Raw genomic sequence first — 115,131 nt, 5'->3', positions numbered from 1 at the left:
GAATTACCAGAATCACTAGAAGCCCAAAAAGAGTTTGAGTGGCATTCTAGTCCCATAACTCTACCTTTCTACACCTATTTTGAAAAGCATAATATGCTTTCCAACCCCCCAAATTTCTTTTCTTTCTACACCCATTCCAGCTTAGATTTTTGTTGGAGTCAATTTCGAGGTATTTGTAGTCCGCAACTTCTTCCAGAATGTTGCATTCAAAGTAAAACTTATGCTAGTTATGTTTTCTTTTCTTAGAGAAGACCACTACTTTCGTTTTGCTGATATTAACTTGCATCCCCACAGTTATACAAAAATTCTCAAGGGATAGTAAGTGCTCTTGCAAACCAAGAGTCGATTTAGCAATAAGAGTAAGGTCATCTGCATACAAAAGAAGCCTTATAACAAACTTACCCAAATAGATATCATCACCCCCTTGTGAATTTAACCACTCCTCAAGCTTGTCGATATATAAACCAAAAAGGGTAGGAGACAATGGGAAACCTTGCTTGACCCCGATATCACTTCTAAAACTTTTAGAAATGCCTGTTGAATTTCTAATTTTGACTCTCACCTCCTCATACAACCTATGCATAGCTGCTCTCAAATGTTTAGGAACCCCAAGTTCCTCCATTCTGTGTCAAAGCTTATCCCCAGGAACCGAGTCAAATGCTTTTCTGAAATCAACAAAGCAACAAAAGACTTCTTCCTTTTTGATGCAGGAGCATCTAGGGCTAGCCAGCAATGTGATGGTGTGGTCACATGTTGTGGCTAATGAAAGTTTGGAGGAAGAATTGGTTGTTTAATTTTATTAATTGCAAAGTATGTAAGTAGTTAATTGTTGCCTAATTCTAAATAGAATTGGGAATAAGTGGCAAGTGATCCTCCCTACATGGAGATCAAGCCAAGTAGTTAGAATGATTAGTTAGGGTAGGATTTGATTTCTAAATATATTGTGAATTCCTTCATTTGTGGAAGGAGATGGTTAGATAGAACATATATGTATTTTCCTTCTTTTTTGAAAGAGACAGAGAGATAGGATTCACGATGGAGTTGTAAGCCTACGGGAAGATTAGGAGGAGGCCACTAATTTGAAGAATCAAGCCAGAGAGAAAGGATTCAGGAGAGGATTGAGTGGAGCGAGAGCAAGAATAGTGTTTGGATTGTATTTGAAACAGAGGTCTTTTATTTGTGTAATCGGGCCAAGGCGAGACTCTGTAATTATTTTTATTGTGAATGAATGATATTTTGTGTGTGATCAACTATTGAGCCTACAGAAACCCTTGTTGTGCTCTTGTTTCCTTTGTATTTGGGCGAGTGTTTATTCCTTTGTTTTTTTATGCTTCACATCTAAATTGCGGGATTAATAGAAGTTCGAGGCCTTTTTAAATATCATTGTTTTGGTGCCAATTTAATCCTAACCGTTGGATCACCCTTATCGGGTCGGCGAAGCTTGTTTGCATAGTTTTGGTCCCGCGAGCATAAATCCAATTTACACTAAGATTTAGCGCAAAACACAGTCGGATCTGAAATTCGGACTTGAAATTTATCGACGGGAACATATACCCTTATCAGGTCCGTAAAAAGGATTGGATTGACGCAGTGAATTGGAAGGATCCTGGAAAGTGGACTTGCGATTGTACGATTCAATCATGGTCGTTGGATCATGAATAAATTACAACCGTTGGATTGCGAAAGTGGTTTCACAATGGTGGAAGTGGTTTTCGGGCGAGTGAAAGGTTGTAAGCTGTATTGAAGGGCAGTCGCCCAATCCCATTAAACGTTCGACACGTAGCAGGAGGTTGAATAGGGAAACTGTTTTATCGGGTGGTTAATTCCCATGTTAATTGTCCACCTGAAATAAATGTGGATCGTCGGATCCACTACGCGTAGATCGACAGTGGAGGATTGATGCGTCAATTTAAATGTTTGGAGTGAATGCTGACCGTTAGATCGGAGAAGAATTGGATGACGAAGATCAGTTGATCGGAGATCGGAGATATGGACTGACAGCGGAAAGGCAATGCACCAAAAGATGGATCCGCTGATAATTATGGTCGAAGATGTTTAAAATATGAGATCCGGATAAAGCATTCGAAGCGGGATTTTCTTTGGTTTTTCCCGTGTTTCTATGTATTCCGATAAAAGGTATGGTCCCGAGTTTTTAAAGCCTAACGCATTTGAAGAATGCTTCCGATAAGGTATTTTGTATTGTGGAAGCCATATGGTTGCGTCATTTTTGGTATCAGAGTAGGGATGCTCTGCTTATGAAGATTATGATTACAAAGGTATGAAAGTTGCAGTGGTCGAATGAATGGCAATGTTGGGCATAGGGCTACAACAGCAAGACTGTAGAAGAACTTTTGGAAGTTTTTAGAAATTGTAGCAGAACCTCATTCCAGCTGAGGCTTGGAATAGATAGGGATAGAGGAGTCCTTAAGAGAAGTGAGTGTAGCAACCAGAGAGAGCAAGATTGGTCAATGCAAGTTCAAATGAAAGAAGACTTGGAGACTAGGCATAGGAGAAGCTTGGTGAGAAGATCAACTTAGAAGGAAGTTGATTGGTTGCAGGTGTAGAGCTCACACAGAAGAGAAGATGGCTATGGAAAGTCATATGGAAGGTTCAGAAGAAGGCTACAAGATGAAGGAGAAGGGTGCTCAAACAATCTGTAGGAAACAGATGAGTAAAGCAGAGCTTGACAAGGAAATAGCTGAGATAAGAGATGAATTTGTTGTGTTAGTAATACTGCTAGAGGAGAGCCAAAGACAAGGTTGGGTCTTGAAGAAGAAGCCAGTGAAGTGGCCTAAGTTGCAAAGAAGGTTGCGACAAAGACAGATAAAGTGGTTGATGGAAAACCTCAGAGAAGCAGAAGCAGAAATCGAAGTTTCCATTTGTAGACCAGAACAGGGTGAAATGTTGGGTGAAGAAGATAATGGGAGATCAACTGAAGATATCATGGACTATTGGCATAGTTCAGAACAATTTGAAGATATGTTGGCAAGGGGAGCAGATGAGGCAATGAAGCCTTCTGATTTTAATTCTCATAGTTTGTGTATGTTTGTAGGATATGCAGAGGATGATGGATAGTCTGGTGAAACTGTCACAAACAGGAATGAAGCATTTGAGGTGAAGTACGATGGAGAGTGCCTTTTAGAGGAAGAAGGTGCTGATTTATTTCAGCAGAAAAAGTTCATAGATGAAATTTTGTTTGGTGTAATACAATCAGATGAAGTTGATATGGACCAGAAGTCTAATGAAAATGCCATAGTGGTATTCCAAGAAGGTAAGCAAATGAATTTGTTTGATGGAATTGATTAAATAACTTTGCAATATGATAGTGCAGAAAACAAGATAACTTAGGAGGATTGCCATGAAAAGAATGAAGCTGAGAATGAAAGTTGTGATGAACTGCTGGAAAGATTTCATATGGAAATAGAGTTTTTGGAAAGATTGCACAAGGAATCTGAAGAAGAAACGAAGCTTTCAAAACCTGATAAAGAAGAGATTGTGGTTACCATGCATGATAAGGATGAAATGTCTCAAACATTTATACAGTTAAGTAAATGTTTAGACTCTTCAGTTAATGATGTGATTGTAGGTACGGAAGACAACATTAATAAATATGATGTTGAAATCAAAGAAATTGAACAGAGATTATTTGAAGGTGAAATGGAAGATCAAGAGCAACAAGGAAGTTATGTCCTCAAAGACATGACAGAGATAAAAGTATTAATCCAACAGGATAAACATGGAACGAACCAGCAAATTAAAAGAGATGATCAACAACATGAGAATGAATTTGAGGAGGGCATTAGATTGCAGAAGTATAGCAACTGGCAAAAAAATGAAGAACAAGAGATTAGTCTGGAAATACAAAGGAAGACAGATGAAGACCGAAGATACATATGGAGAACGAAGAAACGGGTCAAGTGGAAGCTGTTGCAACAAAGGTGAAGAAACGGGTCAAGTGGAAGCTGTTGCAACAAAGGTGGAACGGAAAGCTGATAAACGAGTTCAGGGAACTTGAACAAATTCATATTAATTTTTTAGAGGAAGAGAGACTCAAAGGAATGGAGTCACAACAAGGAGGATCTGTTGAAATCTAGAATACCTATGATGGAAGATTGGTGCTTGAAGCATCAAAAGAGGACGAAAGGTATTGCATTTTTAAAACTGATAATTGTTGTGTGTTTGGAAGTCATGAAAACTTGAGGGAAAACAAGCAATTGTTTGAAACTATCATACTAACAGGTGAGAAGATGACTACCCACAATCATATGAAGAATAAAGAGAAAGGTTTTAGTCAAGTGAAGGAAGATGTCCAGTCAGATGACATCCAAAGGATAAGTCAAAAGGAGGATGGCAAAGGAATTATTGAGATCAAAGAAGTGTTTGGAAAGGAAGAGATCCATTCATATGAATATGGAACAAAGAGTTTTCTCAGGAAAACTGATGAAGCTAATACAAACCAAATGGAGAATCTTATGGTGTGTTCAGGAAGTGGGAGTCAACAGGAAGGATTGATGATGAAATTACTTGAGGAGACCTTGGTGTCTCATAGTTTTGAAACTAATATTTTGTATGTAAATGTAGGATATACTAAATTAAGGCAATTGTTTAAGGTTGTCATAAGGGAAAGGAAAAGCAAAGATATGATTTTTCAGAAGTTAGAAGAAGGAAATTCACATAATCTTGTGATGTAGAGGAAAGAGCAGCTGTTAAACATAGTTGTAGGAAATTATGCAGATATTGGACAACTATTGAGGACTAAAGCCAAAGGAAAGCAGCTATTGAAGATTGATACAGAAGACTTGGTAGATGTTAAACAATTATTGAAGATTATTTACCTTGAAGAAAGCCAGAGTAAAGAAAGACTAAAGACAGATGTTGCAGACAATGAAGCTAGTAAAGATCATGCAGAGCTGTTGGGAGAAATTCCAAATGAGATGACAGATTTGTGGCATGAGTCTAGTCTTTTGGAGAAGAGGCAAGAAAACCAAAGAATAAGTGATCAGACTGCAAAACCAGAACTGAATAAGAATGAAGTTGTCATGAATGACAAATATGGAAAAGAAGTTGTTGGAAATGTTGGCATAGTGAAGAAACAGGGTAAAGAATTTGTGTTTAATGAATTGATTGATTCCGGTGAATATTTATATGCAGGAACAAGACAATGTGAAGTGAATTGAAACAAGGAGTTGATTCTGAAGATCAGATCGAAGTAAAGAAGGGTGAGATCAGAATGTCTCAGAAAGATGGAATGATGTTGAATTTACAGTATCGAATTGTTGAACTGGAGATGAGTTCAAGAGATGATAGTTATAGGATTACTATTGTGCAACAGGGAATTATTGCAGGGGATCAATGGAGAAGGAATTTGTACGTTTTAGAAACGTATTGTCACATGGATTATGATGTTCTTATGCAAGAACAGATCTAGTTGCAGGGGAATAGTATTCATCATTTGAGTGGTGAAGTGGACAAAGAAATTGATGAGTTGTGGAGACTCATACAACAACATTCCAATAAACTAAATAGAGGACAAAAGAAGGAAGGAAGATTGGCTGGAAAGAATGGTATAGGTGAAGGTAATGGTAAATTTCAAATTAAAGTGTGGAAGCCTGACATAAATTATGATGATGAGAAAAAAGCAGTAAGATATATGAAAAATACAGTAGCAGACAACTAATGGGACAATACAACATAAAGTATGGAGACCGAGAGAACAACAAAAACAGCAGTCACCGAGGACAGAACAAAGTATGGGATCCAGGAGGACACAGATCAGAAGCACATGATCAGGAGATCATGATTATTTTTAACCTTGGGAGTCTGATGCAAGAGAATCTAGGCCTAGCCAGTAATGTGATGGTGTGGTCGCATGTTGTGGCTAATGAAAGTTTGGAGGAAGAATTGGTTGTTTAATTTTATTAATTGCAAATTATGTAAGTAGTTAATTGTTTCCTAATTCTGAACAGAATTGGGAATAAGTGGCAAGTGATCCTCCCTGCGTGGAGATCAAGCCAAGTAGTTAGAATGGTTAGTTAGGGTAGGATTTAATTTCTAAATATATTTTGAATTCGTTCATTTGTGGAAGGAGATGGTTAGATAGAACATAGAGTATTTTCCTTCTTTTCTGAAAGAGACAAAGAGATAGGATTCACGATGGAGTTGTAAGCCTACGGGTAGATTAGGAGGAGGCCACTAATTTGAAGAATCAGGCCAGAGAGAAAGGATTCAAGAGAGGATTGAGAAAAACTAAAAAACTAAAATTGAAAAAGGTAGATATACTTTACATATATGTTTTTGGACTAGTAAGTTGGCATCTATACCAATTAATTAATGATCCCCCTAAATTAAAAAAAAAAAGAAACAAAAAACAAAATTTGGTATCGAAATCTTTGATGCTTGTAAATGATATGATGTCCCAACAATGATATGGCATGAAATGAAAACAAAAATTGGAAAGGTAGATATTTTCATTAATACTACACTTTACATAGACTTTTTTAAATTTAGCTATGTTTTTAGACATCATTAATAAATTGACATACCTAATTAGTCCACTAGTTAATTGGTGATTGCACTAAATTTACAAAAAAAATAAAAATTAAAAAGATAGATATTCTCATTAATACTATATAGATATGTTTCTAAATATCAGTAATAAATTAATTTATCCAATAATCTTCCTTAATTAATTAGTAATTCCCCTATATTTAAAACAATATAAATATATTAATTAATAGCCCACCTTATTAAAAAATAAAAAAAATAAATATATACATCAATACCACACCTCATAAATATATTTTCCAACTTTACTATGTTTTTAAACCAATAAGTTTACATCCAATAATTAGTGATTTCCCTAACTTATTAAATATATATATATATATATATATATATAAATAAATGCGATCTCCCAACAATGAGCGATTTCTTAGGGGATGAAAGTCCACGTCTCCGTTTTACCTCCTTGTTTCATTTTACCTCATTGTTCGGTTTTCCACAAATGTGGGCAAACTCAACTCATCTCAATAAGTTGGAATGGTGCCTATAGTTCTTTTTTAAGTTGATTCTCAAGAAAAATATAAATATATTAATTAAGAGCCCATCTTATAAAAAATAAATATATACCTCAATCACATTTCATAAATATATTTTCCAACTTTACTAGGTTTTTAAACCGATAAGTTTACATCCAATAATTAGTAATTTCCCTAACTTATGAAGTATATATATAGAAATGTGATGTCCCAACAGTGAGTGATTTCTTAGGGGATGAAAATCCACGTCTCCATTTTACCTCATTGTTTGGCTTTCCACAAATGTGGGCAAACTCAACTCAGCTCAATACTTTGGAATGGTGTCCATAGTAATGTGGGCAAACTCAACTCAGTTCAATACTTTGGAAGGGTGTCCATAGTTTTTTTTAGGTTGATCGATAAATTCATCATTTTTTTTGACATTACAATTTTATGTATTTATCAATTCATATTATTATTATTATTATCTAATTTTAAGGTCATTGTTGAGTGAGACATTAAATTGATGTATGAGACTTTTTGTTTGTGAGATAAAGACCCACTTCCATGCAGAGATTTGAATATTAAGTCTATAAAGACATACATACTCTACCCCTCTACCCCTCTAGTTGAGATTTGACTATTAAATCTATAACCCCTCTCATTTTAAAACACATGCTCTAACCATTAAATGCATTGAAATTGTAAAATAACATCATCAATAATTCATCACTATAAAGACATACATACCCTACCCCTCTAGTTGAGATTTGACTATTAAATCTCTAACCCCTCTCATTTTAAAACACATGCTCTAACCATTAAATGCATTGAAATTGTAAAATAACATCATCAATAATTCATCACTATAAAAACATACATACTCTACCCTTCTAGTTGAGATTTGACTATTAAATCTGTAACCACTCTCATCTAAACAGACGCTCTAACCATTAAATGCATTGAAATTAAATGCATTGAAATTGTAAAATAACATCATCTCACTATAAAATTTCAGGCCATCCAGCTTTTTTTTCCTGCATGTCTTCCTTCTGGCATCGAATCCTGTGAGGCTCAACCTTTACAGTGTCGAAAATGGGCAGCATGGAAGATGGAACTGGAACATCATGGTTTTCTGAACAATTAGATTGGGATCATGTATTCACTTGTCTGCCGCAAGTCGATTGGGATACTAATTCCGCAGCAGTAGAACAGTTAGACGTGGATTTGGATGCAGCTCAATGGTCGCCATGGGATGATTTACTCGTTGATGACAACCATTCGTTGCCAACAGAATTGGAGGCAATTGGAGAGTATTTAAATGATATAGATCTGCAAGATGACGATAATAAAATAGAGGAATATCCGATATCGAGTCCTCGGAGTGATGCCAACGTCATCCAATGCCCGATAAACAATGAGTATCCAGATGCTCTAATTGCTGCGGGTCAACCGCTTTCTTACTCTGGCCCGCCCTCTGTCGATGTCGATCATGGCGCCCTTGAGGATATGGAATACAAAGGTTTGAGGCTCGTACATCTCTTGACAGCATGCGCAGAGGCAATGTCGCAGGGAGCACAAGATGTAGTGGAGGTCATACTCTGCAGGTTGCGAGAGCTGGTTTCTCCCACAGGCTCCACCATGGAGAGAGTGGCTTACTATCTCTACCATGCTCTACTTCATTCTAAGGTGAATTCCCTTGCTCATTTGGAGCCCAATGATAAGAGCAGTAAGGACCATTTTCTGGGAGCTTTAAAGCTGCTGCATGTAGCTTATCCTTACATACAAATACCTCACTTCACTGCTAACCAATGCATTCTGGAAGCAGTAGCGGCCGCCGGCGGTGGTAATAATGTGGGAATCCATATTATTGACTTTGATATAATGGAGGGCATGCAATGGCCGCCATTAATGGAGGCCCTGAGGAATAATGGAAATTATGGTGTTGGTCACTTGAGAATCACAGCAATCAAATGGGACGAGGACGAGGACGAGGAAGAATGTCTGCTTTATTCTGGCCGGCACACCGGAAGAAGGTTGTCGGAGTACGCAAGCTCTGTGGGGATCCCATTTTCGTTCCAGGAAACGGATTTGAAAGGGCTGAAAGAGGGACTCCTGCCGTCTCGTGAGGGGGAGATTGTAATGGTGAATTGCATATGGCAGTTGCCTCACATGGTTAATCTGCGAAATAAATCGGAGTTGATGGAATTCCTGGTCGGCGCACGCCACTTGAATCCCGAGGCCGTTACGCTCGCTACGGGCCCACACGGCGCAGAGGGAAACATGTCCAACTTCTTGGAGAGCTTCTGTCGTTGTCTGGAGGAGCTGTGCACCATTTTCGACTCGCTTGAAGCTGGACTCCCACAGCATGGGCTTGCAAGAGCGATGGTGGAACGCTTCTTCTTTGGACCCGCCATGGCAAAGAGAATTGTGAGTAGCAGTGCGTGTGGCCCACCTGATACCAGAAAATCCAACGTTCTTGACCTCCCTCTCGAGTGTGGTTATGGCGAAGGTAGCATAAGCAACGACAATATGTTGTATGCAAAATATACGCTGCAGAGTGGGGTTAGAGGATGTTATGAAGTAGAATTGGTGGGTGATCATCGAGTGGTTCTGAAATGGGGTTGTACCCCTTTGGTGTGGGTTTCTACATGGAAAACAACCTGATAATCATCCACTCATCCGTCACCACAGTTTGGTTATTTGGATGTGGACCTCTAGCTCTTGTTATATTGTTATATTAATATTTTAATTTTATGAGTAATAGTTACAATATAATTTTTACTTAACGATTAGCATTTGCATTGATTTTATATTTGATGAGGAATGGTTTCTATATCCATATCTTCTTACTTTTAATTATATGTGTTCTAATGGTATTCATTGTGAATGTTGTGCATGTATAAAAATTGTGATATAAACAAATGAAGCTAATAAGAATTTGTATGAATCAAACGCTGGTAGATTGAAAATTTAGCTTTCGCACACAAATCATATCATCTTTTTTGTGAGCACTGGGGTTGAATCAAAAATGTCTTTTTAGCAATTTTCACCAATTAAAACTTTTCTACTGAATTATGCATATATTAACCATCCCCATAAATAAATTATCTCATAAACATGTGCACCATATGAGCATAAACCAAAAACCATAAGCAACAACATAAACAATAAACATGCACAACACATCAATCACACATGAGAACACATGATATCCTTGATGTTACTGTTGCATTGAATCTATATTATGTCAAGCAAAATATGTTTTACATATATGAGCTTACTACCATCAGTTAGGAGACTCAATTCCACTGATTGGCTAGGAAGACTATGTCCAATCTACTAATCAATTCTAAAATACCATAACCAACCAACAACAAAAACATAACTCATACTCAGCCATAACATCTAACCCTCAATATATTTGCAGCTATAAAACAATCTATCATAAACGCTAGCAACTCTGCAAAACAAATGGATTAGTCACCAAAGTATGAGACACTCCACACTTTGTCTCATCTCTCCTATAAAAATCTACTCCATTTACTAAAAACAATCTCTGCTATAGCTCCATCAACTCTACTCTACAAATTGATATCTCTACTTCAACAATTTGATCCACTCACTTCCATTTACACTGATGCACTAGCTATCTTTGCTCACAAGCAAGTCTAGAGCATTCTTTTTCTTCTCTACAACCTTCTCACTCACATATCACTCAACCAACCAACACCTAGCTCCAAAATGAAGTATATAAAACATACAGGGAAAAATTCACTTTTGGAGTGGGATCAAGAGTGCACAAAGTTGACGAAATCCAACCATTATCACCACTACTTGTGCACTTAAGGCTTTCACTCCTAAAGGAGGCATTTTCTGACCAATTTCTACCTATTTCATTTAGTTTAGAACCTTTTAGGAAATTCCATGTCAAAATACTCTGGATGTGCATGAGGAATGCAGAGGAAATTTCATTTTAAGCCTTAATCACACCCAAAGAACTAGCATATTTTGGTTGTAAATGTTAGCTCTGCTGCAGTTTACAGCAATTTGATGGATTAAATTAGGTCAAGCAGTGCTGGTTTGTGTTGCAGAGGGTTGGCAGCTATTTATTTTATCATTTCCCTTCATGTGCCTTATTCCTCTTACTCTGTTACTTCCGTTCCCTCATTCCTCTTAAATTTCCATTATTTCCCCTTTAAACCCCTTTTACCCTTGTTTTTGCATCAAAGCCCCGCATAAGCCTTCATAATGGCTTCTCGGTGCTTTTTGGTTATAATTCTAATAAAACCCTCATAATTTGTTTATAACCCGTTTCAAACCCATATAACCCATGTTGCAATTATTCCCCCGCGCTAAAAGTTTTAACCCTTATAACACCACGCATATAATATAATTTGTGACCTGGCGGGCCCGTACATGTCACATCACCTCGAGACATGTGTGTTAAATCGTGTCCGCTTGATCCTCCGCCTGTTGATCCAACGCCATATGCTTCTCCCGCTCCACAAACCTACACGACCGATAGCTTGTGGGGAAGCGGTTTCCCGCCTGCCGCGTGGCGCAATTTGATTACATCGCTCCTCCATGTACCATTACCGCCTTACCCGAAAAGCAGTGCAGGGAAACCGCTTACCACCCTTCTGGTACGGTTCCCTACCCGTTAACTGTCATGCACCTTTCGCTCCCGTCAGCCGTTGGATTTGACACCCATGATCCAATGGCCCTTGTTCACCCATTTTTGTTTATGCCCGATAGCCCTCTCAGATCTAATCTCCATCATCTGGTTTGTCAGATCCATGGCTATTATTCAATCCATCTCGCCTCTGTGCCTTCCCATTGCCTCTCGCCATCAGATCTAGGCCGTCCATTTTCCCCATCTAATGGCCAGCGTTCTTCCTTTGCTCTTCGTCCATTTTGATGTATTTTGCTGTGTTTTTGGCCTGTTTTATGTGCGCGAAGAAGCTAGAGACGATCCAACGACCTGAACATTAAACCCTCAGCTACTGCATTCAACTCCGTGTACCTTCGAAGGACAAGAAGGACCACCTTGAGAAGGTAAATGACTGCAGCAGTTATTGAAAGTCATGCAGATAATACTTCACTTGTTTAAGGAGTACACCAAAGTACAGAAAGAGCCATTTTGTTCATTAAAACATTCATACTATATCAGAAGCCCATATCTAACTGTAAATGTGATTGGTGGTCAATTAAGACACCTCCACACATAGCCTAGCAGAGTAATTTTGTAAACAAATTCTATATATACCCAAAAAAATGATGTAGTGAGGTTGGTGAGTGTTATTCTGTTGTAAGCTTCAACTTCTGGAGACTGTAACTACTGTGTAACCTGCAGCTCCTGGTCTACATTTCGAGCTAATACAAGCTTCTTTTGTTGTTGATTTCTCACTTTCCACTTCTCCTTCTTGTTCCAGGCTGTGCCTGTTTTACATTTATTCATGTGTTGTTAATGTTTAGCATTAGAGGGGCTGTCATCCCACCTCTGTGTTAGGATTTAGCATGTATCATTGAATCTGTTTGCAGGTTTCTGTTGTTTTAATGCCAGAGAGCTGTCATCCTATCTGTGTATTAGAAAACAGATCTACAGACCTCTTAACTGGTTGCAGCCGGCCATCACAGGGTCCTGTGCATCTGCTGGTGTGGTCAGTCTTCTACATTATCACCTTATCCTCAAACTGTGAGTAATTGGTGGTCTAAAGCCTTGTAGTCTAGGGGTGTTCACCCATGTCTAGGGTCAATCATAGTAGAAGTGGTTATCTGGCTTGAATATGCAACATTTCTTACATTCATCCACCATCTATCCAACATTTTTGTTGAGTTTGTAATGTTCCCGAGCATCTCTGATATACAACCTAGGAGAGTTTCTTGGGGTGATAACATTAATTGGCGCCATTGCCGGGGAGAGGAGAATTGAAGATCAGCTTCCCTGGGAGAACGACACAGCTTCAAGCTTTGATGACAGACAAGGTTTGAACACAGTTTCTGGTTGTAATCATCTGTCTAGCGACTCCATTGGAGGAATACCATCATTTGGCGACTCCACATCAAAGTTCTGGCTCAGTTTGTGAGACATACTCGAAGAAATGCTCAGAAATCACCACCTGAACCAATGCCTGAACCTGAGAGGACTATTAAATCGAAGAAAGCTTCACAGAAAGGGGCATCAGGATCAGGTAAGCCTAAGAAATCTAATTCATCTTTGAAAGATAAGGTTATTGCTGAAGATTTGCAATTTGAAGATTTAGAGCACAACACTGCTAATAGGGAAAAATATTCAGAGATTAGTTCAGCCCCTTATACAGTTAGTTCCCCTTTGAATCTCAGTCCAAAGAAGGTTTCCCATTCAGTCCGAAACATCCCTTTATCTCTGCCATCCATCACATTGCTCCCTACTAGTCAACCTGCTAGTATTCTTCCAAATATTCCAATCATGGCAGGACAACAAGCACCTACGAGGATTGAGAGAATTGTTGCTGCTAAATATGGACCATTGTTGTTGCCTATCCCTTTAAATCCTATGCCTGTGGGAGAATATAAAAAATATATACCTAAATTCACTGGAACAGAGGGAGTGACAACAGAAGAACACCTTGAAGCTTTTTACAGTTATGCTGATAATTTAGATATAAGTGAAAATGATGTGTGGATGAGAGTTTTTGTCTAGAGCCTTGATGGAGAGGCTAGGAAGTGGTTTAGAGAATTATCCCAGAGCTCTATAACAGATATTGAAGCATTAGATGATGCATTTTTGAGGCAATGGGGAGATAAAAAGGACTTGTTGTATTATCATACTGAGTTTGGTAATTTTAAGAGGGAAAATGGTGAATCAATACCTGATTTTAATAAAAGATTCAATCAAATGTATAGTAAGATACCAATTGAGGTAAAGCCTACTCCTACCTCTGCCAAACTCACCTATACAAATAATTTTGACTCTAATTTCTGCTTGTTATTGAGAGAAAGGAGATGTGATACGCTGGCAGACATGCAGGATGCAACCTTAGAAGTAGAGTCCAATATTATGGTAGTAGAAAAGCTCAAAAGTCAAGCTGACAGGAGAAGGTAGAGAAATCAGGCTTCTACTTCTTCTTCATCATCTTCAGAGCCTAAATTAGATAAAATGACCAAGATGATAGAGTCATTGGCTGCTGAAATTTCTAAGCTAAAGGTTGAGTAGAATGCAGGGAAAACAAGGTAGCAGAACACATTTGCTCCAAGAAATCCAAATCCTTTCTGAGGACCAAATGAGCAGTTACAAATTATGTAGAGGGGTGAAGATTCAAAAGAAGATCAAAAAGTTAAAGCTCCTTTCCAAAATGTAGTCATGGAGGAGGAACAATTTGAAGAAGATGAGGATGAAATTCACTGCATGGAAGACAGAGGAAACACTGCATTTTTGACATTGGCTGAGTATGAGCAATCATTGTTGCAGGAATAAGACAATCAAGAGTGGGATAGAGAAGCTTTCCTACAAGATGAGTAGCAACAGAGATATAACCTGAGATCAAATGCAAAGAATGTCAAAGAAAATTTTGCCCAAAGAGCTGTTGTCCAAACAGAACCATAGAATAATAAGCAGAGAAGACCAGCAGCTGATCCAGTCATCCTCAAAGCTCCAGTTCAAGAGGTGAAAGGTTATGATAAATCATTTTCCTCTTTCAGCTTTGAGTCAGAATTTCAGAAATTGAAGATATCTGTGCCTCTGGTTGAGTTGGTGAAGAGTGAAGTATTTAGAAAGCCCATCTTTGAAGCCCTTGAGCTAGGAACCACACAGACCTCCACTGACTTAGTCAATTTGCAAGATGACAAGCCTGCCATTGTGCTCAGCCCCATGATTGAACCTGCTGATAATAATTCTCCATATTTTTATGTCTCATTGACCATTCATGACAAAATCCTCCACAACTGCCTGTTAGATACAGGGGCCAGCCACAATCTAATGCCTAAAGCTGTCATGAAAGATTTAGGTCTTGATATCACTAGACCCTATCATGATTTATTTTCTTTTGATTCAAGGAAGGTGAAATGTCTTGGATTGATTAAAGATTTGGCCATTACCTTAACTCAGCTACCCATGAAGAGTATGATGATGGATATTGTGGTAGCAGATGTCCCTCCTATGTTTGGTATGCTACTGTCCAGAGGGTGGATTAAGAGACTAGGTGGGACCTTGCAGAATGATTTATCTTATGCTACTGTCCCAGTGTTTGGAGGAGAAAGTAGGAGGTTATATAGAGAAGCAAAGTTGGCATATATCATTAGTGATGAGAAGAACCCTACAAATCATCCTATTTATGCAGTGGACACTAATTTTGGAGCATGCATTCTCCAAATGGAAGAATCTCAGAAGGCCGTAATGTAGATCAGGAAACCAACCGTTCAGGCCGAGGAAAAGCAAGGAAGTTAGGTTTGGGAGTTGTTCTTTGATGGAGCATGTTCCAGGGAGACTGCAGGAGCAGGGGTGGTGCTAGTATCTCCAAAGAAAGAAAGCATTCAGCTGTCTTTTAAGCTGGTTTTTCAAGTGACAAACACCATAGCAGAATATGAAGCTTTGCTGTTGGGCCTTAATGCAGCAAAAGATAGAGGAATTAGAAGCATAAAGGTGTTTGGAGATGTTGATTTAATCATTCAGCAAATAAATAAAACTTTTCAAGCAAAGCACCCAAGGCTGAAAGCATACAGAGATGAGGTATGGAGAATCAGAGATTCATTCGATTTTTTCTATATTTCGTACATTCCTAGAGCCCAAAATCAGCTTGCTGATTCCCTTGCTCTTTCTGCTAGCTTATTTATACCTCCCATGCCTCCCAGATTAGTTTATGAAGTCCAAATCAAGTACAAACCATCCTTGCCTGACAATGTCCTGCATTGGAAAGTTTTTAATGATGATGATGAGTTGAGTAGGTTCTTGCAAGTCATTGATGAATTTTCAGAAATGCAAATTGACCAAGAAAATGATGTCTTGGAAGAAAACCCCCAATCCCAGCTTAGAAATAAAATTGGTAAAGACAACATAGTCCAGCTTCCTAGTAATCATATTCCCAAGGGCCTAATTCCTCTTGAAAGACTGTTTGACCAAAATGATGTGCCTTACAAGGCTACCCAAAAAGAAGACCAATCTGCAGTCTGTAAGCATGATATAGGAAGTCCAGGTCAGCCTAGGTATGTGAATTTGTCCACTCATTTGTCTGCTGATCAAAGTGTTGAATATTGCAATTTAATGAGGCAATTTGTTGATGTGTTTTCCTGGGAGTATAGTGATATGAAAACTAATGATTAAAATATAGTTCAACATAAAATCCCTCTGGAGAAAGACACTATTCCTTTCAAACAGAAGCTGAGACCAATAAATCCCATGCTTCTTCCTCTGATTGAGAAAGAAATTAAAAAGTTGTTGGCTTCCAAGATACTTGTTCCTCTCAGGTATTCAAAATGGGTAGCCAATCTAGTGGTGGTGAGGAAGAAGAGTGGAGAAATTAGATTGTGTGTTGATTTCTGAAATTTAAATAAATGCTCCAAGAAAGACAACTATCCTCTGCCAAAAATGGAGCATTTTCTGCAAAAAATCTCAGGAGCCAAATCATGTCTTTCTTGGATGGATTTTCAGGCCTTAGTCAGATCGTTGTTCACCCAGATGATCAAGAAAAGACTGCATTTACCACTCCTTGGGGCACTTTCATGTATGCCAAAATGCCATTTGGATTGATGAATGCTGGAGCTACCTTCCAGAGAGCTATGGATATAGCATTTGTGAGAGAGAAGGACAAATTTGTGCTTATCTACCTTGATGATATAACAGTTTACTCCAACAGCCATCAAAATCATTTACAACATTTGAAAAATGTATTTTTGAAGTGCAGGAGGTTTGGAATTTCAATCAATCCCAAAAAATCTCAATTTTCTTTAAATGAAGGCAAGCTGTTAGGACATATTGTGTCTGCTGTAGGTGTTCAGATTGATCCAGAACGAGTAAAAACCATACAGACTTTGTCTGTCCCAAGATCAAAGAAGGATATCCAATCCTTTCTGGGAAAAATTAATTTTGTTAGGAGGTTTATTCCGAATTTTGCAGAATTGGTGAAGCATATTACCTCTATGTTGAGAAAAGGGTCAGAGGTAAAATGGATTGATACAACAAGAAAATTATTTGAATCCATCAAAAAAGCTATTATGGAAGCTCCCACACTAAGCAACCCAGATTACAGCAATGAGTTCCATATTTTCTCATTTGCCTCTGAAGACACCATTGCAGCGATTTTATTGCAGCAAGATGAAGAAGGTTCAGAACATCCAATAGCATTTTTCAGTAAGAACTTGAGGGATGTTGAACTAAGGTATGATATTATAGAAAAACAGGCATATGCTCTTATTAAATCCTTAAAGGCTTTTAGAGTTTATATCTTGCATTAAAAAATAATTGCATATGTGCCTTATGCTGCAATAAAAGATGTCTTAACACAACCTAATGCTGATGGAAGAAGGGCAAAGTGGATTGCAAAAATGATAGAATTTAATATAGAGTTGAAGCCCACTAAGCTAGTCAGAGGTCATGGGCTTGCCAAGTTATTAGCTAAGGAAAATTGCAGGTCTTTATACATTGATTTCCTATATGCAAATGCAGAAAATGGTTAGGCAGAAGAAGAGGAAACAACTAAAACAAAGAGAAAGCAATCAATGGCCGAGAATCTAGCTTCTTGTAATTGGTATGCTGAAACAATTAATTTCTTGTTGAAACTATAAATCCCTTCAGGATTTACTCAAATTAGAACTTTAAAGCTTAGGGCAACAAAATATTTTGTAAATAAAAATCTGCTCTACTGGAGGGATCCATCTGGAATATTTTTAAGGTGCCTCGATAGAGAACAATCAAAAATCTATGTAGCAATTTCATAACAGCATGTGTGGAGGGCACCATTATTGGAAAACCACAACCCATAAAATCCTGAGAGCTGGGTATTATTGGCCCACTTTATTTTCTGATGTATTTTCTTTTGTTAAAACTTGTGACAGGTGCCAAAGATTGTAAGGAAAAAAACAGTTGAAATCCCTACCCCTAAAACCAATCCAGGCAAAAGGACCTTTTTAGCAGTGGGGCTTGGATTTCATTGGAGAAATCAATCCACACTCCAGTGGCCAGCAGAAATGGATATTAGTAGCCACTAATTATTTCACTAAGTGGATTGAAGCAGTCCCTACAAGGAAGGTTGATCATAGTGTGGTCATGAAGTTTTTATCAGAGAATATCTTCAGTAGATTTGGATGTCCATATAAATTAATAACAGATAATGCAACAGCTTTCAGGGCAAAGGAATTGGTGGAAATGTGTGATTCAATGGGCATTAAACTGGTTCATTCCACCTCATACTATCCTCAAGGAAATGGTCTGGCAGAATCCTCTAACAAAAGTCCGATCAAGATAATTAAAAAACTATTAGAGGACAATAAAAAGAATTGGAATTCAAAGCTCAAGTATGCACTGTGGGTTGACAGGGTGACCATTAAAAAATCCACAGGGAATTCTCCTTTCTAGTTGGTATATGGGACTGAGGCTATATTTCCAATTCAGATAACTCTCCCTGTGGCAAAATTCCTTCAAGAAGAGTAGGATGAGGAAGAAGACATGGTAATGAGAATCACTGATCTAACATAAATACATCAGATTAGAGAACAGCTGGTTGAAAGAGCTGCAGCACATCCAAAAAGGATCAAGGAAGCCTTTGACAAAAAGGCAAAAAAAATAATTTTTAGATTGGTGACTTGGTTTTGAAATGGGATGCACTAAAGGAGCAGAAAGGAAATCATGGAAAATTTGATGCTTTTTGGACAGGGCCTTTCATCATTTCACAGGTTCAAGGGAACAACACCTTCTTACTAAAAATTATGGGAGGAGAGACAGTTTTTGATGGCCTAGTTAATGGGCGGTTTTTGAAAGTTTATGTTGTTTAAGGTCTTTGGCCTTAAATATTGTAAATATGGTGTTTTTATTCAGCTGTAGTATAGTTGCAGTAGACTCCATGCCCAATGGAACACTATGAATTTTGGTTAACTTGTTTCTAGTTGGAAAGGCATTGGTCTGCAGGTTCTTGATACCTCACAGGGAGGATCTCATCCCCAGAAGGAGCCAGCGTTAGCTCTGCTGCAGTTTGTAGCAATTTGATGGATTAAATCAGGTCAAGAAGTGCTAGTTTGTGTTGTAGAGGGTTGGCAGCTGTTTATTTTATCATTTCCATTCATGTGCCTTATTCCTCTTACTCCGTTACTTCCATTCCCTCATTCCCCTTAAATTTCCATTATTTCCCCTTTAAACCCATTTTACCCCTGTTTTTGCATCAAAGCCCCGCATAAACCTTCATAATGGCTTCTCGGTGCTTTTTGGTTATAATTCTAATAAAACCCTCATAATCTGTTTATAACCCATTGTTATCAGGAAATCTAGTGTCTTTGCAGAGCTGCTAGTCCTACTAAGACGGGTAGCTATCTTAGAAACAAACAGATTAAAGTTACTTTCGTTTTCCTTTATGATAAGTAGATAGGAGATGATCAAAGAATACCAACCTCGATCTGTTGCTCGGTTCTTTGCTTGTTCCTTCTCCTCACCAACAAGTCTTTGCTGCTTCTCCCTTGACCACTTCGCTTCAAAGAGTACCTGTGAAGTCAAAGCAGCATAATACCTTCAAAGTGCAGATATCTATAATCATAAACAGTATAGGACCAGATATATATTGACCACACAAATGCATATACTATCAGACATACAAGAATGTGGAGGAAAAATTGAATAGCTTTATTGATGTAAAGATTAGAAGAGAGGATTACAACCCATTGATTTGACCCAGCATCATCCTCCCAGCATGAAAGCCCTTCTTCACTTCATGAAAAGCTTAGATCACCCAGCACTATGATATTCCACCAGGAAACCAACAACACTTCCTTACAAGATACAAAATTCTAGCCTCTGGATCTCTAGGATGAGGGATCCATATATAGATGATTGTAGGGAGGTGATTCAACTTCTGGGATTTTGATTAGTTTCTTCTCTCTGATAGTTCTTGGTTCCACTTGGAGATTGATGATCTCTTACTCATCCCTGGGCGAATTCAAATAGGCAAGTGTCACAGGAGAAGTTTATGGAAGATTCCATGATCATCCACCTCGCAAACTGTCTCTGCCATTTGTCCATTCTCGCCCATCGCACCCTACAGAAGGGCTTTCTAGTATGCATTGCACCTTTTACACTGGGCAGGTGAGATGCATCACACCCTTAGCACTGAGCAACCTGTATGGTCTAGTTTTGACCAGTTCTGAGCAGTTTTCTATGGAGAACTTCTGGGAGATGATGTAATCAGCTGACCTTGTTCCTTTAGGGAATGAAACAACACTTTTAGGGACTCAGAAGCCCTTGGTTTATGGACATATATGATTGGGGTTGCAGTGCCCAAAAATGTCTATAACAGTTGCCCCCTAAAGCATGAGGTCGTTAATCTTTTGATGTCGGGTGAAATGCTTTATCATGAGGATCCGAGGTTTTTCGAACTGGAAGGCGACCTGTAATAAGATACAATACAATACATTATCTTCATAACATTTTCATGATCTAGCTGAGGTGGGCATTCCCATGCTTAGCTTTATAAATTCATTTTCATGTACATAGGACAGACAACCGTCTGTGTGGCAGACTGATGATTCTAATAGAGCCATCATCCTTTGATTCAGATGATCATCTATGCAGTAATGATGTACATTTGATGTCTTTATTTTCCTGAATATATCACAACCCAAATGGATGAAACTAGATCTGGGGTCTTCAAACTCGTCCAATCTTCGCCCGAAGTACAAGTCGATCCATGTGAAAAATGTTCTGGAGTCGAACATGGAAAGACATCTCCTGATTACCAGCTAATGATGTAAGTTGTTAACAGGTGCGAGAGGAATCACCGATAATGATGATGAACTTCAAGGTACGACAATACAATTCGCATGGTGTGAAAATGGGACTTGGCGTCGAACACCACACAAAATCTCTCGGTCGAAGGCCATTGATGTAAACCTGTCACTGAAAGTGAGAAACTAGCCATTGAGGCATGCAAGCTTCAAAGTAATGAAAGAGTTGTTCCTAGGTCGACTTCTTGGATAATGCGCTGATGTCGACAAGAAGTGACCTGTCGTAGGAGGGCCTTAATGAATCCCACATCTACGACATGGAACAAAGAAAATGACTTTTGAAGTTGAAAACGATCATGAAAGAATGAAGCGTAAAGGTATTGCAGCAGATGGGACACAAGATGGGTTGGTGAATTCTTTGATCGACTTCTCTTGAACATATCAGCGACACTGAAATGGATTGGTAGCATTAACCCCAAAGATGGATGGTACGGTGGACCAATGGTAATTTGACCGGTGAACAAAATAACCCAACCCGACTCAATCATGGTGATGGAGCGAAAGTGTCATGTTCAAGAGCGACTTGCTACCAATAAAGTTTCTTCCCAAATTTCCCCAGTCATTGCTGACCAATACCTCTTTATTTTTATCAAGACTGAGGAGGATAACAAATGCTTGTTCTATAATTTTCCCTTCGGGAAAACCCGTCACTATGTTTTAATGAGCCTAGCGACAATGAAACTCGTTCTTGTCTGCATGGATAAGTTTGTCGCTATTGGTTTTAACGAGTTTAATGAAAAAGACAAATCGGTCCTTTTTCAATTTTAGAGAGTCTGAAAAGGGACAGAAAGGAAACTCCAGTGATCCTTTTTCGTCATGTAATCCCTTAAGTCTAAAAGAGTATAAAATAATACGAAAGGGATGAATTTTCGATAGTTTTAACGAGCCGAACAAGACAAGCGCTCGATATTTTTGTGTAATAATCCCTCAGGTCCAAAAAGATTAAAATCTAGAGGAGGGATAGCACTTCCGATAGCTTTAATGAGCTGGAGAGGCCAATTGATTGGCAATCTTTTCATATTTTACGAGTCAGATGAAAAGAGCTTAAAGGAGACTCTTTTTTTGAGGAATGAGTGATATTTTCAGGTAGCAACTGGTTCCAGGTAAGGTTTGGAACTTTCCAATCATGGAAGTGTCAAGAGGATGGCTAACATAATCACTTATCACAACTGTTCCTCAAACGGGTAAATAATCAAATGGAGGCATATGATCGGCTAAAACAGAGTGGAGGTGATGGTAAGAACATGACCAAGGCTCAAAAGCTGATGATAATGCATTCACAATGGTTATTTACCAGAGGTTGGTTCATTTTTTAATGAGCTTAAACTCTGGGGGAACATTTGATCATTGCTTAGGTTTAATTTTAATGAGCTTGAACCCTGCGGTAACACTGCTCGTGATAAGTTTGCATGCCCCCAACATAATAACGAAAATCGAGGTGCATGCCCCCCAAGCTTCATTGCATTCAACTCGGTGGTTGGAATGAAGGTTTACCTTTGAGATCTTTAAAAGACTCGACTTGGATTTTACGAGATCGTAATCAAAGATTCGATTTGGAAAGGGATTTGCTTCATTTTTTAATGAGGTTGACATAGTGAAAGAACTATCCTCATTACTCCTTGTTTCATTTTTTAACGAGGTTGACATGAGATAAGAACCATCCTCTGAATCCACCGTCTTTACAGTATTTGATAGAAAATAAAAAATTGAAGGATGATTAAGGTCACTGGAATAATCTTCGTAATCTGGAAGATGGGAGCGATGGTGGTAATCTTCCCATGGTGCCTCTCCTATCATCATTGATTGAATGATTCCTTTGTCTGTAGAATGTACATGCGACCAAGGATCTGAGGAGGTACCATATTCCTTGGACCTATCTATCCAAACACTTGATGAGCGTTGATTTTGGTTTTCCCCCCAGGCCAAGAAAATTGATTGCTACAATATTTCTGAAATGGCGATGATCCATGCTGTCAAAATGTTTAGGAATCTTCTGAATCTAAAAGATATCATATTGCATGTTCTCATTGTGGCCACTTCCACTAGATTGTTTGGAGGTGGTAGGGCAAAAGTACCCATCAATGTAGGGTCTTTTAGTAGGCCTACTCCGATATTTTGAAGCGACTAAGAGCTTTCGTGGATCATTGGAATGCTTCCTGTAACTTGTGAATTGTTGGGGATAAATGTTTGTTGGTTGGCGATTGTAATTCCTCTTTGAAAAGGAAATGCAATCTTTCTAAAATATGTTGACACAACTGCAGCCATAGCATAAATCCAAGGCCTTCCTAGTAGGATGTTGTAATTGAGGTTTCCATCGATAACTTCAACATCAATTTCCACTGTTTTGCCCCCCAGTTCGACTTGCAAGTTACTTAAAATCCCATATGGGGTGTATGTTCGTCCATCAAATGCTTTTAATGTCATTGACAATCGCGACAAGGGTGGTGAGCCTAAAGTTTTCTAACAACTCATTGACATAATACATGTAGATGCCCCCTCATCAATAATTGTTCGATGAACAGTTTTGTTGAGGGCTTTCACTTGAATAAGGAAAGCGAGTTGAGCCGGTAATTGAGGGTCAGATCCTTTATGGTTAAAAGCCACACGATTGGAATCCGCTGGGTTAATCCCACCTATTGCTAATAATAAAGCATGCTTCTGGGAGGGGCAATTTTGCAGTACCTTAAGTGTTGACATAGCGGACGACAATTGGGCTAGATCCTCCACTATATTATAATGTTGTTCTGCTCTAGCACAAGGATTAAATGTCGATTTGTGTACTACTCCCTTCGGCGACTTTATCGTTAGCTCAAGAATGATGGGTGGCACAACTTCGGTCGAAGTTGTCGTCGAACTACTAGGTTGATCATTAGCCTTGTTGTTTGACAGCTGTGGATTCCCGTAATCTTTATTCCTTGTTGATATCAAAGCATCATTTTGCTGCTTTGAAACAGACAACATTAGCACTTGGGATGAGGAAGAATTGTTGCTACCAACCAGATTTGTTCCTGGATTCGGAAACGAATCAGTCAGTACCGCTGAAGTTTTTGAATTCTTAAAGAATTTCTTAATCTCAGCTTTATGTGGAAAATCTCTTGTACGATGATCCTTATTGCATATCTGACACCCCGAAGGAGGTTTCCTTTGCCCATAAGGGTTTGCAGAAGATTTTTCAGGAGACGACTGCTCCTGTTTCTTCTTCTTCCCTTTCTTTTTCTTCTTTCCTCCTGGTTGCTTCGGTTCTTTGCCTTTGTTAGTCGACATGGAATTTACCTCTGAGGTGAGAAGTTCCTCATTTGCATTTTGACTTGAAACTGTACAAGCCTTATTTGATGCAGCCTTTACGGTTTTCGTGCTTTTCGTACCTATCATGCCATCACCGGCATGAGAGTATTTGTTTTATTTAGGAGGAGAAGGAACAGAAAACTCTGGTGTAGGAGCGTCAGGAATTTTGTCATAGAGTGTGCCAGACTGAGTATAAATCTAGTCTAGATATTGCACACGAGCAATGACTTTCTCTTCAGTGACAACTCCCCCCATAGCCACATCTTCTGTAATAGAAGGTAACAATGACTTAATAAACCATTCAGCTAGCAGCTGATCAGGAACATATGTTTTACCATTTGACGACGACGTCACCACTCATGAATATGATTAGATATGTGAGTGGTTGTCTTTTGCTTATAATTGGTAAGAAGCCCCGTTCCTGTTTCGTACCTTATGGGTAACTGAAAATGGGTTAAAAAGGTTTTGGCTAGGGTGCTGAAGTTATCAAATGAAGCTCTAGGCAATTTGATATACCATTTTTCTGCCAGACCAGTTAACATTCACTGAAAAAGGCGAAGCCTGATCGAATCATCATTGAGAGTGTTGGATGAACACCACAGATGAAAGGTCATCACATGATTCGATGGGTCTTCACCCAGATTTCCATTAAATTTAGGAATATCTGACGGAAGTTTATGCGGAATCGCCAGCCACCAAGGGGCATAAGCAATTGGATAATTCGTCAGCCGGTTTAGATATGGTAATTCTAGAGTTGCTACAAAGGGAAACTGTTGATTTAGGTTAGGCAAAGCATACCCAGGATAAGATCGAATCGCCTGAGCAGTGGGTCTTTGCATACCAGCATAATGTATTTGATGCTGGTTATGTCATAAAATGCTCATGTGGTAAACAATATATAGGAGAAACCGGCAGGTCTGTAAGGATAAGACTCAAAGAACATAGCGCGGACATCCGCAGGGAAAGAACTCGCTCTTCTGCCTTAGCTGAGCATGTAGGTAAAACCAACCATCACATATGCCTCGAAGAAACCAAAGTCGTTGCTAGGGAAGAACACCATTTCAAGAGGAAAATTCGTGAAGCTATTGAAATCATAAAACATCCTAGTAACCTTAATAGGGATGGAGGCTGGGACATTAGCAAAAACTGGAACTCTCTGCTTAAAAAAAGTTATTCCCCCCACCCTCTGCAGTCCCCTTCCCCCTCTCATATTTCCGTGTCTTAAACTTGCCCCTCTCTCATCCTTGTTAATCGTGCTTCCGTTAGAATTGATGTCCTGTAGCCACCAAGGTTTATCTTGAATCACATCATATTTGAAATCTAATTAAATAATAAATCAATTTATATCTAGGTCAGTTAAGCTACATAGTCTAGATTAATTAAAACAATGCAAAACCTAATGTATTAACTTTATTAATTAACATTATGGTCAAAATTGAAAAACAATATAAAACCAAATTAATTAAATATCATATAACTATATTAATTACTCTATACAAATATAAAATAATTACACAATACATAGAAATGTATATCCAAGTTAATTGTACATTAGAATCCAAACTAATAAAACAAATATATAAACCTAGTGCATTAATCAGAGTTAATCGAACAATAAGCATCCAAAATAAAACTATTCTAATTAAAGCAACATAGATTTATGCAAATTATTCAATATAAAACTTTATTAATAGCAATTATAATAACAATAGAAAACTAAATCAATTAAAACAACATATAACTAAGCTAATTAATACAAATCTAAAATAATTACACATACATAGATTAATATACATCTAGGTTAATTGAACAATAGAACCTAAGCTAATAAAACAAACATATAAACAATGAGCAGCTAAAATAAAAAACAAAATAAAAACTATTCTAAGTAAATATACAACATAATACTTAATTAACATAATACTTAAATATAATACTTAAATATGCAATATAATACTTAATTACACAATACATAGATTAATATCTAGGTTAATTAATCAATATAACCTAACCTAATACAACTAATTTATAAAACCTAATGCATATAATCGAACAACAAGCATCTAAATTAAAAACAAAATAAAAACTATACTAATTAAATATACAATATAATACTTAATTAATTATTCAATATTCAAATCCTTCATGTAGAAAATAGTCAATTAAAATTACAAAACCTAACAATGTACAGCGACAAAGCTAGGGCATATCCAATTAGTAACTTAAACAAAATAAAAATTTAATAATTTATTAAGTGAGCATTGGTCGGCTAAACTCCCAAGTTGTCACCCTTCACCATATTTATCGCAAATTCTTTTTCCTCTTCTCTATATATCATGTCCTGATGATGAGTCTTGCTCTAGACTCGAAACGTCGATAGAAAAAGATGAACACTGTGGATGATCCGAATTCAAACTCTCAAAAACCACTCCACAGAAACCTGCAATCCAAAAAAACTTTGATAAGGTTGATGAGCATAACCATTATAGTATGCTTGTTGTTAACCGCTTTGGAAATGTGGTTTCCCATTACTTACAAAGACTTGTTGCTCCGGTCCTTGATATGATTGCTAGAATTGCGGTTGTTGAGATTGAACCAGCCATGGTTGTTGGACCATTTGTTGTTGTCCAATACTGGATGATTGACCAAGATGAGGATTCGTAGTACTTGTTTGAGCCTGAGTCGCTTCAGATAAGGAGGCACTAACCTGAGGTTGTGATTGAATCGCTGAGACGAGAGACTGTTGTATTGCAACCTGAGAAACTTGGGGTTGACATACAACAGGTAGGGCTTGTACTTGCGATGCAGTCACTGTAGCAGGTATAGTGGGAATATTTGACATAGGATGTGTTAGCCTTCTGTTGCAACAGGGTTTCATCTTTCATGATTGACATTTTTACATGCTAAATATGTCGTACTTTGCAGGCTGTAGTGTTCCATATTTCCACAAGATGCCATGAAGTGTGCTAGTCCAAATGCCACTGCTGTATTCCAATTTTGATGAGTCATTCCATTTTGAAGAGTTCATTCAGTTAAGGGAAGGCTAAACAGCTTAATCTTGGCCTCCCTAGGTTTCAATTTCCTGTTTTATAATATAGAGAATGTATCTGTCCAAACAGCTTAATCTTGGCAGATTTGTAGATAGGTAGAGAATCAAAGGGACCCAACTGCTTAATCTAGGCCCTTAGCAGAAATAAGTGTAGATCTAGATAGGAAACATTCAAAAGAAAAATTGTAAATCTGGGTCTGCAAATCTAAGTGCACCCAAATCAAAAGAAGAAAAAATGTTAGGTAAGTAGGCTTGGTAGGTAGCTGTGAGGTTGCAGAATGATGATTTATGATCAATTTTGTGTTACAAAGTGTTTTTGTCTTTTCAGATCATAGTTATCAGGCAGGTTTTTATCTGGAGGAGCTTGATCTAGACATAACTAACTTCCCCTTCTTCTCATTTCCCAAGTCACTTACTAACTTCCCCAAAGAGGTCAAGATCTGCTTGATTCCTCTTAGTTCCATCATTCTCCATATCAGTTGCCTTGGTGAAGGTTTTCTTCGCTCAAGCATTTCCTTTCTTTACAAGTTCTTTTCCCCAAAATTAGCCTAAGGACCCTTAACTTAGCGCTTTCTGGTCACCTCCATATTAACTGCTGACTGTATTATCTAAATCCCTAATCTGTATCCCCTTCCCCTTCTAAAACTATGTATATAAATCCCAAAAATATTAAATATCCCCTCCCTGGCACTATAGCCATATTTCTTCTAAGTCATGAAAAAATAGTCCATCAGGGGTTGTTTTTAGCCCATCCGTGTCATAGCAGGAGTTAGATGACACCTGGTCATGCTAACAACCTCTCCCCTAGCCCTAAAACCCTTAAAAAACCCACTTTTGGCTCCCTTACCCTAAGTTTTGTTCATAAAAACATTTATCCGCGCTCATTAAGCCCATACAACCCTCAAACTCCGTCGCTCCCTAAGTTTTAACCCACCGCTTCAAATTATTAAAATCGGAATATTCCGTGTATATTCCCGCCCCTTATCCCTCCGCCGCCTCACCTTCGCCGCCAGCCGTCAGATCGCTCGCCCCACAGATCTACGGTGGGTGGGTCTTCCCATCTCCAAGCCGCCCGAAGGTTAGCGTCCGGGAGATGGGCGGTATTCCCGTCGTACTCCTGCCATGCGTCGCCTTCTGGGCTGTGGCGGAGCCCTCTCCCCCAAAACCACCTCTGTCCAAAGGCGGTGCACCCCAAAACTGGAAATCGCCTCCTGTCCAGTGACGTCACCCCCTTGCCAAGTCACCATGACACGTCATCCGCCTGTGTGTCCTCCTCCCACTGTACCGCTGACATCATCCTGCCACGACATCCGCCATACAAGGTCCTGCCATGCTGATGTCATGCTGACGTCATCAACAATTTTGGCGCGAAGGGCGAAAATCGCACTCTGGAGCCCCGGAATCAGTTTCAGAGGCAATTTTTGATGCGCGATTAGCGCAAATCACGCATCACTGGATAAATTAGGCCAGAATGGGGAATCTTTTCATCACGCAGCCCCAAGCAAGCCCAAAAGGCACTGAATGACCCATTTTTCTTCGCGAAGCACTCAGAAAGAAGAAGAAGACAGTTTTGAAGGAAACCGAGGGCCGAACAGCGGCCATTAAATGTTGAATTAACGCACAGCACATCAGAGCAGTAGCCCAGTTTATTGTCAAAAAGTATCAGAGGAAGAAGAAGAGCCAAAGAGTATCAGCCAAGATTTTTTAGGGGCTCAAAGCACCTAAGCATTAATGAGTTCCCAGAAAGTGACATCAAGAGGCGTAAGCCCATCCTTGCCCTCAAATCACAATTAAAGCATTCAAAGCCACCGGACAGCAAAGAAGCAGAAACCCATGCTCATTTATTTCAGAAAACACTGCACCAAGCCACCGAGGACAACATAATTTACTCAGTTTTGGTACGGTTGCCCTCAGCACAACCTGAGATATTTTCAAGCATTTATTTCTGATAGGATTAGGTTAAAGTAATCATATTTCTTTCAGACCTGTTTAGGTCAAACTGTAAATAAGCAGTTTTGAAGAGTTTTTTTTTTCTATATATACGACCCATTATATTGTTTCAAGGGTTGGTCGATTGATAACTCTCACTAGAGACTCGCACTGTATACCTGAGATTTTTTCTATAATCAAAGACTGCTGAAGAGTTGGAGTATGACGGTGTGATGTGTTGTTAAAGATTTCTGGAGACTAAATGTGGAATTCTTGTGCTGCAACCAAGAACAATAAGTGCATCTTACCTCTGTTTTATTGTTAACCACTATGTGAATAGCAGAAAGAAAGATTAGCTTAGAATTTGTTTATAACACTCTATGCTCAATTTCTACTATTTCTATATGTTTTCATCTGAATGAATTGGTAATGAATATGAATTCCTTCTGGCTCATATTTACCCTAATTCCCCTATGTTGGCCAATTATCTAAGGATTCTTTATTGCCCCTAGGTAAAGCTCTGTTACTTCCCCCTGTTAAGCTGAAAGAGAGATTCTTGATTGCCTCTCATTCCTTAGCATTCATTCCATCATTTAAACCTAAAATATTGTTTCATGTGCAGCTACCTTGCTCCACATATCTCTCCTGTGACCGAGAAAACGCACCACCAATCTTCCCCCTCGACTCCGTGCCCAATGGTTTGAAACTTATCAGACTATTCTTAGCCTCTCTACTTGAAGACATCAATCTTCCCACCAAAACCAAAACAAAAACCCCTCAAACCTAATACCTAGCCTAAAATCATTTTCAACAAATCTAAATCAGAAAGAGAGAGCCCTCTCTGATTGCAGGTTGGCTAGATGTACTTCATCATAAAGGCGGTATGCTTTAGATGTGTTTGAATACCCCAGGAAGATACACTTACGACTTCTAGCACCAAGTTTGTTTCTATGTACCTTTGGTATTAAAGCATAACAGGTGGAACCAAATATCCTGAGATGTTTTACCGAAGGAACATGTCCATACCACAATTCATAAGGAGTCTTGTTTCTTATAGCACTAGATGGACATCTATTCTTTATATATGCAGCACATAGAACATCATCAGCCCAAAACATTGTCTTTACATTTTTGAAGAAAAGCATGGATCGTACCATATTCAAAATTGTCCTGTTCATTCTTTCAGCTACACCATTCTGTTGAGGATTATAAGGCACAGTTGTTTGATGTTTAATCCCATGTTGGCGAAGATAGTGTTCAAATTCATTTATATTCTTTTCCATTATCAGTGCGAATAGACCCAATATGAGATTGTGCATCATTTTCAATCCATTTATGAAAATTCTTAAATGTTTGAAAAGCATCAGATTTGTTCTTCAAAAAATAAACCCAACACATTCTGGTGTAATCATCAATAAATGTCATGATATATTTATTTCCATTTGCAGAAGGAACAGGCATTGGACCACATAAATCTGAATGAATAAGTTCAAGCTTCCTATGTGCTCTTCAATGTGAATCATGAAAAGACTGTTTGCTGTGCTTTCCTAGAATGCAGGCATCACATTGTTTATGTTTTCTAGGAATTGTAGGCAAACCAGCAACACCCATTTTCTTCAACAAGCGGAGACTATCATAGTTTAAATGTCCAAATCTAGCGTGCCATAATAGACTTGATGGAAGTGTACCTTCATCATGATGAGAAACATATGAAAAATGTTGTGCATGAGCAGAGGTTCCTTGCAGTTTAAGAAGTCTTTCTTCTTCTATACCCCTCATGACAAGTGAATGGTTAGATGCCTTTCTTACCTCAAGCTTTCCATCAAACATATGAATGGAGTGACCTTGCTGGCGGATGTGGACCAGGGACAACAAGTTTCTCTTGAGCTGTGGGAGATATAGAACATGATCCAGAAGAAAGTCTGGAAGACCAGGCAGTTTAAGCTTGATTGTGCCAAGCCCCGATGACTTGATTTTTGACTGATCTGCAAAGTATACTGCTCCATCAACATTGTCAGTGAAATCTTCAAAGAAATCTCTCCTATGAGTCATATGACAGGTTGCTCCTGAATCAAGCAACCAGTCATTTTTCAAAGAAGCAAGTGAAGCATTAAACAAATCTTCATTTACTCCAATGTTACATTGTGCCTCAATATAGTGAGCGGATTCAGGTGCTTTACCTTTGTCTGTGTCATCAGTTTTACCTTTCTGCTGATTTCTTCTCTGCTCAACTTTGTCCCATGGTAGCTTGCATGTAGAAGCATCATGTGATCCATTTCGTTTGCAGCGAATGCAATGCAGATCTTCCTTTTCTGCTTGAAGATGTCTGCCCCCCCTGCCTCTGAAGTATCTTCCTCTTTCTCTTCGTCCACCTCTTCCTCTTGTAGAATCTTGAGCAGGATGCTTTTCTTTATGAGCAAGGCAAACAGTCTCTTCAGAAGATTCAGGGATTGTTTTCTTTCCAAATGCTTTCTCTCTTTCAGCAAACTTTTTCACAAGAGTGTCAAAGGTTATATCTTTAAGATTTCCATTTGCTTGTAAAGACTCAAGATAGTTAGAGTAGGTGGGATAGAGTGATTTGAGAAAGGCAATAAGAGAGATATCCAGCTCAACCTTAGTGGATTTAATATCATGCACTATAGACTTTATTTCAGATGCAAGAGTAAGAGGATCATTATTTTTCAGTTCAAGAGTGAAGAGTTTAATCATGAGCTGAACAACTTCAAGTGCAGAATGTGTATCATAGAGTTATTTGAGCTTTTGTAAAGCTTCAAAGGCAGTGGAATAGGATGAAATATGACGACTTACTTCCTCATTTACAGATGCTGCGATCAATGCAAAGGCTTTTCTATTCTTGTTTTCCCAAATGGCGAGTTCTTTGTCTGATGTGGGCTGCACAGGGTCTTTGTCTTCTTCTCCGACACACACTCCTTTCCACAGCTCATTGTAGATAAGGGTGTGTTTTACCATCCGGGACCATTCAGAATAGTTCTCCTTGCCAGTGAGAACTATTCCGACCATAGAAATGATTGAATGCATTCTGTAAAAAAATATCTCTGCCAAAAACTTCTGTAAAAAAAATCCTTCTGTGAAAAAAAAATATCTCTGCCAAAAACTTCTGTAAAAAAATCCTTATATCATAGCCTTATGCATTTTATTCTTCTTCTAACATTTGCATCAACATATCATCAACATTTCTTTATATCACTTCCACAATATTATGTTTTGAGAAAAAAAAAAGAGGGCGCTCAAGGTATCTCTTCAACCTATATCACAGCTACAATATTATGTTTTGAAAAAAGAGGGCGCTCATATATCACTGCTACAATATTGTACAACTCCAAAAGTAGATGCTTGATTCAGCATGCGTGCAAAACGTCCATCCAATTCATCACATACAAAGCTAACAAAATGAAGTGTAGTGCAGATACCATTCCTCCATAGCAGCAGCGGATTCAATCACCATTCCTCCACAGCGGCATCGGATAGAGGCGCAGCGGTTACCACAACAACAATAGGAGCAGTTCTTACCACAGTCTTTACAAAAAAATACGCAGCGAATACCAGTCTTGCAATACCACAGTATTTCAAACACATGTAGCAGTTTAAAAAGACGCACAACACAATTCTTACCACAGTCTTTACAAAAAAATACGCAGCGAATACCAGTCTTGCAATACCACAGTAGTTCAAACACATGTAGCAGTTTTTCTCAAAGCAGCAAAAAAAACGCACAACACAATTTCCCTTTGGCAGACGGCAGATTCCTTTGACGGTCTTTGAGGCTTTTAAAGCCTTCGAATAATCTTCAATGGAGACGGGTTATGGAGCATCTGGTTTGGGCCTCGTACAATTATCGGATTGCATATACTGGACTTCGATGGTGATGGGCCTCATACAATTATCGAATGGCATACATTGGACTTCGATGGTGATGGGAAGGTCGTAGGAGAATGAAGGCACTTTGGAAAGAGTTATGATCAAGCCAACTGGTTATGATCAAGCCAGTTGATGACACCGCATAAGGTTCCCCAGGAATGGATCGAAGGGAGTTCTGAAGCGGATTTATGGCTGCATATCCCCAAAGAAGATAGATACATTCAATATTCACCAAAATATTACGATGATACATACGAATACAGGCACGTTATTCTTCCTGAACATATTGCTCGAAACCATCCGAACACCAAACTGTTGGTTGGGTGCGCTATGCAATTCATATCCCAGAACCTCAGGTCATGCTGTTCCGAAGGCCACGCCAAGATAGGAACCCTTCAGTGAAGCAACAGAAACAGCAACCCCAGGCTAGTCATGACGGGCAGGAGAAGGAGAAGAACGTTTCAGGCAGATGAATGCGCAGAGAGACAGAGGACAATTCAGGCACATGCGTTGGCATATGGACTGTCAGGTCAGAGGCCGCGCAGAGAGGGGCAGGGAATTCAGGCAAACGTTTAAAAAATTCGCAGTCTCCAGGACAGAGGTTTCGTGAGGCAACAAAAACCTGGCAGAGGCAGGAGTTATTTCTGGGACTTGTGCTCTGATACCATGTCAGGCCAGGTTAACTCCAGAGGTTATTGAGCGCAAGACAGAACTTGTGATTTTATTCATTAGACTATTGTTATTTATACATATACAAAATGGATCAGTTCATCTTCTAGATGACTGTCCAGCTTCACCTCATCCGTTTCGGATTAGGTGTTAAGAAAAATGACATCTCTAGATAAAACAAACTTTTTATGTACTTCATCATAAAGGCGGTATGCTTTAGATGTGTTTGAATACCCCAGGAAGATACACTTACGACTTCTAGCACCAAGTTTGTTTCTATGTACCTTTGGTATTAAAGCATAACAGGTGTGTAGAGTCTCTACTTTACACCTTATCATCCATCATTACCTACTGTTTTCATCACTTTCCTCTCTCTTTTGCCTCATTTTCCACCCAGATCATTACATTAGTTGTCATTAAACATGATCAAGTGAGCTTTGCTAATGGGTGACTGTTTTGTTTAGTTTTTGACATACTTACAGGCATTCCGCAGTCATCTGCTGATTCCGCAGCCATCTGCTGATTCCGCAGCCATCTGATGATCCCGCAGCCATTTTGTTGATCTCAAGGTTCCACGTGCTATTTTGCAGAACGAGCCACGTGGGCATGTTGGAATATATGTGCTCGAGGTTCCTGTGCCATCAGTTCAGCCAGCCACGTCATCTGTACCTCCGGTCAAAGGGGGTCAAGTTACGGTCAAATAAAGGCAGCTTAACGTTGATGCGTAAGCTGTTTGGTCACGTCGGTGGAAAAGATGACTTGTCCGTGTTTTGTAAGTTGTGGGGAACATGATCCAACGCTGGATTCATTGCCCATAACGACCAGGACCTCCAGCTCGACCATGAAGCATATGACGTGTTCACTGCACCTTTAATACGCATGATATTCAGTTTATTTTCTGTTTTATGCTTTACGCATTAGGCCATCTTGCAGATGCCTATAAATACTTGCGTCTGCGTACGCTTATGTTAAATTTTTAGCTGCTGTAGTTTATGAACTTGTGAGAATTTTAGCACCTTTCTGAACTCTGTTTTTATAGAGCTGTTCCAGCACTTTTGACTATGTATTTCTGCATATGAAGTAATGGAAACAGTGCTGTTTTGAAGTTTTAAAGCATCTGAGTTTTCTGTGGGTTGTATGGATGGAGGGCCCCCATTCATGACTGCCCTTGTATAAGTATTTCATGTTTATACTTCTGCAATTTCTTTATTTCACATACAACATTTCCTTTTCTTGAGTTATGTACAGCTTGATTTCTTTTCATTGCTGCAGCCTTTATTTTCACTGATCAGATTTGCTTCTTTGCAGGTTTTCACCCGGGATTGAGTGTGTTGTATTTGCTTTAATATCTAATGGTAGTTGCAGTTGTCTTATTCGTAATGCTGCCCTTTTTACTCTGTTTTCTAGATTAGTTTTTAGCTTAGTTTTACAAGTTGGATGCTAACTAATTTATGCTCTCTTTATCATGAATGGTTTATCTTTCAAGAGAACAGAACACTAATTAATTGCAGCTTGTTTTTAAGTAGTCTTGGCTTGTGGCACTAATACTTTTTCCACTTGTTACACATAATCACATATGTAGGAAGCAGTATGATGGAAAAGGCTTAGTAGTGTCATAATTTGTCATTTAGAGTTTTTATCAATTCTTGGATTTGTCTTCAGCTACTTCCTAATCGTGTTTTACACAGTACTATGTGGTAGAAGTAGGGAGTTAGGAAGAGATAACCATTATCATCAGTCCTTGAAGTGATTTTCTTGTTTCTTTTATTTGCAGCAATATGGGTAGAGACTAATGCCATTAGAACGTGGTCATTTGCTTTCAAGTCATTTCCATTTCTTTCAAGTTCTTTTCCTTTACAAATTCAGCAAGTAATTAGAAATCACCAATCACACACTTTCACTCATCTAGAACTCACTTTTCACACACTTGCACTCATCTGTCTATAATCATCACTCCATCTTAGGAAGATAAGTTAACCATAAACAACACCCCCAAACGACAAAAACTCTAAGAGGTTGCTTAAGTACATATAGTACACCTTCACTTCATCAGCTTACGAGCCCCGGGTTGACAATTAATGACATCAATTTAGAAACACTAAATTGACTAAACATTTTGGCGCCGTTGCCGGGGAAGTGAAATTAAGTAGCCATACCTAGAGAAAAAAAAAACATAAAAATTTCAAGGAAAGAGGTTAATAACCTATCCAAGTATGCTCTCCTCTTGCACTTCAAAGTGATCTGGAGGATCAGAAAGGAGAAAGTTATTGATTTAGTAGTTTCTTGAGTATGCTCTCTTCTTGCACCTAGAGTGACCTGGAAGATCATAAAAAGAACTATTAACTTGACTTGAAGAAAAAATAAAAAAATGACATGCATAGAGCTAGAGATTCTAGAGGAAGGTTTTTAGCTAGAGCTCGAAGTTCAATTTTTACAAGTCCATCTGCTTCAAGGGATAGACAAGAGACACCCCCCTTATCTCCAACCGAAACTCCTAGTCCTAGAATTCCTGGAATTCAAGAGCCAAGAGTTGACTCTCCTAGACCTTCTATTGAGTTTGAACCAGGAAGAGACTCTTCTCTCTCTCCTACAGGAAGACCAATTGTAATTGAGGAATTGGAATCATCTGAAGAAGAAGGAGAAATCTCTTCTCATTCACCTTTTGTAGAGGAACCAGAAGATTTTGAAATCCCTAGGAGAATCATCATGGCAGAGGAAGAAGGAGGAGGTAGAGGTAGAGGTAGAGGAGGAGGAGGAAATAACAATAACAATAATGGAGGTAGAGGTCCCATTGGAGGAGGAAATAGAAATGGGGATAATTCATTTGAGTTTCCCATTGTTAATGAGGATTCCCGAGCCACTATGAAAAACATATCACCATCTGTCCTCCCTAACTTCCATGGGTTAAGGACTGAGGACCCTGAAACATTCTTATTTGAGTTTGAAGTGGTGTGTCGAACTTATGACTACCTAGATGACTCTCAGAAACTCAAGTTGTTCCCTTCAACACTGAAGGATCAAGCCTTGAAATGGTTCATGGGGTTACTCACTCAATCCATTAGGACTTGGGATGAGATGAAACAGACATTTTTGGATAGGTATTTAGACTATTGCATGCCTACTAATCACAAGGACGAGGTTTTTAAAATGATACAAAAAGAAGATGAGAGTCTAGAAGATTTACTTGAAAGGTTTCAATATAACTTGAAAAGAGCAAAAATGAATACCTTGGATGAAGAGACCTTAAAAGCCCTCTTATTAAAAGCCATTAGGGATGAATGGATAGACATCTTAAACATGATGGGGAAAGGAGATATTTCTCAACTTTCTCTCAATGACATAGCAGAACTTTGTATCCATCTCTCAAGGGGCAAATCAAAAACTCAAAAAGGGCCTAGAGATCCTTCTCTCCTTAGGGCAAATAAATCTGCAACAGGATCAGTGAGTAGGGCTGAAATCGGCAGTATGCTTGATGAATTTAAAACTGACATCTTAGGGAGTCTTAGTGAACAACTTGATACCCTTAAGATTCACAATAAACAAAAAGCAGAAGCTGAGGCTTTGGCTATCTTTTGCCCGAAATGTAGAAAGAAACATGCTTTAAGGGAATGTCCCTTAGATGCACACGTTGTAGAAACATGTGTAATTTGCTCAGAAACTCATGAGACCAAGGATTGTCCCTCAATTCCTGGCCTCAAAGCAGTCTTTCAAGAGGATCCAGATACACTTGAATCTCTCTGTTTTATTGCAAGGAGACCTTGGCAAGGACAACAGAATCAAGGGTTTAACAACTCTATGAATTCTCAATCCCAACCAAGTTGGAATCCTTGGCAACAACCTTGGCCTCAACCTCAAAATGCTTTCCAAGCATGGATGCAAAGCATGCAAAATCCTTATGGGAGATTTGCACAATTCTATCAATATCCTCCATCATTTCAGAATCAGCAAGCTCCACAACTTCCAAACCAAGGTCAACAATTATCATTGCCATACCCTCAACAACAACAACCTCCTCCACAAAATCAAAATTCTCAATTAGCACTTCAATCCCAGCAGAAATCCAATCAACTTCCCTCTCAGCCATTACCAAATCCAAATAATAGGAACCCTCAAAATGCTTACATGATGGAAGGTCAACCATTCCCTACCTACATGGTTGTTCCTCTTAATGAAGTACAACTTAGATCAGGTAGAATCTTAGATCAGCCTTCCACAAGTGTTCAACAACCAAGCATTTCTGAGGAGGAATCTCTCAAAGTCAATAAAGGTTCTGAAGTATCACTTCAAAACCAAAATATCCAAAAAGAAAAAGAAAAAGAATCAACCTCTACAACTCCCATAGTTGAGCAACCTACACCTTTAGCTACACCTCCCTTTCCTGAAAGATTGCAAATTGACAAAGGGGTGGAAAAGCAGATATGGGTGCCTGACTATAACTTCCTAGATGAATTGAAGAATGTATGTATCAAGATTCCCTTGTTACAATAGATTAAGGAAATTCCCATTCTAGCGAAGAAAATAAAGGAGTTGAGTTTGAAGAAAAAAGTAAAAAGAACCAGAGATACTAAAAGGATACATCTAGTTGGAAAAATTGCAGACATAATGATGGGTAAGATTACCATGCAAAAATATGTAGATCCAGGTAGCCCTATTGTCAAAACTCATATTAATGGGGTTGAAATCCCAAATACTCTGATTGACTTAGGGGCCGCGATCAACATCATGAGTAGACAGACCATGGATCAGTTAAAGCTTCCTAACCTTCTCTTTACACCTACTTTGCTGCAGCTTGCAGATAGATCAATCATTAAACCTGATGGTGTATTGGAAGATATTCCAGTCTCTCTAGATTCTTGGGAGTATCCAGTTGATTTTATGATTTTAACTCCCAAGAACAATCTAGGAGGACATCCTCTTATCTTAGGAAGACCTTGGCTGGCCACAGCTGATGCTTTCATAAGTTGTAGGTCTGGAGACATGTATATATCAGATGGTAATTCCACCAAGAAATTCAACTTGTATCCCCCAGCAAAAGCTATAACAGAAATAGGAGAAGATGAATGGGTAGAGGATGAAGATACTATTCAACCTGTTCTAACCATCTCTGAGATCAGTGAGGATAGTCAAATTCTAAATACATTAGAAAATTTTGAAATACCTTTAGAATATGACTCTGAACATTTTCAGATAGATGCAGACATTGAATATCTCTCCTCTAGAAAAATGTCTCTCTTCTCAATGGAAGAGTTTGGTAGTTCTACAGTTGAAATCCTCCCAGGAAAAACATTAAACATTAACAAAAACTTGGGAAGACCACAACAAGAAGAATTAACTAAACTGTTGCAAAAACATTCCACTGCCTTTACATGGGAATACACTGACATGAAAGGAATCGATCCTAAGACTTGTATTCATCACATCTACATTGAAGAGAATAGCAGACCTATTAGGCAACCACAAAGAAGGATGAATCCAAACCTTAGGGAAATCGTGAAAGAAGAACTCCAGAAATTGCTCAAGGTAAACTTCATTTACCCCATTTCAGATAGCCAATGGGTTTCTCCCTTGGTTATAGTGCCCAAAAAGAATGGTAAATGGAGAGTTTGCATTGATTATCGAGAATTGAACAAGGCAACATTAAAGGATCATTTTCCTTTACCTTTTATTGATCAGGTACTAGACACTTTAGCAGGTAAAAAGTATTTCTCATTCTTGGATGGTTTTAGTGGGTACAATCAAATTCAGGTAGCACCTGAAGATCAAGACAAAACCACATTTACTTGTCCTTGGGGAACTTTTGCCTACCGAGTACTCCCTTTTGGATTGTGCAATGCACCTACTACATTTCAAAGGGCTGTATTAGGAATCTTTTCAGATCTGATTCATGATTGTGTAGAGGTATACATGGACGATTTCACTGTTTATGGTAATACATTTGAAGAAGCTTTGGAAAATTTGGAAAAAGTACTGGTAAGATGTAAGGAAACAAATCTTTCTTTAAGTCATGAAAAGTGTTTTATGATGTTTACTGAAGGGATTGTTTTAGGACATCATATTTCAGGAGATGGAATTAAGGTTGATAAATCCAAAGTTGAAGTCATCTCTAAGTTACCTGTTCCAAATTGCCAGAAGGATGTTAGAAGTTTTCTTGGGTTTACTGGGTATTACAGAAGATTTATTGAAAACTTCACTAGGATAGCATCTCCTCTTTTCAAATTGCTTACCAAAGACTGTGAGTTTAAATGGGATCCTGAGTGTCAATCTGCCTTTGAAGCTTTAAAGTCTAGAATATCTGAAGCACCCATCTTAAGGGGGCCAAATTGGAAACTCCCTTTCCACATCTCTACTGATGCTTCAGATACAGCTCTAGGAGCTGTTTTGGGACAAAAGGATTTGATCCCTTATGCCATTTATTACACAAGTAAGAATTTGACTCCCACTGAGTTAAATTATACTGTTACAGAAAAAGAGTTCTTAGCTGTGGTACATGCGATCAACAAGTTTAGACACTACATAACCGGCTATGAAACCTTTGTCCATATTGATCACTCTGCCATAAGATATTTAATGAACAAACCTGTCACTAATGGTAGAGTTACAAGATGGCTTTTACTCTTGCAAGAATTTAACATTACTGTGTTAGATAGACCTGGAAAGCAAAACACAGTAGCTGATTTCTTGTCTAGAATCCAAAACACTAATGAGGATTCTCCAGTAGAAGATAAGTTTCCAGATGAATACTTGTTTGCAGTGACTACCAAGACTCCTTGGTATGCAGATATGGCTAATTATCTAGTTACAGGGAAGCTACCTCTACACTTATTTCCTAATGAGAAAAGGAAAATCATTCGGGAGAGTTCACATTATTCTTGGATTTCTAATGAATTGTTCAAAACAGGGCCAGATTGTATAATCAGAAGGTGTGTTCGGGAAGATGAAATGCCTGACATCCTTAAGGCATGTCATGATGAACCATGCGGCGGGCACTTTGCGGACAAGAGGACAGCCTATAAAATCCTTTCTCTAGGATATTATTGGCCTTCTCTCTTTAAAGATGCAAAGTAGTATGTTAGAAGGTGCGACAGCTGCCAAAGAGTTGGGAAACCAACTCCTTCAAATGAAATGCCTCTACAGCCTCAGGTATGCATCGAACCCTTTGAGAAATGGGCTCTAGATTTCGTTGGACCAATTAATCCACCATCAAAGCAAAAGAAGTATATACTGGTTTGTACTGATTATGTTACTAAGTGGGTAGAAGCAAAAGCATTACCTTCTGCCACTGAAAATTCAGTTGTTCAATTTCTTTTTGAGGATATTTTCACTCGTTTTGGTGTCCCAAGGGAAATTGTGACAGATCAAGGCAGCCAATTTACATCTAAATTGATGGAGAAGCTGATGGAGGAATATAAGATCAAGCATAGAACATCTACTCCCTACCATCCGCAATCCAATGGTCAAGTGGAATCTACCAATAAAGTCCTTGAAGGCATTATCACCAAGACTGTTCATCTTCATAGAAGAGATTGGGCGGAAAGGCTCCCTGAAGCCTTATGGGCCTATAGGACTACATGGAAGAACACAACAGGACATTCTCCCTATGAACTTGTTTATGGGAAGGAAGTCCTGCTCCCCATTGAGTTCCAAATCAAGACCTTCAAGATGGCAGTCCAATTGGGAATGAGCCTCTCAGAAGCTCAAAGACACAGAATGGACCAGCTAAATGAGCTAGATGAAATAAGACAAGATGCAATTCTAAGGACCGATCTAGTTCAGCACCAAAGATCTAAATGGCATGATCGTCATATCAAGGAAAGAAAGTTTCAGAAAGGAGATTGGGCTCTATTGTTTGATTCAAAATTCAAAGACTTCAAAGGAAAGTTTCAAACTCATTGGCTTGGGCCATATGAGATTGATGAAGTCTTTAGCAATGGAGCAGTTCGAGTAAAAACTATTGATGAATTTCATACTCCTCTTATTGTGAATGGCCACCGCTTGAAAATCTGCCAGAAGCCATTCTCAAAAGAAGAGTTTGTCAAATTGTTCAAAGAAGATTCTGCAATCAGGTTGGTGGAGAAGGATTCTTCTCCTCCATCAGCCTAATCTTTGGTTTTTGAAAAAAAAGAAAAAAAAAAAAAAGAAAAAAGAATAAATGTATGAGCCTGAAAACCAATCTCTGATTGGCAGTCTCATACAGAAAACCTGAGGTGAAAATCAGGGTCACCTGACACCTCATGTTTTCCAAAAAAAAAAAAAAAAAATCTCTTTCTCTCCTTATTTCATCTCATTTCATCATCACCACCATTTCATCCACCATTTCATTCATTTTCACTCCACCTCATTTTTTTTCATTCATCCATCCACTCACTACACTCCATTCCATCAATAAAGTCATTTTTTTAGACAACTAAAGTTATTTTGTGCAGCCGGAGGGTACTACTGCAGATTCCGCAGCCATCTGAAGATTCTGCAGCCATCTAACGATTCCGCAGCTCTCTGCACCTGCATAAAAAAAAAACACAGTCTGTTTGAAATTTCTTTACAGCTCAGTAGTCATCAATAATAAATGAAAAATAGTCATGCAACAGCCATAAATCAGCGAAGGGTTAGTGGCAAGTCATCAAAGGCAAATCTAAGCGGGAATCTGAGGTATGGTTTAAATCCTAAACTTACAGTTATTTCATTATGCAAAGTTTTCTAGGTTATGTTTCTTGCCACTAAATGTAATGATTACCAGTCATGCGACCATATACCCACGTATCTCCCAAGTCTATCAGTCCTTGATTACCACGATTTTGAATTTCACTTGCGGCTGCTTCTTCCATTAAGATCTCGTACCTAAGTGACGTAGCCTAATGTACTACGTCTCTAATGACATTAACTCACGCAGCCAAGTGTAAACTCCGAAACCGAAATCTAAGGACATAGCCGTTTCCATTCATTATTCCATAACCCTTCTACCCTCTTACGCTCATATCATTTCACTTCCGCTGTTTCATTTCCACTCACACTGTTTCATTCCATTTACGCTGTGCTCACTACGCTGCTACCATTCACCATACTCTGTTTTTCCTCTCCGCTAATTCTAATCACCAGTGGAGGTCTGTTACGGCCGTATCCAAAGCTAAAACCATAATCCACTGTGTTGAGGCCGTAAATCCACTAAGTCAAGGCCATTTTAAAGCCGTGTTCCAAAACAGAGCTGTGAATTTACTGTGTAAGACCCTTGTTGAAGCCGTGTTCTAGAACAAAGCCGTGAATTGACTGTGTAAGGCCATCTTGAAGCCGTGTCTTAAATAGAACAGAGCCGTAAGAGCCAATGGGGAAGCTCTTAAGGGCAGAACCGGAGGGTTCAAAGTTTCTGGAGGGTTATCCTCAGGTTAAAGAGGCATTGCAAAAGGCAAACTGGTTACAATGCATCCAGAAGTTCAGAGGCTACCATAAGGAGGTTACGAAGGCCTTTGCAAGGTCCTTCAGAGAAAAAGATAATCACGTGGAGATAGGGGATTTACAATTCACAGTCACTGAGAGCAGCATAGCACAAGCTACCTCACTTCCACAGACTGGAGAAAGGTGGTTTAAGAACCGGTCAGTTCAAGATCAGCAGTGGAAACAAATCTTAAAAAACCCAGGTATGGATACCAGCATCTTCACAAAAGGGATTCCTGTTTCTTATGTTAAGGAGGAATGGACAATTTTACTCTTACTAGTGCAAAAATTTTTCACTTGTGAGGGAAGATTTGGGGTCTTATATGTTTACCATGCAAAGGTTATGATGCATTTTCTAGGAGATGATATTAACCTCCCATACTTTCTACTTTCAAGTCTTAAGAAAATGTGTGCAATTGTCCAAAGGAACCCCAGAAATATTGAAGCACATTTATATCATCACGGTCTTGTGAAATTGCTAGTTGAGGAACAATTGAAATCAAAAAGAGACACATGGGAGAGGTTTCTCATAAGAAATCATTTTCAAGAATTAGGAGAAACTTCTGGAGGGTCCCCTCAAGTACCAAAAAGAAGTAGAAGAAAAAGAGGAGAGGGGGTTAACCAAGAAACTACTGCCCAAACAGAAACTATTGTTCCTGATACCACTATTCCTGAAACAACTGCCCAAGAGGAAACTGTTCAAGAACAGTTTGATGAGGAAACTGATATACAGCATCCTGAACAGGAAATTGATCCTGGATTTACTGAAGATGATAACCAAGCAGCCCAAGGAATTATCACTGAAACTCTTTCAGAACTTGCTCAAGAAATTGCTCAGAAAAGAAAAGAAGGGAGGAAGAAACAAAAGCAAGATAAAGGTAAATCTGTAGTCCAAGAAACTTACATCACTCCTGAGAATTCTAGTGAGGAAGACACTCAGCCCTTAGCTCAAAGAATGGCCAAACTTCATAAAACTGCCCTTTCCAAAAAGGAGGAAAAACAAAAGCAAAAAGTACCAAAAGAAAAACAGAGTACCACCTCTGTAAGAAAGAGCAGCAGATTACAAAACAGAAAAGTAGGGGCCACAAAGGGTAAACAATCATTCTTCATTGACTTAAGCTCACCTCAAAAAGGTGCTACAAGTCCTGACTTGGAGAAAAGTCCTCCACACGCTGAGCATATTGAGACTAGTCCTCCACGTGAGGAAAGTCCTTTTGAACATAAACTTGAGCATGAACACGGATCTGAATTTGATTATGAACCAAGTCCCAAAAAGTCACCTGAGGTCGACCCGGAGCAGCAAAAAGTGTATAATTATCTGGAAACATTGGAGCAAGCAGCCACTAGCCCAAGCAATGTTCAACCTTTAGAGCAACAAGTCCACTCCTTAAAACAGGAAATTTTTGAGATTGAGGTTCTAAATCGACATATCATGCAAGAAAATGAAAAGTTGAAAGAGCAAGCCAAATTGGATAAGATGATTCATGATAACACCATGTTACATTTGGGCCTGTGGCAAAGAAGTAACAAAAAGTTAAGAAAGAAATGCAAAAGGCTAAACAGAGCCTTGATCAACCTAAAGTTCAGATGCTTAGTAAAGAAGCCAAGGGTCAATGTGTCTACACAAAGAAAGAAGAGGAGATTGGATGTCTTGGCAGAGGCATCACAACAGGTTGATTAATCAGTGTTTTTGCATGAGGACATGCAATGCCCTCGTAGTGGGGGTATGTAGAGTCTCTAATTTACACCTTATCATCCATCATTACCTACTGTTTTCATCACTTTCCTCTCTCTTTTGCCTCATTTTCCACCCAGATCATTACATTAGTTGTCATTAAACATGATCAAGTGAGCTTTGCTAATGGGTGACTGTTTTTTTTAGTTTTTGACATACTTACAGGCATTCCGCAGCCATCTGCTGATTCCGCAGCCATCTGCTGATTCCGCAGCCATCTGATGATCCCGCAGCCATTTTGTTGATCTCAAGGTTCCACGTGCTATTTTGCAGAACGAGCCACGTGGGCATGTTGGAATATATGTGCTCGAGGTTCCTGTGCCATCAGTTCAGCCAGCCACGTCATCTGTACCTCCGGTCAAAGGGGGTCAAGTTACGGTCAAATAAAGGCAGCTTAACGTTGATGCGTAAGCTGTTTGGTCACGTCGGTGGAAAAGATGACTTGTCCGTGTTTTGTAAGCCGTGGGGAACATGATCCAATGCTGGATTCATTGCCCATAACGACCAGGACCTCCAGCTCGACCATGAAGCATATGACGTGTTCACTGCACCTTTAATACGCATGATATTCAGTTTATTTTCTGTTTTATGCTTTACGCATTAGGCCATCTTGCAGATGCCTATAAATACTTGCGTCTGCGTACGCTTATGTTAACTTTTTAGCTGCTGTAGTTTATGAACTTGTGAGAATTTTAGCACCTTTCTGAACTCTATTTTTATAGAGCTGTTCCAGCACTTTTGACTATGTATTTCTGCATATGAAGTAATGGAAACAGTGTTGTTTTGAAGTTTTAAAGCATCTGAGTTTTCTGTGGGTTGTATGGATGGAGGGCCCCCGTTCATGACTGCCCTTGTATAAGTATTTCATGTTTATACTTCTGCAATTTCTTTATTTCACATACAACATTTCCTTTTCTTGAGTTATGTACAGCTTGATTTCTTTTCATTGTTGCAGCCTTTATTTTCACTGATCAGATTTGCTTCTTTGCAGGTTTTCACCCGGGATTGAGTGTGTTGTATTTGCTTTAATATCTAATGGTAGTTGCAGTTGTCTTATTCGTAATGTTGCCCTTTTTACTCTGTTTTCTAGATTAGTTTTTAGCTTAGTTTTACAAGTTGGATGCTAACTAATTTATGCTCTCTTTATCATGAATGGTTTTTATCTTTCAAGAGAACAGAACACTAATTAATTGCAGCTTGTTTTTAAGTAGTCTTGGCTTGTGGCACTAATACTTTTTCCACTTGTTACACATAATCACATATGTAGGAAGCAGTATGATGGAAAAGGCTTAGTAGTGTCATAATTTGTCATTTAGAGTTTTTATCAATTCTTGGATTTGTCTTCAGCTACTTCCTAATCGTGTTTTACACAGTACTATGTGGTAGAAGCAGGGAGTTAGGAAGAGATAACCATTATCATCATTCCTTGAAGTGATTTTCTTGTTTCTTTTATTTGCAGCAATATGGGTAGAGACTAATGCCATTAGAACGTGGTCATTTGCTTTCAAGTCATTTCAAGTTATTCATTTCTTTCAAGTTCTTTTCCTTTACAAATTCAGCAAGTAATCAGAAATCACCAATCACACACTTTCACTCATCTAGAACTCACTTTTCACACACTTGCACTCATCTGTCTATAATCATCACTCCATCTTAGGAAGATAAGTTAACCATAAACAACACCCCCAAACGACAAAAACTCTAAGAGGTTGCTTAAGTACATATAGTACACCTTCACTTCATCAACTTACGAGCCCCAGGTTGACAATTAATGACATCAATTTAGAAACACTAAATTGACTAAACAAGGTGGAACCAAATATCCTGAGATGTTTTACCGAAGGAACATGTCCATACCACAATTCATAAGGAGTCTTGTTTCTTATAGCACTAGATGGACATCTATTCTTTATATATGCAGCACATAGAACAACATCAGCCCAAAACATTGTCTTTACATTTTTGAAGAAAAGCATGGATCGTACCATATTCAAAATTGTCCTGTTCATTCTTTCAGCTACACCATTCAAGAATGTTGACACCTAATCCGAAACGGATGAGGTGAAGCTGGACAGTCATCTAGAAGATGAACTGATCCGTTTTGTATATGTATAAATAACAATAGTCTAATGAATAAAATCACAAGTTCTGTCTTGCACTCAATAACCTCTGGAGTTAACCTGGCCTGACATGGTATCAGAGCACAGGTCCCAGAAATAACTCCTGCCTCTGCCAGGTTTCTGCTGCCTCATGAAACCTCTGTCCTGGAGACTGCGAATTTTTTAAACGTTTGCCTGAATTCCCTGCCCCTCTCTACACGGCCTCTGACCTGACAGTCCATATGCCAACGCATGTGCCTGAATTGTCCTCTGTCTCTCTGCGCATTCATCTGCCTGAAACGTTCTTCTCCTTCTCCTGCCCGTCATGACTAGCTTGGGGTTGCTATTTCTGTTGCTTCACTGAAGGGTTCCTATCTTGGCATGGCCTTCGGAACAGCATGACCTGAGGTTCTGGGATATGAATTGCATAGCACACCCAACCAACAGTTTGGTGTTCGGATGGTTTCGAGCAATATGTTCAGGAAGAATAACGTGCCTATATTCGTATGTATCATCGTAATATTTTGGTGAATATTGAATGTATCTATCTTCTTTGGGGATATGCAGCCATAAATCCGCTTCAAAACTCCCTTCGATCCATTCCTGGGGAACCTTATGCGGTGTCATCAACTGGCTTGATCATAACTAGTTGGCTTGATCATAACTCTTTCCAAAGTTCCTTCATTCTCCTACGACCTTCCCATCACCATCGAAGTCCAATGTATGCCATTCGATAATTGTATGAAGCCCATCACCATCGAAGTCCAGTATATGCAATCCGATAATTGTACGAGGCCCAAACCAGATGCTCCATAACCCATCTCCATTGAAGATTATTCGAAGGCTTTAAAAGCCTCAAAGACCGTCAAAGGAATCTGCCGTCTGCCAAAGGGAAATTGTGTTGTGCATTTTTTTTGCTGCTTTGAGAAAAACTGCTACATGTGTTTGAACTACTGTGGTATTGCAAGACTGGTATTCACTGCGTATTTTTTTGTAAAGACTGTGGTAAGAATTGTGTTGTGCGTCTTTTTAAACTGCTACATGTGTTTGAAATACTGTGGTATTGCAAGACTGGTATTCGCTGCGTATTTTTTTGTAAAGACTGTGGTAAGAACTGCTCCTATTGTTGCTGTGGTAACCGCTGCGCCTCTATCTGGTGCCGCTGTGGAGGAATGGTGATTGAATCCGGTGCTGCTGTGGAGGAATGGTATCTGCACTACACTTCATTTTCTTAGCTTTGTATGTGATGAATTGGATGGACGTTTTGCACGCATGCTGAATCAAGCATCTACTTTTGGAGCTGTACAATATTGTAGCAGTGATATATGAGCGCCCTCTTTTTTCAAAACATAATATTGTAGCTGTGATATAGGTTGAAGAGATACCTTGAGCGCCCTCTTTTTTTTTCTCAAAACATAATATTGTGGAAGTGATATAAAGAAATGTTGATGATATGCTGATGCAAATGTTAGAAGAAGAATAAAATGCATAAGGCTATGATATAAGGATTTTTTTACAGAAGTTTTTGGCAGAGATATTTTTTTTTCACAGAAGGATTTTTTTTACAGAAGTTTTTGGCAGAGATATTTTTTTACAGAATGCATTCAATCATTTCTATGGTCGGAATAGTTCTCACTGGCAAGGAGAACTATTCTGAATGGTCCCGGATGGTAAAACACACCCTTATCTACAATGAGCTGTGGAAAGGAGTGTGTGTCGGAGAAGAAGACAAAGACCCTGTGCAGCCCACATCAGACAAAGAACTCGCCATTTGGGAAAACAAGAATAGCAAAGCCTTTGCATTGATCGCAACATCTGTAAATGAGGAAGTAAGTCGTCATATTTCCTCATATTCCACTGCCTTTGAAGCTTTACAAAAGTTGAAAGAACTCTATGATACACATTCTGCACTTGAAGTTGTTCAGCTCATGATTAAACTCTTCACTCTTGAACTGAAAAATAATGATCCTCTTACTCTTGCATCTGAAATAAAGTCTATAGTGCATGATATTAAATCCACTAAGGTTGAGCTGGATATCTCTCTTATTGCCTTTCTCAAAGCACTCTATCCCACCTACTCTAACTATCTTGAGTCTTTACAAGAAAATGGAAATCTTAAAGATATAACCTTTGACACTCTTGTGAAAAAGTTTGCTGAAAGAGAGAAAGCATTTGGAAAGAAAACAGTCCCTGAATCTTCTGAAGAGACTGTTTGCCTTGCTCATAAAGAAAAGCATCCTGCTCAAGATTCTACAAGAGGAAGAGGTGGACGAAGAGGAAGAGGAAGATACTTCAGAGGTAGGGGGGGCAGACATCTTCAAGCAGAAAAGGCAGATCTGCATTGCATTCGCTGCAAATGAAATGGATCACATGATGCTTCTACATGCAAGCTACCATGGGACAAAGTTGAGCAGAGAAGAAATCAGCAGAAAGGTAAAACTGATGACACAGAAAAAGGTAAAGCACCTGAATCCGCTCACTATATTGAGGCACAATGTAACATTGGAGTAAATGAAGATTTGTTTAATGCTTCACTTGCTTCTTCGAAAAATGACTGGTTGCTTGATTCAGGAGCAACCTGTCATATGACTCATAGGAGAGATTTCTTTGAAGATTTCACTAACAATGTTGATGGAGCAGTATACTTTGCAGATCAGTCAAAAATCAAGCCATCAGGGCTTGGCACAATCAGGCTTAAACTGCCTGGTCTTCCAGACTTTCTTCTGGATCATGTTCTATATCTCCCACAGCTCAAGAGAAACTTGTTGTCCCTGGTCCACATCCGCCAGCAAGGTCACTCCATTCATATGTTTGATGGAAAGCTTGAGGTAAAAAAGGCATCTGACCATTCACTTGTCATGAGGGGTATAGAAGAAGAAAGACTTCTTAAACTGCAAGGAACCTCTGCTCATGCACAACATTTTTCATATGTTTCTCATCATGATGAAGGTACACTTCCATCAAGTCTATTATGGCACGCTAGATTTGGACATTTAAACTATGATAGTCTCCGCTTGTTGAAGAAAAATGGTGTTGCTGGTTTGCCTACAATTCCTAGAAAACATAAACAATGTGATGCCTGCATTCTAGGAAAGCACAACAAACAATCTTTTCATGATTCACATTGAAGAGCACATAGGAAGCTTGAACTTATTCATTCAGATTTATGTGGTCCAATGCCTGTTCCTTCTGCAAATGGAAATAAATATATCATGACATTTATTGATGATTACACCAGAATGTGTTGGGTTTATTTTTTGAAGAACAAATCTGATGCTTTTCAAACATTGAAGAATTTTCATAAATGGATTGAAAATGATGCACAATCTCATATTGGGTCTATTCGCACTGATAATGAAAAAGAATATACATCAAATGAATTTGAACACTATCTTCGCCAACATGGGATTAAACATCAAACAACTGTGCCTTATAATCCTCAACAGAATGGTGTAACTGAAAGAATGAACAGGACAATTTTGAATATGGTACGATCCATGCTTTTCTTCAAAAATGTAAAGACAATGTTTTGGGCTGATGCTGTTCTATGTGCTGCATATATAAAGAATAGATGTCCATCTAGTGCTATAAGAAACAAGAATCCTTATGAATTGTGGTATGGACATGTTCCTTCGGTAAAACATCTCAGGATATTTGGTTCCACCTGTTATGCTTTAATACCAAAGGTACATAGAAACAAACTTGGTGCTAGAAGTCGTAAGTGTATCTTCCTGGGGTATTCAAACACATCTAAAGCATACCACCTTTATGATGAAGTACATAAAAAGTTTGTTTTATCTAGAGATGTCATTTTTCTTGAATCATCCAAATCTGACAGTGTTGTTGAGCGGCAACTTGATCGCTTGGATAGATTCACAAAACCGAAATCATTCCAAGAGTTTGATAATCAGATTCCACATCTTGAAGGGGGGATTCCTATACTAGATCAACATGTGGAATCTCCTTCTGAAGAACAATCTCCCCTGCATGACACTCCAACAACGGATGATGCTTTAAGTGATGTAATTGATAGAATTGGGAGACTTAATGTTGATTCAGTCCCAACTCAATTAACAGAACAGCCTGGACCATCTCAGAAAGGTCCCCCAAAGTGGCTGACAAAGACACTTGAAAGTGTTCATCCTGATGAAATTGGAAAAACAGGAACCAGAAATACAAACCAACAAGATGGAGGTGATGTAGATAACTCTAATTCACCTGTTGATATGGATGTTACTTATGATTGTGAATTGAACTTGTCTACAGATTTTGAACCAACTTCCTTCAAAGAAGCTGCTTCTCATGATGAATGGAAAGAAGCGATGCAGAAGGAGTATGATGCCCTCAAAAATAATGGCACTTGGAAGCTGGTTGATCCTCCATTTGGAACCAAACCAATTGGCTGCAAGTGGGTCTACAAGAACAAGTACAAAGTTGATGGCTCACTTGACAAGCACAAAGCTAGGCTTGTGGCAAAAGGTTTTGCACAGAAGGAAGGGGTCGATTATGAGGAAACTTTTGCTCCCACAGCAAAATGGGCTACCATCCGGACACTCTTTGCACTAGCTGCTCAGAACGGTTGGAAAGTCCATCAAATGGATGTAAAAACTGCATTCTTGAATGGAGATCTAAAAGAGAATGTTTTTATGTCCCAGCCTGAAGGATTTGCTGTGAAAGGACATGAAAATAAAGTATGCAAACTTGTGAAGTCCTTGTATGGCCTCAAACAAGCACCACGAGCCTGGTATGAAAAACTAACTGAGCATCTTCTGAAACTCAACTTCAAACATTTTGATCTTGATGATGCAACTTTATTTGTCAAGAAAGTTGGCAAAACAGTTGTATATCTTGTGGTATATGTAGATGATCTTTTAATGACAGGGAACAATGAAAGCTATATTGCATCCATAAAGAAAGAATTAGGAAATTTTTTTGAAATGACTGATTTGGGCTATGTTCATTACTATCTTGGCATTGAAGTAACCCAACATCCAAAGTCCATATTTCTTTCTCAAAAGAAATACATTGGAGATTTGTTAAACAGATTTGGCATGACAGAGTGCAATCCCCTTTCTACTCCAATGGAACAAAACTTGAAGCTCACATCTATTGAAGGAAAGGAATTTGAGGATGCAACAAAGTATAGACAGCTTGTAGGAAGTCTCATCCACCTCACTACTACCAGACCAGACATTTCATTTGCTGTTGGAATCCTCTCCAGGTTTATGAAAAAGCCTTGTGAGGGACATTGGTCTGCTGCAAAAAGAATTCTAAGGTACTTGAAGGGAACTCAAGACCTTGGAATCAAGTATACACAGGTGGACGACTTCAACTTGATTGGATACTCTGATTCAGACTTCGATGGAGACAAAGAAACTGGGGTATCTACTTCAGGATATGCTATGAGTCTTGGATCAGGAGCTGTCTCCTGGAGATCACGCAAACAATCAGTACCAGCAGATTCCACAACAGAAGCAGAATACGTGGCAGCAGCTGAAGCAACAAAAGAAATTGTGTGGCTCAGGAAAATTCTTGAAGATTTGCAGGTAAAACAAATACAATCTACTCCACTCATGATTGATAACACATCTGCAATAAAGTTGGCCAAGAATCCAAAGTTCCATGATCGTACTAAGCACATCAATACTAAATATCATCTGATCCGACATCATGTTGAGGCCAAAACAATCCATCTCCGTCATTGTTCCACAAATGAGCGAATTGCAGACATCTTCACCAAAGCGCTTGGAAGAGAAAAGCTTGAAAGATTCAGAACGATGCTTGGACTCACCAACATCCCTTCAGATTAAGGGGGGGAATGTTGACACCTAATCCGAAACGGATGAGGTGAAGATGGACAGTCATCTAGAAGATGAACTGATCCATTTTGTATATGTATAAATAACAATAGTCTAATGAATAAAATCACAAGTTCTGTCTTGCGCTCAATAACCTCTGGAGTTAACCTGGTCTGACAGAACCTGTAGTCCAAATTTGGTCTGTGGTTACCTCAGCCGTATCCCTTTTTACAACTTGAGGGACAACCTGAGTGATAACCGGATAGACTGGTTGCATTGAATATACAACCCTTGGTTGCTGAGGCAGTATTGGTACCCAACCGCTGGATGTCATTCTAGTTTGACTTGAACTTTGTTGTAAACTCCCATATGGTTGTTCTCCAGGAGGGGACAATGAAAAGGCATATTGTCCCCCATATGGTGGTAATCCAGTACTTAAAGGGTAGATTGGCCTTTGAAGACACATTGGACCAATTTGTTGAGTTTCAACATAAGAAATACCAGATGAGAATCTGGATGAAGAATAGGAACTAACCATGTCATTGAAATAGTCCCTGATTGGACTCTGGCTTGTTGTTGATAACTTGCCAGGACAGATGGTATACTGACGAACATCGTTGGAGTAGTAGCAGGAGGCTCTATCGCTGTTGCTTCGGATGAAATAGTCCTGGATGTCGACGGTTGTTCAAACATATCTAGTCTATCCAAAAGATTTTCTAGCGATTTCGAATGAATTTCTTCCACGATTGAGGATTACTCGATAAACTCAAAATAAAGTGGAAAATGATTCCGAATTAAATGAATTTTAGACGCTTTGACACAACTTGCTTTTTCAATTTTTAAGAGTCGAGAAAAACAAAAGATGACTCTAGTCACCTTCGATTTTTAATGAGCCTGAAGTGACAAGCGCTTAGATGGACCTTTTCCTTTAAGGAGTCTGAAAAGGAACGAAAGAGAATACTCTAGAAATCTAGACAGAGGGATTACCAAACCAATCACAAAATTACAGAATACTTTTTACAGTACGGAAGTCAATCTTCTCGAATGCTGTGTTCAATGCATTGCGATCGATAGGGCGGTAGACATGGCTTCCTAAGGATAAAGGATATAGCCTATTATGGTCTCCCAATATATACTCGACGGTACATGGGAGCACAAGTCTGTACTGGCACTTGTCGTCTCAAAGAGGAGGAATCACCCAACCAGCAATGAAAGCGATAGTTACTAGGCTTTACGACGCCGGAATATGTCTCTAGCCTAGATTTCTAAATGTTGTGCGTTAGGTTCCAAAGTGTTTTTATCTTCATTGAATTTATTTTACAGTTGATCTTGCTTAAGAAATTTTCCTTTCAGGTTCACCGTGTGATGTATATATACAATTCCTAAAATGCAATCTAATATGATAAACAATCGTTTAGTCTTCTTTTTGCAATGAAAATCCTAGCTACTAAGGAAAGAGAAATGAGATTCTTTCAACATAGAGCAGAGAGCACACATTAGATGCACTGTCTTAAGTCAAACCAACAAGCAGTCTAAATGCAAATGCACTTGCATGTATTTGTTTTCTGCTTTCTTAATGTGTGAATGACAAAAATAATGTTGAGCACAAATCTGAATTATCTTTTCAAAGCGACAGTACTAAAAAATTTCTCTTCAAAACGAAAGGAAGATAATGACGACACTTTGCGATTTTGAATTGAAAATTGATTTTGACACTTTGAAAAACTACTAATTCAAATCAAATACAAGAGTAACAGTATAATCGACCATCAAGAACAATAGGATTCTTTCCTTTGACTGAAAATGACACTTGCGACACTTTCAAATCAAGAAACAACAGTTCGATTACGCTACTTCTTTGTAAAAGAGAACTGAAAATGGCACACAATACATAAAAACATTCATAATTCTTTGCACGATGGAGGCAGAATGATGGAAAGGAAGGGAGTTTCCACAGTGGTATACTGGTTACAGACAGCAAAACTCTTGAATAGAGCTGAAGAGAGTGAAGAAAAACCAAAGTCTAAAGGCAAAATTAGCCTTATCTGATCATCGCACCTATTACACAGGGAAACAGGGATGCATCCCACCTACTGCACATGGGAGGTGCGATGCATCTAGATTTCCTTGAAGAGAGGGTGTGATGGTACTAGTATGAGACTTTAACTTGGTTCTTGATCACAGTTTGCAGCTCAGTTTAGGGATTTAGGCCGAGCAAGTAATAGTAAGTAAATATAAACCACAGGGGCTGATCTAATGAGGTTACTACAGCCACCACCAGGGCAATTAGAATGTTTGCCAATCGATTGTTCAATTTATAAACAAAACCTGGATATAGACTGAAGCAAAATTGATCTACTTTGCACTTGCATAGCAAATGCAATTCGAAGGCTAGCTGGCTTGACTTCATGCTTTGTCTGTAAGTTTATAAAACAAACAAATATAGACAAGAAAACACGCTATTTGCTCCCCAGCGGAGTCGCCATTTTTTTATCGGGAAATCTAGTGTCTATGCAGAGTTGCTAGTCCCACTAAGATGGGTAGCTATCTTAGAAGCAAACAGATTAAAGTTACTTTTGTTTTCCTTTATGAGAAGTAGATAGGAGAGGATCAAAGAATACCAACCTCGATCTTTCGCTCGGTTCTTTGCTTGTTCCTTCTCCTCACCGACAGGTCTTTGCTACTTCTCCCTTGACCACTCCACTTCAAAGAGTACCTGTAAAGTCAAAGCAACATAATACCTTCAAAGTTTAGAGATATACAATCATAAACAGTATAGGACTAGATATATATTGACCACACAAATGCATATAGTGTCAGACATACAAGAATGTGGAGGAAAACTTGAATAGCTTTACTGATGTAAAGATTAGAAGAGAGGATTGCAACCCATTGATTTGACCCAGCGTCATCCTCCCAGCATGAAATCCCTTCTTCACCTCATGAAAAGCTTAGATCACCCAACACTATGATATTCGACCAGGAAACCAATAACACTTCCTTACAAGATACAAAATTCTAGCCTCTGGATCTCTGGGATGAGGGACCCATATATAGATGATTGCATGGAGGTGAGTCAGCTTCTGGGATTTTGATTAGTGTCTTCTCTCTGATAGTTCTTGTTTCCACTTGGAGATTGATGATCTCTTACTCATCCCTGGGCGAATTTAGAGAGGCAAGTGTCACAGGAGAAGTTTCTGGAAGATTCCATGATCATCTACCTCGCAAACTGTCTTTTCCATTTGTCCATTCTCGCACATCGCACCCTACAGAAGGGATTTCTAGTATGCATCACACCTTTTACACTGGGCAGGTGAGATGCATCACACCCTTAGCACTAAGCAACCTGTATGGTCTAGTTTTGACCAGTTCTGAGCAGTTTTCCTGTGGAGAACTTCTGGGAGATGATGTAATCAGCTGGCCTTGTTCCTTTAGGGCATGAAACAAAACTTTTAGGGACTCAGAAGCCCTTGGTTTATGGACATATATGATTGGAGTTGCAGTGGCCAAAAATGTCTATAACACCCGTTTAAAACCGATATAACCCATGTTGTAGTTATTCCCCGGCGCGAAAAGTTTTAACCCTTATAACACCACGCATATAATATAATTCATGACCTGGCGGGTCCGTACATGTCACATCACGCCGAGACATGTGCGTTAAATCCTGTCCACCTGATCCTCTACCTGTTGATCCAACGCCATATGCTTCTCCTGCTTCGCGAACCTGCACGGCTGATAGCTTGCGGGGAAGCGGTTTCCCACCTGCCGTGTGGCGCAATTTAATTGCATCACTCCTCCATGTACCATTATTGCCTTACCTGAAAAGCGGTACGAGGAAACCGCTTACTGCCCTTCCGGTATGGTTCCCCACCCATTAACTGTCATGCACCTTCTGCTCCTCTCAGCTGTTGGATCTGCCGCCCGCGATCCAACGACCCTCGTTCACCCATTTTCGTTTACGCCCGATAGCCCTCTCAGATCTAATCTCCTCCGTCTGATTTGTCAGATCCATGGCTATTATTCAATCCATCTCACCTCTGTGCCTTCCCATCACCTCCCACCATCAGATCTAGGCCGTCCATTTTCCCCATCCAACGGCTAGCGTTCTTCCTCGGCTCTTCATCCATTTTGATGTATTTTGTTGTGTTTTTGGCCTATTTTATGCACGTGAAGAAGCCAGAGATGATCCAACGACCTGAGCATTAAACCCTCAGCTACTGCATTCAACTCCATGTACCTTCGAAGGAAAAGAAGGACCACCTTGAGCAGATAAATGACTGCAGCAATTATTGAAAGTCATGCAGATAATACTTCACATGTTTACGGAGTACACCAAAGTACAGAAAGAGCCATTTTGTTCATTAAAACATTCAAATTATATTAGAAGCCCATATCTAACTGTAAATGTGGTTGGTGGTCAATTAAGACACCTCCACACATAGCCTAGCAGAGTAATTTTGTAAACAAATTCTATATATACCCAAAAAAACGATGTAGTGAGGTTGATGAGTGTTATTCTATTGTAAGCTTCAACTTCTGGAGACCTAACTACCGTGTAACCTGCAACTTGTAGTCTGCATTTCCAGCTAATACAAGCTTCTTTTGCTGTTGATTGCTCACTTTCCACTTCTCCTTCTTGTTCCAAGCTGTGCCTGTTTTACATTTATTCATGTGTTGTTAATGTTTAGCATTAGAGGGGTTGTCATCCCACCTCTGTGTTAGGATTTAGCATGTATCATTGAATCTGTTTGCAGGTTTCTATTCTTTTAATGCCAGAGAGTTGTCATCCTATCTATGTATTAGAAAACAGATCTACATACCTCTTAACTGGTTGCAGCCAGCCATCACAGGGTCCTGTGCATCTACTGCTATGCTCAGTCTTCTACATTATCACCTTATCCTCAAACTGTGAGTAATTGGTGGTCTAAAGCCTTGTAGTCTGGGGGTGTTCACCCATGTCTAGGGTCAATCATAGTAGAAGTGGTTATCTGGCTTGAATATGCAACATTTCTTACATTCATCCACCATCTATCCAACATTTTTGTTGATTTTGTAATGTTCTCGAGCATCTCTGATATACAACCTAGAAGAGTTTCTTGGGGTGATAACAGTAAACACACTGACAGGCCTGCCAAATTTCAACTAGAGACTTCCAACCACACACTTAAGCCTTCATCCCTGTCGTTGGGGCAGAGTACAAGGAAAAACATAAGAACCTCATCTCTAATCATTTTCCACCTATTTGGTCACCTTCATCACCTCATGTACATGCCTCCAAACCACTTCCAAGCCTTGTGACACTTCTGTAAATGGATCAAACATGTCTCTCAAGTGCCACTACCAAGTTGACCTAGAAGCAAACAAACAATGTTTGACTTGACTGCAACCAAGTCCTATACTATCCATTGATACTTTCACAAGTTGCAACACATCTGAGAAACTCTAAAGCACATCTCCATCATCTCCAAAATAATCATAGGGCCAACACACTTCTACAACAAGTCATCCTCAAGTTCCTACACTAGGTCATAAATAAGAACATAAACACCACTAGCCATGAGGAACCATCAACCACACACGACCATCATCTGACCATCAAGGTTGACATCATAAGGTTGACATCAATGCCAACACAACCAACTCAATGCCAACTCAACCAGTTGCAACCATGCTACAAGGATGGAATCAATACATAACTAGGCTATAGAGGGTTAACATCAATGCCAACATGAGCTAGTTTCCATCATGAAACCATTTCCAACACTAGCTAGCTACAACCATGAACACCATAGTGCCAACATCATTTCGGTACTACCATAGCTAGTGGTACTCTAGTACTAAGATCACAATCCTCCATCACAATGGTACTAACATAGCATTAAGATAATTGTCCTCCCTCACTATGGTACTAAGATAATATTAAGACCACCATCATCTCAGGTATTTTCCTGATCTGATAGTACCCTCCTCCCATGTGGCCTTAGTTGGGTACTACAGTCACCATCGTTACCCTTGGTTGATGTCATAATATCCTCCCTCATTTCTTTAGTATTAATATCACTATATTTCATCACTTTTGCACTCAAATAATACTAACATCATCATTAATATTGTGCAAACACCATTGAAAATTATAATTTTATGTGTCATAACTTATGTGATTTTCCCTAACTATAATACTAAGATCACCATCCTAGATCATCCTTGCTCTCATACTAAAATAATTGATAACTCAATCATATCCCATCATCCCTCTCATACTAACACTGTTAACAATTTAGGTATCATCTCTCATGAATTTTATGTATCACACCTTTCATTCGAGTACTAAAATCATCACTACTTATGGTGTCATGCCTTGTAGGCCCTCTTTTCCTTGTGGTTATTACGGTGGGTCTCCTTTTCCTTATGCTTTTTATTTATGGGATGTACATACTAATCCTCTTGTTTCAACCCTTACTCTAGTACTAAGAAGATACTTAGCTCACTTTCATATATCGTCCTCACTCTCATACTAATATCATTGGAAATGTGATCCTAGCTCATTCTTTATGCTATACTAACATCATTAACAAATTCAATATTAGTTATGATGCATTTCAATATCATACATTTCACTCTAGTACTAAGGACATAATCACTTATGGTATCATGTGTTATGGGCTCACATATTTCAATCTAGTACTAAGAACATTCCACTTATGGCATCATGCCTTATGGGCTCTCTTTGTCTTGTGGTTATTATGGTGGGTTTTATTTTCCTTGTGGTTATTATTTATTTGATGTCCATAATAATTCTCTTTTTTTAACCCTCAATATATTACTAAGATTATCATCCTCCTTCTCTCTTGTACCTCTGTTGGCAAGATCATTTACCCCCGTCACTATAGGTTTTTTCTTGGATTATCACTCTATTTCCAGACAGTCTATCTCATAGACTTTCCTATTCACATGTGATAGATAATAGGTTATCAACTTTTCTTATGCTAATGACATAGACACACACTTTCAAAAATAGCAAGAGATTTGAGGAAATATGCATGCCTTTTCGTTGTAGGTTGATCCTAGCTTGACTTGACTTTTTTTGTCTCAAGAATTCTTGTACTAGCTCCTAACACCTATCTCCTGCAAACACTGATCACAAACATACCTACACTATATATTCCTATCCAATTGTTAGTGCTATATGTCATATACATCTATATACACAAATACAAATATATTCATTCATATTAAAGAACATAGAAATGAAATGGGGGAGAACATTGGCATTATATTAATGAATACACTTACGATAGATGTAGGTCCTTCAGGATCCTTGATAGTAGGCTCCTCCTCTCACACACATTCATAGTCAAGGCTCATTTTATGTAGGCTTATCACATGGTGGACTCCTCCAGTCACTTTGATAACATGACTCTTTCACTCTTTCTCTATCTTTTTTAGTCACGGTGGACACTTGTTTTATAAATGATTTAAGAAGGTGGAGGGGATAAACCTAGAAGTTATTGACTTGGTTTGAAATGGTACTTTTATCCTTATCCTCCTTTTTATCGTTATGTTGACCTTTTTATTACCATATCACTCCATACACCTAGGTAATAAGGATGTATTGGGATATCGAGTATCAACTATCTATATGATGGAACATTGTTGCATCAAGAGATTGAGACAATGAGGGATCAAGATATTGGGAAATTGGTGCACCGGGATATGAGGATGTTGAGATATCGAGATATTGATGCATCGAGAGATGGGGTTGTTGACTTACCAAGATATTAGAACATTGGGCTATTGAGTTTCTATTGATTGGGAGACTAGGATATCAACCATCAAATGATCATCTCAATACTAATAGAACCTGAAATGGACATCAACCAGTGAATAGTTTCCCGTCTCATGTTGTGAAGACTCAAGTTATCATATATTGGGATTTATGGAATATGTGTGTTGAGCATTAGGATATCAATTTTGTACCAACCTCTTAATACAAATAGATATTGAAACATGTTACTTGTTGAGGATTTTCTCATCATGTGTCATGAAAATACTTTTATAATTATATATAAAAAATGTTGTTGGATTTCTAAAGGTTTTGTGAACTACACTCTTTATGGGATGCTTGATACAAACAAATCTAATAAGGTTGGTAATTAATGGGACCCTTTGTGTTATGCAATGTGAAGTCCTTGTATAACTTCAAATTAGAAATTCAGGGAAATGAACATTTGAAAAACATTTATTAGCATAAAAAAATGAAATTAAACTAAGAAAATTAAAATGTCCTAAACAAGTCAACTATAAAATAGAATATTTATAGGCTTAATGTGGAACAAATTCAATAGGGTCCCCATTATTTTATTAACTATGTATAATAATGGGGGTTTGTTATACTAGCCACAACACCTACTTAGCATTCAAGTATGAATGATAATACAAGTATTTCAACCCTCTATAGTCTATCATCAATGTAAACCTTCATCCATGTAAGTAGTGTTCCCACATCTTCAAAGTGTGAACAATAATTACCAACTATAGGTGATGGGTAGCATACTTCCTTTCATGCTCATTAATATTTTTTATTTTTTATCACATGTTCATCCTACATGAGGACTTCACTGAGTCCTTCCTTGCAAGAATTTTTTCATACTAAGAATTATTTATTTGGATATATAATTTGTAGGATGGTGCACTTATCAATAGACATTTCAGTTGCCAAAAACTTGCTTCACAGGTAGTTTATCATACACAGATCACTCTCTTTATTATTTTTTATTATTGATTTATTAAATGGGATATTTTTGAAAATCATCGTATGAAACTCCTACATTATTCAACCAGTCCAATCATTGACCTTGCTCCTAATGCATTCTAATGATACGTAGTAATTCACCAAGAATGTTGCAACTCCCAAGGGATTCTCAACTTAAATTATCAACCTTGGGTTTCTACAAACTTAGTCTGGTGATAGTGTTATATGCACTATAGCTTAGGTTCAACTCGTGTCACCCTAAGTCATGAAATCATATCAAGGTGTTCAGAGACCACTCCTTCAGCTAACTATAAAGAGAAAATCATGTCATAATTGTAAGGGGATGGACATGATTCTAACTACATAAGTGAAAATGTCTTTCATTCAATGTAAAGGCTGAATTGAAATTGCATGAAGGAAAAAAACTATTCTAGTTTGCAGAAGCAAACAATGCTATGTTATTTTCATATTTATTCAAATTAACAACCTACTTGCATGAGTCATTTATCTATTTGCAACTTGCTTGAAAATGAGAAATTCAACCTTCAACATAATTGAAAAAAATGCCAAGTCTAATTCTAGTTGTTGTTTTATGGTTGAAGTGAGATGCGGTTGGAGTGGTCGTAGAGTCTCTGCTAATCATGAAATCAAGGCTTGGGGGTAATTATTCAACTATAATCTTCCAAGGTCAAAATCTGGAGCAAATATTGTTGAAGAAAACAATATTTGTACATGTCTACTACGAGAAATGCTACAAGAGGCTCTGTATTGCTATAGGAGGCCATGTTTTGCCATAAGAGGGGGTCTAAGAGATTTTTTAGGACATGAATGGGGTCTTGGAGGTAGAATAAGGTGAATTAAGGTAGAATAAGGTGAGTAAAGGGTGTGGGAGTCCCTTGGCCAAGCCTAGTACCCCTTGGAGGTCTATCTTACACCAAAGTTTGTGCCCACAGTTTCCTCCATCTATCTTAGAAGAGTGGTCTTGGTGGTAGAGTTTGGAAGCAATGAGAGACATATAGAAAGGATATGGAGTGGCCTAGGTGGATGTATAAAGGTGTGCCCACCCTTGTGGATCAACACAATCCATGCCAACCAATCAAACACATGCACCAAATGATCACTATTATAGCAAATTAAATTAGCATGGAAAATATGAGTTGAATTTGATTGAAATCTACTCTAACCTAAAACAAAATTGCAATTTCGAAACCAATGTTTCTAACTTCGAAGTTGTAGAAGCTAAACATGCACAAGGATTGCAATCCAATACTTAACAATTTCCAAGAAATCATAAACAAATTTTTTGGGTTGTTATTGTAGATCTCCCAATCACTCTCACCACAAGAGAGATGATAGACAAACCTGTAACTACAAATTTTTTAATATAACATCTACTAAAACAAAGAATTGGAATAAATTGATAAGGAACACAGAAGAAATACAATAGAGGGACTAAAGCCTCTGGGTTAGGCCCAAACCCAAGTGTTTCAGCCCTCCAAAACTAACTCAGATGTAGACCAATAGTGAAATTTCCATTAGCAGAAAATAAGAGTCACATACATCATATGAAAAATGATAATAACAATGTCAAGCACTAGGTTCTCAATAGCTACTCCTAGCTGCAACAAAAATTTGAATCCTAATGAGCCTTTAGGCTAGTTTATTTATACAAAAAGCAGTTGAGGGGCAGCTCCCTTGAAAGGAGGAACACTTCCCTTCAAAATATCGAGATTTGTGGATCTGGTTTCCTTTGATCTTCACATGGACTTGGATTTCCTCAGTTGTTAGTGAATTTGAGATGTTGGTGAAAATTCTTTGATCTCAAGTTAAGTTAGAGAGTTAATGAGGTGGACAAGCCTCCTATATTCTCTCTGGTTGTCTCCATCAAGTCCCTGCATAGTAAATATCTCCAAAAATTCATATTTCCCTACATATTAATCACATTATGTGATGCAATATCTCAAACACCCTTTAGTATTTATACTAAGCATATTATGGCTAAATAGGTGAATTAATGTGAGAAAATGAGGGTTTTAAGAGTTGGAGGATAGCACAATGAACCTAAAAATATAGCTATTGATGGGCCCCATCATCACCCCCCTCTTGAAGGTGTTTCCCACCGTTTGAGAAACTCAGTCACTGACATGAAGCTCATTCATGGCCCTAGTGTCCTCTATGACATCCCAAGGCACCTCAAATGGTGTGCCTTCCTGTGGATAGAAACCTAAATTTTCCTCTATGTATGTCTATTCCTTTTGTTCTTCTACTTGGTTTCTTCTTTCTTGTAGGCCCAACAGTAAGGTAGGATTGAGATTGAGTCCTATCCATTGGATCTTCAACCTTTGCCTAATTATTTTGTACACTGGGGTTCTTTCCATGGTATTCCTAAGTCTTTCTAGAGAGTGATACTCTCTGATTTTTAAACTATGGGGCAGGGCATGCCATATTCTTTGGAAAGCCTATCAAATGGTGTGCCTTCCTGTGGATAGAAACCTAAATTTGCCTCTATGTATGTCTATTCCTTTTGTTCTTCTGCTTGGTTTCTTCTTTCTTGTAGGCCCAACAGTAAGGTAGGATTGAGATTGAGTCCTATCCATTGGATCTTCAACCTTTGCCTAATTATTTTGTATAGTGGGGTTCTTTCCATGGTATTCCTAAGTCTTTCTAGAGAGTGATATTCTCTGATTTTTAAACTATGGGGCAAGGCATGCCATATTCTTTGGAAAGCCTATAAATATTTTGTCCCCAACATCTTAAAGGTGTCCTCAAAATGTAGGATGGATTTTTCTTGGCCTCTCATGTACCTAGGTGCCAACTCAAGATCGAAGGAGATGAGTTTGTGGTTGCTTATGGTAGCCTTGGGGCTCGCTAATTCTACTCTAATGTATAAAGGCTCCTTTTCTTATCTTTCCATCCCCCTTTTTACTTCTTAGGCCTTTGTCTCCTCATGGGTCAACTAAGAGGTTAGTGCCATTAATTACATGTCCCCCAACGTTGGGTTGGGGTCCTAGAAATTCATGTCTGTGAGGATCATATTTTGCATGTAAAACTCAACCAGTTTGGACCTATCCTCAATACTTGCCTTTTTGCAAAATTCAATGAATTGTCTATAGTCTTAGAAAGGTAGTGATCCATAATGTGCCAATGTCTTAATTTGAAACTGCAACCACTGCTCCGTGAGGAAAATGGAATAGGATTTGGATGGCTACATGTATTGTATGGCTTCCATATATAAACTTCCCATAGTGGCAAGTTGTGTCTCTTTTTCTTGTAGCTGCTCTCTTATCCTTGTGTTCTTTGTATGTAGCTACTCCCTCATGACTGAATCTCTCAACCTTAAATTGCTTAATTCCTTGCTCATTTCATTTACATTTTCCTCCATGAGGCTCACATCTTCTACGTTTTTGGATTTTTCAATTTGCATCCATCTATGTGTTCTACCGCTTTCCTTGTCTAGCTCAAAGAAGAGTGGTACACCAAATTTCTCAGATATAATCCTACCTCCCTCAATAAATTTGTAGTAGGATGCTATGTTGGGTTGTGGATCAGGCTCATAAGTTTCTTGTTCCTCTTCTTTTGGAGTTGCTTCCTCTTCCTATAACACCTCTTGTTGCTCTGTAGTAGCCTTTGTTTCTCCTATAGCAACCCCTCTTTCTCCTGTAGCTATTTTTTTGCCTCTTGTAACAAGGAAGCTTGTATCTTGAACCTTTTAAATATGAATTCTCAAGTGGTGGTCGTCCCCATGGGTATCATAGGTTAGTATAGGCCTTAGGAGTGGTAACTTCCTCAATCTTTACCTCACTAGGTCCCACTTCTTCATTTTTGCTTGTTGATTCATCAATGGTGATATGGATTTTTGAAGGAGGCTGATGCTTCCCTTGCCTTATCCTGGAGATTTTTCTTGTTTTAAAATATATGGTGCCTTGCCTTGGCATCTTCCTTTTGGGATTGACAGGTGTGCCATGTGTGGCCAATGTGGCAGCTACTTCTTGCTTTGTGTTTCCTAGTGAAAAGATTATTTGCTTGCCTTCCTTACTTATCTTTTGAGGTTTAGAGGGCACCTCAGGGTTCTCCTCCTCTGATTATTTCTTCTCTCTTTCCTTTCTTTCCTCTGTTTCTATTGCCTCCTCTTATTCCTTGGTTTTTGATTCCCCCTTCTCTTCCCTACACCAAGGAAAATTTTAAGGATGGAAAATTTCCTTGAAGTTTAAAAACATTGGCGAATCTCACTAATCCCTAATATGCAAACTATAAAATATTTATTGATATATTTGTAAAATTATTCAAATTTATAATGATTTTATATATAGCCTCTATATAATGTTGGTGATTTTTAAGGTAAAATAATTTTATATTCTAAAATTTGGGCGAATAATCTTTTATAAAAATTGGAAATTGACAAATCTTTTTTGTTGAAAAATCATGGAAAATTAGCCTTCTGGGTGAACATTAGCCCCTAAAATTTTCCATGTGGACCCTACCCCCAATACTAGAGGCTCATGTTCTCTGTTGCTGTGTGGAGGTAAAGGCTTTTGTTTCATTGAAAATTTACCTATCCATGTCCAAAAAATCAATCCATAGCACAGGGTTCCTTAGGTGGATTAACACATCCATAACAATTATCTTAATGAGGCCATGGTGGGAAATGTGTTGGTATTTCCCTTCCATCAGTTTTTGGCTCATTTCAATGATATATTGCAAGAGAAAATGTGGAACATTGAGTCTCTGTGGAATGAGTAATTATGCTTTGAACCTTAGAACATGGAGCATCCTAAAATGATAGGCATACACAATGCTCAACCTCCCCTCACAAGATATGTATTTGAGGATGTGATAGGCCACTTCAAACCAGGGGTAAGGTAGGCTCTCTCTTTTCAATGCATTTTTATCTTCTACATGCTTTTCTTTATGAATGAAGAAGTTTTTGCTAGTTGTAACAATTACTTCTTTATCCTCCTTGATCCATCGAACTCCCAAGGTTCGGGTAATCACTTTGCTTATAAGTTCAACATTTAAAGAGATGGAAAGTCTTCTAACAACAGTAGTGGCACTATTTTCTCCCTGAGAATTTAGTGCCATGGAAAACTCTTGAGTTATCTCATCGTCATACCCATTCAATTGTTCAAAGAATCCCATCTATTGATGTCTTAGAAAAATTTCTACCACATGAGGATGTTTACGGATTCTTATTGTGTATGTGGGTTCCCACTATTTTGGGAAGTTTTAGTGTCTACAGATAAATGCTTAAACCCCTAGACTAGTAGCTAAGTCTAGAACAACATTGCAAAGCATTCTCTACTTTTCCTATGACCAATAGAAATAATAAGAGGCAAAGAAGCCTACCTGTAGCTTTCTCTTGCTCCTTATCTCCCTTGACCAACTCTGTTGCACCTCTTCATACTTAATCCACTTGAAGAGTACCCGCACACAGACAGAAGACAATAACCAATCAAACCATATGATAATGTATGGGGGATTTACGCAGTGCATTATATTAGATATGCACTGCGTAAATATCTAATATGCAGCGCGCTTGAGCCAGAGGAGTTCTGGGATGGGTGACCTCCTGGGAAGTCCTGGTTACCGGGTGCAAGCCCCGGAAGTGATGATTGATGCTATGTGATTCGTTCTCCACATTTCACTAGTTTCAATCCCACTTCTTCACCCCTGTGAGCATCACCCGATGCAATGAGTGCTAAGTGAACTATTCAAAAATCATGAGAAATTAGTCAGTTACGACTACCTCTCATGGAAATGGTCATACGTTTGAATGACTTACTTAACGCAGTTGAATCCCAAAAATGATATCTAATATAATGCACTGTGTAAATCCCCCATACTTAAATTCAAAAAGAGTCAAGGGATCTCTACTTGAATGGTTCATGAGGCACAATACTTGCTAAGGTTTTGCAAATGGGGTAGCAAGCTAAGTGGGCTTGATTGTGGGGAAAAACTCCACAGTTAAGCGCGCTTGAGCCAGAGGAGTTCTGGGATGGGTGACCTCCTGGGAAGTCCTGGTTACCGGGTGCAAGCCCCGGAAGTGATGATTGATGCTATGTGATTCGTTCTCCACATTTCACTAGTTTCAATCCCACTTCTTCACCCCTGTGAGCATCACCCGATGCAATGAGTGCTAAGTGAACTATTCAAAAATCATGAGAAATTAGTCAGTTACGACTACCTCTCATGGAAATGGTCATACATTTGAATGACTTACTTAACGCAGTTGAATCCCAAAAATGATATCTAATATAATGCACTGCGTAAATCCCCCATACTTAAATTCAAAAAGAGTCAATGGATCTCTACTTGAATGGTTCATGAGGCACAATACTTGCTAAGGTTTTGCAAATGGGGTAGCAAGCTAAGTGGGCTTGATTGTGGGGAAAAACTCCACAGTTAAGCGCGCTTGAGCCAGAGGAGTTCTGGGATGGGTGACCTCCTGGGAAGTCCTGGTTACCGGGTGCAAGCCCCGGAAGTGATGATTGATGCTATGTGATTCGTTCTCCACATTTCACTAGTTTCAATCCCACTCCTTCACCCCTGTGAGCATCACCCGATGCAATGAGTGCTAAGTGAACTATTCAAAAATCATGAGAAATTAGTCAGTTACGACTACCTCTCATGGAAATGGTCATACGTTTGAATGACTTACTTAACGCAGTTGAATCCCAAAAATGATATCTAATATAATGAACTGCGTAAATCCCCCATACTTAAATTCAAAAATAGTCAAGGGATCTCTACTTGAATGGTTCATGAGGCACAATACTTGCTAAGGTTTTGCAAATGGGGTAGCAAGCTAAGTGGGCTTGATTGTGGGGAAAAACTCCACAGTTAAGCGCGCTTGAGCGAGAGGAGTTCTGGGATGGGTGACCTCCTGGGAAGTCCTGGTTACCGGGTGCAAGCCCCGGAAGTGATGATTGATGCTATGTGATTCGTTCTCCACATTTCACTAGTTTCAATCCCACTTCTTCACCCCTGTGAGCATCACCCGATGCAATGAGTGCTAAGTGAACTATTCAAAAATCATGAGAAATTAGTCAGTTACGACTACCTCTCATGGAAATGGTCATACGTTTGAATGACTTACTTAACGCAGTTGAATCCCAAAAATGATATCTAATATAATGCACTGCGTAAATCCCCCATACTTAAATTCAAAAAGAGTCAAGGGATCTCTACTTGAATGGTTCATGAGGCACAATACTTGCTAAGGTTTTGCAAATGGGGTAGCAAGCTAAGTGGGCTTGATTGTGGGGAAAAACTCCACAGTTAAGCGCGCTTGAGCCAGAGGAGTTCTGGGATGGGTGACCTCCTGGGAAGTCCTGGTTACCGGGTGCAAGCCCCGGAAGTGATGATTGATGCTATGTGATTCGTTCTCCACATTTCACTAGTTTCAATCCCACTTCTTCACCCCTGTGAGCATCACCCGATGCAATGAGTGCTAAGTGAACTATTCAAAAATCATGAGAAATTAGTCAGTTACGACTACCTCTCATGGAAATGGTCATACGTTTGAATGACTTACTTAATGCAGTTGAATCCCAAAAATGATATCTAATATAATGCACTGCGTAAATCCCCCATACTTAAATTCAAAAATAGTCAAGGGATCTCTACTTGAATGGTTCATGAGGCACAATACTTGCTAAGGTTTTGCAAATGGGGTAGCAAGCTAAGTGGGCTTGATTGTGGGGAAAAACTCCACAGTTAAGTGCGCTTGAGCCAGAGGAGTTCTGGGATGGGTGACCTCCTGGGAAGTCCTGGTTACCGGGTGCAAGCCCCGGAAGTGATGATTGATGCTATGTGATTCGTTCTCCACATTTCACTAGTTTCAATCCCACTTCTTCACCCCTGTGAGCATCACCCGATGCAATGAGTGCTAAGTGAACTATTCAAAAATCATGAGAAATTAGTCAGTTACGACTACCTCTCATGGAAATGGTCATACGTTTGAATGACTTACTTAACGCAGTTGAATCCCAAAAATGATATCTAATATAATGCACTGCGTAAATCCCCCATACTTAAATTCAAAAAGAGTAAAGGGATCTCTACTTGAATGGTTCATGAGGCACAATACTTGCTAAGGTTTTGCAAATGGGGTAGCAAGCTAAGTGGGCTTGATTGTGGGGAAAAACTCCACAGTTAAGCGCGCTTGAGCGAGAGGAGTTCTGGGATGGGTGACCTCCTGGGAAGTCCTGGTTACCGGGTGCAAGCCCCGGAAGTGATGATTGATGCTATGTGATTCGTTCTCCACATTTCACTAGTTTCAATCCCACTTCTTCACCCCTGTGAGCATCACCCGATGCAATGAGTGCTAAGTGAACTATTCAAAAATCATGAGAAATTAGTCAGTTACGACTACCTCTCATGGAAATGGTCATACGTTTGAATGACTTACTTAACGCAGTTGAATCCCAAAAATGATATCTCATATGATAATGATCTATTTATTAAACATAGCATGGAATCAAGTACATGATACACATACGAAAGCATAAATGAATAACACAAGCATATGGAAAAATCTTTGAACACTTTATGAGTAAAAGGAAGAGTTACAACTCATTGCTTGATTCAACATCACTCCTTCAGTTCAATCCCATGCTCTCCTCATAACAAGCAAGATATTTTGACATCATTACAATACTTGTAATCAACTCAAGTCTCATACTAACTGCATCTCCCTATAATTTAATAATTTCTAGCCCAGCCATCCCCTGATCACTTAGATGAGTGGTCTTCTTATTGTCGGCCGGATAAATCATTCTTGTGGACAAGACCGATCTCCCTAGTATCAACAGATATCTAGCGACAAGCAGGACAAGAAAATCTACCTTTCTCTAAATATATTGCGATTTATTAATAAAAACTAAGAGGCGTTTTAGACCCTACCTTAAGTCCAACGCTAATTTGTGGCAGCCACACTTCGACCGTCCGAACAAGTTTCCTTTTGAGAACCTGCAATCACAAACAAGCACATATCAAATAACACCTGCATAGCTAATATAATAAATCATATTCATCATGGTGATCAAGGAATCCATGAAATAAACCATAAAACACAGCTTATTGAGAAAAATAAACATGATTGTATTAACTTTGAAAATAGAAGAACTTTACAACCTTTGGTGCCTTGATGTTGTACAAGCTCCTCCCAGGGTCCAAGCAGGAATGTCCTCTACTTTGACAAGCCTCACACTATTCCCAATGAGATCAAAAAAGGTATGTAATCTCTCCTCTCAAGCTCAATTAGGAAGACTAAATTCCAACAGCATTTCACCTCAAAAATATTCAACTTTCAACCTCCCCAATAACCAGCACAATGCCTCATTTTATAGTGTAGAGGAAGGAAGTTACAGGTCCACCTATGAAGGGATAGAGTCCTCCTTCAAAGGGATAAGCTCCTCACATCAAGGGGTTAGCTCCTTAAGGTATGGGATGCATGAACCTTAAAGGAGCGAACTTGCCACCTCAAGATTCCCTCTAGAAGCTTCCAGAAATGACTCAAAGTGAGTTTTTAAGAATGTACTTGCACCTTTTTGACTTTTATAGGGGTCCGCACCCATTACACAGAGACAGAGTGGTCAGGTACATAGGGGACATGACCAGTAGATGTGGGACTGTAGGTAATTCTAAGAGAAAGTGTGGAACTAGGGTTTTAGAGACTTTTAAGGGCTTTCTCTTATTTTTCAAGGCTTGATATGAAGAACTGAGGTTTAAGACTTGCAAAGGAGAAAAGTATGAGTAGTGATAGACTCACACTGATTGCAGAATGTCATGGTGAAAATATTTTGTGCAACAGATTGCCCCCTAAAGTGCGAAGTCTGTAATAGATGAGGATAACATTTGTCATCTAAGAAGAGTGAAGTGCTTTATCATTTCAAGGATCATCCTATGGACACCCTGTTTGGAACCTGTAATAAAATTCAATATACATATATATATATATATATTTGTGTGTGTGTGTGTGTGTGTGTGTGTGTGTGTGTGAACATATCATCGCTGAGGTAGGCATTCCCATACTCAGATCAAACTGACTAGAAAACTAACTAAACTGCTCTGATATAGGAATGATTTTGTACTAAATCACAAGTATAGATATATGTAGACACAGTATAGGCGCAACCATATTTTTATGAATAGTCCACTGTATAATGAATAACAAAATTCCTCGCAGCCTGGATGGTGGAAACTAGATCCAGGGTCTTGATTTCTGCTTCCCTAACTAGTATGATTATATCCATGGGAATGAATGTGTCAAAGTAGAACATGGTAGAAACCACTTGATTACCATTCAATGATGTGAACTGTTAACAAGTGTGAGAGAAACCACCAGTACTGTCAATGGCTCTCAAAGTACTCAGTACAATCCTTGAAATGTGAATAGATGAGCTGATGTCGAACATGTCATAGAATCCTTTGATCGAAGGTCAATGATGCAACCTATCGTCGAAGGCGAGAAACCTGCCATTGAGGCATGAAGATTCCAAGGTACTGATGATTTCTAGATCATCTTTCTAGATAATGAGCTGAAGTCGATAGAAAGCGATCCGTTGTAGGCAAGCCCACAACACGAAATCATAGATCAAGTTTGAAGAAATATATTTGGCAAGGACTAACTCAGGGATGGTCAAGATGGATGACATATATTTTGTAGATGAATGGTTTATTTGAACTGACCTCTTGAACACATAACAACACTACACATGGTTTGGTGACAATTGACCCAAAGCTAATACCCAGAAACCGGCTGAAGACTTTCAATATGGTTTGATTAACTGTTAGGAAAAGGATTTCCCAACCCAGCTGAACAAAAAGTGTTGTGTTCAAGAGTGGTTGAATGCTTTTCTAAGACACAAAGTATGATAAACAAGTTCATTTTTCTCTCTTTTCCTGAACCATTTCTGGCAAGTACCTCTTTATTTTTGACAAGCTTGAGGAGGATACCATTTGCTTGGTTATAAGCTCATCCTTCGGATGAGTCCAACTTAGTTTAAAATTCGAACCCTAAGAAGGAGTAGTTCGTTCCTCTTTAAAATTGAACAGGTCCTTTACTGTTAAATTTTAACGAGTCCAGTATAGGAGAAACTTGGTGTTTTTCAATTTTAGGGAGCCAGAAGAAAAACCTACGAAAACTCCATGGTTGTCCTTTTTCGTAAATTTGTGTCTCCCAAGCTCGAAAAAGTATAAAATAATACTTGAGAGAACCACTCTACCATTATGATCAAGGAGTACTTTTCATAATTAGTGTCTCTGATCCGAAAAAGTAAAATAGCGATCAACGACACTTCGTTTTATAACCAATATCAAACTTGAATCGACAAAAGCCTGGCAATATTTTCATGTTTATACGGTCAGAAAAGAGCTGTAAGTGGACCATCCTTTTAATTCCGTTTTAACGAGCTTAAAAAGAAAAACTCGGAAATCTTTTCATATTTTACGAGTTAGAAAAGAGCTTAAATAGGACTCCAATGTTTTTTGTTGAAAATGATCAATTTTGCCTGAAAAATCCAATATTCTGCACAAAAACTCAAACATTACTCATACCTATTTAAAATAGATAAAAATGCATCAAAAAGTTACCTTTTTAAAGTAAAAAATAAACAAATTAAAAATTCATTTATTCAAAAAATCTTATAAAAAGGGCTTTTGTAAATTCATTTTTACCATTTGACTTCAGAGTGAGAAGAAAGAGCTTGTGGGTAAGAAACTTCTTGTGAAGATTCCGAAAAATCTGTTCGTTGGAATCGAAAACCGTTAGCTGCAAGTAATCCACATCACCTTTATCTTGCATTTCAACTGTTTGCATTTCGTTTTTATGCTTCCATTTTGATTTTATAGGGAAAAATTAGTTTAAAATCCCACTCATGGGGGTCCGCAGGCGCAACGTGCGAAACCTGCAAACCCCAACTTTTTCCCACAAAGGAAAGAGCTAGAGTCTTGCACCTATTTCTTGGGAAGAGTACGGACCTATGAACTGTCCCTAACTAGTGGGTGCAGACCCCACGAAATATGTTTTAAAAATTCAATTTTTTCCATTTCCGCCCAAAATTGTTTTGAACTAAAATGTTCTATTCTGCCATTTTTGCAATGTAGGATATACAAAATGCTCATTTGGTGGGAATGGGAGCATGAAGATGTGGACCTTGCCGCAATAAATCATCAACCCTCATTGGATGCATTGAGAGAATGTAGGCTATTTAAATTCTGGGCCATACCTAGCATGAGGGCCCAAGTAGACTTTTTGCAATGGCTGGTAGACAGGTGGAATATACAGGACCAGTGTTTCATTATTGGTGGCCACTGGCTCGAAATCGAGCTAGAGGACATTTATTTCCTGACTGGTTTGCCCAAGAGAGGTGAACGATTATCTCTATTCGGGACTAGGCTAGGTGGCCAGTCTGTCGATAGTCTCCGACTAGAGTTTTGTAATGACCAAACAAAGGACAAAGGGATTGATATCAAAACTATCTCCCGTCCTGAACTTAAAGTGATTGCATTTACTGTCACTAGACTTTGCAGAAGTGCAGCACTGCATGTAGCTACCGAATCCCAAATGCGAATGGTAGTAGACTGTTATCGAGGCACCATCTTCAACTGGTGCGAAGCTGTGTTGGCGAATGTAAAAGGCCAACTAACTAGAGCAAAGAACGGACAACTAAAAAACTTTGGATATGGTTTCCTAGTTGTGAGCTTTGGTCTAGAGAGGGTGCCAATGTTGGTCCCATAGCAGCTTTCCATTGGAGTTGGACTTCTCTGAGAACCTAAGCTAATGCATTGGGTTGCAGTTATGGCCCGTCATCTTGAGGAGGGTTTAGAGGTTGTTCGATTTCCGCTTGAGTATTTTTGTTGGTTGGAGAACCAAGTTTTCATGATTTAGGATTTTCCTTATGCTGGATGGATTATCGTGGTGACCCAGACATGACTCTTCCACCAGGAGAGCAGTGGGATGATTCAGGTAAAGTCATTCTCAATATTTTCTAAGTTTTAACTATTTTTTTGTTTTTTTTGTTTTTAAATCGTCCAAAACTAATAATAAAAGTTTCAAATGCAGATGTGGGTCCATGACGACCAGCCGCTCTCCGGCTCTATGAGAGGAGACACTCAGCTGCAGTAGTACCGGCCCCACGAGACGAATCTATAGAGACCCTGACTGAATTGGAAAATCATCTAGAGTGTTTGATAGTAGATATTCCAGAGACTAGCATAGATGATATTCCACTTAGGTTACAACACTATGTGATTTGGGTCCGAGGACCTTTCAGGAGGTTCCTTTGTAGGGTGGCCCGAGCAGTGGTTTCTTATCGTGATCATCACCAGTGATAGGATGATCACTTTTGTAGACTCATACGACATTTTTTCTTTTTGTACTATCATTTTTGCCAATCATAAGGTGCTTTTCAACCTATGATCAAAGACAATGTATATTTTACACACTTCTATGCTATGTTATATCGCTATTACTGGCTATCTTGTGCAACATGTTATGGAATGTTTTTTAAATTTATTGTTTGATTATCGGAAATTTCTATTTAACATTCGAGAAGTAATTGCATCTGCTAATGTATTTAAATATCTTGGAATATGCTGATATTCAATATAGTCAAATTTACGTTCCAAGAGATGAACTCTAAAAAATAATCTTAATAACACTGGATTTCTAAAGGCATAAACTCTATTAAGTTGCAATACAATGAGTTCAGAATCTAACCTAACAATCAAACTCCGAATCTCGAATGAGATGGATTCAGATAATAACTCAATCACTGCACTATACTCTGCAATGTTGTTCGTTGTTTGACCGAGGCTTACCCCATGCATAGATACCAACTCATCAAAGGGTGAATAGATAACCCAAGCTACGGAAGAAATGTTCCGTGCATTATGACAAGCACCATCAGCAAAACCAATGTATGTTTGAAGAGATGTCGACATCTGCAATATCAAGATAAGCAGGAATAATGATAAAAACACTCTCTAAACTAGGCACAATTTTCTAATCTAAAACACACCAGCTAGAAAGAAACTAATCTAACTAAAATCTCCACACCTAGATTTAAGCATAATATCTCTTCAGATAAAGACCATTTATGGGTTTACCCAAAGAGACACCGTCAAAATCTACCAATTCATAGGCCCCTTTTGCCAGCTTTCGCTTAACAACATAAGGACCATGCCACATAGGTACAAATTTTCCAGCCCCTAGCTTATCGTTTGCTTGATCGTATAGTAAGCCTAGGTCTCCTTCCAAAAAATTACGAGGTGTAACATTTTGATCGTACTAAGCTTTAATTCGTTTGGCATGAGTTTCGATTGCTAATGCAGCATCACGTCGATTCTCATCTAGCTGAGCTAAGTACAACAAACGCTTCTCCTTATAAGAAGTGGCTGGGAGTAATTCTATGGCTATTTTCAATGATGGAATTTCGCATTCAATGGGTAACACTGCTTCCAAACTGTAAACCAGTTGAAAAGAAGTGAAACCAGTTGATGTTTTTACTCTGGTTCGATATGCCCAAAGTGATAAAAATAACATATTATGCCAATTCGACCTATGAATACCAATGATTCGTTGGATCATAATGACTAGAAATTTTTTGATAGCTTCAACCAGACTATTAGCCTATGGGTAATATGGAGTAGAACTATCATGACGTAGGCCAAGTTGATCTCTTAGTTCAGTCATCATGATGTTTCGAAATGACTCCCATGATCAGTAATAATTGCTTGACGAACACTGAATCTAGTAATTGTATGATTAAAAACGAAAATCACAGCAGTTTTGCTGTCCGCCGAAAATATAGGCATCGCCTTGGCCCACTGAGTAAAATAATCTACCACAAGGATGATATACGCATGCCCCCTGTCTGAGTGAGGGTTACATGTAATAAAGTTGATACCCCACTTTTCAAAAGGACTGACGATAATTATAGGGTGTAGAGGAGCAGGTGGAGCACGCATCTTACGATCAAAAATTTGACAATTGTGGCATTTTCGGACTGCATAGATACAACCTTTAAATAAAGACGGCCAGAAAAAACCAACGTGCAATATCTTTTGGGCTGTGGCATACTCAGACATATGACCGCCACATGCTCCAGAGTGACAGTCATTTAGAACCTTTTCAGCTTCTTCTTGAGTTAAACAACATCGGAAAACATAATTCGCCCCACGATGATAGAGTGTATCTCCGATGATTTTGTATTGTTGGGATTGGAAATGTATTTTCGTCGCTGAGATCATGAAATTTCAGGCCGAAAAGATTGGGTTTGGAGATAAACAATGATATCTCCATACCATGGATCAAGAGTACTGATAAGAAACAAGGATTCGTCCGCAATGGGCTCTTCCGCCACAGTTTCAGTATCAGCACGCGGGAAATCACACATCAGTTCCGCAAAAACCAAAGATTTCTTTGCCTTGGATTTTTCAAATTCCAAGTCAAATTCCTGCAGGATAACAATCCATTTGGAATACTTGCCCCCTAGCAATTGTTTGGTCAAAATATAGATCATAGGGTTACAGTCAGAAATTATTGTAGTTTTGCGTAGTAAGATGTAATGACAAAATCTTTGGATAGCTTGAATAGCTGCCAAGGCCAATTTCTCCACATGCGAATATTTTAGCTCAGTCGGATTCAAAGTTCGACTAAGATAGTAAATCAAATGTTCACTGTTGAATTCATCTTCCTGAACTAAAACCATCCCAATGATGGAATGAGAGGCGACAAGGTACAAGAAGTAGTCCTGGTTGTAGTTGGGAGGATGCAATAACGGTGCATGGGTCAATGCGTGTTTAAGTGCATCAAAAGATTTGTCATCTATCTTATCCCAAAAGAATGAAGTATTCTATTTCAACAACCTGGTAAAACCCTTTGTTATCTCAGCGTAGTTAGGTATGAAACGACGTAAAAATTTTGCTTTTCCCTGCAAACTTTGGAGTTGGCGAAGAGTCGAAGGAGGAGGAAATTTGACAATATCTTCAACCTTCGAGGGATTGACACGAATGTCGGCTTTTGAAACAACAAATCCCAGTAAACGACCCGTTTCTATATAGAAAACACATGTGTGTGGATTCAGCCTAATTCAATAATGCATACATCTCATAAAGATTTCTCGTAAATGAGTGAGATGATCAGCTCTACGTAATGAACGGGCAGGTAAATCATCGAGATATGGCTGCACAATGTGCTTGATGTCATGAAATGCGTAAGACATAGCTCTTTGAAAAGTGGCTCTAGCATTCTTCAATCCAAAAGGTAATTTGCAATAAGAAAATTTCCCCCATGGACAAATGAAAGCCGTTTTTGGTTGATCAGCAAGGAGTATGTTGATTTGATTGTAACCAGAAAAACCATCCATAAAGGAGAAAATTTCACTGCTAGCACAATCATCAATGATTTGATCGATATAGGGGGTTGGATAATTGTCTTTAGGAAAAGCTCAATTAATATCCCTATAATCGATACATATTCTTATCGTTCCTTGATTTTTGTTAACAAGAACAATATTCGATACCCAATCCATTAAGGGAATTGGATAAATGAAACCTTCTCGAAGTAATTTCTCAACATCTGCTTTAATAGCAACATCTTTTCACGGATGTATCTGACGCAAACGTTGCCAGATAGGTTTAGCATCCAGGTAAGTTTTAATTTCATGAACAACAATTGCTGGATCGATTCCTGGCATTTATTCATATGACCAGGCAAACACGTCACGGAATTCTTGAAATAGGGCTTTATAAGTTTGGAGTTCATTGTCCATACAGAAAGCACCTATATGAATGTTTTCAATAATTCCAGGTTTAATTGAAATGGCAATAGGAACTGTTCGAGAGATATTTCCCAAATTCAACTCAGAATCAGGATGTTGCAATGTATTCTGTGGTTCTTTGACATAATCCGTAGTAAAAATAAATGAAAAATTATTTTCAAAATGATCAAGCTCAGGTAAAAACGAAGATCAATGATGAAGATCTTCCCATGGTAAATCATCAACAGACAAAAGTTCACGAATCTGCTCATCAGTATGAACAAGCTTAGAATTTTTTTTTGAATCTGAGGTTGATATTGAAAGTGATTCTCCATGGACCACATTCATTAGATCAAATTCGGTTGAACAAGTGTCAAAAAACAACTATACGACTTGATATGCAATTTCATAGGGACTCAAAGGCATTGCATCACCAAATGACTCCACCTCAGACTCGGAAGGTACGATCCAGGGATCATAAAAAATAATAGTGTTTGATGAAATCATATGACTAGTTGTAGTAGGAGGCAATACGTTGGGAGGAGGAAAGGAAAAAGTTCCTAGTAAACCAGAATCTTTAATCAATCCTACCCCAACATCCTTGTAAGGGATAGTTGTTTTACCGACATGTTGGATACTTACAGAAGAGGCTAGGTCGGATGAAAAATAAGTCAGCTGGTCTATTGTAACGATCTTTCCATTATGAGGAAACTTTATAAGCTGAAAGACCAATGAAACAACAACAGTCATAGCGTAAGACCAACTACGACCCTAAAGAAGGTTGTAATTTAGAGGGGCATCAAACACTTCCACATCTAGTTTAACATTTTTGCCTTCAACCCCTATAGGTAAATCCTATAGAATGCCAAAAGGATGGAACCCATGGCCATCAAAAGCCTTTAGAATCGTCGGGGATTGATTGAGTGTAGGAGAACCAAGCGATCTCCAACACTAGATCGATATAATACACGTAGAAGCTCCCTCATCAATTACAGTCCTAAAGCAAGGTCTATTTTTGACTAACACTGGAATTTGGAAAGCCATTTGATGAGGTAGGCAAGGTGTACTATTCTCTAAATCAAATATTATAAGGTTTGAATCCTGAATATCAACAGCTTCTATAGCCGACAAAAGTAATTTATGTTGTGCTGGGCATGATTGCAGCAATTCCAAAGTCGACATTGCTGAAGGGGAAATAGCTAAGTCTTCAACAATGTTATAATTATAAGTAGCTCTTGCGTGGAGATTGAAAGCTGACTTCCAAAGTATACCTTTAGCAGGTGGTTTGATTACCATGTCTGGATTAGGTTTCTCGATCTGTAGCGGATCAGAACCAGAAGGAGTTGAAGTTGATGGATTTGAATTAGAAGATTCTGTTTCCTTACCACCAACAGGACTTTTAGTACCATAATATTGCGATCGCGTCGCAATCCTGACATGAGACATCATCATTATGGGTTCTTTTGAGGCATTTGAGGAAGAACCAATCATTTTACTATCTTGACTAGGAAAAGGATCCTTTAAGATAGTAGGTGTTTGAGAACCTTTGACGATTTTCACAACCTCAGCTCGATGTGGGAAATCGCTTGTAAAATACTCCTCATCACAAATGAGACAAGGATAGCGAGGTTTACGTTTCTCATCAATAGATTCAAGTTTATCTGATTTCTCTTTAGAGTTTTGTTTATTTTTCTTCTTCCCTTTCTTTTTACCGCCGGATTTTAATTTGGCCGTAGATGATTCTATGACATGAATATCGGCAGGAATTTCAGCGGAAGAGTCTCTTGTCAGGGAATCTAGTAAAGTTATAATAGGAGAAGAATTCTTTGAAGATTTCTTCTTTCTTTTTGTGATAACTGAACCAATCATACCATCAGCGGCATGAGATCCTGAAGGAGCTGCAATTATTTGATTTTGTTTCGGAAGGTCGGGGATTTTTTCGTGTAAAGTACCTGACTACGTATAAACGAGGTCAAGGTACTGAGCTTGAGCAATTACTTGATCTTCAATAACTACCCCTGCCTTAGCTACATCCTCAGTGATTTTAAGTAATAATGATTTAACAAACCATTCTGCTAAACTTTGATCCATAATAAAAACTTTCACTAAACGTTGTCTACGTCGCCATTCGTGAATATGATCTGAAATATATGTGGACGTTGACTGTTTTAATGAAGTTAATAATTCCGTGCCATTGTCATATCTGACAAGCAATTGAAAATGAGTTAAGAATGAAGTGGCTAACTAACTAAAATTATAAAAAGAGGCTCACGGTAACTCAATGTACCACTTGGCCACAAGACCAATCAGAGTGCGTTGAAAAAGACGTAAGCAAATTGAATCATCTATAATGGAATTAGATGCACACCAGAGGTGATAATTCATCACATGGTTTGATGAATCCTCTTCTGATTTACCTTCAAAATTTGGGATATCACTGAGCAACTTATTCAACATTGGTAGCCAAAACGAAAGATAATTAATTGGATCGTTCATAAGGCGTGACAAATCAGGCAAGTCCAAAGTTGCAATAAACGGTAACTGACGATTAGGGTCACAAAAACCCTGGGTCATAAGACTAGCCCCAGGAGGAGGATATCCAGGATAACTTGGAATTGGAATCGCATTAGGAATATTGTATTCTCCCGGAAAACCAGGATTAACTGGACCAAATTGGGGTTGTTGAGGTTGCTGATAAGTATATCTAGGGTATGGTTGATACTGGTAAACTGGGCTTTGCACAGCAGGACCGAATTGGTACTGTCCTTGGTACGGTTGATAAGCGAATTGCGGTTGACTTGTGACAACCGTACTTGGACTAGGTTGCCCTACAGGCATCTGAACCAAAGTCTGAATTGTAGGTCCGGACTGAGGTAAAGAGGCTTGAGAAGTTGATGCAGGAACAGTAGAAACTGGAGCTGCCGATACTCTAGAAGTAGGTGGGGTAGATTGAACAGAAGTTGCAGTAGTTGCAACAGTCATTTGAGGTGGAGTTTGAGGCGAACTAGGCCTAGACTGATGAGCTACACTAGCTGCAAACATTTGAATAGTAGGCTGGTTAGGTTGCTGGGTTGAACGAGAAACCAAAGGTTGTCCAAATTGAGATGACAACTGCACATTAGGTTGAAAAATCTGTTGAGATTGAGATGGATCCCACACCATGTTCATTCCATGGTATGGACCCATAGAAGGTTGAGCATATTAAGGACCATAAACGGGTTGAGAATAGGACTGATAATTAAAAGGTACATTTCTAGCTCCTTGGAAACCTTGGGTTGGGTACTGACCTTGAGTTTGATAACCTTGAGGCACGTACTGAAACCGAGGTTGACCTTGAGGTATATATTGATACTGGGGTTGACCTTGAGGTATGTACTGTTAGGTAAACTTGACTTGAGATAGAGTCAAAGTTGACCAGCTTAAACAGTAATGGTTTTGGGGCACATGGTATTGTGCACCCATGGTATTCTGCTCGTGGTATTATATGTAATGGAGCTTATAAAAATCTGGAAGGACTTCATTGTAAGGGAAGACCTGGAGGTGAGCGGTGGAGGTTCATTTGGTTGGATTGGCCAAAGTTTTGGCCAATGCTAATAAGATCTTATTAGGTTGGGTTTTTCCCCGGATTTGGGGTTTTCCCGGATAAAAATTTGTGTTTATGTGTTTATGGTTGTTGCTGGTTATTTCTATATTTATTCCTCTTTGTAATTATTTATGTTATGCAGTAAATTTCTTAACAACTAGTATCAGAGCCAGATTTTGGCTTCAAAGGGATTCTTTGATGCCACAGGTTTATAGTGCTTGATAAGATCAATGCAGCTTCAAAGGGATTCTTTGATGCCAGGGGTTTATAGTGCTTGATAAGATCAATGCAGCCTTTTTATAGATCTGGGTCTGAAAATAATGGTGGAGCAATCATACGCAGAACCTCGAGGAGAATGTGCAGAAGATAGTGCCGTAAGTACCAGGGATCACAGTGCATTTATGATATTTACCGGTTTAGAACATGTTGACGAATTGTTTGGTATTCATGCGGCTTCGAAAATTGTTTGTTTTCTGCTACATGAGGCCACCGGTGCTGGAATCTACGAGGTTCTTGTCAAGCTTGCAGTTGGAGCAGTTTGGTAGAAGTTTTCAAGCAAATCAAATTGAGAGAGGATGGATCAGAGTGGCAGTAGCAATAAACAAAAAAAAAATATTTTAATGAAGTCAAAATTATTGCATGAAAATGGGCATACTGTTGTAAGACCTGGTAATGCATGTGTACCCCTCGGTGATCATCGGTAAAGTCTGGGTTAGACCTAGGTGATAGGGGGGATGTCGGGTAAACAATACCCCGGGAAAAAACTTTGAGGGGGTTAAGGGCTAAAGTGAGCGGGATTGTCTCACTTAGCAGGTTTGGCTGGAGTTAGTCAAGGAACCCCAAGTCAAGTTTAAGGGGGGAATTGTTAGGTAAACTTGACTTGAGATAGTGTCAAAGTTGACCAGGTAAATAGTGATGGTTTTGGGGCACATGGTATTATGCACCCATGGTATTCTGCCCGTGGTATTATATGTAATGGAGTTTATAAAAAGTTGGAAGGACTTCATTGTAAGGCAAGACCTAGAGGTGAGCGGTGAAGGTTCATTTGGTCAGATTGGCCAGAGTTTTGGCCAATGCTAATAAGATCTTATTAGGTTGGGTTTTTCCCCAGATTTGGGGTTTTCCCGGATAAACATTTGTATTTATGTGTTTATGGTTTTTTCTGGTTATTTTTATATTTATTCCTCTCAGTAATTATTTATGTTATGCAGTAAATTTCTTAACATGTACTGAGTCTGGGGTTGACCTTGAGGTATGTACTTCCCGAAGGTATGTACTGCCCTTGAGGTTGCCCCCCAGGCAGTAACTGACTACCTTGAGGTTTCCCCTCAGGCGGTAATTGAGTACCTTGAGGTTGCCCCCCAGGCGGTAACTGACTAGCTTGAGGTTGCAAATTTGGAATAGTACCAGACATCATTAGAATTTCTTCTATGACCAATGGTTGATTTCCGTTATTACAAGTTGATATCCCATGTTCAATGGGTTGAGGAGATGCTCCTGAAAAAGTACCAGTGAGTGACTGATACCCAGAAGGAACAAAAGGATCACCATATAAAAATGTTTTCCGTGATTGGGAAAACATGGATGATTGTCTCGACATATTCAAAGGTGGATAATAACCTCTAGGTGTTGGATGAAAAGGAATTCGAGGTGGTGAAAAACTAAGACCAGGATTTTCTAAAAAGCTGGTCAATGAGACGTACCAAGCGTCCCTCCTAGGTGGACTGTAGAAAATTGATTCACGCTCCCTAAGTTCTAAAGTTGGTTGATTTTCAGGGAAAGTTATATCTTCTTTCGGACTAACAAGTTCTTCAATAGAAATGAGTCCAGAAGGAAGATTTTGGGTAATGATCCTTCCTACCTTGGGTGAACCAGGACCACTAGAAGTTCGAGAAGCAAATCCTGAGGATGGAGTAGAAGCAGGTTCAGTTTCAGGCTCAAAAATTTCAAGTTCTTCAGCTAATTCACTAGTAGAAGAAATACTACCAGTAACTTCGGAAAATGAAATTAGTTCAGAAATATACTCTATTGCTTGAAATTGATAATCAGGATGAACAATTAAAGAATATTCTCTATCTTCCGGTGACCCAACTCTACTATCACTAGGTGTCACAAGCGCTCGTAGCCCTTCAAGCTAGCTTGGTGTATACTCGGTAGGTTGCCCCCGAAGTCTACTAGATTGTCTCGGTAATTTAGCCATGATTAAATATTTTAATTACTTTACACAAAAACAAGGAAAATCTCAATAAAACCACCGAAAGTCTCTAAATAAACAAACAATTGAATCACACGTCTAAAAAATCTAAGAGTTCAAACCACACACAAACAATAAATTTCCATACCAGAAACACTAGTTGGTGATGAAATCCAACGTCGCAGAATTCAATAAAGAAAGGGCAGTTGGAACAGTTACCCTGACAACCTGCTTAATGAAATAGAGTGCCACAAGTTTCTTCACAAAACTGTCTCGAGTGAAGAGAACCCCCCAAAGAGTCCAAGTGAGTCTAGTCAATGTCTACTCCAGGTATAGTGGGATCTTCCCTCCACCGTCACCTTAGGAAAGAATCCTATAGATTATGGCCACTAAGGTCACCAACAGAAACAAATATACCTAGGGGAACAGTCTACGATCCGATACACACGCAAGGGTAGAGTAAAAAAGCGCAATCCCTTTGAAGGCTCCTTGACATAATCCAAGGTTTACCAACAAGTGACCCCAGGCTCCTCGACAATGGTCAATATGAGGTTTACCATTTTTAATACGTGTATATCTGCTATTGTTCCCAATGAGGAAGGATTGATTACCTCACTAGTTCAGATATGATCTCGTGCTTGACTCCTTTAAGAGGAGCTTCCCAGAGCATACATGCAACAATTCGAATTTTTCCTACCGCAAGATATAGCTACTTGTTTTTTTTAACTATCTTGGAGAGTAAATTACTCCCTACTCCAAGATACTAGCCTAAGCTATATTGGTGATAAGAGCCCTAGAAATAAAAATATTGCTAATCAATTTTACTTTAAGCATTATTTTTATGGGTTGTTTTTTAAGTCAATAGGTATGGAGATGAAACTTTATGGTGTGAAGAATCGACTCCAAAAACACTAAAAATGCACCTAAGATGATAAACAATTCTTTTTCTTCAATGAATTTCTAGCTAAAGAAAGAGTTGAGAATGCAATTCTTTGAAAAACAAATCTTTCCTTCAACATGTAAATGAAAAGAAAATATTTTATGTCTTTTTCAATAAACTCAAAACGAGACTACTAATTATGCTCACGAAAAAATCCTTTTCTTTTTCAACACTCAAAAACTACAGAAAACAACTTCTTTCAAAAGAGATTCTACAATTTCTAGAAAACACTCAAAACTATAGAAAACTATGCTTGAGATCTAAAAATTTCTAAAAACCTAATTGAATTAAAAGCTTAAAAAGTTTCTTTTTGAGGACGTTTTACTTAGTTATTCAATAAAATAAGGATTAATTCATTCAGAATAACAAATTAATCAAAAAACACCCAGCTATGTTTTCTTTTTAAAAATGAAATTCAAAACTTTCAAACAAGTTTGTTCAAAGCTTTGCAAAGAGAAAACAAGATCTATTTGTCAGCAAGGGCATATTTCACAAATCAGTCAGACTCATCAAGAAGACCAAAAAGACCAGGTAATCTAAGGTTTATTAGGCTTCTAATCTCTGAGTCACTACAAAGACCAAGCGAAAATCAATCCAGGCACGCAGAACTTCTAGAAAATCACCTAAAACCAAAATGCCAATGGAACTTACTTACAAGAAATTTTTGACAGGACACATGTAGATCTGGGTAGAGACTAAAAAGCGTAAATAAATCCTAAGCTTAATTGGATGAAAACAATTTAGGTTTTTCAAAAATTTTGATAGGGTCCGTATGCTTCCAGTAGAACTAGATGCGGTACCGCTCTATGCACTAAAGGAACAGTGTGGGGATGTCCACACTGTCTTGTAAAAGAAAGTGCGGTCCTCTTCAAAATTTCGGAAAAAACAAAATATACTCCAGATCCTAAAAACTACTCAATCCCACACACATCAAGCAAAAACCATAAACAAGAAAAAGTTTCTCAAATCAAAGAAAAATGAAAGGCAAAAAACCAAATTCAAGTCCCCAGTATGGTTGCCAATTTGTTGGCCAGATAAATCGTTCTTGACGACAAGACTGATCTCCCTAGTATCAACGGATATCTAGCGACAAGCAAGGCAAGCAAATCTACCTTTCTTTAATTATATTGCGATTTATTAATAAAAACTAAGAGGTGTTTTAGACCCTACCTTAAGTCTAACGCTAGTTTGTGGCAGCCATGCTTCAACCGTTCGAACAAGTTTCCTTTTGAGAACCTGCAATCACAAACAAGAACACATCAAATAACACCTGCATAGCTAATATAATAAATCATATTCATCATGGTGATCAAGGAATCCATGAAATAAACCATAAAACACAGATTATTGAGAAAAATAAACTTGATTGTATTAACTTTGAAAATAGAAGAACTTTACAACCTTTGGTGCCTTGATGTTGTACAAGCTCCTCCCAGGGTCCAAGAAGGAATCTCCTCTACTTTGACAAGCCTCACACTCTTCCCAATGAGATCAAAAAAGATATGTAATCTATCCTCTCAAGCTCAATTAGGAAGACTAAATTCCAACAACATTTCACCTCAAAAATATTCAGCTTTCAACCTCCCCAGTAACCAGCCCAATGCCTCATTTTATAGTGTAGAGGAAGGAAGTTACAGGTCCACCTATGAAGGGATAGAGTCCTCCTTCAAAGGGATAAGCTCCTCACATCAAGGGGTTAGCTCCTTAAGGTATGGGATGCATGAACCTTAAAGGAGCGAACTTGCCACCTCAAGATTCCCTCTAGAAGCTTCCAAAAATGACTCAAAGTGAATTTTTAAGAATGTACTTGCGCTGTTTTGAATTTTACAGGGGTTTGCACCCATTACATAGAGACAGAGCGGTCAGGTACGTAGGGAACATGACCAGTAGGTGCGGGACCGTAGGTAATGCTAAGAGAAAGTGCGGAACCAGAGTTTTAGAGACTTTTAAGGGCTTTCTCTTATTTTTCAAGGCTTGACATGAAGAACTGAGGTTTAAGACATGTAAAGGAGGAAAGTATGAGTGGTGATAGACTCACACTGATTGCAGAATGTCATGGTGACAATATTTTGTGCAACACTTATAGGTGAATGAAGGAAGTTATGCCATAAATGGTGATAATGAATGACCTCCCAAACTTAGAATCTAATTCCATGGAGGAAGGGATAAGGGATTGATGCTCGTTAACTCCCTTCCTCATCCAAATACGAGCTCAAAGGAGTAGATAGGTTTGAGAAACTTCTAGAGGCATCTAATGGATAACGAATCTTTCAAACCCTCACGAAAATTCGCTCAAATTCGCCCAGTGCAGGCCAAAGAGGTACCAAGTGTGCTGCATAGCACCCTATCAGTGTATGGTCTGCATTGCAACGCACCCTAATGAAGGCTTGCCTACGCTGATCTTCTTAGAGGCAGTTTTTGGATGATTTTGGTCATGAAACTTCTTGGGAAGCTAGGCATTCTGATGGTTGACTTATTTAGGGCATGTAACAACTGAATTAGGGTTTGATGGGTCCTAATAGTATTGATTTGTAGGTTGGGGTGTTGGGGTTGATGTGCCAAAATGGATCTGTAACAGTTGCCCCCTAAAGCATGAAGTCATAAAATATGTATGTCGAGTGAAATGCTTTATCATGTGGAGAGGAGGTTTCGAAGCGGAAGGTGGCCTGCATCAATTAAAATACATATATCATGATAATTTGATTTTGCTCATGAACTTGTTGAGGGAAGGCATACCCATGCTCAACTTATAAACTTTCATTACATGTACAAATATAGTCGTCTACAGATATAGACCCATGAATGGATGACCATGAATGTAAGGCCATTGTACATTTGATTTAGTACTCCTGAAAACATCGCAACCCAAATGGATGAAACTAGATCTAGGGTCTTCAATATCGTTCAATCTTTTTCTCAAGTACAAGTCTAACCATGTGAATAGATGATATGTAGTCGAACATGGGAAGACATCATCTGATTACCAACTAATGATGTAAGCCGTTAACAGATGCAAGAGGAATCACCGATAATGATGATGACCCTCAAGGTACTACAGTACATTTCGCATTGTGTGAATAAATGTTTTGATGTCGAACACCATACAAAGTCTTTCAGTCGAAGGCCAGTGATGTCAACCTATTGCCAGAAGCGAAAAACCTGCCATTGATGTATGCAAGACTCAAGGTACTGAAGGGGTGTTTCTAAGTCAACTTCTTGAATAATGTGCTGATGTCGACAAGAATCGACTCGTTGCAGAAGGGCCTTGATGTATCCCACATCAATGACATGAAACGAGGTATATGATTTTGGAGATGAAAAATCGACTGACAACACAAGGTTCAGGAATGGCGGTCATGAAACGAAGGTTTATGGTATTGCAAAGGATGAAGTTTGAACTTAATGACTTCTCTTGAACATGTCGACGACACTAAGATGAATTGGTAGCATTGACCCAAAAAAAAGTAATGGATGGTATGATAGACCAATGGTGTGATAACCATCAAGTTGAATGACCCAACCCACATAGTCACGGTGATGAGGTGAAAGTGTCATGTTCAAGAGTGACTTGCTACCATAAAGTGTTTTCCCCTTTTTCCAATTTTCCCTAGTCATTGTTGACCAGTACCTCTTTTATATTTTTAATCAAGCTTGAGGAGGATAACATATCCTTGTTGTATAATTTCACCCTCCGGGTGAATCCACCGCTATTTGATGTTTTAGCAAGTCTAGTGAAGGTGAAACTCGGTCTTTTCTAGATGGACAAGTTGTCGCTATTTGATGTTTTTAACGAGTTTAACGAAAAATATAACTTGGTCCCTTTCATATTTAGAGAGTTTGAAAGGGAAAAAAAGAAAAATCCACAAGTTCTTTTTCGCAAATTAATTTCTCAAGTCCAAAAAAGCGTAAAATAATATAAGAGAGATATCATTTCCAATCTGTTAACGAGCTGGAAAGGACAAGCGCTAGGAAATCTTTTCATATTTAGAGAGTTTGAAAAGAGCTTAAAGAGGACTCCACTTTGAGGAAGGAGTGATGTCTAGGGTAGCAACTGTTTCCAGTGATATTCGAACTTCTCAAAACATGTTGATTTATGTGAAGAGGCTGGCTAATAAGACCACTCATTGCAACTATTCCCCAAAGAGGGTAAAACAACCAAGTGAAAGCGTATGATTGGCCAAAGAGATGGTGGTGATGGAATGAAAACAAACAAGGCTCATCTAACAAAAGAGGCTGATAGAATGGCAATCGCGAGGGTTAAAAATGGAAATGGGTTGATTTTACACAAGCTTGAACCATAGGGAAATATGCTTGGATTCAGTTTCATGTTTACACAAGCTTGAAACGAAAAACTATGCTTGGATTCAGTTTCATTTTTAGACAAGCTTGAAACGAAGAACTATGCTTGAAACTAGTTTACATACCCCCAGTATGATGAAAGGGAGAGTCTCTTGTAACCAGATGGAAGTCACTGCAGTGAAGCAGGACGGTTATCCAACACCTTTTCGGCTTCGTCCAGATAGGGACAAAGATGAATGGGGTGATTCCATTCACATAACCTATAGGGAAACTTAACTTTACCACTAGGTGCATGCCCCCCAAGCTTTATTACATTCACCTAAGTAGGATACTCATGGCTATAAGGTGGATGGAATGAAGGTTCGTTTACGAGATCAAGTGAAAGGCTCAACTAGGATTTTATGAGATCTACTCAAAGACTCAACTTGGAACTTGGGACCTTGTTTCATTTTCTTGTGATGTTGACACAAGACAAGGAACTCTGCTCAGATTCCTTGTTTCATTTTTTAATGAGCTTGACACAAGACAAGGAACTATGCTCATGGACCTGTTTCATTTTTTAACGAGGTTGACACAGTAAAAGAACTATCCTCATTGGCCTGTTTTATTTTATAATGATGTTGACATAGTAAAAGAACTATCCTCATATTCCTTGTTTCATTTTTTAACGAGGTTGACACAAGACAAGGAACTATCCTCATAGACCCTTGTTTCATTTTTGAACAAGGTTGACACAAGACAACGAACTATCCCTAGGAGCTGTTTCATTTTTTAATGAGGTTGACACAGTAAAAGAACTATCCTCAGGGACCCTTGTTTCATTTTTTAATGAGGTTGACACAAGACAACGAACTATCCTCAGAGGAGCTATTTCATTTTTTAATGAGGTTGACACAAAGAACTATCCTCATGGACCCTTGTTTCATTTTTTAATGAGCTTGACACAAGACAAGGAACTATGCTCATGGGCCTGTTTCATTTTTTAACGAGGTTGACACAGTAAAATAATTATCCTCATTGGCTTGTTTCATTTTTTAACGAGGTTGACATAGTAAAAGAACTATCCTCATACCCTTGGATCACAACCCATAAGAAGTCATGAAGGAGAGATCTCGTTCCAATGCTCCCAGTACATGATGTACAACATCACTGAATTGATCGTCAATTGATGTAGGTATGGAATGGGTTGCCACATAATTAACCCATGGTAGGGATGATACCATTGGTACAAAAGGGCCATTTAGGGAAGATGGTTGACTGGGAGCCATATTTGGACCGGGAAATGAAAGCTGGTCAATGGTGACAATTCTGCCTTCATGCGAGAAACAAATCACTCGAAAGAGTGATGAAGCAATAGCTCCCATGTCATAAACATAATCGTTCCCTAGAAGTAAATTGTAATCTAATGGGCCTGGGACTACCATCACATTCAGATAAACGATTTTTCCTCCCAAAGTAATAGGCAACTGAGGGAGGATCCCTAATGGTCGACTAGTTCCTCTATTAAAAGCCAACAAATTTTGGGTAACTGGCACAAGCAGCGGCGAACCGAGCGCTTGCCAAGTAGTTGAGGTAAGGATACTCACAGATGCACCTTTATCTATAATAGTGCCCGATATAATCATATTACAAACCTGTACTATGATCTTGAAGGACACATAAGAAGGAAGATGAAATCCTGCCAGTCGATTCCAATCAAAGGAAGTGACTAGACTGCTTGGAGGGGGTACCGTAGAAATGGGAGGATTAACCCCTTGAGTTACGAGAACTGGAGGATTTTCCTCATATCTTGATGTAATAGGAGGACTACCCCCAAGCTCATTTGAATCTGAAGAAACAAAAAAAACCTGAGTGGTATCATATTCACTCCCTTTGTACGATTTACTGAAGCTGAAATCGAGTCAACTGTTACCTCAACCTGTTGATTTGGGTCGGGTATAGACTCATAGGATTCACTTTCAGAGAGAGTGGGTTTGACTGACGGTTGATTTTGGTCAGTCAATTCATCAACTAGTGAAGGATTTAGGGAGAGTTTCCTGTAACCATATGGAAGTCATTGTGGTGAAGTAGGATGGTTATCCAACACTCTTTTGGCTTCATCCAGATAGGGACAAAGGTGAATGGGGTGATTCCCTTCACATAAACTACAGGGAAACTTAACTTTTCCCTTCTTTCCATGAAATTTACTACCACTAGTTGATGGTGTGCCACCAACATGATCTCCAGAGGTTGATGCCACAGGATGATGTGAATGAGAAGACCATTCTTCTAAGATATGAGGAATATCAAGACAATTTCGAAGAAGATGGCCTCCTGCACAAAGTTTGCATGGATATCGAACTTTGTGAGGCTTGATGGACAGTTTCTCATCAAATGTTGCATTCAAAGCAATGGTTGCTTGGTTGCCCCTTTGCTGAATTTGATTCTTCTTCTTCTTCTTAGCCACCTGGTTACTAGTATCAATACTTTCACCAGGTGAAGAGGAAGAAGGGGAGGAAGAAACAAACCAGGAAGAAGGAAAAGGGTCAACTTTAGGATCAACTAGAGGATGATTTTGTCCAGTTGGAGGTGTACTAAATTGCGGAGAAATCATGACATTTTGAACCAAGGAGGTTGAAAACAACCATACTGGCAAGCCAATGGTAAATCTCGGAAGGGACAATGTAGCCATATATGGAGCACCAATATTTCCAAAAGGAGGAAAAGGACTAGGATTCCCATCAAAAGGAATTCCTTGATCGATGGACTCCGGATTTGTCGCCATATGATTTTGTTATAGCTCCAAATACCACCTTATGTATTTGTGATGCTTGGCTTATGGCCTAGGGCAACCCCTCCTTGTAGGCTTGGTCCAAATATTCAAAAAATAGTGTTTTACTCCATATATGTGACTTTGCCCTATATTAAACGCGTGTACACACGGGTCAGTCTATACCCAACCCGCGTATATGTGTTAAAACACTTAAAAAAATTAAATTTCCTTAATTATGGGAGGAGATCACGAGTTTTACCTGTTGATTACCTATTAGTGCCCATGGCTCAACTGTTCCCAACTATTTCCAAACCAAAAAACTACTTTGGGAGAAGTATAAAAAGACTTCAATGGGAAGGCCTTAAGGAGGAGAGAAAATAGAGAATTACTCTGCTGAGATTATCCTTTGATCAAGTTTGAAGATCCCTACGCTTCAAGCAATTCCCCAAGTTTAGGAAACCCTTGTTTCCTTGAGAGTTGATATCTTTTCACTTGTAGGATATGTCCTTGTGTTGGTTGTGGAAGGAGCCTTTTGAAGACCGAGACTGGACGGACCTGGAGGATGGTTTCACTTGGAGTCAGAAGAGGAAGACTCAGGTGAACTCTTTCTATGTTTTGATTATAGTTATTTGCAATAAAAGAAACACTGTCTTGTTCCTGATATCAACTTTGTTCATGCATCTGATGTTATTGTTATGGTTTATGTATGAATGACTATTTCAATGTATAACTAACCATCTACTTATATGCTATAAAGTTGATTTCACTATAATGCTTTATCTATATGTTGTTGTGTGTCTTTGAATTGGTTGTTTTGTAGGTTCCAAGATCGTGAGGAGTTGCAGAGGGTTTGAATCCTGGCTGGAGCTACCCGAACGAAGAACCCTTGGGTATGTACATCCTCACATAGTTTGCTCATTAAAGCATTTTTCCTGAGCTATTTTCTTGTTTCTTGTTGTAGATTACTCCTGCTCTACTAGGGTTCTGACCCAAAGCCCTAGGGGACTTTATCCCTTAACAAAATTGGCGACTCCGCTGGGGAAAATAATCTTGTTGTTCCTAGTTTGGGTTATTTAATGCCAATCAGGGCTCAACTTTTAGTTTTCTTGTTGTGATTGTATTGTCTACCCTGTAGGAACTCAGACTTCAAGTCTGATCCTTTTCATTAGTCCTCATTTTTTTTTTCTTGTAAACTTTTATATACGCATCTTTGTTGGGTTACAGAAGCATATACACGCTAGTTTCTCTAAATAGAAGCCGTGCATATGCGGGTTTCTTTTGGCTGAAACATGTGTACATGTAGTTGTGTAGAGACACAGTCACGTATACATTTGTTTTGCATGATTTTTTCAAGTCTTTTTATCTGGAAAGATTTGTTTCTTGGCCTGTGTGCTTTCTGAGTGGTCAGTTTCTGTTTTTAGATTTTAGTTTTTTAGTAAGCCTATTGTTTCAAGTTCTCTCCTGCCTTGAAGAGTTTTTGGTCTCGGTTTTCTTTATAGTGAGTGTGATCATTGGTGTTTGAACACACAAGGCTTCTTGTAGAGGCTCTTTATTGTTCTGGTTTTCTGGAATAGAAGATTGCTTACAATCTTTGTGTCAAACTTCATTTTTATGGTTTGATTGCTTTGCTTCCCGTTAAGTTTGTGGCCATTCACTTCTTCTTGCTTTCTGAAAGTTGTTGTTGACAAGTTTGAAAGCGTGCCTTTCCTGATTTCTTGATCAATGTCTTAAACCTCTTTTTGTTGCTTTTGGATTGTTTAGTGCATATTGAAACATCTATTTTTTTAAGTTTTCATTCATGTTGGATTGACAACTTGCAAAGTTTCCTTGTGATTTGCTTTCGATCTTTGAGTCTTTGGTAGAATTTTGAGTACTTTTGAAAAGTTTTTATTGTTTTTTTGAAAAAGAAAAGTCCTTAAAAAACATAGTTTTTGCTTTCTTTGCTGAATTTGTGTTTGGTTTCTTTTGGGTTTTGAGAGTGATTTGGGATTTTTGTGTTTAGTCCTTCTTGTTTTGGGAAATATTTGGTGTTCAAAATTCTTATTCAGTTCAAAACACTTAAGTTGGATTATAAAACAAATTAATTTCATTTTCTTTTTAGAGTAATCTAGAATTTTTGCATCATCATGTACACTTTGCATTAGGGTAGTTTGGAATCATTAGAGCATCAATAGTTTTTTAGTTTTTTGTGAGTGCAAAGTCTGTTACAAGAAAAGAAAAAGAAAAAAAGCTTATTTCTTTAATAGAAGTTTCTTAGAACCCAAGTAGAAGTTGCTTTTCATCGAAGAACAAACAAGTGCATTGCATATAAGTTAGTTTTTCATCAATTTCTTTTGCGTCAATGAACACCGTCAGTTTCACTTCCGTATTGTCCCTTTGACTTAAAAAGAAAAACCACTTAAAATCAAGCGCTAATAAAATAAACTAGAACTTTTTATATTGTCAATAAGTACACCAACAAGTTCTATGTTATTTAGGGCCTTGGATTAGGCGAGAGGAAAGTAAACTCTCCAAGGTCACTCTAAATTGTCAAACGTAGAAGTCTGAATAGAGAGTCAAAATCCAATAGCGTTAGGAAGACCGGGAAACCTCGATGACTGGGAGTTAAGCATGAGGGTTTTTTAAGATAAGGACAAGAGATACCCCCTCTCTTACTTGTTAGATCTTACCTCATGACTACTAATCCGAATTGGATCCTTAAACATTTTCATGGCTGTTTCAAATTATGTCAGGTCAAATCTTATGAATAACAAGCTTATCAAAAATGACCTCTAGAAAATGGCAATTGTGGCCAGCACGAAACAACGAGGACCCTCAGTCAAAGCACGCTGACTGTTGGCCCATGGAGACCACGCAGGGACGTAAATTGGCAATCGGGAAGCCCAGATCTAGAAACAGAGGTAGTTTCTGATATGCGATTAGCGCAAAACCCTCAGATAAGGAAAGCCCTGAGTGCTCGATCACAAGGAAAATAGGAAAACTGTGCGGAAATCATTAGAAGGTGGGTCCTGCGCCTAAAAACCGGCAGGATATCGTGTGCACTTCGAGCGGTAAGCGGGCTTGGCCGAGTTCAGCGCGATGCCATACACTGGGGATGCATGTCCAACAGATAAGAGATAAGACCGCTTACATCACGTGAGTAATGGTTGAGCAAAGCGCTAATTGCGTATCGCAGGGAAAAACCCTCAGAGAAGGAAAGCCTCGACCACTCCTGTGCAGAAATCGTCATAAGGCGGGTCCCGCGCTCGAAAACTAGTAGGATATTGCATGCACTTTGAGTGGTAAGTAGGTTTGGCCAAGTTCAGTGAGATGCCATACACTAGGCGACATGTGTCCGGTGGATGAGAGAGAAAACTGCTTACATCGCGTGAGTAACGGTTGAGCAACTTACCCGCGTGATATAAATGAAGACTGTACGATCTGGAGGCTCCAGATCAACGACGGAGAATCAACCTGATAGATGACCGGATTTGATGGGAGAATAGACTAAGGCGCATAAGAGTTGAGGTTCGGCATGACCGATGAGCTGGCAAAAGAATTAGTCTCATGGGCAAATCTTGGAGTAATGGAAATAACGACCGTTCAAAGAAAACTAACACTCAATCCGTAAGGCTACAAGTGGCCACCTCTCCGTGCAGCGTTACACAGCGATGATGACACCGAACAGGGGAATTCCAGTGGACAGAGGCAGGCGAATCAGAGATCTAGGAAGAGGAAATGAACAGTCAGGGAATAGATTGGCTTTAAGCCATGAACAAATAAAGAGCAGAGGGAAACATAAGTAGAGAAAGAAGTGAATCGCAGAGAGCAGCGAAGCCAAGTTGATCCGTAGAGCAAAGGAAACATCAAGCATACAGAGACAGAGAGAGTCCGAGAGTCTGTGAACTCCAGAGAAGGCTTGAGAGGTTCAAGCAACTCCTCTGTGTATACCTATCAGGTATTGAGTACCAAATTGGACTCATACCGTTGAGACCAGTTGAGGTCAAGATTTAGTAAGGGGGAGTCTATGTACTCTAGAGGCTTGGGGGATCCAAGTACCACCCTATTGATCATCATCTATTAAGTGAGACTCAAATTGAGCTCCTTATTGTAAAATCTCTGCTTTAAGACACAATAAAAAAGGCCACCACTGAAGGCTGGACCAGGAGACGTAGCCCAGGAGGAATGGGTGAAGTCCTTATTAAATTTGTTGTGTTTTGTATTTTCTTATTGTGTTTCTCTTACCATTTCAAGTGTCTATGTATTTCACAATCTTATCGATTCGTTGCTTAAAATAACATAGACACACCCCAACACATGAGTATGTAATACCTTCATTAATTAACAAATATCATTCATGAGTGATTTTCAGATCAAGTGGTATCAAAGCTCCTAAGTTGTTTAAGGTTAGACAAGCTTGTGTTGGATTTTTTTGTTGAATGCTAACTAGATCAAAGCTTAAATTTGGAGAAGGAGAGTTGGTCGAAACTAACCTCGAAATTGAAAGAGTTTATCCTCAGAAGAAAATGTCAGAGGAAAGTCCTTTGGGACCAGATCTTCAATTTATAGATAGTTTCCTAGCCATGAGGTCCATGGTAGAGGAAATGTATAAGGACTTTAGGGAACATAAATATGAGGACTCATCAGGCTCCAAACAAGATAAAGGAGAAGAAGAATCTCTCCTCCATGACCACTCAAAAGGGAAAGGGAAGGAAGAAAACTTTCTCACACTTCCTAATAGCCTTGAACATAAAAAGAAGACATCTTTTATTAAACTAGATGTTAAATTTCATTTACCCATATATGATGGAGAGTTGAATGTAAAGAAGTTGGATAATTGGATCAAACAAATTGATGTGTATTGCAGAGTGTAGAGTATCGACTCAAACAAGAGTACGATTCAGCTGGCCAGCTTACGCCTCGTAGGCACTGCCTTGGTATGGTGGGAAGGTAGGACACAAGCTGACATGAAGAAACATGGTAAGATTCTTTCTTTTTGGAGTGAATTTGTTTCTACAATCAAAATGTAGTTCTATCCACTAGCTTACATGCAGCAAGCCATGATGAGCTAGCAAACTCTTCGCCAATTTAAAGGGCAAACTGTACAGGGTTACACTCAAGAATTTAGGAAGAGAGCTTTGATTCTATGAATTTCATTAGATTCACCTGAGACTCTGTTGAAGTACATAGGGAGTCTACACAACTACATGAGGCACACTATCCTCATGTTTAATCCCAGTATTATAGATGAGGTATCTGTTCAGGCTACAGATCAAGAAGCTAGAGGAAAGAATGGGAACCCAGAAGTTGGGGGATCATCCAAACCCATTGCAAGCAAGAAAAAGGAGAAAAGAAAATAGAAATGGAAAGAAAGGAACGTTAATACTGCACAAAAGACAAATTATTAATGCACTCATTGTAAAAAGGATGGGCATGATGATGAGCACTGCTGGATTCTGCATCCAGAGCTGAGACCTAAGAAGTTCGAGGGCAAGAAGAAGAAGAATGTTGCAACTATTCAGAAATATTTGGGGTCAGACTCAGGAGATGAAACAACCATTGCAGCCACAGGTATAAAAGGTAAAAATTCTGAAGCATCTACTAGTAATTATGCACAATCTATTAATGATGAAGAGAATGAGAGAAAAATACATGAGCTTTTCCATATTTGAGTTGTTTCCAAACATCAAAAGATTGATACTTTGTTTGATAGTGGCTCACAAGTAAATTTAATTTTTGAAGCAATTGTAAAGAAGTTGGGATTACTGACTACACCTCACAAGAAACCATACCCATTAGGTTGGTTAAGTGATAAAGCACAACTACAAGTGACTAGACAATGTAAACTTCAGTTTTCTTTTGGGTCAGCATTTGTAGATGAGGTTGAGTTAGATATAATTCCTCTAGATATATGTGGAATTGTTTTAGGAAGTCCTTACTTGTATGATAGAAAAGCTATTTTCTATAGAGTTGAGAACAAGTATCTACTCGCTAAAGATGGAATCAAATAATTTGTAAGAGCTCATTAGCTCAAGAATAATTATACTCTCATAAACTCAGGGTAGATGAAACAAATTGTAAATTCATGGAAACAATTTTTACTGATGGTTGTAGAGGAAAAGAAACCTGATAAAACCAATGTATTTGAGGGCTGTGATGCTAAACAACACGTTGATTTAGAAAAAGTTGTTTCGGAATATGATATCTTGTTTCAAGAACCTAAAGGTCTACCACCCAAAAAGGAAATAGTGCATGATATTAATTTGCAGCAAGATGCTCCATTGCCTAACATTGGGATGTACAGGTTGTCCGCTTTAGAGAATGTAGAAATCAAGAAGTAGGTGCAGGAGTTGCTCGAAAGGAGTTCATTAGACCTAGCACATCACCATGTGGGTCGCCAATTGTTTTGGTGAGAAAGAAATATGGATCGTGGAGAATGTGCATTGATTACCGAGCAATGAATAAGATAACAATAAAAAATCGTTATGCCCTTCCTCGCATAGATGATCTATTAGATCAGTTAAAGGAAGCTATTTATTTTTCCAAGTTAGACTTGCATAGTGGATATCATCAGGTCAGAGTTGCAGAACCAGATGCATGGAAGACTGCTTTCAAAACAAAGCAGGGATTGTATGAGTGGTTGGTTATTCCTTTTGGCTTAACTAATGCTCCTGCTACTTTCATGAGAATAATGAATGATGTACTCAGACCTTTTCTTCATGATTTTGTGATTGTATATTTGGATGACATTCTTATATTTAGAAAAATGCGGGAAGAACATTTAAAGCATGTTATGCAGACACTAGATGTTTTGAAAAGAGAAAAAATTTATGTTAAACTCTCAAAATGTGAATTTGGCAAAACATCTTTGAATTATTTGGGACATATAGTAGGGGTGGCGAATTGAAGATAGATCCCTCTAAATTTGCAATCATTGTAAACTGGCCTAAACCCAAATTTTAAATTGTAGCTCCCTTACATGCTTTGACATGATTGAACAAGGTGTTTCAGTGGGGAGGAAAATAGTAGAGAGCCTTCAACACCTTGAAAGAAAAGATTAGTATAGCACCAGTACTAGCACTGCCTGATCTTCAAAGACCGTTTGAGATCCAAACAGATGCCAGTGACTATGCCATGGGAGCAGTGTAGATACAACACAGTAAACCCATATGTTATCATTCTAATACATTTAATTCTGTAGTAGTTAACAAATAGATTACAGTTGAACAAACCACAAAGTTATTCTTTCAGCATGTATGGTTCATTCTGGATTACCGACTTCCATTGTATCTAATCGAGACACTCGATTTGTTGGGAAGTTTTGGTTGAGTCTGTGGGAGTTGATGGACACCAAACTGAAGAAAAGCACAACCTTTCATCCACAAACAAATGGCCAGACAGAAGTAGTCAACAGGACAGTGATCTAGTTTCTCAGAGGCTATTGCGGCAAGCATCCTAAGCTTTGGGATGAAAATGTGTGTTATGTGTAGCATGCTTACAACCCAGCAAAACATTCTTCTACACAAATATGTCCTTTTGAGACCTGTTTTGGTTTCACACCAAGGTCTCCCTTGCATTTTGTCTTTGGTAAGGACATAGTAGTTGATGGACATAGTGATGTGGACAAGGAAACTAGGTTCATTGAACAAATCCAAGAGATTCACCAGGCAGTACAGGAACAACTGGAAAAGAGCTAAGCCAAGTACAAGGCAAGGCATGACAAGCATTAGATGGAGCATAGTTTCCAAGTTGGTGATCAAGTCTGGCTGTATATCAACAAAGACAAAATGCAAGGTGAAGGTAAAAAGCTAAAGCCAATAAGGTATGGACCTTTCAAGATACTTGAGAAAATTGGTGAGAATTCTTTTCACCTTGATTTACCAGCTTACATGCACATCTACTCAGTTGTTAATGCAGACAGCTTGAGACTATTTGAACCTTCATTAATTGAAGATCCTAAAGAGCAAAGTCAATTGCCTTCTATTGATGACCTGTTACCTGAATATCTCAATGAATTGTAGGAAGACACAGTCCTGGACAAGAAAGTGAGTATGATGCGCATGGGAGATTTTGAGTACCTCAGGATTGGACTCAAGGTTTCAAAGCCAAGCAGTGCAAAATGGATAGAGATTGGACAAGTGAGACAATTATACCCTCACTTAGACGATGCTTGAAAACCAACTTTTGGTTGTCCAAAAGCTTTTTCAGTGGGAAGGCCGTGATCCGAATTGGATCCTTAAACGTTTTCATGACTGTTTCAAATTATGTCAGATCAAATATTATGAATAACAAGCTTATCGGAAATGACCTTTGGACAATGGAAATTGTGGCCTTTACGGAACAACAAGGACTCTCGGTCAAAGTGTGCTGACAGTTGGCCCATGGAGACCACGCAAGGACATAAATTGGCAACCGGGAAGCCCAGATCCAGAAACAGAGGCAGTTTCTGATAAACAATTATTGTAGGGCAAAACCCTCTGAGACGGAAAGCCTCGAGCGTTAGGTCGCGAGGAAAATATGAAAACCATGTGGAAACCGTCAGAAGGCGAGTCCCACGCCCAAAAACTGGTAGGATATCGTGTGCACTTCGAGCGGTAAGCGGGTTTGGCCGAGTTCAGTGCTTTGCCATACACTGGGTGACACGTGTTCGGCAGATGAGAGAGAAGACCACTTACATCGTGTGAGTAACGGTCGAGCAACTTACCTGCCCGATATAAACGGAGACCATAGGATCAGGAGGCTATATATCAACAGTAGATAATCAACTCGATGGATGACCAGATTTGACGAGGGAATAGATTGAGGCGCATAAGGGTTGGGGTCCGACATGACCGATGAGTTGGTAGAAGAATTAGTTTCATGGGAAAATCTTGGAGTAATGGAAATAAAAACCATTCAAATAAAACTGACAGTCAGTCTATAAGGTGACAAGTGACCACCTCTCCATGCAGCGTTACATAGTGATGATGAAGCTGAACAGGGGAATTCTAGCGGACAGAGGTAGGAAAACCAGAGAGTTGGGAAGAGGAAATGAACAGTTAGGGAACAGATTGGCTTTAAACCACAAACAGACAAAGAGCATAGGGGAACAGAAGTAGAGAAAGAAGTGAATCACAAAGAGCAGCAAAGCCGAGCTGACCCGTAGAGCAAGGGCAGCATTGAGCAGACAGAGATAGAGAGAGTCCAAGAGTCTGTGAACTCCAAAGAAGGCTTGAGAGGTTCAAGCAACTGCTCTGTATATACCTGTCAGGTATTGAGTACCAAATTGGACTCATTCCATTGAGATCAGTTGAGGCTGAGATTTAATAAGGGGGAGTCTGTGTACTCTAGAGGCTTGGGGGATCCAAGTACCACCCTATTGATCATCATGTGTTAAGTGAGACTCAAATTGAGCTCCTTATTGTAAAACATTTGCTTTAAGACACAATAAAAAAGGCCACCACTGAAGGTTGGACCAGGAGATGTAACCCAGGAGGATTGGGTGAACTCCTTACTAAATTTTTTGTGTTTTGTATTTGCTTACTGTGTTTCTCTTAATATTTCAAGTGTCTATGTATTTCACAATCTTATCAATCCATTGCTTAAAATAACATAGATCCTTTGGTATCTTTAGTTTCCTATCCTAGGGATCTATGCAGGTGGCTGTGGAGGGGAATCCCATGGCACCTGAGGTCGACGTTGTATCACTTTCAGTGGTACTTCTGGAGGGAACCCTTGCAAAGCTTGGGGGCTTGCACTAGTAAAGGCTATTGTTTGGAGGTCAACGTAACTTCCTATGATACCTTCGCTAGTAGACCTGGGGCATAATTACCCCAGTCTATTTTCGGAAGGCCCTTATTATTCACTTTGTTGTATTTTGGTGTCCGGTCCTAATCACCTGGAGCGAAAATACCTGGAATTTGTTTGATTGCTGAATTCTTTTAGGGACATTTTAGTGTGTGTTCTGTGCTCCTAGTTGGCCTAGCTTCCAATTTTCTTGAGTCTTTAAGTAGATCTTATTTAAAAATTCAAAGTGGCTGACCAATCGCTTAGACAGTCCCGCAGACTTCGTGGGCTTTCACCTGCAAGTCTAGAGCCTTCTTCTAGAAGGCGTAGGAGTGATAATACCAGTGGGTTTCACCCAGTAGAAGCCGACACATCAAGGATTGATCCTCTGCTTGGGGGCAGTAGTGTACAAGATAGGCCTAGTACTACCACAATGCCAGAGAGGAACACCCCAGTTCTTTCTCGAGTCCTCTTATAGTCAGAAGATAATATTGAGGTAGAAGAACTCTCAAAGCCATTAACAACTCTAAATTCTCCTCTGCCTTCTGATCATCCAGACATAGTATTGGCCAAATATGTAGACTGATGTTAAGAGATTTGTTGAGAATTGCAGGATATGTCAGCATGCTAAAGGGATAAGCCAAAATATAGGATTGTACCATCCATTGCCAATACCAGACCGACCATGGGATGCAGTTAGCATGGATTTTGTTTTGGGGTTACCTAAAACTCAAAGGGGGAATGATTCCATTTATGTTGTGGTAGATAGATTTTCCAAAATGGCACATTTCATTGCATGTAAGAAGACTAGTGATGCAATAAATATTGCTAATCTATTTTTTTTCAGAAATTGTAAGATTACATGGATTGCCTGTAAGTATTGTGTCTGATAGAGATACAAAGTTTGTAGGGAATTTCTGGAGAAATCTTCGGAAGAAACTAGGTGCTAACCTCAGTTTCAGTTCAGCATACCATCCTCAAACAGATGGACAAATCAAAGTGGTAAACAGAAGCTTGGGGAACATATTGAGAAGTTTAGTGTATCAAAATCCTAAGTAGTGGGATTTAGCACTAGCTCAGGCTGATTTTTCTTATAATGACACTCCAAACCAAAGTACTGGAATGAGTCCATTTCCTATTGTCTTTGGGAGGAATCCAAGGGGTGTGTATGAGCTCATAAATTTGGGTAAACAGGAGACAAGAAGTGCTTAAGTTGAAGAGTTTGCAAAGCAGATGCAGAGACTGCAAGAAGATGTCAAAGGAAGATTGCAGGAAAGTAGTGGAAAATGCAAACAAAGAGAAGATATGAAAAGAAGAGAGAAAGAATTCCAAGTGGGAGATTTAGTGATGGTGTATTTGAGAAAAGAAAGATTTCCTGCTAAGACTTACAATAAACTAAAAATGAAAAAGATAGGACCATGCAGAATTGTAAGGAAGTTTTCAACTAATTCTTATGAAGTTGAATTTCTAGAAGGGATTGGAATATCACCTATCTTTAATGTTTCAGATTTCTATCCATAAAAAGAGACAAAGATAGAGCTACAGAAGATGAAGTTCAAACTTTGCACTGGGAAGAACAAATGCCAAAGATAGTTAAGAAAGAGGTGGAAGATGTTTTGGAGAACAGAGTATCCAAAAGAACCAGAGGATAGGTTTACTTTCAATATCTAGTCAAATGAAAAGGACAGCCAGTGGAGGATGCTTGTTGGTTGAAAACAGTAGAGTTGTAGAAGTATGGAGTAAACCCTAAAAGTATGAGGGATGATTATTTTCTTCCTTGGGAGTCTGATGCATGAGCTTATAGACTTAGCCAACAATGTGATGGTTTGTTCACATGTTGTGGCCAAATGAGTTAAATGTCACTGACCTGAGTGGTCAAAAGTCAGTTTTGGTAGAGAGGGTTGGATCTCTCGAAAATGATTTGTACTTCATTATTGTAATAGTTAGGAAATTGTCTTATTTTAGACTAAGGGATAAGTTGTTAGCATAGGTGTGTAATAGATCTCAAAAATAGAGATTTGATTGATTGATTGATTAAAATAGAGATTGAGTCGTTAGTACAGTTAGAATAGGATTTGACTCATAAAAGAGAACAAACTGTAATGGAAAGGGATTAGCTAAGATGACTAATAATTGAGTGAGAGGCGAGAGTTGAGTGATAGATAGGATTTGGAGATTGAGACAGAGGTCTAATAAATTGTTGTAATTGAGTCGAGAGGGCCAAGACTCTGTAACTACTATTATATGAAGAAATTGATTCAGTGTGCAACTGTGTGTTAATCTGGTGAAGACTCTCGTTTACTTTTGTGAATATGCGTTCAAAACCTCAATCGGGTATTTTCTCTATTTTCCCACTTTAAATTGTAAATTGCAGTGTTTATATGTTAATCACGATCATTTAGTATTAATGGTGGGGGTAGGAGAGCACGGTGATTCTTGATGATGGTTGGAGACCCGCACTCACTCCTAGCCATCGATCTTAATTTCAAACTTTTGGGTCACAGTCAACGGTGGGGGTTGGACCTGTTTTTAACCCATGTGCTACTTGAAGACCCGCAAGCCCTAGGATTTGATGGCCTCTGTTATCCAATGGATATCGGGTCGTCAAGTGCTCGGACTTTAATTCCAAAAGCGGACCCGAAATTTTATAGATCAAGGATTTATAATCCTTATCGGCTCCATAAGGGTGGTTAAGCATCGTGCAAGTTCCCCAGCCGATATCGTTGTGAACCATTGGATCCAGCGCACTTTGATCAATGATGGAGGATCAACAGATTGTTTTGTTGATCGAGGTGAGTGATGACCATTAGATCTAGAGAGAAGAGATTCATGACGTAGAGTGAAGTGTTGTTTCTAAAGGGAAGTCAATGTGGGACCCTGAGGATAAAGTAAGCCACGCACAGAATCCGCTAAACACATCTAATTGGTTATAAAGTAACCAATAGTCTATTTTTAAGACTAGCAGCTTGATTTCATTAGCCTCCTGCGTAAAAAAATCAACCGAACATTACAAAAGGAGAAGGGCATCTCCTCTGCTTCTTGAGATTTACAGTTAAAGGAGTCCATGTATATATGTGTGTTTACGACCGACCCAGCATAGAACAAGAGTTTGCCAATCTCCAGGGTATTAATGAAGTGGGAATATTTTATAGCACATTTGTTATCCATCTTCTATTGCTCTGAGGAACCACGCCTTTGTAATGAGAGGATGATAGCTTCCCAGTTTTCTCCATTGAATACCTTCTCGAGTCCTCCAATACACTAAGTCTTTGCCAAATTCTGTCACCATGCAGATTTTGCTCCCCATTCTTTCCAACTCAAGAAGGTTCTTTTCCAGTGATCTGTGCGAACCCTAATCCTTCAACATAATTTCATCCTTCTTCCACTGCCATTTACTCTCTAAGATCCACATGGCCAAAGAGTTTAATTCTTTGGTCATAGCGCTCTCGACGTCATCATATTTCCTGTCTTCTATGGAGCACAGAGCCTTCATTGCTTCATTCATTGTCTTCTCTTAGGTTTTATCTCTGGTACACCGAATTTGAAGGGTGAGGTCATGATATTCTATTCTCTGCAACTCCATTGACAAAACAAAACTTAACAACGAATCATAAAAGAGTGGGCCGACCTTTTTGAAAATATTTGAAATGACCGCCAGAAATACAACTGCGCGTTTTGAAAATATTTGATATTTTGAAGTTACCGTTAGGATAGGTTGCAACAGCATTAAAGTGCACAGAGAGATGACATTCACCCAGAGTTTGTACGACTTGTCAATGGACGGGCATACGATTTGGATGGGATAGCATAGTTTTTCTGGTTGCGGAAGTATGGATGTTGTGGTATGTATGACCATCCATACCAATGTCACGTTGATCTCCAAAAATCACAATATAGACAACTCTATGTATGTAGCATATGAATATCTATGGTTGTATGTATCATGACAAAAATGGAAAACGAACCCAAACATCCCGATGAAATGTGAGAGAGGGATATTACCCAAGCCCGGATGGGTCCTCATATCGTGGTTGGTAATATTTAGTGCATTAAAATTTCTATAGCATAGCAAATATTGCTCACTGAATTGGACACTAATTTACCATTCCCTAGAGATCAAACCATGGAATTAATTTGGAGAGCATTCCCACACGTTGAAATGATTTTTTCTCAAACAAGGGGGCTGTGTGGCAGCTAGTCCCTGCCCTGAGCAGGATAAACAACCTCGATATTTATGTAGAGATATTGATAAATGTTGTAGAGCTATTAATGGCGTAGCACTAGGTTGGGTTGCGAGGCGAGTTGTTTTTATGTACTTGTGAGTTAGGAGGTTGCATGCATGCCAGAAGCATGTTTTCTCTAGTCTTCAGTTTGTTCTTTAGTTCAGTTCAGTTCAGTTTTAGGTTGCATGCATGATCTGTTCTTGGACAGGGCACAGCTCCCTAGCCAACCCCTCTAGCGGATTAGCGAGGTGCCAAGCCACGTAGCAAAGCTGAGTAGCTAAGTATTAAAGATTAGTATCCGAGGATAAATCCTATAAGCAATTCCAAGTATCCCAACCAAAGCGAACCCAGGAGCCCATCTCATCCTAGGTAACCTTCCTAAAGTAGTATAGTTCATAAACCTTGAAATAAAAGGAATGCACGTGTATGGGTTGCCCATGATGAGTACTAAGGCTGGAGGGTAGAGTGGCCAAGTAGATACCAAGCCAAGCTATAGTATTTTATGTAGGATTTGCATGAGCTACACATGCCTCCTGCCTCCCGCCCACCACGAGAGTTGTAACGAGAACGATTTCCCTGAAGAAACTAAGTTGTCAAGCACATAGTTTTTTAGTTTTTCAGAGAGGATGAATTGGGAGTAGGTGACTATGCCTCCTACCTCACCAAAAGAGGTATAAGTGGAGAACCAGAGAATGAGTACAAAATACAAAAAAAGAACAAAGGTGACATGAGTAGGAAGGAAGTTCCTATCGGCATATTCTTCTGCAATTATAGCAATGAATAAGTATTTATGGAGATACGGATTGAAATGCAACAATTTATTTCCTTCCTTTCATACATACTAGAGTAGATGGGTCTCCTCAATGCATGAAAAGAAAGACTCTACTCAACTGACTATGGGCGTACGCCCCACTGAAGCCCTTGTTCGTTGTTGCAGGGTTCGTCCACTCCGTTACAGAGGCATCGACACCCAAACAAATTGGTAATTATTTGGGTCAGAAACAAATAAGAATAATAGGGGGCACCTTGAAATCAGAATAATGGCTCTTTAATAATAGGCGCCATATTTGAAGTGAAATAAGTAGGTAGCAGCACCAAAAGCAGCGGAAACCTATCTAGGTTTTGGGCTAGAAAAGAAAAGGAAATAGATTCAGAGGTAGCTAGAGCATCAAAAAGTAAAGTAACCTAACAGTTTGCTGACTACGAGCTTTAATCATCATGGTTGTTGTTGAGTCAATTTCCTATGCAAATTAACACAAATATTTAATTATCAATCTGGGTTTGTAGAACTTAGAAGCATGTCCAAATTCTATGGATTCTAATGGTAGTCAATGTTAGAAGATGAAGTATAAACATTGAAATAAATGCATATTACAAATATAAAATATAATTAAGTAATTTATGATTCACTTATGTAATATGTGAGGGATGAGGCTCCTAACTTAGGAGAACATATGTGAATCAGAATTTAATTAATTAGATTTTATATTTGTAATATGCATTTATTTCAATCTTTATATTTCATCTTCTAACATTGACTACCATTGGAATCCATAGACTTTGGACATGCTTCTAAGTTCTACAAACCCGGATTGATAATTAAATACTTGTGTTAATTTACTCAATAAATTGACCCAATAGTTGTTGAGGTCTAGATTTGTTTTCCCTTGACTGACTTAAATTACAGGAGTTTGTTGCACATGCCTCCAATGTCAACTATCTCAAGATTGGGAATAAGTCTTCCAGAGTTCTGGTGACGGGCGGGGAAGACCACAAGTGAATATGTGGGCTATTGGAAAATGGAATGCCATTCTGGTCAGTATTAAATTTTGGGTGGATTTATTTTTTATTGTAAGCTTTTTATGGAAGCATATTTATGTAATCACAACATGCATCTATAATGCTTTAATTCTCTCATTTGTGATAGCAATATATAGGTCCAAGGAGTTGGTAGAGTATGCATTATTTTGTCCTTGCTTGGCACTGTTATTGTCTAAAATATAAAGGTTCCCTGCTTTGTCAAGATGGATAACTATGTTATTTTCTTATGCTCTCACCTTTTGTTTACTGTTAAAACATAAATTCAATCATTTTTTCATCCAAATAGGTTCTGTGGAGATTCCACTTGCAACCTTGAAACATTCAGGGGAGCCCTTTCAAGGAATCAAAGTAGACTGTAATAAGCATTTTTCAAATGTATTGTTTCTGATGGGAGAGATCGGTGGAAATGATTATAATGATCCATTCTTTTAACAACCTCCGATGCAAGAAATCGAAACATTTGTCCCTTTAGTTACTGATAAAATCGCAAACTTGCTCAAGGTAAGTGAATCTTTGTTTCCATTCCATGGAAGCTAGGTTAAATTAACTTAAAGCAAAAGTAGTTAGTAATTATTTTAAGTCTTGAGTTTTCTTCACTATACTTTGCAAAAGCTACGCTAAATAAAATTAAAGAAATTAATAATTGTAACTTCTCGCTCCGGTAATCTTCTTACTTTGCTTTTTTGCAGACATTGATTACAGTATTGTGAAAGCTAAGATAAATTAAATTAAAGAAAATAATAATTATAACTTCTCGCTCTAGTAATCTTCTTGCGTTGCTTTTCTGTGGACATTGATTACCATAGGCAGTGCAAGGAATATTTTAGTTTAGAACAACTTTCCCATCAGCTTAAAACATAAATTCAATAATTTTTTCATCCAAATAGGTTCTGTGCAAATTCCACTTGCAACCCTGAAAGATTCAGGGGAGGCCTATCAAGGAACCAAAGTTCCATGAAATTGATGCTAATTGTGAAATGTGTAGAGTTTATCAGGTCATTCAAGCATTGTGGAATTTGTGACTTTTGATTCTGCAGAAGCTTTAATTGTTGCTGGAGCTGTTAGTGGTACAATAAAGCTATGGGATTTTGAATAAGAAAAAAGTAAGCTAAGCTATTTAACAAAGAATATGCCATTATAAAAGGAGTGTGGTCGTAGTGATGTTCCTAAAATACTTACGCAAAATCGAAAGAAATCTTTTCGCAAAATCAACCTACAAAAGGAGTCGAATTTTATACAGCCCTGTCGATTTTGATCTTCATTGTGATCTTGACTGTCATTATGGTTATGATTATGCATTTTCTTATTCTTATTATTATGTTGATTGAGTCATTGATGTAGGTAAGGGCTCACCTGTTAATTATGTTTCCAATTCCATATTTTCCGCTAATAGATCTACCAGGTTCGATGTTGGGATATGCGTCATGCATTTTTTGCATTCGTTTAAGTTCGAAAGCCAATTTTCGTTGTCGATACAACAGTTGAAATATCAACATCATAGCTAGTTCCGTTGATTCGGTTAAAACACCATATAGTAGCAAGGGCATGAGACAGAGCCAGTTGGAGAAGATAACAGTTCTCCTAGTTACAATGCCCATCCCATGCAAAGAAGTATGCATTTGTCCCTCGGAGAAGGAGAACATATATTCATGGCCTCTCGCTTTAGCAACTCGAGAAACAAACCGAAAGGGGGTCGTTTGACCCAGAACAACTAGATTCTCTTCCCTCTTCAGCGTCTGAATCTTACTGGTTAAGATGGCCCGAACCTCCAAGGTGTTCTGTGCACAATAATGACTAGTTGACAGATGTCAAATTACATGCAGATGCAGATAGGACTAGAAGACATGGAACAACATGCACCACCTAGTAACACCTAGCACCTCAACAACCCACCTTAGCTTAGCTTAGGAGTATAGTATGCGATATTTGTTAAACTATGAAACTAATGTTTACATTAGTGAAACATATTTTTGAGACAAGTACAAACAAGTACACATAATACATGCTTTTGGCCTCTCCGCGTCGGGAAGAAGCCAAATAAGATGATGAAATGATATGCACTGGAAAACTTTATTTATAAGTGATCCTCACTAATAAAAAACATGTGATTTAATTGTTTAACATCACCAACTCATTACTATAGTCCCATGCCATTGTCATATGGTAGGGACTAATAATAAAGCGATGCAGGTAGGTGCGAGTGATTTAGATGTGAAGAGAATTCCCACACGTTGAAATGATTTTTTCTCGGATAATAAAGTGAAGCAATAAAGTGATGCAAGCAAGTGCGGGTGATTTATATTTGAATAGCGTTCCCACACATTGAAATGATTTTATCTCCAACAATAATAAAGTGATGGAGAAAGGTGCATGACATTGAATGACATCACAGATTGCACTCCATCACGACTCATGAGGGCGGTCAAAGATTTCGATGGTTATGTTACAATCGTGGTAATAGTACTAACAAGTTATTGTTGGTATTTTCAAAATGTAAAATTTTACTTGGAATTTATTTTTTCTCTGATACCAAATGTCGGTTTTAACCCCGTACAGAAATTACTTGCATACGAATTCTAAAACACAGAAAATAAACAATGCGAGAGCATAGCACATAAAACACATATACACAGAGATTTTCCCCTGGATCCCAAAACCGAGACTACCAACTTGATTTTTCATTATGTTCCTTTCAATGTTACAATACATATTTATACATGCTGAAGCATCCAATACCATGGACCGAAAATCCATCGCGTCCAAACCCATGGACCGAAAACCATCGTGTCCAAAACCCTAGGTAGGTCCACCCAACCTAATATAGGGTCCAAAAAAAAAAATTCCCTGGGGCGCTGCCCTAGACCCCGTAGAGTGGGGCTACCTGTTCCCCTCAAACCCCCGAGACAGGGGGGGCTGCCACCCCCCACTATGCAATCGACACAACAAAGGGGGGGCTCCGCCCCCCCTCTAATCCCTCGGTTAACTATGTGTGCTAGTCGTAGAAAGAATATAACACAACCTAGCATTCTCCCACTTGTTGTTTTCTTTCCACAGGGGGGGCCACAGGAGAGCTTAGTCATTTATCCAACCCTGAAACACCCATTGCTTCTCTACACCAAGAGAACTTCTCAGAGCTCACAAATTTTGTCAATGCATCTATAGTATTATTCAAAGTGTCCACCTTTACCAGCAACACCTTTTTGTCTTCTATCATATCCCTCACAAAGTGATACTGAACATCAATGTGCTTTGTCTTTGAATGGTAAGCAGGGTTCTTTGCCAAGAAAATTGCACTTTGGCTATCACAGTCTGTCCTTATAGCTCCCTGTACTAACCCCATACTTGAACACAATCTCTCCAACCAAACTATTTCCTTGCTTACATGAGTGCCTGCCATGTATTTTGCCTCTGTAGTTGATAGTGCCACTACAAATTGTATCTTACTCAACCAACTGACTGCACCTCCAAATACTTTAAACACATACCCACTTGTAGATCTTCTCTAATCCAGATCTTCAGCCCAGTCTACATCAACAAAGCCATGAATATCCAGAACTCTATCCAATTCTGGTCTTACTTGGTAGCACAAACCATAATCACTAGTGCCACGCAAATACCTGAAAACCCGCTTCACTGCTGTCCATTGCTCCTTCCCTGGTTTTGACATAAACTTGCTCAATACTCCCACTGCATGTGTAATGTTTGGTCTAGTACAGACCATTGCATACATCAGCCTACCGACTTCCATTCTTCGTCGGACACTCCCATTGGTTTAGTACCTAGATCTACCGCGATCCGCTAATCTCTATCCACCAACAGATCCTCCATCTTGAGTTTCCACAACTCAAAACTCTGATTATTAAATTTCTTGATCTCTATCTTTCCGCTGCTCTCCATCTTCTTTCACCCCCAGAATTGATCCCGCAAATCTCCCACTGAACAGGGTCTACCACAGGCTCGAGCGAAACCCCTCGGCAATAAAGGCGTCCCCTTGAAGCCAAAATAGCTCCAATACTAGATGTAGCTTTTAACCCCTTACAGAAATTACCTGCATACGAATTCTAAAACATAGAAAATAAACAATACGAGAGCATAACACATAAAACACACACCCATATATATAGAGAGAGATTTTCCCTGGATCCCAAAACCGAGACTACTAGCTTGATTTTTCATTATGTTCCTTTCAATGTTACAATGCATATTTATACGCACTGAAGCATCCAATACCATGGATCGGAAAACCATTGCGTCCAAAACCATAGGTAGGTTTGTCCAACCTAATATAGGGTCCAAAAAAAATTTCCCCGGGGCACCGCCTTGAACCCCGTAGAGGAGGGCTACTCGCCCCCCTCTAACCCCTGGTTAACTACGTGTGCTATTCATAGAAAGAATATAACACAACCCAACAATTTTACAATCACAGTAATAGTACTAACAAGTTATTGTTGGTATTTTCGAAATGTAAAATTTTACTTGAAATTTAATTATAAGTAATTTTTTAGAAATAATGTACTTTTAAAACTGGAGCAAATATGTATAAGCATTGTATGTTAATATATATATATATATATATACGCTTAAAGAATTGTTGTCTTAAAAAATATTATATTTAAAATAAAATATAGAGATTACATTTTTTTACTTTAAAAGAGATTTGCATCTTAAGAGTTTTGATCCTTCTTAACTATTGATAAATTCAAAGTTAAAATAGATTTAGGCTAGTTTAATCATCATTTATAATTAATTATCTTATTATTATTATTATTATCCAATTTTAAGGTCATAAGAACCCCTTGTTTGTGGGACCTTTTAGTTTTGAACATGTCACCTTTTAGGAGAAAATACATGCTCTTAACCATTAGGCCCACTCAAGTTGTATCTCATTATAAATCGAATTATTAATTTTATGTTTTTTTATTTTTTTATATGTAATTTGGACAGATTGAAAATATTAAATAGAACATTAAACATCTCTACCATATTAAACTAAACTATAGAGCACCATTATAATTATAAATCTAATTATTAATTTAATGTTTTTTAATTATTACTCTCGAATAATTTAATTATAATTTATTTAATTTATAAGAACTTTATTTTTAAAAAATTTAGAAATGTAAATTAATGAGATGAGAGGGTGTATTTTTAAAAAATATTTAGTGGAAAAATTATTAATTCAAATATTAATTTAATTATTTATTAATATGTTCATAGATATTTACATATAACTCAAATATTTTCAGATAGTTAAAAATGATTAAATTATGATGTTGGTTGAAGTTTTAATATGAATTTTTTTTTCCATTGTAAATCTATTTTTTATATTAATATGTAAATATTTTAATTTAATTATAACACACAATTATTTATTATAAAAATATTATTAAATTTATTCAAAATATTATTATAAAACAACTATTAAACTATAAATGAATTTTAGTGTTTTAATTATTTTAATCAATCCACATAAATTCTAAACTTTGATTTTATTTCTTAATTTGTAAATATTTTTATCATTTAATTCTATGTCATGTATTAATTACTTTGTATTAAACTTTATATATATATAGATAGTTTAAAAAGGAGTCAATTTATATTATTTTATTTTTAATGTAACATTTTGTTAATTCATTTATTCTTGTCAACTACTCCCTAATACAAGGTTGTATGGCACTCTCTACTCTGATATAATATAAAATTAAAAAATAAACATGATAGTCTATTAATTCAATGCATTGTCAATTACAAGCATTTGCTACACTATGTTATTGTTGTCGACCAACCATATCATTCATAATTAGTACTTATTAAAAATTAATATATTAACATATAGAAGTCCAAAACATTAGAGTATAATTATTTTATACCAATTGTAACATACAATGATGATGGTGGGTTTGGATTTTGATTAGGTTCTATATTAATCAATTGTGTTTAGGGTATACTTTTGAGTTCTTTTTAAATTTTTAACAAGACTTTTAAAAAACAAACAAAAAAACCATTAGAATTCTTACTTGACTCCAAAAACCAGGTATGGTGTTGATTTGATGTTCAAGTTTGTTTAGGAATCAACAAATTTGCTTAATATCTCCAAAAGATGTGTTGCGGAGTCCTAATATGATGAAAAATGTTGTTGTGGGTGCATGAATAAAAAAATTCTCACTAGGAATGCATGAGCATTCTAAGAACACATTTGTATTCTTAAGAATGTGTGCATGATCCTAATCCATGGGAAGTTGGCACCTTGGTTGGCAGCTCAAGCTTTGCCAACACTAGATGCCAAGGCATATATTGTGCATTCCTACCACCATGCGTTCCTAATAGCCCCATTACCACTTTTCAGGCCATCATATTCTTGCAAGTGCACAACAACATAAATAATTAAGAAATAATGTAAATGATCAAATTAACAACATTGTGAATGAAAATATACAATACCCTAGCTAAAACATAAGTAGTACTTGAGTAACAAGGGGGGGCTACCTCCTTAGATGAGGCAAGGTAAGACTTTAACCATTGCCTCACACACACAAAATGGAAATGGAACAGGTACCAACAATATTTTTAATTAATTACATATTTATAACAATCTTCTATCAATTTATTTATTCATTCCCCCCGAAATGGGGTGTTGCAACAATGTGATTTGATGGCATTGTTGGAGGGTAAAAGCCTTGCAGGAACTTAAAGGTGTCGTAGCAATTGAATTTCTCCAAATCCTTTATTGTCTTCCAAGGGTACTAGTATGAGTCTATCTAAAGTATTTCTCATAAATTCTCATTTTAGCATAAAAGGTAGATTATTTCCTTAATATATAAAAATGAATATTAAAATGACATAATTAGAGAAATATTGTATCGGGCTCAAAAAAATATTGTACTTGGATCAAAAATGCATTATTGTGAGAAAATGAGTTATAAGATGGTATAATGATGGGAAAAAGGTATTGAAAGGGTGGTGAATGGGTGCTAAAAGGATGTCAATTTTGGCTTTTGTCACCTTGATTGCAATATGATGATTCGCATAGACCCTCCAGTTGCCTCACACACACAAAGGTTTCTGATTCTTAATACTCCTCAAACAAAAAATAATGATGAAGATGTATGGTATTATGTTTGAAATAAAAATGGATCTAGGTAGGCCAAAACCCTAACCCCCAAAGATATGATTGACATTAACAAGTAGGCTATAACAAGGTATAGATATG

At 38.5% G+C, this 115,131-nt stretch overlaps 1 protein-coding gene across 1 annotated transcript; it reads left to right on the top strand.

The window, feature by feature from the left end:
- The first annotated feature begins 8,111 nt into the window (after positions 1-8,111).
- LOC149267263 (protein NODULATION SIGNALING PATHWAY 2-like) lies at positions 8,112-109,017 on the top strand. Its single transcript, XM_089410624.1, has 2 exons — positions 8,112-9,608; positions 108,907-109,017. Exons 1-2 carry the CDS (start codon positions 8,112-8,114, stop codon positions 109,015-109,017), a joined length of 1,608 nt encoding a protein of 535 aa, XP_089266750.1.
- The last annotated feature ends 6,114 nt before the right edge of the window (positions 109,018-115,131 follow it).

This window comes from Pinus tabuliformis, chromosome 6 (genome assembly GCF_031772625.1).
Source record: "Pinus tabuliformis cultivar Carrire ecotype Pingquan chromosome 6, CPIR1, whole genome shotgun sequence".
NCBI lineage: Eukaryota > Viridiplantae > Streptophyta > Pinopsida > Pinales > Pinaceae > Pinus > Pinus tabuliformis.
This window is presented reverse-complemented; position numbering and strand designations above follow the sequence as displayed.

Coding starts and splice junctions, on each gene's coding strand:
- LOC149267263 (XM_089410624.1), top strand. CDS start 8,112: ATGGGCAGCATGGAAGATGGAACTGGAACATCATGGTTTTCTGAACAA. Junction 9,609..108,906: donor GATGTTATGAAGTAGAATTG/GTGGGTGATCAT, acceptor TGAAATGTGTAG/AGTTTATCAGGTCATTCAAG.